At 38.3% G+C, this 144,179-nt stretch overlaps 1 protein-coding gene across 1 annotated transcript; it reads left to right on the top strand.

Annotated features, from left to right (window-relative positions):
* The first annotated feature begins 74,526 nt into the window (after positions 1-74,526).
* Positions 74,527-119,725, top strand: LOC149284000 (fibroblast growth factor 10-like). Its single transcript, XM_089497318.1, has 3 exons — positions 74,527-74,962; positions 117,676-117,779; positions 119,507-119,725. The coding sequence occupies exons 1-3, from the start codon at positions 74,671-74,673 to the stop codon at positions 119,723-119,725; spliced, it is 615 nt and encodes a 204-aa protein (XP_089353444.1). The 5' UTR covers positions 74,527-74,670.
* Positions 119,726-144,179: the final 24,454 nt, after the last annotated feature.

Raw genomic sequence — 144,179 nt, 5'->3', positions numbered from 1 at the left:
CCATTTTTTATATACATATTACACTTTATTATGTTTTTCTTTTACATGCTGAATGCACCTACTCCTGTATCATCTGAGAATTATGAGATAAATTATGTTTTATTTTGTGTGGTCACAGCACACCTCCCTACTTTTATATTATTCTTGGGTTTTTTTCTAGTAGTGAGACACTAGGAGGTGCGGTGCTGGAGTTTTGTCAATTTTCTGGGCGCAGTGTATTTTACTCATATTTTAGTCAAAATTATATTGTTTTGTCCCGTGACACAACAGGGATATCTGCAACTCTTTTAGAAGGTGGAAAATCAATTTATAGTTAATTCAAGCTACCAACGTAAGATCTATATGGTGCGAAAGTGAATTTTTTATAAAATGCTAACTTATTAGCATAGATATTCTTCTTATGTTATTTTTCCTTTTTTAATATGTGACTGTAAAAATATTTGTGAAACTGAATAAACCCAAATATTTTTTATAAAAAAAATCATAGCTGTGTTCATAGTGACAGCAGTTTAAAAGCATTGCAGACTTCCAGTGAAGAGAAAGATAGCGGGACAATTAAAAGCCTTTTTTAGAATAGTTTACTTAACGAGGAGCCCATATGCTCGCCACTAATAATAATGTATCTGTAAATTGAAAATATTCTTAACACATTCTATATTCAGTGGCACTCATTTCCCAGGATGACCAAAAAAATTTTTTGGAAAAAAATATATAACATACAAAGGGAAATTGATAAGGCTTTTCTAGATAATTTTTGTTAGTTAGAAATGTATAATCTGCATTAAATATATAAATGCTACAGGTTTTATCTCTTCATAAAGGCTAACGTCAGGCGTTTTGTCTTAACATTTGTTAATGTTATTGTCAGTCCTCTATATTATCAACTTTAATGTCATGGTTACATATTTTCAACACACTCTATAAATAAATGTAAATGTGACTATATAAATAACTGTAATGTTAAGTAACAAACACGGTATTAAAAATGCTAAATGTAGCTATGCCGGTAGCAACGCTTTCCACCAGTGAGCCACTAGATGTCACTGCAGAAACATAGACTTTGACTGCAGATAAAAATGTTCCGTCTGCCCATGATTCTACATGTCATTCCTGGTAGCATGAAGAGGAGAAGATAGCTCTGTCTAGCCAGATATGGCTGGGAATTATAACACCACTGGAAGCTTCCTCTTACCCGTATTTGTTATTTTCTAAGGACTTTTTTTGTGATCCGAATTCCCAGGCTCAGCATTCCTCTTTGGAAAGTAGGAGCCCTTTGGTGAGCTGCCACCTTCGCTTGCCAGTCCTCGCGGCACATCCCCGATCAGAGACTGCAGGTGTATGAACATTACATGCGCTTACCTAAAGACTCACGCATGCACATACCTTGTACCTCCAGGTATTAATGTCAGGAGACAGGGTGCATTAGGGCTTGCTCAGTTACCGGCCTGGGAATAGCAGGAAATAGGGCAAGTTAATGCAAGTCCTGCTGATGAAGCTTCTTTCTTGTAATATTAGGTAGCACTCACAGGGGAAAGACTACATCCCCAAAAAAGAGCAGGAAGAAACAAACCTTTAAAAGGGCACATCTCTAGTTTTTCTGTACCTTTGGTAGGTCTCTCATCTCCTGGTCGGTGCTTTTTCCTCCGCCATTTTCCAATAGTAGCACCACCGGTGAAGTGGGAAGGGATGCTGGACTAACCCCCCTTTCTTAATTTTTTTTTTTACCTCTGGGGGGGGACCTCATTGTGGATTTTGGTCCTCAGTAAGACCTTTGCCCATTGTTTCCCCTTTACCTGCAGGCCCCCGGTGTGACTATTGGTAGGTAGTAGGGCCTATTTGAAAGCTGGTCCAGTGGATGTTGGCAGGCTGCAGGGAGTCCCTTGTGTACAAAGATGATGAAATTCTTGCAATTTCAACCATCTGCTAATGTTCAGGCCCTATTGCTTGGCTGTTCTGATACTTGGCACTTCTGGCGTTCAGCCATCTCCCAATTTAAAGCTCTTTTATTCTGCCGCTCCAAGTGGATTTCTTGTTACTGCTCTTATCTGATCTGATTTATTGTTCACAGGATGTCAGACTGTAAGTGAGGGTCAATCTTTAGACATTAAGGTGACTTCTTCAAAGACTACAGAGTAAGACTAAATCTCACCTGTGTAGAGTGTTCTAAGATAATTTGTGACTCCAAGAAGAGCTTTTGCTCTTATTGTATTAGAGTTAACCAGTTGGCAAACCAGAACCTTTATTTTTATCTCTTAAATGAAGTTCTGAACTCCAGGCAGGTCCAGATTTTCCTCTTTAATCAAGAGGGGTTTTCTCAAGAATCCGCTTCATTGGAAAAAGAGGGAGAATTGAATATACAGAAGATTCTGATTTTTTTTTCCAGTTAAAAAAGTAAAAGCTGGTTTCTACTATATATTTCTTATAATATGGAGAATGGATATATTTCATGTGCATTAACCTTTTTTGCTCCATGATTTTGGAGGAATGGAAACATCTGGACCATAACCTAAATATATCAGAGTATCAAAAAAAGTTTATCTTAGAAAAGTGCCTTTGAGACAACTGCCAATCGTAGGTCTGGCATAGGTTTTTGTTTCCTGATTTCCAGAACTCTAGATTCAGTCAACAAGACACTTTTAAGGGATATGATCACAGACTTTTCTGCAAAATTAGTCCTGCCACTGATTCCCAGTAGCAAGGAAGTTTACTCTTCAGTCTTTCTAGAACCCTATGCCTTGAGAGGCTCTTGTCTAACTGTAGACTTAAGAGGTTTGCTATGCCACTAGGCAACCAGCTTCTACATCTGCAATTTGGGGGTTTGTGATTTAGCCTATCTTTATCCCCTTTACCCACACTCCTGGTGGAGGAGAAGTGAAAGAGTTCCCTTTTTAGACAACTGGCTGGTCTTGGAAAATTCAAAAGTTATTGTCCAGGAACATGTGTGCTGTACCCTGCTGCTCCTGCAAAGTTTGGGCAGAATCATAAATTGGGCGAAGCCATATGGTTCCAGCATAAAGGATACATTTTCTGTGCTTACTCATAGATATCACCATTTCTAAAGTATTTCTTCCAGAAGACAAACAAAAGAAAATTTGGTTAATCCATTTTGCAGAAAAAAAGATGTCTCTCCTTCTCATAATGACCCCCTTGGGTCTTATGACTACCTGGGCTGGGGAACGCATGTGGGAAATCTTTCTGCCCAAGCAATTTGGTCCCAAATTGCCTAGGACTTCCAGAGCTATAATTGCTTGCTTGATTGATAGTATCAGTAATAAGAGAAGCTTACACATTGCTCAATATGATTGAACAATGTTTGCCCTTGCTTAACAAATCCTAAGCCTGGCATGATACACCATGCACTGCTACAACCATTATCATTTTCATATAAATTACTAAAGTTTCATCCTCTGCAATATTATGAATTCCTAATTTCCTGCAGCCAAACTATTTATTTAATGACATTGGGCGTGTTATGGAGGCTGCTATATTGTTATTGGCAATTCCCTTAATAATGGCAGAGGTTGAGTCTCCCCTAACATCCAGAGATCAAAGGCTGCCCATATACTCAAGTAATCAGCCATAAAGCCTGGAAAGCTCCAAGGTATGTACATATTCTAGATCCCCCTTTCAAAACTTGATGCACCCCATTTAATTATTTATTTTAGCAACATTCATATAAGACTTAAGGCCTATGAATGGTCTAACAATTTCCAAATAACTTTACAATATACAATACAAATTGGCTCTCAAGAGTCAACACAAACGCTGGGTAATATCTCCCAGTGGTATCATATGAATGATTTTATCAATGTACACAACAAACAGGCTGCACATACTTTAAAGCAATTAAACAATTTATTAATGAAATTGTCCTTAAATTTCTTAGTTTGGTTTCACCTGCCTTGTATAAATTGTAAATGTGATGTTTATTTTTGCTTTAACACAATTATGATTCATGCTTTTAAAGATCATATTCCAAAGAAACATTTGATTCTTATAACTGCAGACTGAAAACAGATGTCTGTTTCCATTTAAAGCAGATGAATAAAAAAAAAAATGACATCACGGAACACCTGGATTGAAATTGCCCGGTAGACATTTTCACATAAATGTATATTTACTTTCTTGAAAACTTAACCATTATGTGCCACTTCCTTGCAAGATGCGAGCGTAAGAGTGAGGACAAAGGACTTAAGAGGAATGGCCGACCAGACTGGTGTCGAAATACTGCCATTTATGCAGCTTTGCATAGAGACAGTGGTTTCTGATGCTTGGGTATTAATGTAGTGTTTTATGGCCCTCAAAGTCACAATATTGTGTACACAGAAATAGCATGACATGTACTTGAATAATGTAAATGAAATACATTATTTTTTATGATATACCCTACTTTTACATAAAAAGCTATCAATAGGTCACAAATTCGCAGTAAAGCCCTATCCCTTGGGCTGACTAGGGTGGCAGGTCCATGGGGGCAACAGTCTGTCTTGGGTGATGAGACCCCTGGCATGCTGTTGCTCAATGGGACGGTTACAAGGATGATCTCCCAAATGGCCTATCTACATTATGGAGGCTGTGCCAAACCAACCGTCTCCATAGACTTCTATAAAAGACACTGTGTCTCAAAGTCAGTGAAGATGGCAGCAGTGGAAGGAGTTAAGGAGTAGCTCGGGACGAACCCAAAACAAAATTGTCCCACAATTCAAAATGCCCATTTTGAAAATAAGGTGTTATTTTATATATATATATATATATATATATATATATATATATATATATATATATATATATATATATATATTGTGAGCTGGGATCATGTAACCACACAGTCTTAAGGTTTGAAATACCACATAAGGCTGAATTATTTTTAGAAATTGTAGTCCTTTTATTAAAAGACATAAACATAAATAAAACAAACAAAAAGAAAAGCCTTGCTCTCTGAGCACTTACTGACAAACAACAACTAACTATCGTTGGACGGCTTACCCGCTACCAACAAAAACATTTAGCACAGACCTTTTCGTTCAGGAACCATTCAGTAGATTCTTTACGAGAAAAATGCAGTCTCGCTCACTGCTTGTGTTTCTCACCTGACTAACTTACAGGGCTCCTTTTTGCAGCAGCCCCCTGCCGCTCATTGGTAACAGGTGAGTAAATCTCTGGGATAACCAGAACTCCTGGACTGGCTGCATCACCTGCTGCAAGTAAACTGTGGAGTGGAGCACTGGCCCTCCCTTCTCTCCAAATGCTCCACCCCAGGGACCCAAACGTAACTTCAGTATTACCATTATTTTGTTGGTAACAAAACATTCTCCCTGGGGTTATCAAATACATTGCACTGCAGTATTTTGTGGGAAATGTACATGTTATCCACCACCATGCCCTGTTCCCTGTCACAATATATATATATATATATATATAGTTATCTCCTGTTATAGCCCGTAAGCAAAAAAAATCAGATAAATACATAGTGAACCTAATGTATGTAAAAAATCTGAAGGGTCTTAAGTATTACTGACTAGAATACAACGGATCACAAAGAGGACAATAACTTCTATCAGTGCAACTATTGTACTTAAAGTGAAGCCTAAGTAGATCTATAAGTAGACGTTAATCCAAAGTTATACTGTACCGTGTCTATCTATAAAGGAACTTTGTCTTGCTCAAGCCTATTCCTCTAATAGCTTGCTTCACCTTTTGCAGAAAAAAAATACATCCCCTCATCAGGGTCCCTGGTGGGACACAGCTCAACGGGCGGATGGAGATATCAGAAGTCCCACATTTATCTGGCCCATTTACGTTAGTCTTGGCCAGTTGGTATAGACCTCTTTATAATCCATTCTCCAACCCTGCACAACTTTGTGAGACAGGTCGAGGTATGAAAACATTTTTTCTCACTGCCTTCTCCTGAACATTGCAAACCTACACAGATACCAATGTTCACCAGTCCACTTTTGAGGTTCAGCTTGTTTTGTGAATTTTAAAAAATCCACTATTTAAAGAAGAAAAGAAGTTCTGTGCGTTAATAAGTATGTACTACATATTGGGAGGAAGATGGTAGAAAAGTGAAGAATTTCAGGGTGGTACGGTAAATTGAAAAACAATTGAATAACGTAATTTGAACAATGGTTGAATTGTTGGAATCTGGAATATTAGAATATATATGTAAAAATCATACCCTTATTTTGATATATTAATATAGTGGTTTTTTAGGTGACCAGTTTTTATTGTTAAACCCATTTTAAGAAAATATAGTTAAAACATTACCTTTTGGCATTTTAGCATTAGAGTTGCAGGTGCAAGATCTTTTTGGCAATAGAAACACACACGATTTTATAAGATCTCAAACAATTTACGGCTTGGAAAGCAAGCAATACATAGTATGAGTGTAACAGGAGCAATGTGAGTCTCGGGGGTTTTAAAGTAAGTGGTTGGCAGTGATACAAATTGAAAAAGCACTTTTAGCAGACATACATAAAAATGCTTGATAGACTTAAAAGCAATTTTTTCCTAGAAACAACGTGTTATTACAGAGAGAAATTGGGTGATCCGTGTTAGTTTTTTGTTCATTGAGCTGTTTTTTCTATAAGTGAAAAAAAGCAGATCTGCCAATTGAAAAAATACATTAAATGGGAACAGTCACAGCTTTAGCACAACTAAATTCACAATCAATGGCTAAATCTTTTTTTTTGGCTGTCTTGGTAATTGTTTTGGAGAGATTTCATTGTAAAGTGTAGTTCATAGGAGCTGAGATTGGAGGCTGCCTGCAGCACTGCCCATATTATCTACTCAATACCCGATACTGAAGTTCACTTCTTCTCAACTCACCACGATTGATGATTGTGGATGTATCCCGTCACCAAGGATTCATTGATTAGGGTTGAGCTATTGCCAGCGCAGTAAGATGCAGTCACTGGGATTTGTTCATGTCCAGTTTGGTATTAATTTTTCGTTTAATTATGAGACTTACAGGCAGGGCCGGACTGGGACTGAAAAGCAGCCCTGGAAAATTTTGGAGACCAGCCCCATATAGTTTATCTCACGGTCAAGCTCTTATACCCACACGCACCCCTTATACATACCCGCGTCACACTATTCGCCATTCTTTTTTTCTCATTATTTGTATTAAAATGCCAGAAAGCAAAAGTGTTAAAAGGCCCTAATAAATTAAATACATTACACATAATGGGATCAAAACATTTGCTACTGCGAACATTTTTAGATGAAAAAGTTCCATTTTATTCAGTGGAACAAAACACTGATCACATTATTCTTCACGATATTCTGGTAAGAAACTTTTATTTCTTTATTAATTCATGTAGACTATTTTTTTCCATATTTAATAAAAGCTATGATTGAGACATGTTTGGTTTTTATTTCCTTTCATTTGACAACCTACCCCCGAGTTATGCACCTCTGCCCCCAGGCTTGCCACTCTGCCCCCCTGATATGCCTTCTAACCCCCTATATGCCACTCTGCCTCCAGAAATGCCTTATACCCCCTATATGCCACTCTGTCCCATGATATGCCTTATAACCCCCTATATGCCACTCTGCCATATAGGGGGTTAAAAGGCATTTCATGGGACAGAGTGGCATTTAGTGGGTATAAGGCATTCTGGAGGCAGAGTGGCATAAAGGGGGTTAAAAGGCATATCATGGGGCACTCTGCCTCCAGAAAAGCCTTATACCCCCCTATATGCCACTCTGCCTCCCTGATATGCCTCAACCCTCTTATATGCCCCTCTGCCCCATGATATGCCTTTTAACCCCCTTTATGCCACTCTGCCTCCAGATATGCCTTTTGACCCCCTATATGTCACTCTGCATCCAGAAATGCCTTATACCCCTATATGGAACTCTGGCATAAAGGGGGTTAAAAGGCATATCATGGGGCACTCTGCCTCCAGAAAAGCCTTATGCCCCCTATATGCCATTCTGCCTCCCCGATATGCTTTATACCCTCCTATATGCTCCTCTGCCCCATGATATGCCTTTTAACCCCCTTTATGCCACTCTGCCTCCAGATATGCCTTTTGACCCCCTATATGTCACTCTGCATCCAGAAATGCCTTATACCCCTATATGGAACTCTGGACAGGGGGGTATAAGGCATTTCTGGAGGCAGAGTGGCATATAGGTGGACACACTTACATACACACACATGCCGATTTTTTGTTTTGTTTTGTTTTTAACAAATACAAAAAAATATTATACAGTACAAAAAATACATTAGTTTAATGACCTTCTACTTCTCTTGACTTCCGTCCTCTGGTAGCTGCACACTGTTCTCTATCCTGACAGGATGCCACTGACCTGACATCCGGTGCTGCAGCAGTCTGAGTGCGAGGGGGCGGAGCTTCCACCCCTCACGCTGCTCCCATCACTATGCAGCCATCAGACTGCTGGGAATGTGATCTAAACGGCCGATGCGTGCTGATGCCGCCGGCCGGAGCTACTTTAACACTTTTTTTTTTATTTATATGGTAAGCTGGATCGGCTTGCCATATAAAGTAAAAAAAAAAGTATTAAAGCAGAGCCGGCCGGTGGCATCAGCACGCATCGGCCGTTTAGATTACATTCCCAGCAGTCTGATGGCCGCATAGTGATGGGAGCAGCGTGAGGGGTGAAAGGTCAGTGCGAGAGGACGGAGCTTTCACCCCTCACACTGCTCCCATCACTAGACGGCCATCGCACACGGCTGCTGGGTGCTGATGCCGGCCGGCCGCATCAGCACCCAGCGGCTGCTTTGATTAGATTTCGGGCAGCCTGCGGGGCAATTGCCCCCCTGCCCAGCCCGCCCCTGGCGCCGAGGGAGGCCTTCAATGCCATTTGCAGCCGCTCAGCGGCTGTCTTCAGGGTTAGTCTGCCGGCCGCCCAGCCCACGGACCTGCCGGCCCACCGGGAAATTTCCCGGTATCCCGGTGGGCCAGTCCGGCCCTGCTTACAGGCTGTTAGTGGGATCTGATCAAATAGTTGGGGCCTGATCCGCATTGTCGTTTCTGAATGTCTTTCATTAACGTACTTACCAATTAAGGTGGTCACATCTAGGGGGTTTTGCGGGGTTTTTTTCACATTGGCAGTGCTGGGTTAGGAGTGGTTTGGGAGGATTTTTCTTTGTTACTTATAATTTTTTCCAAAACCTTCTGGGGTTTGATATGTTATTCTCATTGACGTATTGAGCCTTTGCCATTTTTGTTTGTTTTGTGTATGTATTTCGCCATTGTTGAAAAGCACAGTGATCATTCATGGAGCCAGTACTATTTTACCACAATGAATCTCTAAACTGGTACATTTAAGTGAGCCAACTGTAACCCAAGGCTGATGAGTCTTTTACTTGCTCTTCACGCAGTGTGACGTGTATTCCAGACTTGCAAAAACTCGGACTGAAAGTATTCAATTGTACAGTCTACAATTGGGATAGGGCTTAATCTGTGCCATGAGTGAAACTTGAGTTCACATAGAAAGGATTCAAGATTAAGTTTCTTAAAATACCTGGTGATCATAACTTATTTTGTACACGTAGTTTACTATTCAGTGGTCACTGAAACTTTTCAGTACCTCTAGGATCAGTATGAGAGGAAAGACTCCAATCCAGCAGAGAATGAATACAGACCTTGAGAAAAAGAATTTAAGATCTAATCTTTCCTTTTGGTGTACATGTAAGTTAAATTGTTACATCGGTTTATTTAGTGGATACAACTGGAACCCTTTACTTTTTTTTTTCCACTGGCTGGTTTCCACTGATTGGGCTGGCCTCATGTCCAGATCTTATGATGCAATTGGGTAGATCTCCATTTGATCGCCATGTGTTGTCAATAGGAAAGAGGACACCAGAGTACCATTGATTCCTAATTATATGCTTGCAGCATCTATACATCTAGCACCCAAATTACGTTTTCATATCTTATTACAATTAAAATTGTGGGTATGCACTTCTTTATTCTTAAATCTAGTTTCTTACATAAACATCTCAAAGAGCTATGGAGGGCAAAAACCATTCTTCTAAAAGCCATAAAAAGTGAAATAGACGTTAAATTACTCATAGCCTTGATTAGACTTCAGAAGTCAAAAGATAATCAGATTCTATTTATTTTTCTTAAGTAGAATAAAAAAAAGCAAAGTTTTCATGGACAACCTTGACTGCAATGTCCCAAATAAAAATAAACTTGAGACAGACAGGTCTGCCAGAAACATTCAAAGCCAGACCACTAGAAAACATGAGACATTCATGTTTGCCAAGAACATCTGAAACCAGACAACATGGAATCTTTAGAGAACCAGCATGTGGAAGAATGTACCATACCAGACAGCAATGGGTACAGAAAGCCATCCCAATACTAGTCATAATGACAGAAGAACATTTTTTTGTAAATAAATGAATTCTGTTATGTGCTGTATCCATGGAACCCATTGAACAAAAGCAAACAGTGTAATTCATTTTTATTGAGTTGACAAGTCATTGAGGGCATTTACTCCATTGTTCGTAATCTTGAAACAATATTTTTACAGTTTCCAACAACATACATTTTTATACCACGTTACACCACAATTTGTAAATCTTGAAAAAATCAGTAACATGGGCTTTAATATTGTATTTTTTTTTTCAATTATACATTTTGTTATATTCAAACCTATAAATATTGTAGGCATTCACCCAAGTAGTCCTCAGGAGCTCAGTGCACTATTTGTAAGACATTCATTTTTAGGTTTGATATCAGTTGTGCGTAAAGAACTTGGAGAGATCATTATCAAGTGTCATGGTTAAGTGATACATAAGAAATATTTGAATGAATTTCAAAGAATATCGCAAAAGGCTAGAAAATGAATAAAGGGAATTGAATATTTTGACAATCAGGGGTATCTAGCAAAAATGTTTAGTGTAGAAAGAAGTGGCCTTATTAAAAATGTATACGTATGGCTTATGCAAGATCATAACAGCTGAAATTGCCAGAAAAAGAGGACACTTATCATGATAATGTAATTGTGTTTATAGCTTCAACACAAAAGTGTATTCTTAGCAAGGATGATAAAACAATGGAATACCTCACATGTCAGTGTGGTGACTATATTTGGATTGTTTGATAGCTTAACCAAATTATTTATTGGAAAGGAAGGGAATTTCATTTTTTATTTTTTTTTACTGTCATTAGTTGGTGTTGTGGATGTAATACACATGACTATGTGGTAATAATGCAAAAACGACAAAATAGTTAGAATTTCATATTGTGAATAGGTCCAATAATTAAGATTGAATATTAACTGTTCAAATTTGGTTGTAAAAATAGATATATAACAGCGTAAGGTCTATAGAACACCATAATTCATTTGCATTGATTAATTTAGCAATTTCCTAAGTAACATTCAACTATTTTCTCCTGCCAAATACATACTTCATTGGTTGATGTGAAATTATTGTCTGACACAATGTGTTAATATTGTGCACAAAAAAACTTTCAAAGGAGAAGTTAGGCAACAATATTAAATGAACAAGTTCCTTCCTGGTTATGGATTTGTCATTTTCAATGAGTTAGAGACTATTGTTTGTATCATTGCACTTTCACTAACAGTGGTTTTATGATAAGAACCAGATTAATATTTAAGACTATATAACTGGCAGACCTTTAGTAAGTAGAGATATATTGATGATGTGATACAAATAAACCTAGCATAATTGGCTTTCTCCATTGGCCAATAGGCTTCTTTCATCTCCTTTTTTTGTCATTTTACGAATTCCTAAAGTTTAGTTTTCTTTACTTTATTGCGCATGGGATTATTTTATTGTATCATACACATTGTCTACTGTTATTCTGTTTTATTTGTGGGAGGAGTAGTTTGATTAAGAAGAAACAAGTGTTAAAAGATAAACTAGAAATGTTAAAAGCATATCAACAAACTATACAACTTATCTGACGTATGGCAGGTTTATGCCTCACTGAGAAGGTGGTAGAAACGACCAACGGCTTTGCATTAGATGTGGTATAGATTAATACACTACATAGAATTAGTATAACCATATGTCTATTCCAAGACAATACCAAGGACCGAATAAGGTTTATAATTTCTGAAAAAAATCAGCACACTAGATGGGTTTAATAGTTTTTATCTGCGTCAAGTTCAATACTTTTATGTTATTGTAAGAATTTACATTTTTAATTCCAGAAGCAAGAAGGACATTACCAGCAGCACTGGTCAATTACAACTTATGCAAGCAGCTCTGTTAAATTTCATTGAAATGCTCAAATCTTAGAGGACATTTATTTACAAAGAAAAATAGAACTTTACACTAAACATCTGGAAAATGCTTGTAATCCGGAACTCTTAATATTTTAAACCAGTCAACATCATTTAGAGTGGATTTTTTAAAATCCTTTTGCATTAGTTACACGTTGATTTTCTTTTATTATATAAATATATTTAGTGAATACTAGCAAAGTATTCCACACCACACCCTTCATTTATACAAGAACAGACAGCAAGAAAGCTGGCTAATTTGAATCTGAATCAGGCGCAGAGTACTTACAGAAACATAATCACTCCAAGAACAGTACCACCAGTATTTAGCATAACTAAATGAATGCATTAAAATTAGCTACACGTTGTGTTTTATGATGTTCAGTGTGATTGTATTGGATATGTTCTGTCTCAAAGTATGGATTAGTTAACCTTCAGTGATGTGGCAAAACTAGTGCTTTACACAATTCCCTAATGTTATCTCCTCTTCAGGGCAATTCAGCTGCCACCAACAAGCCGTTGTAACCTATGAGTAAGGATGGTTATTCAGTTTGTAGGGGATAATTTCACCTTATGGCAGGTAAAGGAGTAGCATGAAGGCATTTAGTATTATGAAAGAAAGACACTTTGAACATGAACATGTGCTTAGGTTGTATCGCCTAAAGCACCACTTTCTTACTGCCAACATAAGAGGTCAAAAAGAGAGGGGTCTAACAGTAGCCCCAACCTTTTCCTTGCATGTTCTACTCCCTTTGGACAATGCTATGTCACCCTTTGATCATAATTGAACCCATTGTTGAGTGTGGTTCACCAAGTTTTAGTCTTGCCTAAAGATGTTTTATTTCATGTTTTAAGTTTTGGTGGCACCTTGAATGCGGACCTACTGAGATTGCGACAAACGTAGACATTCTGAAAGGCAAACTAGATTTTAGAGGGGGACATAAGAGTTAAAAAGGGAAACTTAGTGGAGGCTCCTTCTTTCTTTGCTTCATTGCTCCATGTTACATAGGGTTGTGTGCCCAGCCACAGGCTACAAAGGAGCTTGTATCCTGCCGGTGAGAGGACTGCAAGTTCAATGGCTGATAGGAACTCTACGTCAGTTTAGTGGACCTTGAGTACCTAGTTTTCCCCACCCCAGTGTTGTGTGGTAATATTATTTTCTGTCTTATAGGAGGTTATTTGCATACCTGGGAGCTTTCTAAATGAGTTAACCTTTTAATAGCAAGCTGCTCTATGTATTAACTCACCAAATGTGTTCATTCCCAAATGGCTCTAATACCGGTCCTCAAGGAAACACTGACTTGTCATTATTTAATGATACACTTAATGGAGCCACCTGAATTGAAGCAGGGGTATCAACCAAGACATACTGGTAGCAAAGACACATCTGGGAGTCTTATCTATGACCACAGCAGGGTAGAACAGGAAGGAGTCAACCCCAAATTGTGTCACCCTGATAATATGCCCCTTTACCCTGAGACCCCGAGATTGAGGAAAAAACCCTAAGACTCAGGGTCGAACCCTGGGAGTTCCCAGGTGTGGGTATGTGCTGCTTGCCAACAGTCCCGCCAAATGTGCCTATTTCAGAGTGAAACATGCTTTGCACATAATGTGATGCCAGCACTTAATATGAACAGGGTGTGACATCATGAAGAAATGGAGAGGAATTAGAGTTTAGGCGTGCTTTAGGACAGAACTGGAGAAACCCAAGGGATATGGTGCGAAATGTAAATATTATAATTAACAGTATATTTAACCTAATGATTGTGCCTACACTTTAATTAATTGATTATAAATTTAGATTGAAACTGAAAATGTAACCTGGTTTCTATCCTTTTTTTTTATTGAAAATGCCTCAATAAATACGGTCCTGGAATTTTTAAACCAGTAAAGATGAAACCCACAAGCATCATATTTATCCTAGGACACGGAATAATTACTGGTTAGTGGCCAAAAAGAAACATTCCTTGGTATTAACGATATGATTTTGTTTAGAATACATATTTTTGATCTATTGGTGTAATTTTCAGGAAGTATTAACATTATGATGTAATGATACCTGCTCTGGTAATCCATGGGTAATTGCCAACAAGTTACACCACTAAAGAGACTCTGATTAAATTATATGGTTACAAAGCCAAAAAATGCATGATGCCAAGACGTCTGATTCTGCTTTCAATGGTATGTGCAAAACCATCAGATGTTATATTCTAAAATAATAATTGTATTTGTGAGACAGACCAGGAGAAGTTAAAGAGCTACTACATTGGATTGCTTTTCATGGTTAATCAACAAGACTTTTTTTATCTGCTCATATTATTGTGTGGAAGAACATAAAGGGGTTCATTAACAAATGCACAATTGTGCATGTACACGTGGTAAGTGCATAGCATTTTCAATGTATTAACTTTATTATGCATTTTAAAGGGCCAACTTGAGTAAGTAGGCCACCAGGCAAGGGGGCTCAGCCTCCCTGCTGTCTTATAAGCAGGAAAGTCAGGCCACCATGCTTAGCTCCAGGGTTCTTGTATATCTTGAATTCTTGTGTTCTTGTATATCAAGATTAAGGGCCTGTTATTAGATCAGTATTGGGTACTTTTAAATATTTTTATTAGTGATATTACAGAAGGTCTTAATGATAAGGTATGTTATTTCGGACTGCAACAGGGTAGACCTTCCAGGTAGAACAAGTCAAATGGCAAATTACGTAAGTAAAAGAGTAATGGTCATGAGTGTACCAGCTTCAGCTTAACGTTGATAAATGTAAAATAATGCACTGGGACATAAAAATCCCAAGGCGGAATATAGGATTGGGGAAACTGTCAGTGACAATGAAAGAAAAGGACTTGGAGCATAGAGGAAAAGATACACAACACTCCTGAGTGGTGTGGGCAGGGTGTTTGGTGGCAAAGATGGGGCAAGAAGGATGTTTCAGAGCAAAGCTTACACAGGCAGGCTATTTTTTCATTGAAAAATAAAGTAAGGACTGCAGCGTTCGGCTCTCAACCACTCTCCCCCATTCTCCACGGAACTTAATCAACATTAACATGCAACACAACAACATGAAGGCAAGAGACTTCTGGAGCCAGCAAATAAAGGTACAAACGCCTTGATGTGCAAAAATATTTATTTATTGTAGGTTTGTAATTCACAGCTTAGCACACAACAGTATATCGCCCAGAGGGGAAGCATAACTTTTTCTTTTTGTATATTTGATTTCTTTCAGTTTGGTATCACTGCAGCCCAGAGACAAGCAGTTTAATAATCCTATTTATTACATCTGGAGAATACCCCAGCTTGTTTTTCTTTAACCATTTGGGGTTTGTATTCAATTTCCCCTTGATGGTGGTTTGCTTTAGCACTGTGTATTTATAGCATTTTCTTTATGACAAAAAATGTAGCATTAGTATATATATATATATATATATATATATATATATATGCCAGCATGTATTGTAAGAATGTGTGTATTAGTATGTGGCGTTAGCATGCATGTGCATGAGTGTATGGTGTCAGTATGTGTGTGTTTTACTGAAAGGTGTTATTGTTTGTAAGCATATAATGTTAGCATGTTTGTATTGGTCACTGTATGTTGTTAGCATGAGGATGTGTGTTAGTATTTGCATGTGTGTGTTTATAAGTGTGTGTATAGGAGTACGGTGTTAGGATGAGTGGGTGTTAGAAGGAGTACATTTTAGTATATATGCTTGTTCGTTATGGGAGGGGCACCAGAGAAATACTACACCCAGGCACCACTAACCCTTGCACTTGCTTAAGGTATATTCATGGGACAATCATAAGGTGGGGTGGAAAAGGGTGCGGTACAATGTACGGGACAATAGGATGAACATATAGTGGGCTGATGGTAGAGCATGGGGACCCAGGCTTTAACTCTGTCCTGGGCACCAAGATTTCTGATGGTGGTCCTGCCAGTAAGCTACTCCTGCAACAAGATCTGATTTAATCATCAGCCTTGTCTTATATTGAGGATAATCTTATGTGTATCCTGTGTATACCTATATTCTGCTTTCTCATACTGAAGAAAACAATGATATGATGTTTTTTTTGTGCCCTGACTAATGATTGTAATATCCTGTTTTGTTGCAGTCATTGTTTTATGCGACTAGAGGCAGTCATCCATGATATATAAATAGTTGTGGAGGACTGAGAGGTCAGTCATTAAAATTGAGCTGTACCTGTGTTGGCCTCTATGTTACTTATATGAACAGCAGCCAACATTGATCCTTATATCACCAAAAGTGGTCGAAGCCATGAATGGATGAAACTCATTATTTTTGTTTCAAATTTTAATTTTGGCTCACAATATAGGTTGAGAAGCCGATACTATTTTCTCATTTATGAGTGCAACCATCATTGGGGAGGGGTAGTTTAAGTGTACTCTATTGCACTATTGTTCTTGTTTTTTTCTTTAAGATACCTTTGTAAGATTTGCCAAACCTGCGATACATTGCTATATTCAGGTTCCGTGTTTTTGTTTTTTATTAGATTGCACACTATTTATTAGAGCGCACTTTATCACTGTTTTGGAGTTTGTGTATACTAATTGATCCTATATGGTGTCAGAAGTGATGATACTTTACAGGATGGCTGGGTGTGAAAAAAAGTGACTCCTATGGATTTTGAGCTAAAAACAGGGTGCTGAAATAATGTTTTTGTTCAGTTTACATTAAATGAATGATGGTGGTATGGTGTTTAATGCACCAAAGACATCTACTGTAGTTGACCTTGTTTGAAAAGAATGCCCAGAGAGGCTTTTAAGTGCAGTGGCCCCAAATAATGGATACAGTAAAGGGCTCTGACAGACAACAGTTTTATGGATTGTCTGAACACATCAATGGAAGGATAATACAAACTGCCAAGCTGGGTGTAATATTTGTTCAACATGGCACTATATAAACACTATGAGCCCTATTGAAGAATAAACATCCACTTTTACAAGGCAGAAACAATATTATCTGGCAACATACATAGAAATGATATAACATTTTTTTTTGTAGATTGTTAATTGTGACATACAGTGTATAGGTGACTTGACAGGATCAACTACAACATTTTGTAGTTGCAGCACAATGAGGGATGTTATATAGTGGGAAGTTCAATTTCTATATGCCTGAATGACTACTCAAGCCTAAATTTTAAACTAATATTCTCAGTAGAATGATCGAATAGTACAAATGAACTCTCTCTGTCTCTGAGGCCATCTGTTCCTTAGTTCTTGAAATATTTGAGTGCATTAGTTTTTGTGGCCCATCATGTTTTGTTTTTCTTCCGTTCCTTGAGGGCTGCTCAGTAATATCCAAGCGTACGTTCAGTGGTTTCTATATTCTATCAAACGTAGGGTCCCGGAGACCCAGGTAGAGCTGCAGCAGCCCATCCCTGAGACTTCTGTGTGCATGATGGTTCCTTGAGCATATGCATTAACCGGCATCTGACAAAGACAATGACCTCTGCCTCTCTCATCCTTTAAAAAGCCTTTTACTGTCCAACAGAGGTTTGTTTATTGATTAAGAATCAGGTAGCAGAGTGTACGGGAGCAATATGGCTTTTTAAGGTTCTCTACTAAGGGGTTTTGCTGAACATAACCTTTTTTGATCACGCTAACCAGCCTGTATACACTATGGAGACTGTGTCATAGACTCCATAGACTGCTTTAAAAGGGACTCAGCCTTTAAGTCACTGAGTGTTAATATGACATCATACTTGGGGTGCTGCCCTGGGCCAGGTTAGGGGTCCCAATGTATAGAGAGCAGTAATAGACTAGATGGGACTTTATCTGGTCATGATCACAACTTTTACCCTTAATTGACTTCCTCACATATACTTTATTTACTATTTGTACTGGTGTTTTTATATTGCCCAATTTTTTTAGGGACAAATATACATTTCATGTGTTGTTGAGGAGTATACGTAAAGCTCTCCCTTCCAGAAAGTGCTATGAGTAACTCATTTCCTTCTGTGAGTTTATACATCCCAAACACTGCAGGTTAGCACTTTACAAGCACTGGTCAGCAAAATGTAAAATATGTGTATGCGCTGGAAAATGTGCTTATGTAGCAAACCCAACTGGAGCCTCATCCTACACAATGTAACTCAAAAAACATCAGGCAAGAAATGATCTTCCTCTTAACCAGCAAACTATGTTACACCAGGCACATATCAATTAGTAGAATGGAACTGTGACAATGCAAGCATTTTATTAGGCGTAAAATCCTTATCCTCCTCTAGATGGCAGTGTGGTCTTACATAAAAAAAAATGGATTCCATCATCTATAAACTAAGCGTGCATAATATTGAAGCATATCTAAAAAAATAAATAACCTTAGATACAGCCTTACTTTTAATAATACCTTCTGCATCTGAATGCTGGATTATCAATGTAAAAAATAAATACTTTTTGATTTTTTTTTTTTAAATGACTAGTTCAATGAAAGCATTTATTTTAAGAATACTGCACTTTTTTTTCTTATCCTTAACCTTCCTATGTGGACATTGTGCCCCTAAGCATTTAATGCCAGTTGTTCCATAAACGGTAATAGAATATTTTAAGACAGAAACCCCCCCTCCGAGATAGCTTAAGTTTCATTGACCAGGGCTTGATTTACATGCCAGGAACCCCCAGACAACAAAAGAGATTGATTATCCACGTGTTATCAGGAGTTAGCACAATAGTTGAGGTTTCAACTCGCTTAATTCACTATGCGTAATAAAGGCACACTCTCTGCAAGAAAAGTACCGTAGACACTGGCACTGCCTAATGGCCTACCTCCCAGCATTGTCGAAAGGCACTGTACCTCTTAAAGAGAGACACTTGGGAGTTTAACAATGCATAGTACAATTAATCAAGTTAATCAATATGCTTTGTACAGGGCTTTTCAAGTTATTTGTGAGCAGAAGCTCAATGGTGCTGGCCCCTCAAAAAGAAAACATAAAACATTGTCATGAAACAGCAACTTCCCTGTCCACACAGCCTTTTAGTGAATAAACCTCTTCTTTCATGTCATAAAATATTTAATATTGAATACAATCAAATGGCTCTGTACATGGGGCAATTGAATATTATTAGACAATAAAAATGGGTTGAGTGTGTGCAAGGCTATCATTTAGCCCCATCCCATTCACATCCCAGGAAGCCCATAAAATAGGCACTGTAGGCAACTGCTCCTATGCCTTTTGGGAAATCCCACCCACGTTCAAGTTTTATCGGTACCATAAGCAATAAGAATATCAAGCACCCTTTCCTAAGTTTCTTGATTATGGAATTAACTTTCTGTCACAGAATTCTAAAAAGCATTTGTCTTTAAATAAACAAAGACAACTTGGCTCTTAGTGACTTAAAAGCATCCTGAAGAATGACTTCTGGATTTATGGATGAACGGATTCATGTTATGATTTAAGGTTCAGCTCAACGTTACAAAATTGAGTAAGTGAAACAGAACTATATATGTACAGAAGTGGATTGCAGCACTAAAAAGGCTAAATGTCCAAGTAGTCCAAATTCAGAATCCCATGTGTGTTAAAACATCACAAATTTGTTATTTCGTAACAAGCACTTAAAGTAGTTCATTAGCTCCAGAACTGGACCCCTAAGCCAAGAATATTTCTGTGAGACAAAGCTTTGGAAAAGTTGAATAGGTATTCTGTAAGTCTCAATACCATATCAGGGAACCTCCCAAGGTAGGCTTCCTGGAGCTTTTTCTCTTCTGAGGCAATGGTTTTGTGAGGGGCAGAGCTATCCCCAGATATTATTGAATGGGCTGGGAGCGCAAAGGGAATCTGGAAGTGGGCGTGGCTAAATGCCCCACCAATGGCCAGAGAAAGAAGAGAGTGACCCGGAGATCTGGGGGAGCAGCGCTTTACCCCGAGACTCTGAGTCAAACCTAGAGAGATCCCAGGTTTGCTAAATACAATGCAGGTAAAAATGTGCCTGTTTGTAAAATAGGTCCAGTAAGAATTATTTATTTTATATTTAATGTTGGTTGTTTTTTGTTTAGGTTTTTGTTATCAATTTCATCAAATTAATAGGAACATAAACATATTTTTTACTAGATAATGACCCTTTATAGTTTATGCCATTGCCTTGCCTATTGGAACATTCTGTACATGTATGATTTCTAAACGGGATCTCTGCGCATATGCAAACAGCATGTGTCCTGTACAAAATGTTTTAACGTATAAAAAAACCCAGAAAACATATTTATATAATTTTAAGCATTTTTAATATGTGCCTAAGTATAACAAGGAACCTACAAAAGTTAGATGTTGGGAAACATGCAACAAAAAGATAAAAACAATACTTTCCATAGAAATTCCCAGTTAATCAGGCAGAAGATTTATTGTATTTTTTTATTATTTACATTTTATAAAAAGGTAAAGAACATATAAAATTAACAGACATTACAAAAATTGTATTTTTATCCCAACTCAGTGGTACAATTTGCCAATTTTTAGATGAACCTTCTAAACCTAAAAATGGGGGGGGGGTTAATAGGAGAGATTGTGAATAAGTAGTCCATGTGTGCACTGATCCAATGCCTCTGTTTATATATATCAGTTGTAGCAGCTTTTGGCTGTCCCCATTCCTGTTTTAAAACTAAATATCTCCAAACTATTTTTTAACGCAAGTAGAATAAACTCTCAAATTCTTAAATGTCAGGTTCAGTGAGACGTATCAAACACACATGATTATAATTATTATTAATGATTTTATACAACGCCATCAGCAGCAGAAAAACAGCAGAACAATTAAAATAAAAGCAGAGCTATCTTTATACCTTCCAGAATCCCAGGAGGTCACACCTTTTCGGATACTGGCCCATAGAACAATGGAGAACCGTTTTCACACACGTAACTAAAACCTTTTAAATTTATCACACCTCGGTATAATCTCACACATTAGTTCAGTTCTGGATTAAATATGAGTAACAAGTATGTCGAATATTGGTATCATGTGTGAAAACGCACAGAACCAGCGCTAAAGGCTCAACAACTGCAACACAATATTAGATCAGTATGTGCTAGTTCCAGAGATATTCGGGAAAGGGTCATGCAAGGTATAGCCAACGTTATCTTCTGAATACATGCCAATTTTCCTTTGGAATCTCTGATTTATTCTATGATATAGGAAGACGTTAGCAATTCCATCGGCTTACCGCCTATAGGCAAATGCGGGATCTGTTTACCAGTTCTGAAATACATCTTCTATTTTTTTCTTTTTCCTTTGGAATAAGTTTAAAGAAATTTAATATCAGTCAGAAAATACACAATATGATGTTAATCAAATGCATGCTGCACGAACAAGTAAGAGATTCAAGGTGACTTTTCACAATGGGGCCGCTACGGGAGTGTGAGAAATCGAAACACATTTCAACACATTACTGCTTTTTTGAAATTATTTTGCTGGATATTTTCCTCTATAAAATTGGTCATAGTTTATATAAATAAATATTAGAAGTAAAACTGCACTAGTTATCCCTAAAATTCCTAAAAAAAAATAGACAAAATAGACCAGAGATATCTTTACAAACTGAGTTCTTTTCTTTTTATTGACACCAAAGACAACACAAGGGAAGGAAGCTTAAAGGGACAATCCAACCATCATAATGCATATCATAGCTAAATGGTCTCTTTAAATTTTTAGGCGCTCTCCCTTGCAAATGCATGGATTGATTCTGCTAAATCCCCAAGACGCTTTTGCCTCTTTTCTCACTGCTGACCTCAACTGAAAACATCTCCTGCTGCCTACACCACCCAGCTCCATAGCGGACTGATCAAGAGTTCTGGGGTGGTCAAATAAGATTTTTTTAAATGGGAATGCTTTCCTGATACTTTTTGGTTGCTTGAAGCAGCAAGTCAGTTGCGCATAAAAGAGGACTCTGTAGGAGTGCTGTCCCGCAGAGCTGGAGCTGCAGCTTCACCTAAAGAACTTGCAGAGTACTTAAATATGGACTGTTTGTTGGTAAGGCTACATGGGACCCTAGGTGTCATTTTAACAGCAGCTTCCTCTCACTTAGACCTTTTCTTGGTCATGTATATTGTACTCCTTTTGATTTTTCTGTGCTCTAGAACTAAGTAGCTCAATGTGAACTTGACTCTGTATTTGTCAGGAGTGGAAGAGGAGAGTGGGAGCACAAGCCAGCTAAAAATGTGCAAAGACCTTCCATATCCAATAGGGAGCCCAGCTCTGCTCACACACAGCTTCCTGATCATATTCAGCTCATGGCCATCTCAACCACCACTGGTCTGCTCAGGTCTGACCCATTGACTTCTACAACACTTAATATTATTTTATTTGTGTTAACAGTGTGCATGCATTACTATTTGTGTTTTGTTGTTGTGAATTTGTTTAGTTATCTAGAACACTGTGGAATACCTTTTAGTCTATTATGCTCATTATAATATATTGTGACAAGAAGACTTTACTTAATAGGTTCCATTGTATGCAGTGCTGGAGGCCTGCTTAATGAGAAAAGTAAGTGCTGTTATTTATAGTTGCTGTTTGGTCAGAACATGTTGATCTGGAAATAGGGACATCTGATCACCCCATTGGGTGCCAGACTTTAAGGTCATTGACGATGTCGACAATGCTGAGAGCTGGATGTGCACCACCACTCGCTACGATTTAAAGCTCATGTAGCCTGTGACTGGAAATATCCAGTTGGCCAGTCTGGGCCTAACCCCAACTCCTGTGATACAAACTACTATTTTGTCTATGCGTGGGCTGTTATATATTTGTAAGCTACCATAACATAAACACAGTATGTTACTCATTATCTTACCTTAGCATTTTGTTGTCTACTTATTTACTGATAACATACTCGACTGAATCTTTTAATGAAATCAGAATCGGAAAGTTGCACACTGCCTGTTCTGTTCCATGACTTTGCTTGGATTTTTACTTTATTGCTTTAAACTGACCTTATATTGCTTCAATGGTTTTTCAAAAGTCACAGTTGAATGATTTTTGGACTCTCCTACGCCAGACATAACAGCACAAAAATGTGTTGTTGTTGTGCTTTTTTTGTAGCCAGGAAGTGAATAGCAGGTCCATAACCGTGACCCAACTGTTTTCACAGCTATAAAAAATGTGCCGATTATAATTTAAAAAGAAATGCTAAAGAAAATTACAATGCTCTATTATAGACAGATAACACTGTGTCCATGCAAGACCCCGATCTCTGAACAAGGAGAGAAAGCAGAGGAGAAAAGAGATACAACTGAAGGGAAAGATCACAGAAAAGAGAGGAAGGAGAGGAAAAAAGAGCAAACTGAGAAAGATGAGGAGAAAAAACAATAGAGAAGGAAGAGAAAGGACAAAGAGATAAAAGGAGAGACTAACAGGAAGGGAGGAGATAAGACCAAAAGGAATAAATGGAGGGAACTGCATCTGGGACATCTCTATAGAATTGAACCAGTGTTTTTTACCTCATTTTATGACTTATGGGGTTGTAAATTTATGTTAGCCTTTCAAAAGTATCTGCTACCATTACATTTAAAAGACAGATCTGAACCATAGAACCATATAGGACTATAGAACCATCATCTTTACTAGTGTGGACACAAAGTCACTCATTTAATTTATTTTAGGCCTTATAGGAAGTACATGTATGTATACATAAATGTTTATGCAGCCTTGATAATAGTCACACAACCAATTACAAATCTATTTTTATTTCATAGAAAATAAATACTTTGACAAACATTTAAATATTAATTATGCACATACTGTAGTATTTGATGTATTTTCCTACATCTTTACTTTTGCAACGTTACATAAAATTAGCCTCTGAGAACCTACACAATAAATTAAAATAGCAGTTATATAGTTTTCTTAGATGTAAAATGCCTTCTAAAAATACACACGAAACCAAACCATATGTTTTGTATATATATAATAACAATGGTTAATAAAAACAGAACCATTTTTTGTTAGAAAATTTAGATTTTTACTGAACCCACATGTTTTTTAAAAAATAGGCAGTGGCAAGGGAATAATGTATACACAAATTTTCTTCCGTACTGGTTGTGCTAGCCTGACCTACATTGTAAGAAAAATCTCTATTCTTGACCTTTTGTCAATTTGTACGTCTTCGGGATTAATTGGCTTTGCACACTAAATTTAGAAGAAAAAAACCCAAAATTCCTTACCATGACCATGAGTTGCAGGATAACTAGAATGCTTCAGGATTGATGATAACCCGTTAGACCTTCTCACATCAATTTCATTTTCTAATGCTGATTAAAAGTATTTTTTAGCGCAGTCACGCAGCAGAAGCCTATGTTAACATAAAATTATTAGTCCGTTTCACACAGTGGGTGTTGACTGCTACTGTTTCCCTTTAAACTAGCGGCTTGTGGTTACCCCAGACCGATGTTACATATCAGGTCATGCTGACAAATACAATGTCACCCCTGGTTTATTTAACCAAGTCTGGATATTTTACAACTTGGATCTAGTTTTTATTAGTTACAATCCGTAACAGAATAAATAAATACCTTTAAAACCTTAAAGCCGTATGAATCCGATATCCCAAAATATTACTTTTAACTATGTTGCCCTAAACATTTAATTTACCGTAAATCAAAGGCAAAATCAGCAGATGTACCTTCACACTATAAAGGAAATCAACATTTCCACTCTTCCTCTCCTAAAATAATACCAGAATGGGAGTTTGTTTCCTGACACATCTGTCAAAACGTCCGTTCTAACGTGATAACATATTATCGTGTCCGATGAAGTATATTGTGTGAAACGTATTTCACAGACGGGTACTTTTTTTAACATGCCAGGCTCAATTTCCTGCAGCTGTTGATAGGCTCCAGAACAAAATCCTAAATAGGTCAAGAGCCCGTCTCACATCTCTCCCTACAGAACTTTAGCTTTTTTAGGCAAACGTGACAATTGGATGCAGAGTCAACAGCAATGTGTTTGTCCATAAAATGGTTATCTGTTTTAAATTTGCTTTGCAATTTACAGTAATACTATATTGATTGAATTTACGAACTATTCGATATGGCCCAGTTCCCATATTCTGTCTCATAAATGCATAAATACTCTATAGTATTGATGAAATGTATAACTGCTTTAACAAAATAAGCAAACACTAACCTTCCTTCAAAATTAGAACCATAGACAGAACAATTGAGTTTGTTGCGCATTAGTCTAAAGTTTATTGATGACTGTATCAACAGGTTAAATTGTGAACATATTCCGTTGACCTAACCTTCAACATTTCAGGTGTCCAAAGTTGGACATCTAGGGAAAGACAGACACGAGGCTGGGAGATGGGTGGGGATGTGGTTAGGTCCAGGTGGGGTATCGCTAGGTGGACCAGGAAAATCCAACCACCTTAAGCCTAGAAATACATCAAGCCAAACCAGTATGTAATCTCATATTGTTGCATTATATCCTCTAATCTCCCAAACACCCAACAGTGGGTCTGCTTGGCAGGACCGTGGCCAGCAATCATGACTGTCCCCCAGATAATGGGAAACTTGGAAGGTATGAATATATGGGAATTTTGTTGATGGACAAATGCTTACCGTGCTTTATCTATAAATGCATCATATTATTAAAGTGTATTGCTTACATCTAGCTGTGTCATACGTACCAAGAGATGGCATGCTAAAATTTAGGGACTGACAGGTAATGGCACCAACAAAATATAAATATATGTATGCAATAGCGTATGTAAGCTATAATGGGGCTCAGAACTGACCATGTTCGTTAGATCCTGAACACAGATGGGGAAGCGATGGATCCTGTCCCCTTTGTCTAAAGGCTCTGCTTGTCTGCTCCCAACATTTTGTTTCAGTTATGTACTTGTCTATCTTCTTGACCCTAGACTGAGTAATGTCTTGATGGCAGGGAAGACCTAGTTGTTCCAGCAAAAAAATGTTGACAGGTTTGGACACCAGTTGCATATGATACTGATTATACATTTTTCAGAACTGTATGTCTACGAAGAATTTGACATCATGCAGCATTCACATTGCTGGCAGTTCATTAGTATTTCCATGATACTAATGCAACACTCAGATTTAATCCACACAAGAGACCCATACGGCTGTCAGCCACGACACTTCAGATCTATTGCTCCCTGTCTGCTAGTCTTATGGACAGTACCTTTAGGACAAAGATATACAGTCTAAAGAATGCAAGCCATAATTCATGAGAATCTTGGCTGCTTTGTGACCTAAAACCCATCGTATACTGCTGTATCTGAATGCTACTCTCGCATATATATATATGATTACACAGTGTGGTAATTTTACTTATGGCAGACACCCTCTTTAACTATTTAAAGCAAGATCATTTTAGAAATGATTATGAGTGAAAACAGTACAGAGAATGGGGGAAGACTTTTTGGAATTGTGAATGTCTAAGTCAGGTCCATGAATCGTATTCAATGAGCACGGATCTCTTAATAGTGGGTTTTCCGGAATCTGCTCCCCAATTTTTGGCACCTCTTCTGTATCTCCACTGTTTGTCAGTCACATTTTCTGTGGCAACCAAGTTTAAGGTGCAAAGCATGAGGACACGCATGCAATATGATTTATTTAATAATTTGTCAGACTTGTAAAAACAGTATGTCAGTCGCACTGGATGTACACTTAACCTATCCTATACAAGAACACCTTAGTTCTATGGGTAATTCTAATCCTCCCCTTGGGAAAACATCTCGAACAGCACGAGGGTACAAAACCTTTGACGTTCCAAATCATTGTGAGGGTTACATTTAGACCAGGAGACTTACATAATAAATTGTGCCAACAAGAAGTTTATTGGATTTTCACCTTGGGAGGTAGATACCTACAAGGATTGAATCATAATTGGGAAGTGGGATATTTTTTTCAATAATTGGATCTTTCCTACAAAAAAAAAATATTTTGTGAATGGATACATAGGAGTTAATGGGTTTATATTGGTGGCTTTACCATGTCAAACGTGTCACCAACTAATAGGTCCTATTTCTCCTTATGTAAAAGCATATCATATTTTCTATGACTGACATTACAGGGTTCATCTGTCTATTAATTTCATATAGTTGGGAACATATATACATATCTGTAAAATAATTATTTCATTTTGATTCTTGTGTCCATAATGATCCATATAGTACATCGGTTTTTGTCATGTTTTGTTTTTAGGTTTCGATCCTGGATTTTAACTGTTGGTTCCTTTGTTGACGCATACACCCACTTCACTGCAGCTCATGCCAATTAAGTTTTGTTCATTTAAATGTGTGTTTTTGGTTTGGGCCTCACACCTACGTCTAAGTCAAAATGCTGGAACGCGTCGCTTCACGATGGGTCTGGTCTTCTGTGGCTATAAATTCTGTGATCACCTTTGTACTACATCTGCTGTGCATGCTCTTGCTTTCTACCAGGGATTACCACCGATTATCATTGTTTTGACATCAACTTGGTCATAGTAGCCATCAGGAAGTTGATGAATATCAAAAATATGTATCATCATAATGTATCTAAAATTTAATGAATATAGTTGTGTATAATTTATATCGCTGCAGAATATAACTTCACACCTTTCCTAATTTTGGAATATAATTTTCCAGTATTTGGCACCAATATTAATGATTGGATATAAGTAATTGTTAGTAAGACAAACTAACAGTGAAACTTAACAATAATCTTGCATGATATTTGTTTGTATTATTTTCCAATGATATTACCAACACATCATTAATATTTTTATTGCAGTTATGAATTACTTATATGTGATTACTATAAGAAAGCATTTTTCTACCAGCACATGACACTTAAAGCAAAACCTTATGGGAGGGCTGTGATTGTGATTTTGTGTGTAGTCTCGATCTGCATGTAATTATAATATCATGTTCTTTTGGTTTGTTGATTTCTATGTTTATGTTTATTTTGACCTAATATTGGTAGATTCTTGTCAAATAGGTGTCGGTGCCTTATTTATTATTTGGTCCTTTAAACAGTGGCGCTACAGGAAGCCTAAAAACCCAACACGGCTCAAGAGGGCTCAAGAGTCAATCCTGAGCAGGAGTCATGCAGTATGAATGAAAGTCCTACATCAAACTATGCTGAAGCCTACAGATATCCAGCACCTAATCCACGGCACCAGTCAATCGGCGGAGCAAAAGTCCCATTCATGTGACCGGCTATGATTACTTGATCATTAGCACAAGCAACACCCCATTTTTTCTTTTTTCAGTGGTTACCCTTATTTTGTAAAACGTCCCATTCTAAGTGCTTAAAGTATGACAAAAATAATATTTGTTTCCAGGAAACTACTCTTAACTGTAATCAAAGAAAGCTCAAATAATTGCAGTATGAGAGTTTTTAGCCAGGAACTGCATAGGAAAGGAGAATCTCTATCCAAGACCTGCTTCATGTAGATTTGGTTGTCAGACCAATTCATCCGCAATGTTTGAGATCTCTCTTCACATTTGGGATTAAAAAAAAATTCGATGAAATCATTTCTGTTCATACATTTTTTTTTACTTTGGTTTATCACCAAACAATGTAGTAATATATTTATTACGGCCCACTCTAAGATGATGAATAATATCAGTTTGGGATAATAAAAAAGTACTCCATTAAGTAAACATGGCAAGGTGTTAGAAAGTGGAAACTGGAATAACTATGGAACAATGATAAAATAAATGTATTTGTTCATTGTTTATTTGTCAAGATGCATGTTAATAGAATTCAGACCATGTATTACATACAGCTGGAGAATATTCTTTAACTAATTAAAGGAACAGTCCAGCCATCACGGGCACTTTAATGCACTTGATAGCTGAATTATCCCTTTATATTGTATGTGATCCCTTTTGTAAAAGCATGGGGGAATTCTAAATCCCTGCCTATTTGCCATGCTGGGGATAAATTAATCTGTACAATTACTGCTAGTCCAGGAGCCCTAAAAAAATTTTTCCTGCCACTGATTGACTACTTCAAGCAGCCAATCAGTGGTGTGGAATTTCTTAACACAGAGCGTTCCAGAGCTACAGCTTCTCTGTAGGTAAGTTATCTGTTTGTGTATGTTTCATGAATGCATATCAAAGCTGCCATGGACACTGGAGTCTCCCATTTAAGGATGGAGGGTTTTTTTACAGGGTTAATACTTGCTTTTACAATAGTCTTTTTTTTTTTTTTCTCTTTCTAATTTTTTCAAGGCTTGTAATGGTTTCTTCTGAAAAAATTCCCATATATATATTATCAGGGAGTATTAAAGAATATTTAGAAATCTTCAGTTCTACCCATTGTAAATTGCACATAGCTAATGCTTAATGTGATCGAATACATGGGTAGCATTTATATGAAGCACTTTTGCTACTTCTCATTGCCTCTATGAGCCATCCAATGCACAGAAGTAACACAGATTGGATTTTGCTTGTTCCCAGGCAGCCAGCAATAGTGGTCCATGTAGTAATCTGTGTCTAATAACGCTCACATTTTTAAGTGTCAAGTATACCTATCATTCAACTTTAAGTGCTGGCTTTTTATGATGAGTATACTTGTCATTTGGTGGTAAGGGGTTAAATAGGACAAGCTAAAAACAGCCTCCTAAAAGTTCACTTGGTGTCAAAAGGCAGCTTACAAAAAAAAAGAAGAATTCCCAAAATTCACAGTCTTCAAAACAGCATTTCACAAGAGTGTTAAGATAAACAAATATGAACAGAAATGGAAAGACTAGCAGTAGCATTTAGATTTTTGACATAGAAGTCAAGCTGGTTTACACTACAGATAAATTATAGCTTTTTGAAATCTTCATAAAAATTGTTGGCAAAAATAAGTCAGAGACTACGCATTTATAATCCCCTAGAAACTGAATACTTTATATCATGTTCCAAGTGATATAAACACTTTGATGAAATAGAGTGTAAGTTGTTTTGCAGTTTTTACAAATCAAAAAATAATAAATATTGCATTTCAAAAATGAATGTTCCTGGAGAAGAGAGCACATGGATATTTAGTCTTTCATAGTAGTGACAGTATGATTCAACAGGTATAGCCTTGAACAGCTTGTCAGTGGCATCTTTGTCCCCAAACAGCTTGTAATGTCTATGCCATCTTTTGCCATGTAAAAAAAGTACATGACATGTTGCTTTAGAAGATTCCTGGTAATTCAGATACAAGTTAATGGAAATGTATAGAGTAGTTATTATTACAAGATAAAACACTTAGCAGGATAGAAAGTAGCCACGGAGTAATCCTCAGATATCTGCCACCTCTAGTCTCTATATATATGTGTCACACAAGTATGGTTTGTTTGGAAAGGTTGCCAGGAGAAAGCCTCTTCTCTCTAAATAGAACATGGCAGCACGGCTTAGGTTTGCAAAGCCTTCTGGAACAATGCAGTTTGGACAGACGAGACCAAAGTGGAGATGTTTGGCCATAATGCACAGCACCACAGCATATCAGCACCTCATACCAACTGTCAAGCGTTTGAGGGTTGATTATTTGGGCTTGTTTTGCAGCCACAGGACCTCGGAACCTTGCAGTCATTGAGTCGACCATGAACTCCTCCGTATACCAAAGTAATTTAGAGAAATGTGAGGCCATCTGTGTGAAGCTAAAGCTTTGCCGAAATTGGGTCATGCAACAGGACAATGATCCCAAGCCCCTCTAGCTCCCCTCTTATCTTCCCAGAAGCTTCCTGTCCCCCCCCCTCTTATCCCTACCTCCCATTCACCTCTGCTCAGACCTGCTCCTTCACAGGACCTGTGTAATTGTATAGTTTTAGAGTGATTGTGTGTTATTGTATAGTCTTAGCTATCGAATGGGCACGGAAAAAACACACCCAGACAGCAGGCTTAGCCCTCCTCACAATGTGCAATCAATCGGCATCAGTCAGCATGTGTGCCTTTAAGCTGTAGCCCCAATAACAGAGCTGTCACTGGCCTGCAATCAGAGGGCACCCCATAGTATTCCCATGATTGCTGTACATGGGCACCCTACTGGGGAAACCCCCTGATTACTGTGCAGGGAAACTCTACTTTTGATGTCCTTAAATATAACCTAATATATATCTAACATCGTTTGGTCCAACAGTTATGTTTTTAGGTTTACCAGACCATGTATGTTTCACACATCAGAAAACATCGGGCCCTCTGAAATTTTTTGTCTGTGGATGAAATCCTCCTGGTCCAAAGAGAAGCTTGTTGGGGTAAACCGTATGATCATGCTAGGCTGATTGCTGGGAAACATTGCTGTTCAGTGTTCACTCATTACCAGATATTCCCCTTGTTTATCCAGAGATAGACAAAGAAAAACATGACTACAAGAATTTACTGTTTTGCCTGTAAACCTAGAAAAAACATGCCATGCTGGGTTCTCCAGTTAATGGTCATAAAAATCTATACCATTCTGCCTTAAAATGGTTCCTTTCAGATATTATCTAAATCTTCCACAGAACTGATTTTAACCATCCATTATTGTGCCCTAGTGCAACTAAGCATCATTATATATGTATTTGCACTTGTTCACAACATACATTTTTCACTACTTTTTAGTCACACATTACCGTCAAATTTAGGTTATTCCACAAGATTTGTCTGCAGAAAATTAACATAAAAGTTGATGTTTTCAGAGAGTATTTGTAAGGTAATTAATTTTACACTTTGAATTAGACATAACAGGGGCCGCTTTCAGCTCGTTGTAAATTGGCAAGCCTGGACTGGCCATCTGGCACATTAGGCAAATGTTCGGTGGGCCACTGGCCGACAGGGCCACATACTCACCCAATCTGCTGCTCCAGCAGGTAGCTGGATATGCCCAGCTGCACTCTACGTGAACATAAAAAAAGCTCATATCCAGTCATTTGTCACATTGATGTCATCAGCGACCACTTGCCTTAAAGGGCCAGCACCGTCCCATCTTTACCAGTCCGCCCCCTGTATATTTGTGAGCCCATTATACCATTTAAAGGATGCCTTCTAAACTGAAGCTTTCTCTTTTGTAAACATTCAATGTATAGTCATAAATCGTAGGGATTAAACCTCAGTTTGATTTATATCATGTTTGCGTCAAATCTGCTTCTCTTGTTCAGAATGTACAAACACTCATATATTACATTTGAGAACCAACAAAATGATAACACGTGAATGTAAGTTCTTGGGACCTGCACCATTTTTTTGCATTAAATTTTCCCATCTCTGTATAATTCCCAAGTGTACAACACTCTCTCTATTGTACTAAAAGTGTAAGAAGTTTCTTAAATAAATGAGTTGGTGCTATTTAAGAATATATAGATAAATAATATAAGCAATACAGGTATATCATAATGTTGTTACTGTAAGTCAAATTGTTATGTTATATACTGTTATGTCCTGTCTACCCATTGTACAGCGCTACGGAATATAATGGTGCTATATAAAACAATAAATAATAATGCTGCGCTTCCCCCTAAAGTCAGTTGTGCTTGCAAGTATTCATAAATCCCTACAAAAACGTTCAATTTCCTTTTGGGAGATGCAGTATTTTGGGAAATTTGCACGGATAACAATTAGAAAAAAAAAATCACATAGCATCTCTATGTAGGTCTTATCTCTTACATTAAGTTGTAACGCTGCTCCAACTATTGCTTGTGCAACAAAATCTCCTTCTGCTACCTGCTCGGCACGAAGCTGAGGATATATAAAGTGCATGCAGGCCATACATTGGAAACAGCTTTTGGGAATCTATCCAGTTCTTCTTGATCTTGTGTGCGGAGTAAACTTGTAACATAGACTTTCAAAATCCCAGTATGGACACCTGCCAGAATTAATTGCAGCTTGAAAACTTACTTTTATACATTCAACACATGTGCATTATTTGCTGGACTAACATTACTAAAAATATAATGTTATGTTTCTAATGATAAGGGTAACACAAAGTATGGGTTTTAAGAGCTGGAAAACCTTTGCTGGTAGAGGGGATGGCATACCCACATCATGGTTAACAGAAATCATAAAAGTGTAACAATTTATTATCTAGATGTACATAAGACTGATTCAATGTTCACCTGGGCCAGTACATCAAAGGGGAGAAATAAGTAGCTAGGCAGTGTACACTGGCAAATGAGCTCTGCATTAAAAAGTCTCCTTTTGTAGGTTTAAAGGTCTATTGAAAATTTTGCTTTAGGTTGTAGATCCTAGATAACAAGTGTTACTCTTTCCTTCCTAAATAACAATTTCACTAGACATGGCCTAACGTGTATTTGCACTGGTTTTTTTTAGCAGTTGAGCACCAAGGATCAAACATCCAATGGACTCCCTAAAGGTGGCTATACTACCAGAAAGACTGGGGTGCCTAATTAGTGACATTCTATAATAGAGTAAACAGCTAACCGCCGATGAAAGATCCAAGAATAGGTATAGGTCAAATGCAGAAGAAGACATCATGACATATGAAATGGTCCAAAGTTCTGTGTGAGTTGAGTAACGAGAACGGTCAATCATTAATTAAAGATCACAAGGCAAGTAAGTAAGAGTGTGGCCACTGCTAGCATAGTCCAAAAAAACTAGAAAAGGAAAAACACAGAATAGGACGTTCAGGAAGTAAGAGCATAATCAGGGCCGGCCTTAGGGGTGTGCAACCTGTGCGGCCATGGCAACAGGGGCGCCTGCCCGGGACTTAAATTAAAGCATCGGGGTTTTTTTAAACTTTATTTAACATCCTTCATGTTAAATAAAGTAAAAAAAAATTAAAAATGATGCTATAATTTAAATCCCGGGAAGGGGCGCGGAGCCGTTGCTCGTGAAGTTTTCGGCGGCCCTCACTCTCCGTGACTCTGTCGTGGTGCCGGCATTTCATGTTGAGCGCCGGCATATGACATCATATTCCGGCGCTCAATTTGAAATGCCGGCACCGCGGCAGAGCGAGAAGACGGACGCCTCCCGCTCCCACCGCAGGACTCCGGCAACAAGGTAAGTGAGGATAATGAGAAGTAGGGAGAGGGAGTAGATAGAAGGGGCAAAAGGGGGGGGGGTAGTGAGAAGGGGCAGAGGGGGGGTAGTGAGAAGGGTGCAGAGGGGGGTTAGTGAGAAGGGGCAGAGGGGGGTAGTGAGAAGGGGCAGAGGGGGGTAGTGAGAGGAGTAGTCCGCACAGGGCGCCAGAACCCTTAAGGCCGGCTCTGAGCATAATAAGGAAAGCGTTGACTATCATTTTTCTGATAGTTTGTTCTCGAAAGCTTAGTTTTTGTCCTCTAGTTTAGTGGTTTTATGTTTTTTGAACAGCTCACATACACAAACCTCATCTTGTATATAAAAAATATCATCTGAAAATTGATTATTAGAGGTACATACAAATATCTGGACTGTATTTTCAATACAACATTGTTTATTTTTAAAGTTGGCCCGTTATGGAACAATTATTGAAACCCTACTTATTTCTTAAGAATTAGGTTTAAAAAAAAGAATTATCTGGCAATGGGCACTTCTGCCTTCCACCTTGTCCCTGGTCTTCTCTTAAGAAGGTTCTCACCGACCACACCGGATCCTGACTGTTAATATAGATGGTCTTTTTTCCCTTAACGGTCCAAAAAGGTTATGTGGACTATAATATTGCCATCTTACATTATGTGTTGGATCAATTCTTTCATCAAGCCTGTCTGTTTATGAATAAATATTGTTTCTCACCTTCTACTACCCATTTCAATTAACTTTAGAATTCTTTAGCACAATATGTCCATTAATGAATTACACTCTTTTCTAACTACACAATATATGACAATTTTGTGGGCCATACCTTTAACAATGGTATTAGTAATCCAATGATAGCAGTGTATGGTTTTCTACCACAGCCCTTCTAATAATTATAGATGTAAAGAACTATTCATGGACTGATGATGACTACATGAAGGTGGTAATTCATACCCTGGTAGAGAAGCCTATCATTAGTCCAGAGCAGACTTAGGAGACATAAATTCCAGAAAAAAATGGCCAAGGAGTTGTGAATTGGGTATTTAGTGAGTAAATGGTCAATATATTAAATAAACACTTACCATTTCTATTACGTTATTACACAATGGTTAAAAAGTGCTCATTGATAATATCCTGTGTTTTCTGACCAAATGAAAGTTTAAGCAACAGTTTCTGCAAGACATGTACATTACTCATTGTGTAATGATGTGCTTGGCTTCTCTGGTTGTAGTCTGTTTCCCATTTATTTTGTATTGCATTCCAGAATGTGAATGATTCATACATTTCCTTTTATTTTTACAATAAAGAAAAATATCATAATAGTATTAATGTTTCATGCATGAAAATTGTACATTTTTCAGCAGATTGTTTGTAATATCATTTCATGGTTGATTAGACAGGTGAAAGTAAACGTTTATTTTAAAAAAAAAAAGAGCACTGACAATGTTACAATTTTTAATAAGCAAAACTTAACAAATTTAGCAAGAAACTGGCTGCAACGTATTTTATTCGTATAGCACCATAATATTTCAATATTTAAAAAGAGAATCAGGATAAAATACTTTTCCCTCTTCGTATGTGTTAGAATGCAGTATTTCTAATATTCTATTGTGTGTTTTTTTTATTTGAGATTCTATAAAGTAAATATATTCAAATAATTTGTATTGGAAACATTCAATACAAGAATCCCATGAAACATTTTACTATGGCGTCTGGTCGTTATTCGGAAATGAAGGTGTCTACTAACCTCATTTTAATGTTAATGTATATTGAAGTCTATTTTGCACTCTACTTCATTTGGCTACATGTAAATTGGTGCAGAAGTTACAAAAAAATGTTTTGTTTCATACAACTCCTCCCCCTTTTGTCTGTACTTAAATCGTGGAGCATACCCTAGTATGCTTCTTGCGCATGCTCAGTGAAACTACCAATTCTAGTCAATGGGTGATGGACACCATTCAACCTGTAATTAGTTGCTGCTTCGTTGACTTCCAGAGAGTGCTAATCATAAGTATGAGAAAAGTTTTCAGCAGAGGTAGCCATGGGGTTGACTTACATTTTGGGGACAAGACTGTTACTGAAAAAGGATGATTATATTTGGAAGGAGTGTCCAATATAACATTGTTTTGACCAAAAGTCAATTTACAGACATCAAACAATTATACTAGCATGAGATATGAACACTCCCACATTTGTTGCAAGCTCGCAAAAAAACACTTTCAAATACTTCAGAGTTTTCTAATCTTTCATCCCCTTTAAGGCAGCCATGTATCTGGGACAATCCATATTCCCAGCACAAAGGATTTATTGGGATATGTCATTTGATGTATAGATACAATCTCTAGACGGCAGTGATCTTCCTTGTGCACTCTTCTGAACTGGTGAGTAATTTAAATCTTATAGCCGTCTTTTTAGTGTCTGCTTTTCAGATATTACACTGAATGCTTTAAATGGTGAAGCAGGGAAATACAAAACAGAACAAACATTTGGAAATAACCTGCAGATGTATCTCTAGTTAAAAGAGATTAAAGAATAGAAAAAAATGTGTTTTTGTTATCCGCAATGGTGATCCTCTTTACTAGAAATTTAATAAACATAAATCAATGAAAAAATCATTAAAGGGGGAACTCTAAGCTCCTCCCATTTGATTACATCACCCACAAGGCGTATGATGCAAGCACCTCCAGTAGTTCTTCTCGTAAACATATCCCTGTACCTGTCACAAAACCCTAATCTATGGCATCAGTATACCTCCAAGGGGGAAAGCAGTGCCATTTCACTGAAATGCTGTTCGGTACAAACTTTCCTGATCAATAATTTCAATATATTTGGCTGTTGATTATTAATGATGTCTAATTCATCCAAGAATGCGCAAGTGAAACAAACTATATTTCAAACATTTACGATAATTTTTAAGGAAATATAATTATATATGGATAGATAGATAGATAATTTGTTTCTGTCTCTGATATTTGTATTGGAAAAGGGCACAGTGCACACTTGAGAGTCTCGCTGTCCAACACACCTGGGGGACTGAAGGTTGCATGAGACATTATTCCCGGCTGTATTTGTTCAGAATGTTAAATTATAGTTGTCTAAACCACATCAGACATGCCGTAGACCTTTTCATTTTGTGTTCTCATTGTAGCACTGCACACCTTTCATCTTCTTAACTATTTTTAAAGCCTGCTTAAACAGGTGAAGTTACTGAATGAACAAAAAAAAACCTTAGAACGCCACCCATTGTTGAGTTGCTCCGTGGGATACCTCACAAATGGCTAGTCGTATAAAATTATACTTGTATTAAAAGTACATAAAAAAAGATAAATAGTTGGAACACGATCCACGCAAAAAAGACAAATGAATTGTGTTGATTTGATATATTTTCTGATTAGTAGTAGTGTCAATCTCTGATTAGAAGTAGGGTTAATCTCTTGCACAATACAAAATAATCTCTCATATTGTTCAATAAATTAGAAAGGGGTAGTTTTTTCCCCTATAATCTGGTGTTCCCGTTACCTACGGTTCTCCTGAATACTGGTGACTCTGTGTTCTGGATTTGACTGGCCCTTGGTTTGTGGCCCTTGGCTTGTCTGACCAAAAGCTACCTGTTCCTTTGCATTTTGGGTCATGCCTATGGATTCCACCACCAAGACTTCTGTTCATGACATTCTATACTTAAGCATTGCTCTAAAAACATTTTAAATCAAGACTGAGCTGATATGACTGCAGGGCTTTTGACATTTGATATAATGGTAATTTCTCATATTTGGGCGGTGAGACAGTTGCCCTGCACTCTGGACATACAACGATGTCAACAACAAAATAATCATGGAATCATGGAATTGCCGTACTACCTAGATTCTGAAATTTGAACGGTTGCAGAACTCCATGTAGCTATGTTACTAGAATGAAGAACTACAAAATGAATCCTACAGAAGGTGTATAGAGCAGGGGCCACCAGAAATGAATAAGGTAGCCATTTGCTTTGAGCTAACCAATAACTAGAGTACAGTTGTTTCAATAAGGACATTATACACAGACATTACCTGCATTCCATCGAGGACACATTTGCAACATTTACAGCAATATTTGTGATAAAGAGTTATTTTTCCCAACACACATTTTTAGATCGTCTGTTTATGTGCCATGGACCAACAAATGCAATGTAAAAGGGTTAAAAATAATGCTTATTTTCAAGATAAAGCAGTTACTAGTTGACATTTTTGTTTAATGTATTTGTGATGAGAAAATCCGCAGATGTTGCCTATCAAAAACTAGATATTTAGATTTAAGAGTATTAGAAAGATAAATATTTACATTATTATTGATGCTGGTATGTCAAGGGAGTAGGGGTGACCTAGATGAGAAGTCAAAAAGTCTACAAAGTGTTACAAACCCATTAGAGACCCAGCACTGTATGACCTTTGGTAAGATCATTTATCCTTGTACCTTTAAAATTCTTTGGACACAGGACATATATATATATATATATATAACCAGCAAGTATAGTTTCTTGAAAGTAGTATTGAATGCGTGGTGAGTAACATTTGGGATTAATCAGTATGATTGTTAGCAAGTTCAAGAAAAAGAATTGCTTTCGTGCACATTGTAGCATTTTCAGTATATACGGTGCAATCATAGAAATGTCTAGAAATGACTATGTATGGTAAACAGATCTCTCAAACAACTGCTGTGGCATGGGTCTCTTTAGATCTAAAATTGATTGTAACTCCAAAAAGAAGTATGACAGCTAAACATAAAGTTTGATGTATTCAAGGAATTCAGAGGGACGTCCATGAACGCTTATATGTATATATGTGTGTATTTAGGTTGCCTTACGGCTTACGACTGACCCAGACCTATCATTACTGCCACTATCCCCTCTGCTGCCCAGAAGAATGCATGGTGACTTGTAATAGGTACAATGGTTGATTTTCTGGCTTGAAGTTCTTGAAAGACCAGGACAGCATCATTAACCTACATATTCTAGTTGTTTATAGTAGCTGGCCCAAAATTGTAAAGCTACAGATTTAAGCCTGAGTAGTTCTTAGATGGCCAAGTTGCATGCATGCCCAGTTAGTTATCTGATCTTTCCGTTATTTGAATTTCTGTAATTATCATTTCATAGTAAATTACTTGTGCCTTTTGGTTCTACCAGCACTGCAAGAGCAGTCAAGATAACATGGAAGAGTTCAAGACAGGCTAAGTAATTGGTTATGTAGGTTTTGCCATCACTACTGGCTTGAAAACCAATAATCTTCAAAACTATTAAAATCATCGAAAGAATAAACCACAAGCTATAGGTAAATTGAACACATTTATTTAATAGTGCTTAACGCTGAGTAGATTCATTGATGTCATTTTACCAACATATTGGTCGTAATGTGTAAGCATTTGTATACATACATTTTAGTGTTTCACATTGCAATTATAATAATTCTATTAAATTCTCTAAACATCTGTATCTGAATATACCTAACATGACAGACATGTATAAAGAGACAATGATCTACCATTTCTTTTGAAGTTTAAGGCTTAGGAGTATATGTTAAAAGGAAAAAAATGCTTATGTAAATATACAATACAAGTTAACGTGATCCGTGTAATTTAGTACTTCTACTGGGTATCCGTGCAAAGAAATATAGACTTCAATGCTTTCATATATGTTAAACAATGGCAAAGAGCGATGGAATTTGTGGGAGGTAAATCCTTTAATATGAGTTTGAATTAGGGAAAAAATAGGCATATTTAGAAGTTTGAAAGCTGACACTAAAATGAAGAGTTTCCATATATAATTTTCTGAGATAGTCTGCCATTAAATCAGGTACAAATTGTTGCTTTGGTAGTTTCATGCAAAAAAAAAAAATTGTATTTATTTATTTTTTAACAAAAGTTATACGATTCTGATTAAGACCTAACTCAACCTGTCATGCCATGACTAGTGTTCCAATTATCAGTATTATAATGCCCACATCAGAAACAATCATGGGTTAAACATCCTAAGACGTCATGTCATATGATGTGTGTGGGGCATGATGGCATAACATGTAGGTTGTATCAAGAAGAAAAATGTAATCTTGGAGAACTATTTTTACATTATGAAGAGTTTTCCCATACGTTCTCATGTCTCCTTTGGCTGTTTTTGGTAAGAACATGAGTGTGTGTTGAGGAAAAGTAGACACTGGAAGCTCTAGAACCGTGACTAGACTAATAGAATTTATCAACAAGCTCCTTGGACCTTTTCTCCCTTTTTCCCAGGGGATGGATAGAACCTAATCCCTTGTGGGACAAGTTTGGTAACCACTTGGAAAGAAGGAACATTCTTGGTGATAAATGAGGTAGCGTTCTCTAGTGATCTTAGAATGGTCTGCACAATGAAACACTTATTGGCGTTGGCACTTATTGAGTACGCGTTTGCACTTATTGAGTACGCGTTTGCACCTAAAGATAGAGATGCCCCAAATTGATAAGCTGAAGTTGACAAAAAGAAAGATGCAAAATGGCGACTTCCACTGAAGAAACACAGTAAGCATGGGTGTTATTAAATGCATTACATCGTGTTTCAAATAATAACATGTCTTAAGTCCATTCATGTTTATTCATTTAATAAAGGAAGTCATAGAACGCTCCGAAATACTTAACAAATTCGCAGTGAAGCCTGGTTCCCTTTTTATAGAAAACCAAAAAGCCTTGAAATGATTTCTAACACTTGTGTAATTAATTAGAAGAAGGTTTTGCCTAGAGGAAAAGGGGATAGCAGTGATAAATAATGGAGGACTTCCGCAGTTTTATATGCGACATCAGAAGGAAAACGCTGCTGTATTTGACTACTCTCTTAAATTTCTTCCTTGTAAACTTAATAGTAACCACCTCATTTTCAGACTATACTCTCCAAGACTCCAAATACAAACCTTCTCTATTTCCCTAAAAGGCTAATTAGCTAAGGTTTATAAAAAAAAAAAATTGTAAGGTGTATGTTGGAGGTTTTCCTATAAACATTGGAATCGGAATATGAAATAATTTTTTTTTTACAATTAGTTAAAAGTAGTTATGTTTCAGCTATAAAGGTTTTCATTTGCTGAAACTGTACAAAGTACAAAATTAAGGATTATTATTCTATGTAATTAAGAACAGGCGTACATATGACGTGAAGAAAGAAACAAGACTTTTTTTTCTTTGTCCCTTGTTACAAAGGAAAGAGCCCCAAAAGAAAAAAAACATAATTTGGACAAAAAACAAACCAGTCCCTAATGGTACAGTGCGATGATGTTCCATGTAGCCAAACATATCCACAAGCAATTCGTCACTTTCAATGCGCCAACTGGTTCCACGCTCTTCACATACCGCAAAAGAAACACTTTTGGAGAGGTTTTTAGAACGCCGAATGAAATTCTGGAGGGGGCTTTCATGCGGCCTGCACAATCATTAAGTGAGAGGTTGCCTTATAGATCATCTGCTTGATTAAAGGGTGTCCCTGACACCCCCACCATAGAATAGCACAAATTAAAGTACTCTGTAAGAACTTTAATATGCATTTTTCCAAAATAAAATAAAGCACTTACCTGATTGAGCAACAACGTGAGAGGACCCATCATTTATGAGCATCACAAGATATCTTGTCTCTATTCTGTATGTGTTTTTATTTGTCAATACAAATATATAATTAGACTGTAATATGATTCTGTATAACCTGTATATAATATATAAATACCGTACATGTGTCTGTTCAAGATGTTAAACATTCCAGTCAAAAATAAACGTTAAAATGAAAAATATAACTCATCAAGATTACACAAGAAGGAATTTCATGCCAGAAAGAAAGGAAAATCAATAAAATGGAGGCTGTAATATGCCATTTAGAGCACCTTCTCAGTGTGAATCTGCTGAATTACCCTCATAATCTGCCCCTTTGACAGTTTTAGTGCTACAGGTTACACCATAAACTTTCCCCACTTCCCAGAATTCGGGGCCCTATGTTATGAAGATAAGAAGATACCTGCTAATGATCTCCTGAAATAATAAAATCATTGCCACTAAATTCTTACACTATAAGCTCTGTTACAGTGATGGAGGAGCATCCCGTACAAAAGCTGGATTCACGTTCATCAGTTTGTTGTCAGATGATTTCAGGGGTTGCAAATTCTATTAATCTTTAGTTTTGTTGTAAGAAGTTTAGATGAGGTGACTTTAGACTTGACAGGGTCAAGAGTCTCCTCTCTGGACATGGCCTTGTCTTCACCTGGCTTGGCAGGAATGAGGGATCTGGGATAACATACTAATTTATAAATCATAACAATAAGTAGTATCCTAGAATACACACAGTGGTACATCCATTATAATTCATTATAAATTAGTTTTTGTTTATTTTCCTATTTTTTACACACTAATAACAAAATATCTTCAACTATATGTTAACTACTTGCGTATAGTCAAGAAAACATCAGACACTCATTTTAACTTAACCCACTTACGGTTTAATTTCCATCACTTCTACCACCATTGTAACATAGTAACATAGTAACTTAGACTGAAAAAAAACCACTTAATTCCATCAAGTTTAACCCTTCTACCTATCCTTCCTACTTCGACACTCATTGAGCGATTGTGTAACAAACAAGGCAATTTTCACGTTCTTTCACTAGAAGAACTGCAGCTGGCACAGTGTGTGACGTCTTTGGTTATTCAGAGGTCCAAGAGTTTGCTGTAGGCCCTCGCTTGCCCATTTCAGATCTGGCCATGCTGCTTAGCACTTACAGACGTAGGTTTAGCTTTCCTCATAAGAACTAAATGAATTTGTCATCACATTTTATTTCAGCTCTTTAAGGTATCTAGAAATATAAATACATGTCACATGATATTCATAGAGCTCATATAATAAGGTGTGGGGTTAAATAGTCCTTATACAGTCCTGTTACCGTTTATGGAGAGTGGTAATATGTATGACTTAGATTTACTCACTTTACAGACTTCATAACCAGTGCTCCTGGTGTTCTGTTGTACTGGTGGCCCAATAGATGGAGCTGTTTTTTTAGCTTTGAAAAGGGGCACTTTCATGATGACCAACAGATCAAAATACAAGTAACTAACCTTTAATGACTTATACAACATCTTCAGTGGCGGTGTGAACAGGACAGTATGAATTATTTTTTTTAACTCTCATGTTCTTTGTCAGTTGACGTTGACTGTGAATCTCATTTCAGTTTACAAGCTAACTCATCAACTTGACACCACTCAAGATATGCATTTTGTTGAGTAATGGCATGAAAATTATGTAGTTATGTCAGTCCACTTAACCTTTTAGACAACAGAACTCTATATCTTTGTAAATATTAATAGACACTGAGTAAGACAGAGTACATATTGTCTTTGGTCATTTTAATGCACATGGAACACCCTCAAACTCTAGCTGAAATAAGACCATTATGTGTGTAAAATTCAAAAGCTTTGCTTGATTCTGAATGCAAAAAATAACCAGGTCACCAGATCTTCTTAGTAGTTGTTCTTAAAGAACTTTATGTCACAGTGACTTAATTAGTGAGGCAGGTAGAGACATAAAAAGACCAGTAGGCTGAACGGTGAAATTTAAATCCCATTTTATTATGTTGTCAATGAACTGCAGAGATTCTCTATTGCTTGTTAACATGATAGCAGACAGATGAGAAGAAATAAAAAGTACCGGCCTGTGAAAGTTAAATCAAAGAAGGGGTTTGAAGGGAATTCTCAGATTACGTAGGTGAGTCTGAAAAACCTCAGCCAGTGACACAGCCAGTGGTCAGAATGCTGGAGGTTCCATTTGGTTGATCCAAAGACATGAACAAAAGACTAGAAATGTGCAGCCCCACTTTGTAGGCCAACAGCACAATAAACAAAAGACTGGTATTCGATACTGACTAAACATTGGGAACGAATTGTCTTTACATTTCATGTCTTCCAACCATACATCTAGTATAAACTAAATCCGGAAATGTTATAGGGTTGAAGCATTGAATGTCAGTACAATATAGAAGTTATAGAAAGCATATGGCCACATGTGATTGCTACCCCTTTAATTAAAAAGTGGGTTTTGTAATAACTACACAACCATATAAAACATAATATATTCAATTTGGTAACTTTTTTGGGATATTGCCCTTTTCATAAAACCTGTGTTGTTATGGCAAAGTATTCATGCAATATGTTACAGTAATGAATCATGAAATAGTTTATATTTGCCTTGAGCTATATGTGCATTTAAAGTCATCACAAATGATATAGTGGAATTACTATAGGCTCAGTTTGTCAGCTTGGCAATCCCCAGAAGTCCATGCCACACTTCCAAGGGTCCATGCGAGGGAGCTGTTTGACCAATATAAAGTACATACTCTAATGCCTAACTGCATTATTTTTCATAATTGACTGTGATCATACCTATAATCTTGCATTTTTGTTGCAGGAAAGGTGCGTTAATACTCAGTTATGGTCATCCCCAAATAACTACCAACAAAGTAATACGGGCAGACTCCATAACTATGTGACCTTATCAGGTCCTGAGCATCAAAGTCCATGAGTAGCAAAAGGAATCTCGGTGACCCACTGACACAGAATCAGGTGAAGCAATACCACTGAGTCCCTTCACAAGGGAGAAGCCGCTCGTTTATTAGTGTATAACATTCCTGACTATTATTAACATTACCTGTTAATATTCTTTATAGCCCAGTAATATACTGACACCACACAGATCACTCCTTTTTCATTTTGTTTGTAACATTCCCTTGTAACATTGTAACAAATGGCTTTTTTCTTCTACTTGCAGGTATACAACTAAAATTTGCTTCACATCTAACAACCAAGTTAGCGGCTTTTGGATGACAATGTTGATCTATAGTTAAATATCAAGCATCGACAGAACTTGAATACCACCATCCAAAAACCAAAAGATACGGTACCAGTACAAAGCTACGATATGTTTTGGAAGAAATAGAGATTTCAGAGAAAAGAAGTTTCTGGAAAAATCCTTGTATGATTGCACACCACCATCCGCCTTCAACCCACCAAATCAATGAAAGACACCGAACTACAAATCGTAAAATACCTGGATACCAACAGTACTAAAGAGGATTATTAATGGAATACATAAGATGTGCAGATAAAGTACCAACACTACGACGCAACCACAACTGACCCGATTACGATTTTTTTTTATTAAGAAAGGTCTTAAATTAACACCTACAGTGAAGGAAACAATTATTGGATCCCCTGCTGATTTTGTATGTTTGCCCACTGACAAAGAACTGATCAGTCTATCATTTTAATGGTAAGTTTATTTGAACAGTGAGAGCCAGAATAATGCATTTCAAATAAGTTATACATTGATTTGCATTTTAATCAATGAAATAAGTATTTGACCCCTTTGGAAAACATGACTTAGTACTTGGTGGCAAAACCCTTGTTGGCAATCACAGAGGTCAGATGTTTCTTGTAGTTGGCCACCAGGTTTGCACACATCTCAGAGGGGATTTTTAAATTTCACAGAGACAACTGATTCCCAACAAAGGTGAGGAAGAACCAAGCACATCAACAACTGGGCACATGTGGAGTGATGCACAAAATCATTTTGACACAAACACCTGTCAGATATTAAGCCACAACTAAATAAACGAACCGTTACATAGCGCACTCACACTTTCTTAATAGATGAGGAAGAATGGCCAAAGGTCAAAATTATGTTGTAATTTAGCCGTATAAGCAAGGCATTTTCATGATGGTGCAACATCAGGCTTTGTGTAGGCCGATGCACCTAGATGCACAAAAGACGCAAATGCCCATTGATGACATAAAGCAGGGGACTGAGGTATCTGATGAAAGTATCTGACAGTACCCTATAGAAATAAATAAAAAATCTGAACTGTATACGCATATTCATGTTAAATATAACCCGAATCGTGTTACTGATGGCGCCTTTGTGTATGTTCAAACTGAATGACAGTCACAAGGATCGATAAAGAATATTAAAGCATGTGGTGTAATTCAGTGATTTATCAAGAAGATGAGAAGATGATGTCACTGGGATTTGCAGGTCTTTCTGAGAATGGGGATTAAGGAGAGGAAGGGGTAAACCAGTACATTCTGTCACTGTCGTACAATGGTAGGAATTAATTGCAAACATCTGTGAAGTACGCTATACATTAATACCCTAACTCTACATTACTGAATAAATCATTCACAAGACTAAAGACTGTACTTTCTCTTACAACTCTGCATATATATATATATATATATATAAAGAGAGAGAGAGAGAGAGAGAGAGAAAAAAGTCAAAATACTAGTGTCCATTGGTAATAGCCATCAACCATCAGATCCTCTGTGAACAAAAAGACACTTCAGCATCTGTGTAACCTTTGTGTTGCTTTTCCCTTCCATTTTTATGCCTTCTTGAAATATAAAATACACATAATACGATGAATAACTGGCCAGAGAAGAAATTGAGGATACCATTTTATATGCAAGTGTGCAGCATACACCAGTGGAGCGCTGAAGAACTCCTAGAAGTGTGTTGTCTTTTTTGAGTTATATTTATATTTTTTTTTCTAGACATGTGTAGCCTCCAATGTTCTTTTTCAATTTCTTTGTAAAATTGCAGAACGCCTACCCCACAGTAGAATCAGTTTGGCAAATTGCAGAAATTCTGTAGGCCCCTTCATGATCACTTGGCCACAGTGGCGACTCTAGAAACAATATATAGGGGGGGCACACAAGATACCACAGTCAAACTGGGGGGGCATTAATAATTTCCAAAAGTAATGTGCTATGGAATTATACTTTTGTTATTGGGCTAAAATAATACTTGATCATTCAACATGGGAAGCCTGAAGCCACAATTGAGTGAGACTAATCCTTGAAATAAATATTATAACACAATAAATAACTTTTCCACTAAATGATTTCAGGGCCCTGAACGTTTTGTCCCCTGAAATCACTACAACTTCAGGAGGGCATTTTATCTCTGGATAAATATAAATTAAATAATTCCTACTGTAAGTTAAGTGCCAGGAAACAGATGACCAAACACACACACCAACACAGGCTCTGTCACACCGACACCCAGACACACACACCAGGACAGGCTCTGCCACACCGACAACCAAACACACACACCAGGACAGGCTCTGCCACACTGATAACTGAACACACACACCAGGACAGGCTCTGCCACACAGACACCCAGACACACACACCAGGACAGGCTCTGCCACACTGACAACTGAACACACACACCAGGACAGGCTCTGTCACACCGACACACACACACCAGGACAGGCTCTGCCACACTGAAAATCAAACACACACACACACACCAGGACAGGCTCTACCACACAGACACACACACAACAGGACAGGCTCTGTCACACGACACCAAGACACACACACCAGGACAGGCTCTGCCACACTGACAACTGAACACACACACCAGGACAGGCTCTGTCACACCGACACCCAGACACACACACCAGGACAGGCTCTGTGACACAGACACACACACCAGGACAGGCTCTGTCACACCGACACCCAGACACACACACCAGGACAGGCTCTGTCACACCGACACCCAGACACACACAGCAGGACAGGCTCTGCCACACCAACAACCAAACACACACACACCAGGACAGGCTCTGCCACACAGACACCCACACACATCAGGACAGGCTCTGCCACACCCACATCCAAACACACACACACACCAGGACAGGCTCTGACACACTGACAACCGAACACACACACCAGGACAGGCTCTGCCACACCAGCACCCAAACACACACCAGGACAGGCTCTGCCACACCAACACCTACACACACACCGAGGACAGGCTCTGCTACACTGATAACCAAAAACACAAAAACAGCAAGACACAATCTACGTCACAGACGTCTACATCAGGATGGATTTTTCACACTGCATTGTCGTTTATACCCCCCTTAGTGTTTTTCCCCCTGTGTATTGATGCCCCTGCTGCCCATATATATTAACATTAGCCCCAGTTTCCGATAGCAGGTATAGATCAACATATTAACACACAAACCAAGCTTTGCATGTATAGATCAACTGAAATTCACTTGTGATCTCAAATAAACAGAATCAGACATACAAATCCTGTATTTGCAGGTATACAATAGTATATGAAACGTAGCATTGCAGGTATAGATCAAATAAATACATGGAAACAGCATTGCAGGTATTAATCAACTGAATAAGACATATTAACCCTGTATTTGCAGGTATACATAAATAATGTATGGAAACATAGCATAGCAGATATGGATCTACAGAATAACACAACCCCAGCTTTGCAGGTATAGATCAATTGGAATTCACAAAAAAACACGTAATTAAAAGGTATATTCAAAACCCCCTAAATTACAGGCATAGATCACAGGTTGCATACCCCAAAGCCAGCCCTGGCGTCCACACTGCAATCACACTCCTATCATACCCAGGCAACCAGTAAATGCTGGTACCTAGGCATGATGGGACTGTGCTCGCTGTTAGCAATCACACTCCTATCATGCCAAGTCAGCCAGTACATGCTGGTACAGGGTGGCTGTAAGTGATGTGTAGACCCCATACTGCTGGCAGCATCAATACACAAGGGGGGCAGCTAGCTAGGTTTCAGCATGTACTGGCTGACTTGGCATGATAGGAGTGTGATTGCTAACAGCAATCAAAGTCCCATCATGCCTAGGTTCCAGCACTTACACATCCAACCAGTAAATGCTGGAACCTAGGCATGATGGGACTGTGATTGCTGTTAGCAATCACACTCCTATCATGCCAAGTCAGCCAGTACATGCTGGTACAGGGTGGCTGTAAGTGATGTGCAGACCCCATACTGCTGGCAGCATCAATACACAAGGGGGGCAGCTAGCTAGGTTTCAGCATGTACTGGCTGACTTGGCATGATAGGAGTGTGATTGCCCCCCTGTAGCGACGCCACTGCTTGGCCACTACTTCAATGACGTGTGAGGTTTTCTGTAAAGACCAATTTTTGATCAAACACTGCTTGAAATCTTATGAATTGTACCCCATATTTTTTTTAACTAATAAAAGGACATATCTCTAGTTTAAGCATGTGTGGAACATGCCCACATATTTACTTAGATACCAAATGATGTGTCAGTGTTTCAAGATCCTTTCTCCTTTCAAACCACACTACATAATCTCGTTTTATGCTTTGATTCTTCTGAACCTTCTTCTGAGAATGTGTGATCTAAGAGGACATCTAGAATTATGAATCACCCCCATTATTCTAGCTTTTACGTTGAGATGATACTCTATTCATCAGCTGAGGAAAAAAATTACACTAAGTTACCATATCAAGGGAATTATTCAATATGAAAACAGCAGTGGATGTGACGCTTCTTTTACATTTTCATTTTAGTGAGAATGGTTTAAGCTCCTATTTGCCACACACAGATTTTATAGGTAATCATATATTTTGTATTATATGTTATTGTTATTATTATTATTATTATTATTGCATGTTATCTATATAACACCAGTGTCTTGCATAGTGCTATTATAATGAGAGGAGAATGCAAAATTAACAATAAAATTTAAACAAACAATATATAAAATTAGCAATAACATAAACACACATGAGACACTCTGGTACAGAAGAAGAAGAGCACCTTGCTCTTGCAAACTTGAAACCTATTGGGAGGTTGTGTGAGGCAATAAGACAGAAGATGAAGGACTGTTTTGATGAGGATGATTTGGCATCGATATATGGAGGGTAGATGAGGAACAGTATAGATAATCTCCAGTAGTCTGTGCATTAAAAGTCTATTTAAACCTTAGAAAGAAGCAGAACTTATTGTATTCATTTCCTGCCAGGTCCCAAATCTGCCCACAAAGGATCAGATCCCATGAAGATGGTATCTGATGGAATAGTGCAAATCTCCCAAGTGTCCCTCTTCGGGACCATAATCCATCTGTCCCGCGTTCCTCCCTCAATGTCCCCCTTTTCTAGAATGTTTGCTGGGCAAGAGTATATCACAGTGTTCTACAGCCCTAAATGTTACGGGTTAACAAAGATGCCTTTATGGGTAGTAAAGATCATCATTTCATAGACTAGACAGAGGGTATCCATCCCTGTTTTTTATTGTCTCCTTCCTAGTGTGGTTTCTGCATGCACCACTTTCATCATTCACAGTTAAAGAATCCACTGAACATGTTCCTTTCCAATGTTTGCATAGCACAACCTGTGAGAAAACAAAGAAAAAGAGAGTACAAGGTGTTATTAATATATAGTCACTTCAGATAGTTACTATTAGACTTCTGGTTCTGATTTAAAGGTTTAAATTCCCATGTCCTTTCAAGGACCACTAATGTATCTCTGTCCCACAACATACTAGGAAGTCTGTCTATCACAAGACATTCTTGGGTTAATAATAATACACATTATCCTTCTCCTTATGGAGGCAAATCTGCAAAATTAAAATAAAGAGATCAGTAACACTGCTTTCTGAAGATGTGTGTTTTGAAATCATGAGGCATCCTGCTGCCCTGTTTTGTGTTATTTTTTTAAAATAGGTTTTGTGTTATTGCATGACTTTGCCCATCATACTCAAGCACATACCTGGGATCTACCTAGAGTAGCCTACCCGGAGCTCTTACTCTTACGGAGCAGTGGCTTAGCAAGGGGGCAGGGTTAGGAACATATAGGGGTGGGGCTAGTTATGCATGGGTGGGGGTAGCTGTGCATACGGTTGGGCTAGCTGCACACAAGTGGGGGGGTAGCTTTAGAAAGACTTAAGAGGATTGGTTGTAGGAGATGAAGTGTGTGGCAAGTGGGCATGTGCAGGAAGAAGAGGAAAGTGACCCAGAGACCCAGCGAAGCAGTGATTCCCCCATAGACTCTGGGTTATGCACAGAGAGTTTCCGTGTATGCTTAAACTGCACAAATAATGTCTCTGAGCTTAAAAATTCTAATTCTAATAAAAACAGGTTAAATATTTTGTGACAACTGTGATTAAAACAGATCGCAGACATTTGTTGCACATCAGTCTACTTACAAATATTTATAGTTGGCAACAAAAGTATTTTGAAGAGTATTCAAACAATCTCTAAGCATGCCTTTGTCACATGTAAGCGATTCATTTCACAGACTAGACAGATTATATCCAAACCGGTTTGTCCGTACCTATTTATAAGGTAGCATTCTCCTCCTGCCTTGTTGCTGCTTTTTCTTTCCTTTGAAAACTAACCTTGGAAGCCGCTCTTACTTCCCGTAATTCTATTGACGTTTTTTTTTTCTGTCTGGAGTGAGTGAAGAATATGGTATAAAGAACTAATGGGGGTGCAGTTGGTTGGGGTCAGGGAAAGTTTAATGCTTTTTAGTAATTTTACCCAAACTCTCTACTCTCTCCTACAATGCTAATATTTGCTCCCCCCATCGAAACATTTTTGACGCCCATGCTTTTAATGTTCTTTATATAAACCCTTATATTATAATGTTGCCTGCATTTGTTGTTTTTTTACATTTATTTATTCAATTTTCTCTGAAGAAGACCTTATGACCCAATGTTGCCAGCTATGTAAACAACCAATATTCTCATTTCCTTCAGTATGGTATTTTCATCTTTATAATTAAGATACAGACTTAAATTTACACAAACATGTATTTTTGGCGAGAAATCTAACTTTTATTATATGATAATCTTAGTTTATGCTTTACAGTTAATATAAGGCAAAGAGGATATCGAGTTATACAGTATTTGTAATATTCTTCATAAAGCTGTTTACCTTGGTAGATGTGAGCAGCAAAAATACGGTAAAAAAGTTTTTCCTATAACAAAAGGTCAGACAGTTTGAGTTTGTCACTCAGTAATCCACTGGCGGATATTCAACTGTTGTTGAAAGAAGCCTCATGAGCGTTGATGTCTACTGCATTCTAAGACACACGTCTAGTTGGGTTCCATGGAAAGATAGAGGTGCTCTCTTAAAGTTTTCCCAGGTTATCCATAAGAAGGCTAATAACATTGTGCAACGGTCTTGAAAATCAACACTAGGCATATGGGACCCATCGGGTTTCATATTGTTTTTTATGTTTCTTCTTCGTATTATTATTTATTTTTTTATGTAGCGCCATCAAATTCCATATTCTACTACTACTATTACTTATTATTATTATCATTATTATTATTATTATTATCATATCCCTGAATTTGTTTTTCTCAAGTCATCATCTGGAGCCAGGAGGCTTATGCATGGAGCTTTTACAATACTTATTGCTCTATAGTAGAATGCAATCTTTCACCATAATTTCTGCTGTTTTAAATGTCATTTTAATATATTTAATAATTAATGAAACTAAGTAATGCTTGTATTATCCCATAAACTATAAAGAATGGCTACTATACCCTGACATAAACAAATCTAGCCTAGAATAATATGTGGAGATATGTATGAGCGCTTTACACAGATACAACATAACAAAAAATAAAGAAAGGCTTTTATACTACTATACTATAATTTACTAAATAAACATATGAAAGCATTTGGAGCAAAATAAACTAGAGATTAGAGAACTGCAAATCATACTGTAAGTTTTTACATAAAGTACTTTTGATAAATAATATCTGTTTTTAACTTTTTGAATGATGTGTGTTTGGGCCAGAAGTGAATTTCTTGGTTTCTTGCACATATGTGTGTCAATGATCCAGGATTCTCTTCTTTACTCTTTGGCGTTCCATCCATTCTGTCATTGACAACACCGGGTTTTGATGTCATATCCATCACTGGCAGTGACAACAGTAAACATGGAAAAATTAGATGTACCAGAGATACAATATTTTAAGTAAAACACTTGTATATGTACGATTGGGGTGTGCTCTCCTTTAGTCAAAGATGATGTCATCACAGCCAGTTAGAATTATTTACTTTTTAACAAAACAAACAGCACAGAGTAGTTTAATAAACCTGTTTTAATTTAATTTTGACATTTCCCAGCTACTTGACATACCTAAAATACTCATTTTTCAGTTGTTGATACAGCATAGTGGACCTAAGTAGTAACTCTTCATCAACCCCATCTGTATGAGGGATCTGTATGTACAGGAAGGATGGTACATTGAATAAAAGATAAAGTGAAAGAACATTATTTAAATGCTGGAGACCAATAAGCACTAATCATATGTGACATCATTATCCTTCCAGGAAAGAGAATTATTTGTGAATCTTGTTGGCAATAGTTTCTGGTGTAATAGACATTCCTTCATTCAAAGGTATTGTTTTACAATTAGATGTTCTTTTTCCTTTTTTTTTTTTTTTGTTTTAATGGGTAGAATTAAAGAGTAACTTGATGTGGTCTAAAATGGGCAATCAAACGGCAATTCATTCAATGAGACTTTTCAGGAGACCCTGCGACAATTGGTCAAGTTTTTGAGAATGCTTAATAACACCCCTCTGGGATTTGAAATATTTCAGGATTTGCAGATAGCGAAAAAGAAAGAAACCTGAACGCTCCTTGATACATTATTAGACACTGAAAAATAAACATGATCTGTGCAACGTCAGACAAATCACTCAATTGAAAGTCTGGGCAACCTTTTGGAATCCTTTTTGGATGTTAATAATCAGTTCCTTCTCTTTTAGCAAAGATTTCATTTCAGATTTTTTTAATAAGAAAACAAAGCAAGGAAAAGAGTTATAAAATGTGCAGTTATATTTCAAATTCAATAGTTTGGAACTTTATGGAGGAATGGCTACCCTAATGGGATATTTCAACTAGTGGGGGACAAAGCGCTATTGGCTCTTTGATTGGCTATTGATCTAACAATTTTTGGAAATTTAGAGAAACCTAAGGATACTTTCATGGCTTAGTTGATGTTTCTGTGCAATAGGTGCATTATTCAAATTAGCTATTATGGACTTCATTTACTCCTAGATGAAAAGATTTCTCTTAAAAAGAAAAAAATATATAATATTCCTTTTTTTAGGTATCAATGGGAACTTGGTCAAAAGAGAAGCAAGTGTACATTCTTTTACTTTAGAAATTGAAGTAGTTTGTTCTAAATTTTGGGATTGTTGAAGGATTTGAGGAATGCATCTGGGGCAGAGACAACCCTGGGTTTCCTACATGAAGCTATACCTCGGTCACCCCCTCTTGCATGTCCTAGCTTGCTAACATAGGAGTGGTGGTACCCTCTACAACCCAGTGCCATAGAGAAATTCTTACTTTATCTATGTAGTAGGACTGGCCCTAATTTGACGTGGACACAGGCTGTTGTTCCAGCCACTGAAGAATAGTGTTAATCTGCATGGAAAGACCAACGGACTTCATGTCCACAGATGTCAGTAGAAAACTTAGGACATTGTCTTATGTGTAGTAGCTTGTGATATGTCTGAATTTTTCTTATATCTTTAACACCTATGATAATGGTATTTTATAGACTTGTGCATTCTTCTTCGGGCGAACATGAAAACGAACACGAAGAGTGCGTTTTCGTGTTCGTTCCGAAGACACGCCGAAGAGAAGACAGCGGCGGTAAAACGTAGGGGAAGACGAAGACACACACCACGAAGATCTTCGTGATCGTCTTCGTCTACCATTCTCCCCCCCCCTTCTAACTTACCTTGTCTTCGCGGAAGCGGAAATCCGCAGGTTCGCCGTCACGGGTTATAGGGCAGTGCGAATGAGCCTATTGGTCGCCTACAGGGACCTCCTCTGGCATCAACCAATTAGTTGATGCCAGAGGAAGACCCTGCAGGTGACCAATAGGCTCATCCCACTGGTCTCCCTCCCTGTTCAATTAGTTAAATGTCCGTACGAGCGACTTTATTGGTCGCTCGTACGGACATTTAACTAATTGAACAGGGAGGGAGACCAGTGGGATGTGCCGGGTAAGTTACGGCACCAGAAGTTAACAGTCTGTACGAGCGACCCTATTGGTCGCCAGCAGGGGGCTCGTCTGCCATCAACCAATGGCAGACGAGCCCCCTGCTGACGACCAATAGAGTTGCTCATAAGTACATTTAAACTCCTGGCGCCAGAGCTGCATTAACCCCGTATTAACCCCTTAACCGGGGAAACGAAGAAAAACCGAACACGAAGAATGTCCACGAATATTTGCCCTAAGAGAAGACGGGAACAGGCGAATATTCGCAGAATACAAAGATTTTTTTCCCCCCGAAGACGAACACGAAGACGAACACGAAGTCCATTGCACACCATTCCAAATATTCCAAGCCTGGTGCTAGTAACCAGCAGTTTAATATATATATATATATATATATATATATATATATATATATATATATATATATATATATATTAAGCTCATTTGAGCCCTCCTCACCTGAATTTGATGGCGCTATATAAAACAATAAATAATAATAATAATAATAATAATAATAATATATACACACATTAAAGGTACTCTATCATTGAATTCATCATGAAGAATCTTTATTATATTTCAGGTATTTCCGGTGTTGTATATGTATTAAAATAGTATATAATAGCATAGGTTAACAATGCTTGCAAACAGAATTCACGTGACACGCATGGTTCTTAAGGGAGGATTTTTTATCTCACCCAAACATTGGGTCTTCAAGAAAGTTTGCAGAGAATACTCAAGGGATAGATTTGTTGCATTTGATACTAAAAATGTTCAGGAGCCGCAATAAAATAATTCAAGCGGTGAGAAAATACATACGATTGTTAAATATCGCTGCAACAATGTTACTGATCAACTGCAGAATTTAGTACCGGAGGAAGCAATTTGTAAAGATTTGCAGCTCAGATAGAGAATCACTATTGGGGGGTCTCTGAGTTCTCACAAGAAAACCCTTCTGTGTAAATGTGGCCGTGAAACGTTTCCTAAGAGTTTTCCCAAGGGCATACACAACTACTATTGTTACTTGAAAAATCAGTGTATTGCGGTAATATGAATAAAGACTGTCTTCCAATGTCAGTGATGATTAGGAGAAGCTATGGGAAGATAAACCACTCTTGCTATTTGGATGTAGACACAGAACAATGTTATTATTGTCCTCAGACTATGGAATATGACCTCTGTTTCATATTTCTAAAATCAAAAGTTTAAAGTTGACCTGTTGCCTTAATAAGGGAAGCATCATGTCCACAGATGTCAGTAGAAAACTCATGCCTATGCCTCATTTTTGTCCAATCTTTGTCCTTTTGGAGCCTGGAACATGTTTGTTGCATAATAAATCTGACATGTTTTGGGTCTATTTGCTTCCCCAAAAATTAACTGTGGCTTCTCTTATACAATATTAGTTTATATAGCTTTAATCCAAATCATTGAATTTGTACAATAGAAGAGCTGATATAAACAATCCCTGCAGTGATACAAAAATATAACAGCAGCGGGTGTCCAAAAGGGAAAAATCCAATTTTTATTGTAAATTATGAAAACATCTCGACGACGTCTCACCTTAGCAGGCTTAATCATAATGCTGCCATTATTTTTGTATTCAAATTTCTGTATCATTGCAGGGTGTGTGAGTATCAGCTCTTCTAATGTACAAATTTGGTTATTACAGATGGAGACACATTTTTTTTCCGCTGCACTTGGTAAATGGAAGCCGTTCTACAAATTCAGATTTAGTGTATGGGGCTATGTCTGGCATCGCTAACATTTCTTCTGTGTTTAATCCAAATCATCCTCATTCAGCAAGGTTAACTATGATTTCATAGAATTTTATAGAAAGTCAACAGAACCTTTGTTAAATATTCAGCCAAAAAACAAGGGGGGGGGGGCATTGTAGTGATTCTGTAAGGGATCTCAGCTGTGGAGCGTCTGGCTGCGTGATTAAGACTGAGCCGTTCTATTGGTTACCACAGGCAGCGTGGCAAGGAGTCAGACAAAAAGAAAACTGCACAGAATTTTTAAAATATATATTTTTAATCTAATACTAGTAATAAATATGAGAGCCTATTGAAGTACAGCAAAGAGAAATGAGAGATTTTTAGTGGCCAAAGCCCCTAAAGCATAATGATTTTCTCAACAGTTAGTCTGAAGTTTTTTGGTAAAAAGTTAAAAAATACCATATGTTTTCCCAAAGTAACATTTTATGCTAAATACAGACATTTTTTCTCATTTGGCAGATTTGTTTTAACTATAATTTCCTTTTAAAATTTAAGATTTTAAATGTCTTAAGATGGTCTGTTTTTATGTTCTTTATATTCTTCTCATTTGTTTCTGAATATCTTGTGTCTGTTTTATCTACAATTATGAATCCTATGATGTAACTGTTTTACTGTAACAGACCTTGACATTTATCAAATGATAAATAAGTATGCGTATCCCAGTTCTCAAAACATTATGAATTAAAGCAACTTCATTAATCTGAATGGTTTGCTACTGACTATGTTTGGACATCGAATGCATCTATAAAATTTACCAATGCACATACAGACAATATGATTATATTAATATCGACGGCATAAGCCACATTATGTTTCTTTAACCCTAGCATCAGCTCTGTTCCTAAGTGCTCCTATCAATCAAATTAATGTCTATGTCAATTTTTTTATATTTATGTTACAATTGTGTCTAAATTATTCACTTACTCAATATAGCGAATCAAAGAAGAACGAACATCAATAGTAATTCAGAGCTCTGATCATTTTTATTTTGGGGGAGAATTTCATCATTATTTCTTGAATTATACTTCGCATTCGTATATCTTTCCTGAGATCCACATTTCTCTATATATCTTTAATTTCTGAACCAAAATGAGTTTTGTGGAAATATGATTTACCATTTAGTGAAATGACTTCAGCACAAAAGGCAGTGATAGTTTTTGGCAGAATGTTTTGATCTGCAGCAGGAAAAAAACTGTTTTCTACTGTATTGGTTAATTCACCGATAATGTATTTCAATATTAAACTGTAATCTAAATAGAATAAAGCCCCTGAACTGGGGCCACTAGGTTGGCTCGCAACTGGGAGAAATGTGAGGACAAACAGTACAAAGCTTTGTCCCCAGTACTCAATGTGTGAGATCTATTGGTAAAGGTATTGGTTTCTCACATTATTTGTACTCGGCACGTTTTAAAACTTTAAGATTTAGTAAATGCGGCTGGTGGGAGACTAAGAATACTTTGTCCTTGTTTTCAAAGTTTTTTTATGTCAATAACTTGTTCTGTATATTGTGTATATCGCACATTTAGGGTGAGAAAAGGCAAAAGGCATAAAAGCAAAATCTAAGCATTAACAAAAAGGTTATTTTTGTTGTATTTTTTTTTAGCTGGTACACTTGAATATTTCCTGCTTTCTCTTTGAAATGTATATACAGACCTCTCTGTACAATGTATATATGTATAGATTATATATGTATAGACATCTCTGTACAGTCAACATAAATGGAAATGGATAGGCTCCTTCGCTCAATGTCATTTACATGGTACGCTTTCCTTTTACAGTGTGTCTACGTGTTCTATGGGCACCATTTGGATCTAGTTTTCAGATCACGTCCCATGTCCTTAACATCTGTGACATATGCATTACACAGTGAGGTGTATATAATAACTTGATATGAAACAGATTTCCATTGATCCACCAAAAAGAACCTTGCATCTAAACATATTTGGTAAATAGAAGTGTACCAAGCCAGTCATAATTCTTTATCCTATTATTATTATTATTATTATTATTTTATATAATGCCACCAATTTATGCAGCGTTTCTTACAACACATATATTCAAGTTGAAAGCCAAAACTAGAATTGGGAGAAGTAATAGATATTTTGTATATAATAACGCAACTAAAAAATAATTTTATTTCTGTAAGTTAACAACCAGAAACAAATAATAACAAAAAATGAAGTTATGGTAGAAAAATATAATTAAATAAATAAAATGATAGTATTAAAATATAAGGTAAAACTAAGATAGGACATTTCAAAAAATAATAAAAATAAAAAACCTCTACAATAATGATTATAATTTTCCTACAATAATGAGTAAAATTGTATGTATAAAAGGAAGTTGACATCACATGATATACACTAAAGAAGTCTTTTTCAAACACGTGCAAGATCAAGCAATTTGGCTAAAAATGCCAAGTTACAAAAAATGCATAAGGACCCTTGGTGTGGATCACCACTGGATATGCACTGAAATTTTCCACAGGTGGCACCCCTTGAGTTTTTTTGACTGTCCATCCTTATGGCATCCAAAGGGTCTTTGGATGGTCCTCATCCCCTCAACCTTGGGGACTAAGAGTTAAGGGGAGCTGTTAAGGTTGAATAAACTGATGGTACACTCTCCATTCCCTCCGATGGGTTTTTATTTTACTTTTAACCCTCTGATCTTATCTCATGCCCCTCTCATCCCTACATGCTGTTCCCTGTGGCAGGGAAACAGGCAGTCAACATGCTTTCCCTCAACTAAAACTCCATTCAACTAGCATATACTCACAAATGACTAAAATGTCAAATTTATGAGTGTGAACATTTAAAGTCAGGGAACCTGGTTATTTATCCCTTGACCCGAGCCATTCAATTTCTTCTAAATAGACCAAATCTATGACAGAAAATCAGAGATTTAAAACAAAAATATGAAATAATTAATCCTGAAATATTCCTGTCAGGGTTCCACCCTACCAGCCTGTACTATGTGATAATCAGAACATTGTCATGTCTACCTGCAGCCACTAGTGTCCAATCTTCCCTCCCAGCAGCACCCCTTTCTAATTACTTTGGACAGCCCTGCCCTTATATACCTGCTCTGTCCTTCAGTCTGGGCCTTTGCATTGTTTGGCTTGGGTTCTTGTTAGTCTGCTTGCAGCTAAAGCTCCGTGTACTTTGTTCTGATTTGCCGTGTGTGACCTTGGCTACGTTCACAATTCAGTTTTGTGTACCAGACCCCGGCGTGTCCCAGACTTACCTCGCTCCCAGCCGTGCTCCTGCCGTGTGCCCTGCCAGAGGGCTCCCAGCCGTGCTCCTGCCATGTGCCCTTTCTGAGGGCTTCCAATCCATCTGCCCTGCCAGTGGGCTTCCAGCTGTGTGCCTTGCCATTCTGAGTTCCCCTGTCCTCGCTACAGTTCCCCTTTATTCTTCGACTCCAGTCCTGCTTTTCTGTCTGTTGTGTGCCTGTCTGAAACTACCTACCAGTCATAATGCATCAAGGGGTACAGGCAGAGCCCCTGGTATCCCCTGCAACTGGGCTCCTACCCGTCCTGACAATTCCACTGTCCAGCTGCTTTCTTTCTGAGCTCATATTAAATTGATAAACTACTAAGTTGTGTTCCCTTCTGGTAACAAACTATGAGTTATTTATGTAATGATCTGGTACATATTTAGAAAATGTAGTAGTGTTTTGGGAGAAGATCATGCCCCATGTTTTCTCCATTAGCAATATATATTATTTTCTACATTTCATAGTAATAGATTTTGCAGGAAAAATAATAGGATCTGTTCATTTGCAACATTTATCTATAGTCAACGATTTCATAGACACTCTACATGTCACGTTCAATGTGTTTCTCCCTGTTTTCAGTACAGGTTCAGCTTATGTGTGATAGTCACATGTTTTGGAAGAGTTCCATGTTCTGTATACGAACTAGACTCTAATTGTTATTGCTATCATAACATAACTCTTCCAAACATTACCATATGGAAAATTGGTTTCTATCACACTTCTACATATTTGTAAATAAAAAAAACACCATAATGTAGAAAACAATCAAATACAATTAAATTAATTGGTGTCCATCATTCAGTTTTTATTATATTTTGCACGTCAAGGATTTGAAATAAATAGCACGGATCTTTGATTACTTAGTGACCCTTTTCTGCAGATGATCAAAGTAAAGAAAGTCTCTAGCCTCCATTGTATACTTTATGAGTGACACGCCTTAAATATTTAGCATTATATGTTACAATATATGACCAAAAGTATGTGGACACTCCTCCTGATTATTGAGTTTAGGTGTTTTAGCCACCCATTGCTAGAAGGTGTATGAAATTAAGCACACAGACATGCCATCTCTATAGACAAACATTGGCTGTAAAGTGAGTTGCGCTGAAGAGCTCAGTTTGACAGCTTCCTGCCCTGCTAGATCTGCTCCACTATAACTGCTATTATTGTGAAGTGGAAGCATCTAGGAGTAAGAGCAGCCTCTGGAAGCATCATCAGCACAAGCCCTGTGTGACGGGAGCTTCATGAAATGTGTGTCCATGAATATGCAGCTGCACATAAGCTGACGATACCTAAGCGCAATGCCAAGCATTGGCTTGAGTGGTATAAAGCAGTGCTCCTCAACCCTCTACTCAAGGCACAGCAGTAATACCTAAATCCTGGACTGTTAGGTATGCCTTGAGGAGAGGGTTGAGGAGCACTGGTGTAAAGCACACCATCACTGGACTCTGGAAACATGTTCTCCAGAGTGACGGATCATACTTCACTATATGGAAGTCCGATTGATGAATCTGTTAATGCTACAAGACATTGTAGACAACTGTTTGCTTCCAACGATGTGGCACCGGTTTGGGGAAGGCTCTTTTCCTGTTCCCATCTGACTCTGCCTGTGCATAAAACAAGGTCCATAAAGAATACTATTTGACAAGTTTGATGTGGAGGAACTTGAGTAGCCTACACACAGCACTGACCTTAACCCCATTGAACACCATTGTGATGAACTGGAATGTTGATTACAAGCCAGGCCTTCCCCTCCCAATAGGCACAAACTCCAACAGTTTGTTCCCATAAGAGTGGTCGCTGTTAAAGCCGCAAAGGGGAGCCAACTCCATATTGGAATGTCCAGCAAGCTCACATAGGTGTGATGGTCAGGTGTCTGCATACTTTTGGTTATATAGTATATCTTTGGCTTAGTTTTAATTGATGCAAACAAAAATATTGTGTTTAAGTTTGTGATAACGTTGAGGAAGGTCACAGAAGGTTGAGTAAAATAAACATAGGCTTACACCCTTGTATTTTCTTCTCCACAATCCTCTTATGCCAGTGGTTGAGCCCTTGGCAGAAACATGACATGTAACAAATCATGTATTGAGGGGCCCTTTCCTATGTATGTGTTATGTTATTGAGTGTGTGAAATTAGTGCTCGGTTCTATGCACTTATATAATGGATGAAATAACAATTTTTCTTAGTATTTAATGTAAGTAAAGTACGCAAAACTGTTACAGATGTCATTAATGGTAGACTGGTTTCAAAGGGCTCACTTCTGTACCAAGAAGTTTTGGGATCCCTCCCCCAGCAAAGCAGGCATTTTTAACCCCACTGGCCCCTGGGTGCTCTGTGGCCAGTAATGTTTTATAATCTAGGAAGAATCCCTGGCTCTTCAACGTGACAGCCTGTGGGTACTCTTATTATGCATATATTTCAGCAAGACAGTGGCTCTGTATAGGCAAACTAGGTGATGCCTAGGTTCTCACTACGGTTTAAAAAACTTTGACGTTCAAAAGATTTAGACGAGACTGAGCAGCTCAATGTAGCCTTAAGAGTAAATGTGGCAATTTCTGATCTAGAAAAGGGTATGTCAGTCATTTTCGGAGTTTCTGCTAACTTCACTTTAAAGGAAAAATGGGGAATAAAATCACAATTTTCCTGGGGCATCAAGAGACCGTGGGCCAGCCCTAGTTGTCCTAGTTGTTTTTTGGATAAATATATAGCATCTATCACTAAAACAAGAATCCCTTAAGGATGATACTTATATACAATGACCATCTACCACCAACCACCAGACTTAATTGTATTTTATTTAGCTGAAAATTTGGATGACAAATCAGTTATTATTGCTTTATGTTAAACTGTCATATGTATTTATAAAATGAAATATAAAACTGTATCAGTAAATTGTGACAGTGGTCACATATCATATGTAATCCTCTTATTGACATCTACTTGTCACCGTGCTACCTCCTGAAAAAGCGATCTGAAAAAGTGATCTGCTTTGTTTGATTGTAGTAATCAGATAACCCCATGCTGACAATTAGGTTATCCTGTTGTATGTTCACAGTTTATTCTTCTTCGCATTATCTCCATATCGCAGGATCCTTATCAAAGATCAGATGATAGTCACTGAAGCCACAGGAAACAATCCCTGATTAAAGACTCACCAGAAGAACTAATTTTAAATCATTTTCCACATCAATCATCAATTTCCACATAGAACCTATATAACAAGAACTATGCATCATTTTGGAACAGGGCTTTGGTTTCTCATTGAGTTTTTTTTTTAAGCTGCTTATTCTTGTAACAGGCAACACTCTGCCAATCCGTTCTGCTTGAACTTATACAAAAGGCAAAGGGTGAAATACTTCAAATGTTTAGTGCTGCTATGGCCAAAAATGAGAGTTTTTTTAATGTACATGCACCATATGTTTCTTTTACATGGAATGGAATGACTAAGACATGGAGAATGGCTAAATTTGTTGCAGAAAGCTATGGTAGATTATGGGATGCCATCCTACCAGCCATCAACTACTGTGTTCTTTGTGGAAATCCTGTGTCTCCACTCTTTTTATTGGCCATTAGGAAATTGTCAAGACCCAGAGTCAGTGGGTCAGTTTATGTGCAAAGCCATAAATCAAACGGATGAACTTGCTCAGTTCTCTATCTGTCTCCAGACTGGTGAAGACAGTAGTAGTCAGCTGTCCGCCCCCTGTGGATTACAATTCACCATGTGACAAACGCTGGAAGACATTAAGCCCATGAGAAAAAAAAACACATTTTAACCTTTGGTGTACCCTAGGAGACTACATTCACCATACATTTAAAAGCACTCCAAAAAAAAATGTGAAAAGAGCTACTAATACTTATAAAACATAAATGTAACTAGAAACAAAAAACTATTTTAATATATTTATTTTATTAATTGTGTCATTAAATTAAGGTAAGATTTACAAAATGTATGCAATATATTTGGGGAAATTAAAATATGATTAATCACTGTATTAATATGATTGCATGATTCTGTATCTTGATTTATAATGATTATCAAAATAATAATAATTGATAATAATCAATAATAAGTACTCCACACCGGTTGATGGTACCTAAGAATAGGTAATAATCAACATTCAATAGATTATTATATCCTTTTATTATATGCAATCTATCTTTTTTAATTAGGTGCCCGTAAGGTTAGAGCTAGTGCTGCCCTCTATACAGAACCAAAATAATATTACAATGCAGTTGGGTCCTGTCCAACATGGCTTTAAAAAAGATATGATGCAGCAAACCGACCAGTACTATGGAGCACAACACACTTAAGTGCAAAATCTCAGACACCTCCAGGTACGTAAAGTTACTTGAGAGTGTTCCCTAAACTCTAACCGCTCTAACTACACCAACCAATGTTGGCCAGCAGGGACAGATTTTAAACAAGATCATAGTCAGTCCCTGATTAAGGGTCCGTTGGATCTTAAATTGAAATTATGTTTCTAAGAATTATATATCTATCTATCTATCTATCTATCTACATTACACATACATTACATTTATTTATAAGGCGCCATCAGATTCTGTAGCGCTGTTACAATCAGAGTCAGTTAAATTATTTAAAATCACAAATAATAACAAACAGGCACAAAAGGAGAAGAGGGCCCTGATCTTGTGAGCTTACAATCTAGTCGGTGGTTGAGGGGTTGAGGGGGTAGTGAAACAGTAGGAGAGAGGATGAGTCGATCGAATCTGGATGATCTGTATAGGTTGTTGGTCGTTCAGATGGCTTAATTAGGATGTTGGCTTAATAAGTTTGGAAGCATGGCTGTACACTGCCTTGAAAACGGTGGGTTTTCAGAGAGCTGTTGAAATTTGCATACTAGGGAGAGAGTCTGCTGAAACAGGGAAGGTAATGCAGGACGTATGAAATCCTGAATACAGGAGTGGGAACTGGTAGACATGCAAGACTGGTAGACATGCAAGATCATAGTTGGCCCTAATTAAGGGTCCATGGGATCTTAAATAGAAAATATGGTTCCAAGAAACATTGTGCTCGATTAAACGACCCTTCAAATCCTTAATTGACTAATCTAATTATGTTTAGATTTCTGCTGACATGTGACAACATTAATGTTTAAGGGACAATGATTTACATGAGCATTTGTATATGTGTGCATGTATGCATGTGTGTATGTATATGATTGTGTGCATATGCTTGTGTGTACAACAGGTAAAACAGCTGTCTTATTGGCTGTGCTGTCTCAATAAATAACCGCCAAGTAGATGGTTGCTTATGTAAACAAAGATACTATTCTGGTGCATGGTCCTGCTTTTGAAAGAAAAACACATTAAAAAGGCCAAAAGGTCATTTTTTTATCAATTTAAATGTATTGACATTTGAAGATCAAAGACTTCTGAGGAAGCTGAAAGAAAAGAGTCTAGACCTGATGGATGTGTGTCTTCCTTGGTACTTAACACAATGTGAGAGAGTGCTAACCTGGTATCTCAAAAATGACACTAATTACAATAGGGCTCATGCTCCATTGGGTCTCATTGCTCTTCAGTAACACATGCAAGCCAGCCAAAGGGTTAAAGAGAAGGAAACAGTTATTTATCCTGAAGCAACAACCTCAAACATAACTCAATAACCCTAATCGGGTAAAGATAATGTTAACTGCATTCTGCTAATCCTGACAATTTACTACTAATGATAACATAGTAGCAGAGATATACATTCATCCTGCAAGAAGGCAGCCAGTCCCAGGGCAGCAGGTCTTCAACTATCTCCCTGGCCACTGTCCAGCTAGGCACAGTCCTTCATACAGTAGAGTGAATGGGCTGGTGGGGAGACAAGAGATCTACCTTGTAACTATCCCTTTTAGCAGCAGCCCAACAGGCAGTCTGATTGCTCAATAACGTGATCTGTTCCAGGGTTTGCGGCGGAGGGGCTGCCCCCTATTAGACCTGCCACCCAAAGGCCAGAATGTTGACTTTGAATAATGTAAAGTTGGAATGAACGAGTAGGATGAATTTAAACAAATCCCAGGGCCAGTCTGGCCCTTCTTATGAACCTAGTTCACTTGGGTTGCTTTCTCATTTCAGCTCATAGAAACTTACTTGCAGACTTGTGGCTTAGTGGATAAACGATGTAGTGAAGCTCTTGAAGTTCAACCTTTCCATGAAATACCTTTTGCACTGATCCAGAAGAAAGGGACAAGACCTTAAGAGAATCTCCTGTCAACTGTGCTGCAAAGGGGAAATATTCTTCTTGTTTCCAAAGGTAGTCTCTAAATTGGTTTTCCCCAACCATCCCCACTGCTTGCAGTTCCTACATCCAAGTGAATTGTCTTTACATCCCACTCTGTTGACGATGAGAACATAAAAACTCTTTATTGGTGGTTATTGGCTTTCTCCACAAGAAAAAGAATTACAGCTTTAAACACATTAAATCAAGCGTACTATTTTTTTAAAGGTAACCCTAGCATGTTAACCCATCTCGTTATGTTGCTGCGTCCTTTGGTGGTACCACGACTTTATGAACTCATGCATTTGTTCTCTTGGATTTTCAGTAGAGGCATTGAGGGAATAAAAGGCTAATAATAAATAATTAGTTACCTGTCATTATATATTCATGTAATTTATTTCTTTAGGTTAGCAGTCTTATAACAATACTGTAAGAACAACCAAATAAAGCAATAAAAATAAAAGTCAGGCATAGAGAAAAGAAAAGAGTGGACCTCCCATGGTTCATTTGTTCCTTTCAATTGATTGGCCCGATGTTTCAGCCTTGGTTTAAGAAATATTCTGTGCCAGCCTCAAAAACCTCAGAAACAGGTGCTAGGTTGAAGGGGGGGATGCATAGATTCAATACTGGCCATATTTTAAATTGTAAATTAAAAGCAACGCCTGACTGTTCCAGTAGCAGATAAAGGACTATTATTTATTTTCTCATCCTATTATCCTATAATTATTATTGCATAAAATATTTTTGTACTGGATTATTCAAATCTGTAAGTACAGCGGCATGTTATATGTATGTATTAATGACATACGCATGCATGGGGTAAATATACTACCTACCAGCCGGTGCCTGTATCCTACTTTGTATGAGAAGTAACACAGTTGTACTAGCGTTGTCAATCATGCCTCTGAAGACTAGACCTGCAGTAGACGTGTAAAACAAACAAAGAACAGTAAAACATTTTCATAAGAATTAATTATCACAGAATCGTAACACTACCAGATACGAACCTGCATGACCCCAGGCTGAATATTTTTCCCTGAGGTTTACATTTTATGAGTTTTTTTGTTTTTTGGCTGCTGCTGTTCCTTGAGACCTGTTTGATTCCATATGTCTCTGAACCATATGGGGGAAGGAATGTAGGGCCCTCCGGTCGGCGGTGTTTGTTTATATTTCTTAATAACCGCAGCAAAACCATTTCTGACTTTCTTATGTCATTTTTCTATAGAAACATAGAATCCGACGGCAGAGAAGAACCATATATTCGGCCCATATATATGTTTGGGATTAACAGAACCATATGATCACTTTATTCCAGCACTCAGAGGTAAAGCCTGCTAAACCTTGGAAAGTATCTTTATCTCCTACAACACTAATCTAGTGTCATAACCAGTTATTAATGTTCTCTTTCATTTCCCCAAAAATCTGCATTGTAACTGTATAGGGACACGTTCTCAATGACCGCCACGTCTGTGCCCATCTGCTTTATATCTGTCATGTATGGATTAGTGTTTTCATTGTGGTAATAACCGTCATTGTGTAGATAAGCAGCGCATTTTGTACCTTCGTAGAGTTATGTATTCACAAAGATGCATAGATTTAAAAAAATTTAAGAAAATATGCATATTAAGATGTCCTAGATGCCTGCATTGATAGGTTTGCACAAACCATACGTATACCAGCATTCAACGGTATGTACAAACATATAAGCAAGCCATATATGCCAAGTGTCCTGAGTTAGTCAGAATAGAAGGCCGTCAGTCCTGCCTGTCTCTGGCTATACAGACGGCTGTCAGTAGCCATTTCAGAGCTAAACAGTTATTGGGCATGCACTGTGTGGTATCGGGGTCCTAGGTTGGTGCATGCAATCATTGTAGTATTCAGGCCTAGGCAGATGTGGCGGGTGGCAGGTCTGAGGCGAAGTGCCGGGATATGATGTCATCTCTTAATACTCTGCATTAAGAGGATGCTCATGACAACAGAACAGCTGTATGCACTGCTTTGGTTCAGACTTAAGACAGCACTCCTAGTAATTATTAGTAATGTATATTACATTATATTTAGCACCATCAGTAGGGCTCTTACGAAAGGGGACGGTTAAAACAGACAAAAGGATTAACACATGCTGAGGTATCTTGGTAAGGAAGGAGAAGAGGGTCCCGCTCCTGCAAGCTTACAATCTATCACCGGCCTTCATATCATGACAGCACTTAAAGTGAATGTGTCCCTTTTCCCAGATAAGGGACACACACTAATTAAGAACCCACCTTTTTGTGCATCACAAGTTAAGTTCCCGTTTTCAGGACTCCTATGATTATTCCTTCCCAGTAAGTTGCTGCTCATTTTTGTTAACATTCTGTCCTTTTGGTGACTACTAATTTGTTCTGGCCATTTTTGTGTGGAGATAACATCAGGACAGGAAACTGATCTGTTGGTTCTGACACATTTTGACACAAAGCTCAGATGCCATAAAGTGAAATAGTCCAGCGTCTCCAGTTACACCGATTAATGAAAAAAGAAAATACAACCTATGAGTAGTAATAAATTAATTTACAGACGCTAAAAACTGTGAAGGTGACAGCTCCCCTTTAATGTAGGTAAACCATGACATCTTGATAACATCCACAGATAACATCACCAACGTATTCTGTCTTGATAGACTGGAACAGATTATTTGCAGGCATTCTAAATGTAAATACACAAAACTTTAAAAAACATAGAACTTGAAAGCAGATAAAAACCATTCAGCCCATCTAGTCTGCTCATTTCTCTTGATGTAAAGACTTAGACCATAATCGGTCCTTGGGCTTCGTCTTAGATTCCCGTATTAGCCTCTGCCACTTCTGATGGAAGGTTGTTCCAACCTCTTAGGAAAGAGAACGCTTGTTTTCCTGTCCAAATTGTTATGTGCTGGTTACCCATTGTACAGCACTGTGGAATACAATGGTGTTATATTGATCAATAAAGACACAGTTATACAAAATACACAAATATATTCCAGCAGTTGTGAGTAGGTTCATTTATAATATGTGTATGACAAAACAATACATCATAAATATATATATATATATATATATTTAAGTATATTCTGTATCTGTATATACAGGCCAGCATAGAAATATATCTAGTTATATGCATAGACAAATACACACAGACTCATAATCAGACATGCCTACCTACATAGGGAATATCTGGAATAATAGCATGTTTGGTTTATGCTCCCAGCGGGGCCTCTCACAATTGGATGCAGGGATAAAATGAATATACCATGCATGCCACCTTTTGACCTACTGTACTGAAAGAAAAATGAATCAGATTTTACATTTTTCAATAAAGGTGCACGCTAAATCACACATCTCACAGACATCTACAAACCAGGGTTTTAAAAGCAAAAATGATATTCATTGTATATACCAGAGCTTTCAGAAATAAACATCAGAATTTAAACCTTTCACAGTCTGTTGTAGAAATGTTCATGTACAGACACCTAACTTATTATGTTGTTGACTTTTTTACTTCATGCTCACAAACACTTACACATTCATGCTCAAACCCACACACATACACACCCAAGGTCAGACATCCACATCCATGCTCACACATACACATCAATGCTCACACACAAACACTTACACATCCATGCGCACACACGTATACATCCGTGCTCATATACACACATATATGCACACACACAAACCCTGGTAACTCACATACACACTGGCACACATTTTTACACACACTCTCACATTTTTACAGACTTATACACTCACACACATACTCCTCACACAATTACACATACACATTGATGCTCACACATACATATTCCTGCTCACACAGAAACACTTACACACACATACTCATACACAAAGATACATATCCATGCTAACGCAACATTTCCACATATATATATGTTCATACACACTTACACATACACATCCATGCTGACACATTTACCCATTCACATTCATGAATCTATCTATCTATCTATCTATCTATCTATCTATCTATCTATCTATCTATCTATCTATCTTCATAACTATATATTGGGTTTTAAGGGGTATGGAATATTACGATGGAGCCCAGCTGCTCTGCACTCTTTCTTTGCTGGACAGTTGCAAGGCAGCAGTAATATTTTTAATTGCAGGACTTCTCCAAGTATGATGCTATTGACATCAGCTTTTTTTCTAGAACAGACATCATTTTCAGGTGATGTTGACTAGCACTTGTTTTAAGAGGTGTGGTTGGAGTCATGGCTAGCTGAAAGGCTTTATAAATACCTTTTAGGTTGTGACCTCATGATAGCTGTTTGTAAGGTTCATCTAAGAAGAATAATGTATTCTACTGAAGCATGTGGAGCTGGAGAGGGTTCAAAGACGGGCAACCAGAGTAATAAGGGGAATGGGAGGACTACAGTACCCAGAAAGATTATCAGAATTGGGGTTATTTAGTTTGGAAAAAAGACGGCTTAGGGGGGACTTAATAACTATGTATAAATATATAAGGGGACAGTACAGAGATCACTCCCAGGACCTATTTATACCCAGGACTGTATCTATAACAAGGGGACATCCTCTACGGCTGGAGGAAAGAAGGTTTCTACACCAGCACAGACGGGGGTTCTTTACAGTAAGAGCGGTGAGATTATGGAACTCTCTGCCAGAGGAAGTGGTTATGGTAAACTCAATAAAAGAGTTCAAAAGGAGCCTGGACGTGTTTCTTGAAAGCAATAATATTACAAGTTATGGATATTAGATTAATAGGGACAGAACGTTGATCCAGGGATTTATTCTGATTGCCATATTTGGAGTCGGGAAGGAATTTTCCCCCTGGTATGGGGCAATTGGCATCTGCTTCATAAGGGTTTTTTGCCTTCCTCTGGATCAACACAGTAGGGACACAATATGTATATAGGTTGAACTTGATGGACTTTGGTCTTTTTTCAACCTTATGAACTATGTTACTATGTTACTATGTAACCACTGTTAATTCTAGGGCTGAAGAACACTGATAAACTCATGTCCACAAAACGTTCTGAGCTTCTAGAAAAAAAAAGGACATCACAGGAGGAAAGAGGGAAAACAAGCAATTCCTCCTCCTATGAGGGGGCACATGGCAGGTATGATTTGCCACATCTGGGATCTATTGATAGCTATTTATGTGATTGACTACAATCTGAGCTCCTAAAAAAAGAGGGACATGAGGTGAGGAGATAGGGACAGAGGTACATAAACAGCTAAGACACTGCAAAGATCTGTCTTAGGAGACACTAAGGGTTGAAGAACACTCAAAACGTAGGCCATGTCTACACATATTGTTCCCAGCACACTCTTAGACAAACTGCACTCTATTAAGCACACAAAGCTAAGACACAACAGTGAAAAAAAAGCCCCGATATGGAGAAGCAAGGGGATCTGGAAGGCCATCGCTGGAAGCAGCAGTCACTCTGTGAGACCGGTACTGCCGGTTGTCTTTTTCAAAACTTACCAGTGAAACAATTAATAAAGGAACCCATTAAGCTCTGATTATTGCTGCAAAAAGGGAGGTTAAATTTCAATCCTTTGAAGTAACTGAGAATGATTCAGGCCTCATTACAGAGATATAATCTACATTCATACATTTATGTTAGTGATTCAAATCTATTGGGACGGATTGAATTCCGTTAAATAGTGCATCTTTCCTGTGGAACCTTTCTCAAACTTTCTCAGGCTGGCCCAAATGGTGACCAAACAATGCAAAGTAGAGGGGTATTTAGAGATCTTTCTGTTATGTAAAAGAAAAGGCTATACAGAAAGGAGAAAAAAAGAAACAGATAGAATCTAAAAAAAACTGTGTCAGCTTTTCATTTGGTCTGTTTTCTAAATGCCCTTCCTGTCATCATGCGGTATGGAAAAAAGTCCCTGTGCGCAGTTTTATGGGCAGCACCTGTCATACTGAGACCCAAATTTAACCTTTAAAGATCTAGAAGGGTGAAAAAATGTTTGCAAATCACTGCTCTCAACAAAGTTCATCTTATAGCAGATCTAACGATACATAAAAGAATCTCTCGAGCTACACAAATAGCGCTTTGAAATTGACAAATAAAGGTTTCCAGTTCCTAATTTAAAATCCTTAAATGATTAATATTATTATTATTATTATGTTATGTATCTGTATAGACTATTATTGATATCTGTGTGTTTTAGTCAAAAACTGTAAATATTTTAGGGTCTGGGTATGATGGGAGTTGTAGTTCACAATTCCCAGTAGCTGGAGCACCAAAATATCATTACTCCAAAGTGCGATTCCTTAAATCACCAAGAGGTTTATCTTACAAAACGTTAGAGGCTCAAATGGGTAGCGTTCTTCTGCAAGACGGGGGGGGCACCAGCACCCCAATTGTACAAGTACCATGTTACTTGTTATTTCAGTGAAAGATGCTTGGAAATGATTTCTTAAGGGATGAAAGAAAATATATTGTAAAATATTATTTTCCCTTCTTAACCTGACATCCCCATGGTGTTAATTTACTTCTGGTTGTTTTAATAAAAAATAAAAAACATCTAGATATCATTGTGACTTTTGAAAGTCTATCAAAGATAGCCTTATTGGAAAAAAAAAAAAATATTATAATAATAATACAAAATTAATCTCTAGATTGTAAGCCTGCGAGCAGGACCCTCTTTACCTAATGTCTCAATTTGCCTTAGTGTGTCTATTATAGTTTTGTCTGACCCTTTGAATGTGTGGACCGTAAGAAACTCTGCATAAATTGTTGGAGCTATATAATAATAATAATACAGTTTTAGTAGCCTTGTCATTCGATTGTTCCATCATAAGCATTTACTTTGATTTTACCATAAACTGTTTATACATTACCATAAATATTTATAAATTAATTTGTGACTGTTACAAAGTTATCTGATTCTCGAATGCTTTATGGAATAGTAAAAAAAAAAGAAACAAAAATTTGTGAAAATGGGTGTTTCCTGCATTTTTGTTTGGATTTATTTGAAAAATATTCAGGATAAAAATAAATTCTTTATTAGATGAAGGAAATTGCAGAGAAAAAAAAAGATCTCAGACATGAGGAGTTTATGGTAAAATCTTTTGTAATCCTAATAAAATTCTTCAGCTTTGAAGTGAAAGCATGATTCAGTAAATGAGTCATTCTGGAAATTAGACATTGATCATTGGGGTCCTTGTTTTTGCCCTGATTTGGGAGAGGGGGCTGTTAACACTAGATTCTGAGTTCCTGTGGGGAGAACAGACAGAGGTAATGCGTGAACATTTTATTTCAGAGACGGAAGCAAGAAGGGAGGGGAGAGGGGTAAATGAGGACCTCAGCAGAGTCTGGCAGGGGCTAGGAAGCTAATGATGATGTCTCTTTTTTTGTTCTATTCTTTCCTTAACCTGTATAAACTGGAATCTGCTTTTGGGCTGCTTGTCTTCAATGTTTCTGTAGCATAGAGCAAAAGGAAAAAGCCAGAACCAGTCAACAATCTCCAGGTGGCTCTCCAGCTCTTCACTGCCAGCAAAGAAGTTTTTTTAAAAAAAAAGAGGGCTAGACCAGAAGAGAAATCAAAAAAGGGTCTCTCTGATTCGGATTGGCTCAGCCTTAAAGACAGCAAAATTTGTAAAAGTGGAGTATCCCAGCGTACTGGTGGGCAGCTCAGAGGAGAGGAGTGTTTAGCAGCAATTAGTAGGTCTCACATCAGTGGAAGGGATCAGTGCCTTCGAGAAGAACCTCCCCTGGGACTCCCATGTACTCTTAGGTTTCAGATGACCTCTGCAGCCGGCAGCCCACCAGAGACATCCCACCTCTGGATTGTTATCACTGACATTTACACTCCAGTTTCCAACCTGTTTACAACAAGGCATTGCTAGCCAGTCTTCAAAGCCAACTGTTCTTCCCCAGGCAGACACTTTAGCCCACAGAGGAGTTTTTTTATTACAGCCGGGAAGAGGACAGGAGGAGGGGGATAGAGACACAGATTGAGACTCTTTTTTTGTTGGTGCGAGTTGAACATGTCATCATCTCTGTTTTTTTAAGGCTCTGCAGACTTTTAACATGCTGGGACACAGATTGCAATTGCATTGCTGAGGACAGAGGGACTTGAAGAACAACCACAGGAGATCTTCAGGGTGAAGTGCAGCATCTTTTTTTTATTTTTGAGGATATCCCAGAAGAACACTACCCAGATATGAGAGGACCTTAGGAGGTGGTTTGTGGACCGAGTGATGGATGTTGGTGCATCATTCATTGCCACAGAGAGCAACTCTTTGAGGATCATTTGCCACCAGCTCTCAGCTTGCCTTTTATCTGCTTTTATCCTTCCAGTATGTTTCTTTCCATGAGGCATTTTCTGAAGCCCATAGCCTTAATACAATGTGGAAATGGATACTGACACATGGTGCCTCAGGCTTTTCCCACCTGTACCGTTGCTTGCTGCTCTTCTTCTTGGTGTATTACTTGTCCGTCACCTGCAATGAGATCGGGAGCAGGGACACGTTACTTTCCCCCGAGGTCTTCTCCAACTCTTCTGGGAGACACGTGCGAAGCTACGATCACCTTAAAGGAGATGTGCGCTGCAGGAAGCTCTTCTCTTACACTAAATACTTTCTCAAGATCGATAGAAACGGCAAGGTCAGCGGCACCAAGAAGGAGGACTGCCCCTACAGTGAGTACCCAACCTGCCCTGGACAAGGGTGGGATAGAGGTTGGAGAGGACACACATATCCTATGTGGCAATGTACCATGGCCAATGTTGATACAATGTATCTAAGAGTGTTAAAGCTCTTGGAATGTAATGATGTGATTGTGATGTATAGTGGAGTTGGTGGCTGGGTCGTCTGCTGTCAGGATATTTAACCCCATCTCTGGCTAACCCTATGAGCTAGCTATCAGTCCATCTGTGTCTGTATGGGAATGTGCCTAGGTTTGCTTACTGGGAGAATGCTCACTTCCTTACCCTTACCTTGTCTGCAGAGATTATTGCCCCTAAATGTGACTGTATCCCTGGTAGCTACTCGTTTGAAGTTGGATGCCATATAATAATGTCGATTGTTTGTTATGCAATGTTAGTAATATTAGTTTGGATTCTGAATGTTCTCAGGCTGGGTCATATACTATAGCTTGTGGGGACTAGGCGTGATGGGAGTTGTCAACCACTCCAGTTGGGGAGTATATGTCATACCCTATTGGTGTCAGAAAGGTACTCTCATGCTGCTCAGGGTGATATGGAGTAATGAATTATTGAAGTACAGTCGCCCATATGCACGCAAGTTTGTTGGGCTGCTTTATTTAACCCTTTAGAAACGTCTGTTATTTCTAAGCATCTAACTCTGTATGCCTGGCTGATCCCTTGCAGTAAACCCACACAGAGGATTCCCATTTTATGGACTTAATGTCAAAAAGACACATGGCAAGTTATTTAACACCACTATGCTAAGCGTCAGTGTCTCACACTCCCATCACTATGTGATCATGTTAGATACCCCATAACAAGGACATTTGTTGTCAGGCTGTCTTCCCTGTATAGCAGTGGCTATAGATCCACCAGAGACATGAGCTCTGCAATGTTGCAGACTTATACTTCCATCAAAGTCATCCAGCAGTTAGCTGACTGGGTGTGATGGGAGTTATCCATGACAATTAAAATGCTTAAGCATGCTTACCATTGAACTAAAGCCAGGTGGTGTCTGTGCATAGTGTGGGTATATCATTTATACCATGTATCAAATACCCAGGAAAACCTGATATGTGCATAAAGATACATCAAAGAATTAACATGTGATATGTGATTGAGAAAGGGTACAATAGATTGGTCCTTTTCTGCCATCACTATTTATGTATACACCTATCTAAATACATGACAACTCCTATCTATTCCAGGATAATAGGAGAATCAGAAATGAATAAGGTGTTAATAACCGCAGGATTATTTACCCTTGGGTTGCAAGATGGTTTCATATACAATGTTTAGCTTGTTGCCACTAGACATTCATGTGTTAGGTACATATACTATAATTGCTGATGTACCTTTGGAAAAGTTAGGCAGCATCATTTAGATAACCTTTTTTGTTCAGTATAACCAGCCCTGTCTGCTCTGTGTGGTGCCAGCCTGCTAGTCACCAGTAATTGACCAGTTAAAAGATAAAAAAAAACCACAGAACATTTGCCTTTTTAGCCATCACCATGTCTCTCCTGTGCCGTACAAATGAGGATCAGTTTCAGCAGGGATAGTGAATGCAAATGTACTGTTTTAGCTAGTTAAATACTAGATTAGCCAGATCTAAGGAGGAGGGAAAAAAAACTACAAAGTCTGAGAATAATTATCCTGTATTATTTAAGGGATGTATAGGATCTGTAACCAAAAAAAAAAGGAAGAAAGAAAAAAACAAACAAACATAAAAGTTGATTTCTGTTTAACCCATGCACATCCTGCTGGCGCATAAGTGGTTAAAAGTAGGTTTCTGGTTTTGATTTTCGCAAAGTGCCCCAATAGAGGAGATCCTTTATTATTGCAGAACACAACAATATTGCCTGGATCACTGTTTCTTTTCCTTGTTTGGGAACATTCAAGCGCTGTGACGAAAAGCAATCACAACAAAAATACATATGTTGATCATTGCCAGTAGGGTTTTTTTTCCTCCTTACAGTACTGATTATATAGGACCATAATTGTGTACAATATGTCATTTAACATCAGTCCATTGGACACCAGCTTCTGACTGTACCAAGAGGAACTAATGAGGTTCTTTAACCATTTGAGTTCCATGCCGTCCTCAGACGTTTGTCACTGTCTATGAAACGCAGGGTACGCACATTATTTTCAGACTACCTTGTAAACTTTAACAAAGCTTGTAAAAAATGGACGCATTTTCTAAAAGTCTATAATTTGGGGTACATCCAGGCAGGCAAAACACTGCATACTTTGTGTGTCATCTCCAGGATAAAATATTATTCTACTTCTAATTGTTTTATATAGTGCCACCATATTCCGTAGTGCTGTTCTTAATAGGCTGACTTTATGACCTGTCATATAAAAATGAATATGTTGGAATGAACATTATATCTATATTACGTTATGTGTAAGCTTGCACTCTAATGCTATATAGTTAGCGGTATTAATGTATATTTGCCGCAGATGTTTAATGTAATCGACCCAATAATTATTCATGCTTATGACAGATACAATGTGAGATGTCCGGATAATTACTTGTATTTGCTTTTACTTATGTTTGTACACTGTGTTAACTAAAAAGTAGATAGTTGCCTGGTTTGCTCCTGGAATCTTCACAATGATAAGGTCTAAAATGGATAATTATTGGAAATGTATGGCCCGTGTATGCTGGGGAACTTGCTGTGAAACTACGTGTTGGCTTCAAAAAATATTATCTTAAAAGTGACAAGCAGAAAAACTGGCAGTCTGCAGGCCCTTCAACACTATGGGGTAATTAGCAGACGAGGTGGCAGTTGTCTTCTTCTCTTAGTGTTGGCCTACAGAGCTTGTCTCAGTCTTCTCTCTAGAAATATGATACTGATGCCTTCTAATCCATGCTGCCTATCTGGATTTCCCTTCTGGTACCTAATGATTAGTGCCTTTTAACTTTTCAACTCAACTGTTTTTGAATATATTGTTTTTTTAAAAATTTTAGGCTGGCTGCAGTTGGTCTGATTAGCGGTCCTTAGAACCTAAAGAACCTAAGGCCCCCCCCATCACCCAAGTATTCAAAATGAAAGCCCCTGCCTTGAGTATGATTGATGTTAAAGTCATCGGGAGCTTGATTAGCCCTAACAGCTTGAGTGGCCCTTACTGAGCATGATGCGAGTAGTAGCTAGCTGGGCGACAAGCCTTGCATATCCCTTGCTTCTTCATTTTGTGTTTTTTTTTTACCTTTTTCTTTGCCTGTCCCTTTTTCCTCATTGTTTTCCTTTGCTGTGTCCCGACTGTCATTATGATACATCCTTTCAGTAATTGTGATGCACTACTGTATATATAATGCGTTCTTGCTCTTTAATCAAGTCAATAAACCCGAGTCCCTTTGAAGTCAGCCCTGTCGTTAATCCCTGCAGATTGTTCTGCAGTCAGACACCCCGAGTGCTTGTTACATCTCTGCAATGTTTGCACATCACAGGTTCTTTGATAGGTTTACAGCTGACTAGATGTTTGTCACTTTTAAGTCTTGAGTAGAATAAAAGGGTGTATCCCATTTCATAGGATAATCTTTAATCTGTTTGTTATTTTTACACTGTTGAAACACATATTTGTATACATGTTTATCCGCATTCCTACCCAATTTGTAAAACAGTAAAATAGCCTGATCTTCACCAAGTGCTTTGATGGCTGTAGGGTTGCTGAGATTCATGGGAGTTGTAGTCAAGCCACAGCTGGGGAGCTACCTGTTGGGTACTGCATTGTTAAGATGATGAGACTTTGCTGTAGTGGAGACAGTAGATTAACCTTAAAACCTGGTATTTTATAGAAATTAAAGGGACAGCTTACTGCCCTGACAGCCCCGCAAAGGAAGGATGCCTAATAAGTGTGAGAATATACATTCTCCAAAAACCAGAAAAAAATTAAACGAAAAATACTTACCTGGAATAGAAGCTGAGCTGCAGCGGAAGCTGTCTTCCGCCATACTAATGATTCTTGCCACTGATTGGCTACTTGAAGCAGCCAATCAACGGCAGAAAAGAGCTTCCATTTAAATCAATAGGGGGCTCTGAATAGACCCCGGCTCAGATTGTTCGCTGAGCCAGCACTGGAGTAGACTGGTGAGATGTATATCACATGCATGGAGATGTGTTTGGTCTGCACAGAAAATAGCTGGGGGCAGGGGAAAGGGACGAATACATATGGAAACACCATGAACGTGTAAAGGGACAGTTCAGCTAACATATGTATTAAAGTGACTATGACTATGTAGTCTCCCTTTAAGATATGAAAAAGATGTCTGCAACAGAATTGTATTTGATGCCTTATGCTTTATGTTAATACAACAGTAGAAGCTTAGATATAAGTATTAACGTCTGCCCAATCCTCCTGCCAACCTACCCCCACCCTGCTCCTTCCAGGAAGTTCTAAGTTGCTTTCAATGTGTCTGCTCATAGAATTTCGAAAAGAAAAGTCGCTTTCTAAGGCTAGTTGAGCATCCTGGGTGTTGTAGCTCTCAACGTTTAGATTTTTTCCCCCTGCTTGGCCATTTGTCACCATGTATTTTATGTAAAGAGACAATATATTTTCTGAGACAGCAGAACTCTAACCCGTTGCTAATTCCGAGTATGTTATTTGCTTCCCTGTTTTGATTTATGCAAAGAGAATAATTGATACATTAAGGGGATCATTTGACTAAATGGGTAATGTTTGGGAAGATGATATCTTCCAAGACATGACTCTGTTCTATCAGTTGTTAACCCGTTGAATCACAGAGCAGTGTGATGTATATTTGTTTAATGAAGAATAAAAACAATAATTATGAAAATAATATTTACAAAATATGTGTTCATACAAAATAATAGCTGGCGCAAAGGAAGAATGACAATGTTTAAAAGTGATTTACCTTGTATACACTCAAATCTGTGCAGAAATTATATATATATATATATATATATATATACAATCACAAAAGTGACATCATTATATTTACTACAATTTTGCCTTTTTGGCACAATGACGATTTATTTGAAGCATGGAAAAAATACATCCTGGTGAGTTAGATATGTACCTATAAAGCTTTTCAGACTAGAGTGATATGCATTACCATAATTACCTAAACAACGTCAGAGTAATTAGTGACCAGAAATCATTTTGGCTGTGCTGGAAACTTTTAAGATCAAAGAAGCCCATGACATTAGATTTTCAGTAACTATGTGATTTTTTTTCTTTCTTTCTATGTTTTTCTGTTTGTGTGGCGGTCAGGAAAACAGTAGATTGGTTAAAATATGGCAGTGTATTTAATTTGTATTTAATCAACATTTATGTCAAAACCTTGGGAGTAAAAGTATAGGTTTTGAAAATCCTAATTTTAGATAGGGTCGGGCAGTCAGTAATCATATCATGATTTACAGCTGCAGTCCCCCAACGCACGTTCATTAAGATATTGTCTAAATGCTGCCTAATTACATGGGAACAAGCGTTTGTCATGCCCCCAGGCTATGTAGTCAGCCCACCAAATAGTAAATTGTTGCCAATTAAGAAATCTTAGTTCCAGTAACTGTTAGACGTCGCTAATCGTAGCACACACCTGATATTTTGCTTGATTTTTAAGAGAACATCTGTCCATTAGTATATGCGTACAATAACATTTGTACAATATGATATCCTGGGCAATTGGAAAACTGCTTTCTGATGGCTAGTTGCCATTAAAGTCTCAAAGGCATGATCACATAATTCCACTATAAATTTTGCAAACCTGTAAGTCTTTTAGTTATAAATAGAAGCATTGTCTTAACCCCTTTGGTATCCAGACATGCGTGGACTTCAAACTCACTCAAACTGTAAATGCATGGGTTTTACAAGTCCCATATAAATATTTAGATTCACAAATGTCCCTGTTTCTATGATAAAAATTCTAGGTAAGCATAAATCTACTGAATTATATTCAAAAGCCATTAGTTGATTTACAGCAAAAGGGAGACCATGGTACAGAAGAGAGCTGCTGCTCATCAGGTTCAACCAGCCAGGTTGATCAGAAATATAATAGAATAGAAGCATAGAAGGAGAGAAGTATTATAAAAATGATGAGTAAGAAAGATATACAAAGGCGGAATTGGAGAAGGAAAAAAGATAGTTGGTAGCAGAGTAAAATAATTGATTCAAAAGACACATGGATGATAACAGAGGCAGCCTGGATGATGGAGAGAGGAGAAGAAGACAATGATTGATACTGATAAGAAAATGAAGGTCATGGTCAAGGAACAGACTGTACAAGAAAGCCAAGGGAAGTGGATGGGGTGAAAAAGATGGGTAAGAAGTGAGAGAGGGAGTGACAAAAAGGAAATGGAAAGGATAGTATTGATGTTAGTTTGGAAAAGAAGCATGCAGACACAGGGAGTAGGATGTCAACAAATGTTTAGATGCAAGAGTGAGATGCAAGAACAGAGAAGCATCAGCATCAAGTGTTTGGGGCAGGATGTTAACAGGACAATCACATGGCAGGGGCAGGATGTTAACAGGACAATCACATGGCAGGGGCAGGAAGTTAACAGGACAATCACATGGCAGGGGCAGGAAGTTAACAGGACAATCACATGGCAGGGGCAGGATATTAACAGGACAATCGCATAGCAGGGGCAGGATATTAACAGGACAATCGCATGGCAGGGGCAGGATATTAACAGGGCAATTACATGACAGGGGTAGTATGTTAACAGGATTATGGAAAACTCTTTAGAGAGTCAAGGAAAAGAAGCAGGGTATTACAGGAAGGGCTATAAAGACAGATAACAGGATGTTTACAGGAGGCAATGTACAGGGACATAATGTTAACTGGGTGAAACACAAGGATAGGGGGCAAGATGTTAACAGAGGATATATGTATGTATAGAAGGCATGTTTCAAAAGTGGGGCTGGCAAGGATAGGATGTTAACGGACAGGAATACACTCAGAGCAGAACAGTAACCTTATTATGTGTGAGAAGTAAAAGCCATGGGGCTAGGTTCGCTTCTCACTTTCTGAGCAAATGATTGGTTGGACTAAAGGACATGGAAAGAGATATTTATTGTACGGCGTTGAAACATGTATTGCTTTTTTTTTTTTAAATAGTCTTCAATAGATCCTAGGAAATATTAATTTTGTCATAGTGTAGTTTAAACATCTGACAGTTTAACCTTATTTTGCCAGGTTATCTTTAAAGTAGTTCCAAATTAGGCTACACCATGTACAGTGGCTGGCAGTCTTAGGTGTGAAATTATACACACATGTATTTCCATTCATTCGAGATGACTACGTCAGTGTAACTTTTCAGGTTTAGGTTTACATGCCAATTAAGGTTGTGTTGAATCATGAAACAAATGTTATAAGGGTGAGTGGATTAACTATATTGCAGGACCAGTATATCTTGCTAAATATGACAGCAGCAGTTCATTTTGACATAGCTGGGCAAGGGTCCAAGAACAGCAAATCCTGTTATGCTATGGCTGTCCGGAATTAAACGCATACATAATCAACACTTAATCCCTCTACCCAAAACATTTACTCCAAAGTGGCACCCCAGACTTTTCAGCGTATCAATATAATCCTCGTAACAGGTCATGATGGTTTTGAGTGTAAACCAACCCTTGGAATGTGTTAATGTAACTGCTCTATACCTTTTTCATATCTGATAAAGCGACTGAACTCTCTTTACACAAGCTAGATCCATAGATCATGTGCCAGATGACTTCTCCAGAAGAAGCCTTGTGTACACTATATATACTAACGTCCATCAAACGACAGCACCTTTTTTTATTAAAACAAATTGGCACATGAAGCTGTTTTTGCCTTTTAACACAGAAAGCGGAAGATGAGAAATTAGGACCTAATGTTATATTATTATATAGGGTTTTATACTTTCCGCTGTTTCACTTGCTTGTGACAACGAAGAATATTGAGCAGATCCTTGACAATGCACGTGAATGCCACTGCGTGGAATAATGACTTTTTTCTCTTTTGTCTAGTTTTTCTTCTGTATAGCTAGACATTTTTGAAAGTAGGTTTGTTGGTTAAGCAGTGGGTGACCGTCTTCAACTGAATCCCTGTCTGCATACCCACACCATGAGAAAGCAGCATGTAACTCGATAACTGCAAGCTGCTTTCCCAAATTCCAAGGAAAATTTGCACTGCCTTCTCGGCAGTTATTTTGAACATTTAATAGCCCTTTCGATGTAAAATGATGTTAGGTGGCCATTTGTTCCTAAACAGGCATCCAAGTTTATTATAACAGTATTTCATACCTAATAGGTTTACACGTCATGAAAGCCTATACAGCAAAATTTAGATCTAAATACAACAGTTTATAATATAAATCATACAACATTGCCTTCCTCCGTGTGGTACAATGTAGCGCAAGGCACATTCTTACACTCTGATAGCAGAACAATTTACAGAGGTTATGAAAATCAGTTTTTGCAGAATACCCAGCTATTAAAACTGTACAAAGTTAGTGTCATAGAAAATGCACTTTATATAAAATGTATACTGCACTAAATAATTTATATTTTTCTAGGCTGAAAAGTTTAAATAGTGTGGATAAGCAATAAAAATAATTTTTTTACAACTTTAGTAGCGTATCTTGATATTCTTATTATATTTTGCATGAATATGTTCTGTTTATAGAATTTAATATCATTTTATTATATATATATATATACATATATATATATATGTATATATATATATATATATATATTATATACATATATATACATAGAGTAGAGGTTGAGAAATATTTTAGACTTGAGAAAGGGAGAAGAGCTCCCAAAAGCTTGTCATTCCAAAATTCTGGTAGTCCAATAAAAAAGATATTATCACAAGATACTTATTCCATCTGTTATTTGATATATATACATATATATCTATATGTGTGCGTGTAAATATATATATATATATATATATATTACATAGGTTTATTTAGTATATAGAGCTCTGAAATGCAGGGTTTGGAAAAGTGATCCAGTTTAAGGGAATCGTCATACAGTTTTAATTTGGGATGTTTTTGGCAAATTCTTCACTAAATTGTCCAAAACGTGCCTGTCATCTGAAAGAATGACATCATTGTTATCCATACACCCTACATTGGAACTGACCTTTCCCTTAAGAAGACTTGAGCGTGGACACTTAACAAAATTTCAGTTTTACCTCTACAACCAGATTTTTCCACACATTTTTTCTAGTTTCCAAGCCTTCAAGTTTACCTTCAAGGTTTATGTCATATTGACATAAGACTTTACTTGAAAATTACTGAAACATTATTATATTGCACTTAAATTTTCCACTTTTCTTGCAAAAAAAACTTTTTTTTTTTTACATTAAATCTGAAATTCTGGGAAATTGGGTTGGTTTTGGCACTTTTAAACGCAGGTGGAATTTTAATTATTGAATAGGTGACACTGACCAAAGACCAACGGACTCCTTAAAAAAATTCTTGCTATCTAGCTGTTATTATTATAAATACCAGAGGCTCTTTTAGAGTTTGGCTATGTGGTTAATGTGAAAGTAAAGTTTGATTCCCTTTGCATATGCGGTCGCCTATTCTGCAAGGCCACGTGACGTGTACTGTTTAGAAAACAATAGAATTTAGCTATCACCTATTCTAAGTGCCCGGGCGGCAGACAATGCTTTACGGCACCCTGCGGTGAACGAATTGATGTTCGCTAATTTTCTGTGAAATCCAAAGCTCTGGGATTCTGGTTATAAGCAAAGGAAATTCTTTGACCTTTAACCCATGCAGAGACGTTTTTTTTCCTGTACAAGCTCAAATCTCCATTGAAACGAACCCTAATGCTTCCCAGGTGACAGCATTGCCCTGTTTAGCCTGAAAGATCAGGTAGTTTACACAGAGGATCAGACTTTGACACTTTGTTATTCAAATTCTCTTGACGGTGGAAATGTACGAATGTATGCATTGGTTGCTGCTATGCGTCCTTTAGGGAATGTATTTTAACCATTTACTACTTTCACTATTTCACTGCCCAGCCTTCTGTATGATCTACAATGTTGCCATTAACCTTTATCTTAAGTGCACGTAAACTTGTTACGCGAACCAGTTAATTTATGTAGCTCCGTGGAATGTTTTGGCGCTACAATAAATAAATAATAAAAAGAAAAGCAATGCAGCATTAATGTGTTAAAATCCATGCTATGTGTATACTATAGGAACAGGAGCCCTGTGCTTAGTATTTGCATGAATAATTCCCACTAAGTCATTCTACACAGGAATAAAAAAAAAACTGACAAGGAGACCTGAGAAAGCAGAGCTTCACCCTGAGACCCCGGGTCAAACCCAGTGAGTGCCCAGGTGTGGATATGTATAAAACATTGATGTAAAGCAGTTGGTCATCTGCGGTGCCTTTAAACATAGCTATACCTGCTTTAAACATAACGCCAGTGAGCATTGCAACCTTTTACTCCATCAAGGTGGAAGACAAATACTACCGGTCTGAACAGAACATAGCCTTGCAACAAGACCAGTAATACAATAGCTGTCAAAGGCTGCTTTCTGGTCCAGACAAATGTAAGCAAGTTTATGAATTCATATTTTGTATTTTATGCATGCTTTCCTGTATATGCACCAAATATGTATTTTGAGGGCATTGTTTCTTTTTTTGGCCAAATGTTATTTACCATTTGAAGTGCACATTCCTTTACTTCTGATCCCCTCCCCCTCTGGCATCCTACAGCCATAACTGCACCCCTGTTTACCTAAAAGAAAACAAAAAAACCCCTTTTTTATCGTATTCATTTCTCCCCTCTTGTAGCTTCCCTGTTACATCTCTGCTAGCCACTATCTGAAGCCATGCACTAACCCGCCCTCCCCTATTTATACATCCTCTTTTGCGTCCTGAAACCATTTACCTCGAATTACTGCTACAAGAGACCTGCTACTCCTTCTTTTCACCCCTACTTTTTTTCAATTGCCCGTACTACTCCCTAGATTGTAAGCTCACAGGCAGGATCCTCAAAAGCCCACCATTCCTGCGAGGAACTTTGTATAAAATACCATAGGGATAAATGGCAGCTCACGGGCAGATTTCTCAACTCCGCTTACGTCCATAATGTATATTTGTAGTGTATGTGTTAATTGTCCCATTTACAGCGCTGCATAATTTGTTGGCTCTAATAATAATAATAATAATAAGTGGCTCTGGATTCACATGGTGTACTAGTGTGTACTAGAATATGATTAATAACTCCAATGATTGAAAAGTGGGGGTTTCTTAACATTTTTTTGACCTCTTCATCACAGGTCGTCGTTACTCACTTTGTAACTTGAATGAACAATAAACCTTTGCCAAAATGTTAGCTTACTTGCTTTACTTTATCATCATGGCCTAAGACTAACCCTCTACACAGGAATGCATTTGGTAAATGGTGCCCTGGTCATGGAATCCCTAAAAGCTACTTATGACACCTTGCTGGGTTCATGTATTTCCTCCCATGATGATAATCTTCTGTAAAATTGATCTGCTTTATTATTTGCAAGTACTTTGTTTTTATTATTGCACATAGTGATCAATCTTCTCTTATCTTTTCCGTTTTCTTCTGCCCACTTGTCTTTTAGCTTGTTTTGTTTTTCTTCTTCTATCTCTGTATCTTGGACTTCATCTTATTATTCAGAACTTATCCTGTGTTTTTTTTTTACTATTCTTTCCTGTTTTTTGGTCTTATCTCCATGGTCTCTCTGACATTTAAGGTATCTTCTGGGAATATCCTACCGTGCAGATATCCCATCTGGCCACCTTGAGACTTTTACTAACCAAAGTCTATAAGTTATATGTCCATATAGGTTTAAGTGAATTTGGTTAAATGCCATCTAACTTGGCAATCAGAAAACTTGCATTCAGAACACTTGTTCCTGCCCTTTGAACACCCAATTTTAATCAAAGCAGCACATAAATGACATTATTTCAATATGACACTGAAGCAAACGGAGCAACTGGACAGTGTTTTTTACTGCTCTAAACATGTGTATCTAATTATTGCGCGATACATTTAGAGCGTCAGTAGCAAAATCTTTGCCTCTTTTAGTGCTAACCTAATTCCTTGGTCACACATCCTTCTCGCTCCACTTTTTCACATTGCTTTGAACTTTACAACTAGATGTAAAGATACATTTGTTTGTTACCTTTATAATAAAACAGGGAGGGTATCTGTGCTTAAAATGTTTGACGGATTTTTTTTCCCTTTGTGATCTGGCGGTTTATTGAAAAATTAAATTTATTTTGGAAGTCGGGGAAATTGTTAAGTGTTTGGACAATAGAAGAAATTATTTTTTAACTGCTTTCTCTCTTGAGTCTTGTTGACCCTCACGTTTTTCACAGAGTTTTAAATTACATTCACTTGCTTCCTGTATGTGTGCCATCGCACAATCACACTCGCTTCAGCTTCTTGAAAGGCCTAATTTCAGTTTACGCTTTCATCTTCATTTATGGAAATTTTATAAACCAACTGTCTAAAGCCAATAAAGAAATAATCCACTAACTGAGGAAGCTTCACTGGCATATAACCTGTTATCATTTTTGGGAGTCAATCTTAGGTCAATAGTTCTTAAAAATGCATTTTCATTGGTATTTTATGGTCAGCTTGGACCTTAGCGGACAATACCATTTACCTTTCAGTTCAGAAAACCACTATAATTTCACACAATCTCTCTCTCCTTTCTTCGACAGCGTGTTAAAGGGAAATTATCATGAATATTTTAAGACCCTAGTGCCCTTTGGCTATTTAATACACTGCCATAGGATACTTTCTGTGTTTAACATGTAATGCGAAAACACTTCATAAAAAATATTATCTACCTAATTTTCTAGTGAAAATCTCCACAGCGCTTTCAAAGACAAATCATGTCAACAATTTTCGTGGCTTTCTCATAGTAATCTATAAGTTTTGTTATAACACTTTTGAAGGAAGGTTGCTATTCACAAGTCATATGTCACAAACCACTTAAAGTGTCAGAATCCCACAGGAGGCTCATGGTAGCTTGTTAATCTCCCCTGTTTAAAGGAAACAGACTAATTCACTTAAACATAATGAAAACCATTCCTTAAACAGTAAATAGTTCCTTAAATTCTTTTTGGATGCAGCCTACTTTTATAAACATTATGAAACAAAAAAAAAAATGTGAAGTCTCATCTACTTCACAGGTGATGGGTCTTCACAGGTCTTCTGGGCATCTGTTCTTCAAATTTCTGTCTAAATATGTATTTATCACATTGTGTTTTAAACTGCATCAATATCTGTAATAATTTAGTTTAACGTAAAATACAATGTTGCAGAAAGATACTCTTAGTTCAAATATTGTCCTGCTTTAAGAAAAGTTGAAAATAGCACTTCTTGGTTTATAGTACAGAAGGAAGTATTATATATCAAAAAAGTACGCTAGGACAATACATCATAGTGTAACATTAGAAGGTGCAAGGCTATGATGTAATGTTACATATAACATAACATTTAAAGATATGTTATATAAAGTATTTATTGAGATGGCAGCCTAAACTTTATATGGGCTTCTAGGAGGATTTTTACCGGTTAATAGATTGTAGGAATTTAAGCATGCATTGGTAGAAAAAATAGCACACTGAATGGGCCAAATGGCTCTTATCTGCTGTCAAATTCTGTGCCGTTCCATGCTAGGTAGGATGTAGTATTTTATCAAATGGTTTTTGATCTGATCATTTGACAGTCCTCTTAGTTACAGGATATTAGTCCTGCTCTGCTGCATATCATCACCCTTACACCCTATAAAACATTGACACAATGATTATTAAATGCAAATCATAAAAATGCATATTTGTAAATGAATAGAACTATATTATTTGCAAACTATAGCAGCCCCAACTATGAAAAAACACTAATATCATGAAACTTATAAAATGTTATTCTAGATTTTTCTAACGCTGATAAAAAGAACAATGTTTTTATCATTTTGCATACCTGACCTTTAACCTCATTACTGAAATGGGTCAATGCAATAGTGTATTGACGGGGGCTGCTAGGCCTTTGTCAGGGCCGCATTTTTCAGCACCTACCTCAAAAATAACACAGTAGTTTAATAATTACAATGTTCAAAAATGTGCTCGTATCCCCCATGGTTTAACACATCATGCTCGACATATTCAACAGAAGAAAGAAACATAATCAAAGTCTGCTACAGTTATCATTAGTTATCAAAGTACTTATATAGAAACAAGAAATATGGTGGCCTATGTAATCTGTCTTCCATGGTCTTCGGCCTTGTCTTCGGGCTATCCTTACACCATGAATGCCTAAACCGCCTTTCTGTATTTTCTTCTGAAATGATATTCCTCTTGTCCACCTTCTCTCAATGAAGATATTAGAACGTTCTTATGCTCAGGTCTTCAGAACCAAGTATGCTATGTAAAGGAAGACAGACGTTCAGTGATTGTAGCCCATCTTACTAAAGTGTACTTTAGTCAAGCTATCGATGGGAAATTTATAGCGAAAGGAAGGCTCTAAACGTACTAGTGTAAAAATATGTCAAAATTTATTAGCTCCATCTTTTTACATCTCTGCCATGCACTTGTTTCCAACCCATCCCGACCCTCTGACTCCTTACGGTACATAATCTCCCACTGATTCCTCTTCCTGCTTTTTAAGAAGAGCTGGGGCCTATTAAACTCCTCTGGAAGCCACATCCGGACATTACTGCAGTAAAGACCTACAGAAGGAAATGCTTACTGATATATACTGTTTTTTTTCATCTTAACTATTTAAATGCCATTGATGGCGTCTAAGTCTGTAACCAGAACATTATGTGTAATCTTCTAATTTAAGTGTGTATACCCTAGGATTTAGTTTCAATACACTATGTTGCAATAAAGTACTTGCCTGAACATTGGTACCCTGCCTAATAAATTAGTATGTCATGTAAATCAGCTTTGAAGACGTTCATAATAATCTCACCAGAATCCAACATGACGTTTTCTACGGAACACTCAGTCAGCTTGTAATCTAAGTTTTTCGTCTTTTATCCCATGATTATACGAGGAGGTTGGACCACACAAGCGAAGAGATCAAATAAACCAAAGGCTATCTGGAGAAAAACAAAACATGATTTAAACACTGACTTATTTTTGTGAATCTTTGTTGTAGAGTAATAATAGTATTAATTCCAATAATAATAATAATAATAGAAACATAACTATTATCCGCTAGCAGGACCACTGTAAACATTATTGATTGATTCTGGAAATGAGCTCAATGCTGGATTTGGTCTGTTTTGCATGATTTTCTGCCATAAATAGCAATTGAAGCCTGTCCAGTACCTGGCTCATGAGAGATGGACGAGGACCTACCAAGAAGCATCAGACCTCAGCGCCTAGAAAGAATCCGTGATGTCCGAAATCTTCCTTTATAATACAACAAGTAAAAACATACTGAGTGACTGCCCAGGCTGGGCGACCTGCTATTTCTTTAAATTAACATTGCTTAAGATATAGCTTAGCAGAGTTGGTTGGACCTTTTTACCATTATCCTGACTGACCAAGATATTAATGATATTGGGTTGCCAGGCATTTGTCTTCTGTGCTCATTTGGACTGCAACTTGTGATTGTCAGGAGAACCTGGATTTAAACATTCAGTGAATTCTTTCTTCTGGCAACCATATTTGAGGTGGTTTCAAAGCAACTGCCATATAAAATTGACATAATACAAAGAACTGTTTGAAGTTCAGCAAGAAATCAAACTAATTTGGATCTGGATGGGTATTCCAGGTCTTGGACTTCGTTTTGGGTAACTCATTCTTTACTGAGTATATTTGTTATATACGTTAAGAGACTACTGAGTTGGGCATTTAGATAAAGAAAAGTTTGTTACTCATTATATTCTCTAAACACATGTTCTGCTGTTTACATACACATTGTGATACAATACCATTGGTTCCTTTTAAAGAGGGCCAAGTATGGTGTGGTGTCTCCAATTGGTTTGTACTTGGATACTTACTTATTGACTTAAGGAGGATACTAATTATCAGTTGTCTTTGCTGTACAGAATGAAAGGTGGAATAATGGTGTTACCCTCTTCATTGTTAGAGTAAAGCAATGCAAAGAAAAGGCTTAAGTACCAGATTCCAACTCTTCTAGGATTGTTGATGGTTTTGGGGGAAGGGCGCTTCAAGTAGGAAACGTCTGACTATGGACCTTTTCCTGTATACACCATGTACATTGTGTATACTGTAACTCCCTGTCAGCAGAAACACCATTCAGCAGGACTGAACAGACATGATGGCCATGTTTATTTGACTTATTAATGAGTTAGCATGTGAGAACCAAGACATCATACAAAATATTATGTTTCTACAACTTTCCCTGTGTTAACATTTTCTAGAAAGCTCAAGGCAAGCAAACTGCAGGATTTATTTTAAAAAGCGTGTGAAGCGTGACCTCCACAAAAAAAAAAAAAGAATACACATGCTTGTTAAATAAACCTATAACCTTGACATTCAGATGTGTGTGTGTAATCTATCATGTAGGACATTCAATAAAGATTGTTTCTAAAGTAAACTGTAGACTTGCGAATACTTGGACATTAGGTAGAGATACAAGGGGGGAGTTAAGTTGTTTCTACAAAATACTATTAGGAAACAAAACACAGGGACAGTCGGTAAACAGAGGATGGCCCCGCAAAGAACGTTTTTTTTTAGGTATTACATATTTATAGTAGTTTGTTTGGACAAGCTTTTTACTTTCATAGTTTTAAGTAACAAACCTTTTATTGTGGTTATAAAGCCAATGTGGACTGGTCAGAATGGGAGACATCCCAAAACACACTTATCCTTATCTGGTGGACATGTCCAGCTTGTATGCAGCCCATCAAGCCTGCTCCAAGGTCCAACTCAGCCACAGTTTGGCTGGTGCCATACCACTGGCTGGCTTGTCTACCTCTAAAAAGAAAGGACGTATACACCTAAATGTTAGTAAAAATTAATTCAGTCCCACAAAACTTCCTTACAATACCACATGCCCCACATTGGTCATAAAGCACTTTTGGCTATTTACAGATGGGCTGGCCCCAATTATCCCTCCCTACCACCAAAGAGGCTTAATAGGTTCCTTACAAAAGTGTTTTATTATTATTTTATTCCCTGTTTAACTTTTCTGAGACATCTTTAGATTTGCACTGGATGTTATAGCGAAGAATGGCTGCCAATGTCTCAGGGGCTATGTTGCGGATTTCCATCTTGAACCGGGAGATCAGCTTCACCTATTCCCTGTCGACTTCTGGTTACCTAACTCTACCCCATCGACCCAGCAGGAAGAGAAAGAGGGAGAAGGACAGATTGAGGCAGACCTTCTTGAAGCATGCCTGAAAATTGAATTAGCTCTTTCCAGGATATTATCCCATTTATACCATTCAAAAATGTATGGTGTTACTCTGTAGTGTAAGTTGTCTAACTGGTCATCTTCAGAGATGGTCATATCTAAAAAGTCCCATACTCTACTTAGAGCATTGGCAGTAAGGAGAGAACATTTCTTATTTTTGTTTTCTTAGCGTGCCAACAAACATTCTGTCCCACCGATGTTCCCGGTCAGAAACATTTGTAGATTTGGCAGTCCTGCTAATTTATAGTTGAACATGAGCACGGCTAATATATAGCCGAACATGAATTACAAATGGTCTGATGTCGGTTACTAATTATTTTCTGGCCTGCACTAAAAGTATCCCAAATGGTCCCTGTTAACGAACTAGACCCTGATAGGAGTGAGGCGCAGTACCATGAAACAATTGTGTTTCACGGGTATTAACTTCCTGCCATGAGCTGCCAAAAACAGGTACCAAAACTACTTTTAAAAGTAATGAAGCACATGTGGTTTTCAGTAAACCTCTTAACCGCAGAATAATGAATTTGTTGAGTAGAATGAATTAGATAAGGAAACCTAATGTGAAATGATCATTAGGCTGAGATATGAGGTGGGATACTTGGAAGCCGTCAAAATCTGCCTATAAATGAGTAATGAATCCCAGCGTGAAAATGTGATTGTGCAAAACAGCAAGTTTCAGTGTCGTATTTTTCTGGCAGTTTCTAGGTTTGTTTATGTTGTAATGTTCTACACAAATGACAAGATGCAACTGCCATTATCCACATGCTGCACGCTCTTATCCAACCCATACTGTGTTTCTGGCTACAGGCCCAAACGTGTCATGTGTATATATTGGGTAAGCTGAGTAACAATAAAAAAAAAAAAATAGCTTCAGGGAAGACATTTGTTTTAAACCATGAAACATGTTCAGCATGTAAGTTTTCTTCCACGAAAAATATATATATTTATCCTGAACTTTTGCGGTTGTTACGACCTGAGCAATTTTGAGTGGTACTAGTATAATTTTTAGAACATATGACTAATATTTGGTTTGCAAACTAAGAAGCTATGAACTATATGAAGCAACATTGTAATGAATGTATCACCTCCTATGGGGGGGGGGGGCACAGGCTGCTGGTCAGTTGCCAACTTGATGAGTTGCCAAGTTGGTCAGTTAAAACCCGATACTCATAAATTCTACACATTGCAGTCTGACAAATGTTACTCGTACAGCATACCAAGTGTCTTGGTTTTTGCGAGACAGACCTGTGTAGCTTTGGAGATCAAGCTAGCTTTTGCAGCTTGCTGGCTACAAAAGCGGGATAGCTGAGCTTAAGAGCTGGTTGGAGAGATCTTATGATGTCCCCTGACCGGCCCGAGGAGTTGTAAAATCAATGGAGGTCAGTGCTGTTTACAAGTATGTTAGGGAACTTGGTGAAACTATCTCCCTGCCAGCTCAACACCCAAGGCAGCTGCCTCCAATGGTTGGGGTGGTCCTGATGCTACTTGTATATTCAGGCATAAAACAGATATAAACCCTGCTTTTCCAGTATTTGACTTCAAACTTTATTATATTTTTAAGCGCAGGTGGGACAATCCAAATAACTGATCTAATCAGACACACCTGGGCTGTAGAACAAACATCCTAAAACCATGGTTTGGAATCACCCACAACCATGTCAGAGCATGCGTCTCTTTATTTACCTTAAATATATGCAAATGATAATATATACAACTTTTATTTAATTATTCTCTTAGCTGAACACATTAATTTTTACATTACGGAAAAAAACATTTTAATAATCAAAGAGACAGTAACCTTTTAACCCTTAAGGAGACAATTAAACTTGCACAATTTATAGGTGAAAAGTGAAATCTGTCATTTCTCAGTGACAGGTGCTTCATAAGAGCTCAATTGACTTTTTAACAGATTGGAACAGTGTCTTTCACATATCTTTATTGATGAGTTTTTCAGTAGAATGGGTATATTTCATTGATGTCAGGACAGAGACAAATGCAATGAGGTCTTTGTCGCTGTCTGTAGATATAAGCACCTATCATGTTGAAATGCCAAAACAACATCCCATGTGTCTATCCTGAAGCCTGTGCTCTGCATTATTTTACTGTACTTAACATGTTTAGATTAAGGCACCCCCCCCAATAAACAATATAAGGTCTCGAATTAGGTTATTTAACACATGTAGTGGCAAGAGAGATCAGTGGGATATTGCCCCAGTGGTTGCTCTGATTTAAAGACTCAAGATTGCTTCCACCAGTTTTTGTCCCTTGTTATGACTTGCAGTACTACATCTACTACTCAGATGTCTTGAGTAACACTCAGGGACAGACTTTGGAATTGAATGGGTCCTGGCACGTTAAGGCCATCGGCTGCTAAATGATGTAGGTATGGCCATCCAGATACAGATGCCACGTGCTACACTTTTAGACTCTTGCAGTTTGCAGCCACGTATATCCAGATGACGGCTACACAATGAGGTACTAGATCTATAGCGCAAGTGTCAGTAGAGTGAACTGATGGCCAGTCCGAGCCTGGAAACAGGAGTGTTGGGCAACATGTATGTCATGACTGGATGCTTTATGTGCTGTTTTTCAATTTTACCAAGTGCCTGTAAGACAAAACTGGATAATAGAGCTGAGCACTAAGTGATTTGTTTTCCTCTGGGAGTTACGTGTGGAAACCTTACAGTTTCATCCTATTCTGCGGTATCTCCAGTGAGAACATATGCAAAAGAGAGACATAGCCGCCACTTCCTGCCCTGTAACATCACAACAGATGCAACATTTCCTGAGTGCTCCTGAGGCAAAATCCCCTTCACTGAAATAATTTGAAATGGAATTTCTGCCATCTTTTTAGATATGGAGCGAAACGTTCCACTCTAGCGTATGCTTCTGCAAACATTTTTTGTAATGACTACATTATTGGGCCACTGATGGCCAGCCAGTGAGCGCATGGCAGGATTAAAACATGAAGGTATTTTAGTATCCATCAGGAAATTCATGTAAACTGGTTCAAACAAGATAAAGTTGTCGGCAACTGTTGCATTTGAGAGAGTTTTCTTTGTCAGGATATTATATGTGTGTGGTTCCAGTTTTCTTTGAGAGCAAAATGAAGCAGAGGAAGCACCCTAATAATCGCTTTAATATTACGGTTGTAATTTTGTCTGAATTTCAGCAGCAATTTTCTTATCCCATTGATTGATCATTTGATATTTTCCTCTTGGTAGTTGCTCCAAAGCAGTTGAGAGTTTATCAGACCAAGAGCCTTTGGCAAGTCAATAAAAACAGTACTGACCTTGGTCCATAGTTGAAAGGATGTCATTTGTTACTTTGGTGAAGTGGAATGACCTTTCCCAAAAGATGATTGGGAAAGAGGTTAATAGCTGCCAATTGCTAAGGTGTTCTTAGACTTGCATATGGATACCATCTATAACAACTTCAGAAGGACAGAAGGAAAGAATAATGACTTGTTCTACAACGGTTTAGGCAAGCTGTAACATTACTTTGGCATCTGAAAGAAATTTCAAGGAAATATAATTTCCAAAGATACCAGTGACATAGAATATCCATTAATATATTGGGTGCTCTCCATATGCTGGCAGCGGGCCTTTAAAATGTACAACTAAGTGTAATATTGTTACAGAACCATGATAATTTAAAAATATGTATGACATGCAGAAAACAATAATGTTATATCGTGGGAATGGGAAAAAAAAGCTCATGTTAATAACAGAGAATAAATTATTATAATTATAAGATTTTATGAATCCTGGTATATGTATCTAAACTTGTACAATGTAAAAAGTTTCTGGAGAATTTTATTACTCGATCAGACTGCGCTTGTAGTGCTGAAAGATATAACACACAGTACCTGTGAAATAATTAATAATGGATAGTGGAAAAGATAATGCTTTATTTAGGAACTTAGATCCCTAAAAGCAATTGTAAACAAAACCCAGGTTTTTATAGTTGATGTCACTTTCCTTAAAACCAATAGATCTATCAATGCGTGTATAAGTCTTACAAAGTTATACTGAACAGCTTGCATTTTTATCTTAAGAGTATATTACCAAGAGACAAGATTTAAGGTATGAAATCAGCTACCTAAATCCATTGCATTCCAGTGTGCATGCTCATCTCCATTACAGATGTGATGATCCAGTTTCTTGGCAGCTCCCAAAATAGTTTGTCTTCAGGTGAAGGTGGCCAACTATACTCTCCAATGGCCCCATGCAGGAGGACATCAGGAGATATGGCGAATATTTAATTTCTCCATATCAGCAATGTATTTACATTGAGTGGTGCCTGACTGGGCTGCCCCAAGACTACCATCTTCAACTGCCCCAAGGTTACATCCTATGATGTCCATATGATGTCATAACTGAGATTTCTGACCAGAAGAACTCACTGCTATGCTATGGAGGCTGTGCTGGAGAAACTTATTCCTCCATAGTATAAATTGGCTGCATGAAAATTCATGGTTCTTTGATTGAAGTCATGGAGGCTAGCGGCATAATGTTTAGTGATTCATCAAAAGGAAATAAAACAAGATCTTACAGAAGCAGCATCTGGGAGGGAAGCTTTTAGTAGCAGATGGGAATGTCTACTAATTACTGGATTGTTAATATGTTACATGTGTTGCAGAGATTGATTGGTGTGACTAAGGACAAGCGGTAGCTCCATTTGCGGCCCTGGAGTTTATCCATCACAGATTCAGAATTAAATCAGCAGATGCTTTATTTTTCTTTAATGACACAACGTTCATGAAAAGCCTTTCCTGTGAATTTTCACTCATCATTTTTTAAAGCTTCTAATCCGTGGCTGACAGTTTGCCATGCAGGACCACCTTAGCCTAAAGAGAAAAATAAAAAAATCAGAAAAACAACAGTCTTAAAACTGGTTGTAACCCAAAAAAAGTGCTAAAATACAAAAAGAATTCTATGAAAACCTTAGTTCTAGTTATAAATTGCTAACTACATGCTAATTTATGCCATAATATATCTTGCATAACACAGAAATATAGTAATTTAGATTGAAAAAAGACACAAATCCATCAAGTTCAATCCCACTGTTGATCCATAAGAAGACAAAACATTCCAGATTGAGGTAACTTCTGATTGTGTCTCAAAAAGTGGAAAAAATCCTGACTCCAAAATGACATCTGATTTCTCACTGAACCAACAATTTATAAAAGTATCCAAAACAGGCAACCAATTAGGAAGGAGTCAAGAGACAGATAAAAGTATTGTGCAATAGAAATAATATCATTAAAATGCATTAAAACAATATATATTGCATCAACTAAGAATACCAGTGATGGGTGCAATTTTTACGTAAATGGCTTTAAATTAAAATATGTTTGCATCTGGGCAGACAGTAGCCAATAGGGTAAGACAACGCAGCCCCTCTGCAACCAAACTAGGGACAAATTCCCCTATTGAGTGTTCAGGCTCTTCAGTGCACCACTGCTCAATGGTTTTATGAGAGATCTCCCCATCTGACCCATGTCCACTAAGTACAGCCTCCATAGCTCCATAACACTGTTTCTAGGCATTGCACATTCTTAATAAGCATAGTAAGGACGGCAGCCGTGGAGAGAAGCGTCCTACAGTTCTGTCACCTAAAGTGTTAATTTTATGTTGACCTGTTCTAGTAGTCCTTGTGTTTGTGTTCAATGGCATAGCTTAAAATGTAGTGTAGACCTAATAGTTAATTCTATCTGACGCAATAATGCTTAATTTTATTCTGCAAAAGACTATCAAAATAATAATTTTGCAATATTTAGGAAACTGCAATAATTCACACGATCCACCTGAGTAATAGGTTCTTATGGTTAAAGTACATAATCACATGGGGTATTTTAGACATTTAGTACAATTTACCAAAAAGGCACATTGGACTATGATCATGTGATTCTGAAGACACATAATATAATATAAGGTTGTTGAGGCATCAAAGACAAATAATATGTTCCTTTTTTTGGGATTTTGAAGAAATTTAAGGTTGGTTTTTTGACATACAAGAACATATATACGGTATTATACAACTGTTTCATTGTGTCCTTTCCCATAGACTTTAATTGGTATGTGTCCTTCAGTGGCCAGACACAAACATCCCAGTGTTTGCCACAAAACATCAATACAAAATCCCAGCAGATTTACTTTCAAAGCAAGAGATTTGGCAACCACGAAAAACTGCATCAAGAAAACGGCAGTATTTAACTAAAAATGGCAACTGTAATAAAAAAATACAAAGCTGAACAAAGAAATGTGAGAATCTAGTTGGTGTAAAGATTCTTCAATCTCTGATGAGTCTGCGTAAATTCTATTGTACATTTTAAAAGCCTCTCCAAACGTAGACATCCCTCTGCCATGGATCTTAGCGTCATATATCTGAATATCGCATTCGAACAGGTAGACTAACTGCTGTGTAAAAAGCTAATCACTGTTCATCCATAGCTTTTGTTTTGTAATATGAGAAACAGAGCCATGTTCTTTAGCAATGTCTTTTTCTGTTTCTCGAGTGAAAGGTGAAATATTCTCTTGCCATTCCTTCGTTGTGTTTGAATTCATGATAGAGTTTGGATTTGTGTATCCCCCCCCCCCAGGAACTTTAATGTACAAATACATAAATGCCAATATTCATGTAAAACACGGAAGCATCAAAGTGTAGAAATATGATACTTTTGAACTTGTTGTAAGAATGTACAGTTTAAGTTTTACCAAGAAGACTCGTTCTACAAATTATTGAGCGGAATACACAATAGAGTAAATATGTTATACATTTTTTGGACCATGCACTCATTTTGTAAATAAGGAAAGGACTGTGGGAACTCAGAAGTGCTTACTGAAAGGTACAACTTACATATGTTGTTGACACATAGTAGTGATTACACTTACAGGAAGGGTCGGACCAGTGTAATGACAGTATTTTTTATCACCCGTCAAACTATCTTTTCCTCTTGCTTAACTACAAAAGATATTGAGACGCAGATCAGTTACAATCCAGATCAAAGGTGTCAAGCACTATCATTTACCAAACATGCACACAATTCCATCCAGAAAGGAAGTGCATCTCTAACTTTATAGCTGATGTTCAGCAAAAGATGTGCCAAACACACAGTTTGTTGTTATCACGATACCTCAAGTCTTTAGTTCACACAGACCATATACAAGGCTCGTCCATTCCTGTTGAGTGTATTGAAGCCAGAATGTGAGGATGTCTCCATTCAATGGCAGCTAATCCTAAAAAATCCATGAATTTCGTGTCCTATCAGTTGACCTTGAGGTTGCGTTTTCTATTATATGTTCTTTCTATTTTTGTAGTGTAGCAAAAAATATGTTTACATAAGTTAGTTATTTCAACAATGCTTGGAAAGCCATCTTCCATCTAGCCATCTGTATTGTTTGCTAATGTTTTTGGTCAGTTGTGATCCTTTGATGACCTTATATCTCACGATTTACCAGGAATTCTCATGTGTATGCCAAGGTGTGTGGTTTACCCCTGCCAGAAATGTGATGTTTTGTTTTAAATCCTAGATGAGAAAGACTGACCAGATCCAACCACAGGATCTTTTTCAATAGAGAGAGATTTGTAGGTGGGATTTAATTTTAGGACTATAACTAAGCATTATGAAGAGCAATCTCCAGCGAGGTTCTCCTAAAGAGCTGAGGTGGTTTTTCATACTGACAACGCAGTTGGTTCCTTCAACCTACTTGCTTCTACGTAATTTTATTTATATGGCACAGTGCATTCAGTTTTAACTCTAATTTAATCCTAATTCATAACTCTTCACTGAGACATCCAACTCATGCTTCAAATTATATATATATATATATATATATATGATTATGCATTAAATATATATGAATAAAGCTGTTCTTGTGTGTTGCTATGGGTTATCTTATGCATGGTGAGATATTGAGATGCACTTTTATTTGTAATTATTTTTTATTCCTGTAGGAGCTAATGGCAACACCACAGGCAAAATGATTAAACAAAGAATGAATCCCAAATATATGACCATTAGCACAAAACATATAATGTAAGCAACATAACATTTAACTACGGTTACACTTGCAATTAGGCATCCCTTTAAAGTATGTCCCCCTCCCTTTTGTGTTTAACGATGGGTGGGAAGCAGTTCTTCTTATAATGTTACTATTTAACTTGTACTGATTCCCATGTGCTTAAAAAAAACATTCCTGGCTAATTATGACTGCCCCATAAAGCAAAAAAAAATCTGTGTGATGTCAGGCGATACAGAAAACTTTTCTAATATGTATATGCGATAAATCCATAAACTGGCTAAAACCATATAATAGCCACGTGCGGTTTAAAGTTCTGTTCTACAAAAGAAGACATTAATCTCAAGATCTGTTGTGTTAAGCAAATAAACCTTAGCACATCTGCCATTTTATTCCTTCCTCTAAAGGTTTAATCTCATAAAAAACAAACTTTTAAGAAGTTTTTATTTATATAGATTAGGTGGAACGGCAGCTTCAGAAATAGATGACATAGTTTCTACCATAGGGATTGTTTAGGAACCGGTCAGATTTTGGCTGATACTGAATTTTCCTAGCCCCCCCTTTTTAGCTTTCTGATTTTTCTTAAGTATTTCCATATATGTGGTAAACATAACTTTTGTATATATTATATACTTACGCACACGTAGTATAATTTGTGAAACACATACACATATTGTAATAATTATGTTCGACAGAGAAAAATCACACAACTGATGCATGTACCAAAGGATCACACTACATCACACAATAAACTTATAACAAGAGGTGGGCACGACAAGCAGAAAGTCAGTGCTATGTATATTGGGGCTTAGGGAATTTGGGGGGGTAAGACTCTTTAGAATATCAAGAAGACTTTAGTAGAACATTAGCCATGCCAGGGCAGTTTCGGCTCTCAATACCTACCTGTAAATTGAACCAGGTATTAATTTAAAAGTCTAGGATCTGGTAAAAAAAACAACCACCAAAAAGTTTTAAAGGGACAGTCACTGTCCCAGGCAGGCCCGCTAGAATAGAATGCATGAGTATTTTAATATGCATTCTTCAAAAAAACAAAAACTTACCTGAGTAGAATTGTGAGATTCCCCCCAACAATTTCCACGCAGCTATCAACTTACCTGAGTAGAATTGTCAGATTCCCCCAAACGTTTTCACCGCAGCTATCATTTGCATTAAAGTACAAGTGATGGCTGAAGCATCCCTTTAATTAAAGAAACTGGCAGTTGTTTGAAACATAAAACAGTGTTGCTGATTCTATATGATACTAGAGGAAGATTTTAAGAAATAATGGTTCTTTCTCTATAACTTATTGATTTGTTATTTATACTGTTTGTATGTATGTTTTATATCTATGTTTGCACACAATATTTTTTGAGTTCCATGACCTCCTTGCCTTCTTAGAGACCTACTGAAAGAGCCATATTTACAGCCATTAAAAAAATAAACAGTACAACTTGTTTTTTTGTTAAATCGTACTGATTGTAGTAAGTGCTCCTTTGAACTTGCCCTGCAATCTGTGTCGTCTGGGATAACACCCTACTGATATTCTCAACACCACATCAAAGCCTTGAGATCTCTAAACAAGAGGGCCAGAAGCTTTTGTTAAGGAAAGGTTTCCCTTATTTTGTAGTCAACGGCATACCATTATCTATGAAAATAATAATAATAATAATAATAATAATAATAAGCCCAGTGGATGGAACGACTCCTAAAATTTTCTCATGAAATTCTTTTCTACTTCTGCAATCTTTGATCACTGAGGATTTAATATAAATCTCTCAGCATCTTTGTTTTCAAGTGGCGTAACCCTTTCTTCCCTTGAGTATGTTTGATTCGGAACCCGGGGCTGGGGAGGGAGAGAGATTATTTTACCTTTTCTGTGCTCGTGGAACCTGATCTTGTTGGAAACACTGGTGTACTGGAAAGTCAGTTCTGGAATCTGAGGATAGGTGTCAATGCAGGTAAATAAATAAATCACCAGGTGTTGAATAAATAACACTGTTTAATGTTGCCCCACATAGAAAACAGTATTGTAAATTTTGCTGTAGAGCCGTGTGTTACACTGCAATATCTGAAGACATTGTCATTTATTTATTTATTTATTTTACTCTATAAAATATTATGAAAATTTGAAATATAAAAATCGACGTCCCTGTTCTACACTGGGCACAAGTAGGAAAAGGCAAGTTGTAAATCATTTCAGATTCTTACAATCTGTACATTTACAAGGCAGCTGGAGAGCAAAAAGTATAGATTGATAGGAGGATGTTTCTGATCATGTGGGTCCACTTAGTAGAGTAAAAAATACTTTACTACAGCAACACCATATATTGTTGCTATAAGAGGGTTTTTTAGTCTCTAGAAAAGCCTTCAGTGAATGTCACTCGTATCGTCCTTATCCCTTTTAAATGTGTTGTTTCCGGTACCTTCTTATTTAACACTTCTATAGCTAAATGCAGCTTTAGAAGTATCATTCTGGCCAATCCCATTCCAGAGCATATTAGATTTTGCCTCATTTGTCATTTTTCAGGGACTTGTTAAATGTCACATGACACAAAAACAGCCACTGATGGTCACTGCCCTAGAAACTGCAAGATGTTTCTTACAGCTTTATGTGTTGTTTTTTTATGTGATTACATTTGTTTTGCTAAGTGGAACAAAATCTTGGATAGAAATATTACTTTCTTTTAAGCATTAACAAGTATTTTTCTTTTACTTTGATTGAGTGTGTGAGATTTTTTTACAGTGCTGTCTGTCTTTTTTGTATCTGCGAGTTATCAATAAAATACAAAATTCCATCATCTTGATCAACGGCTTCGGTTATGTTTATTGGGTATTTTCTCTGAAATCAAACAGAACAAATTATTTGCATCTCGATATTGGGGCCTCTTCTTTTGTTCTCTGTCATTGTTTTCAGTAAATTCCAAATAAATTGGAAACACATTGTCATGGTTTCCAAAGCTCATTTTAATTATACAAACATAATAACAAAAATGGCAATTTGTTGTTTTTTTTTTCATATATATTGTAGTCAAAAAAATCTGCTGGAACAGCTTGGATTTATATCCATCATTATACAGGAGGGTTTTACATGATGTGGGATACATTGTTCTCTACTTTTTTATTAGGATGATTTACTGCCAGTGGAGTTCTGCGTCCTGATTGTATTTAGAATTTTCTGGTAATATGATATTTTTTTATAATAGATTTTTTTGTATTCTTGGAATAATTATTTTTTTATGGGAAGGTTGTCCAGCATCTTCTTGTGATAGGGGTGCTGTGGGTCATTTATGGCTCTAAGCAGGCTCTCCTGATACTTGTAAAATATGTAATATATGATATAGAGCCAGACTTTCCTCTCCTCCTCCTCCTCTCTCTCTCTCTAGGTCTCTTTCTCTCTCGTTTACAGCTAGTTTGCAATATTGGTCTAAAAAAAAAAGTTTTCCATGAGCATGTAACTAAGCCCACTCAATAGAATTTTTTTTACAAATCTTATGAATTCACATATTTTTAAAAAAAAAAATTAAAGTAAAAGTGTTCTCAACTATATCACTTTTATATAGAACACGGATAGGTAAACTTAGGCAGTGGCACTTGTTTCCCAGCTGAAAGATGCATTCTACAGAAGCCATATAATATATGTACCTGGAAAAGCTATGTTGCAAATGGGGTCAGCTCTCCCTTGAAGATAAATTCACCCTAGATGTTTTGATACTATACATAATATCAGTAATATCAGTTCACAAGAACATCTACAAAAAAACATGTAGAGAGCATAATACAGGTGCCCATGTAAAATGCTTCAGCTTCACATAGCCAATTACTAGGGGTAAGCTGTAGTGCATCACAAGCGAGCCTGTTCTTGATCCAAGCTTATACTCCAGAGACACAGGTCCTCGCTGAGAACACACAAGGAGCTGAGACATCTTGTCCTCCAGATTCAAGTCCTCACAGGTCTTTCCAGATGCAGATGAAGACTTGGTAATAGAAGAGAGAAAGTTGTATAGCTGATGTCTTCCCTTCCTGACAAGCTCACCCAAGCTGCTCATTGGGCATAAGTTGATAGCACCATTCACAGTACACAAGTTGCACTCTTCATCCCTATGGAACACACTAGAATCCTATAGGGGTCACTCAATAAGATGAAATTGCAGAGATCTATGGTAAAGGACATCCTGACAGTTTGTGTGGCAGGCCTTGTGGAATCCGTGTATTTTAACATTGACAAATATAACAGGCTTATCACATAAATGGACGATTCAGGCCCTACCATCCCCCTGCACCATGTTTGAGAGACGATTTGGCCAGAAGACCAGAGATCTCTGGGTATTTCCTTCCATCAGACTATATGTAGGAAGCAATAACATATGTTTTGTAACATTTGCACTAAGACCAGTTTAAATGGCACAGATAGCTTTATGAATTAGTGAATGAAGTGGTTTTGAGGGATGTATCCGTTCGGATCGTGAATCCTACTGCAAAGTAACCCAAGACCACACATCTGTTAGCTGCACCATGCTGAATGAAAGACAGAATGCACCGACTGATCTGGTCGTCAAGATACTTTGTAACAGAGAAGGCAAACTGTTTAATACTTCATTGCTTCCGTGGAACCGTGTTGCCTTGTCCTGGAATCTAAATATTTTAAATAGAATAAAGTAACACTAGTTTAAAACAGCAACTATTTACTCTATTTTTCCTAATTACCAGCACAAATCAAAATTACTTGGAAATGGAAATTGATGCTTATAAAAATATTGTACCTTTTAGGCAGTTCTTGCGGGTTGTACTGGCAAAAGAGAAGTGTCGAATTTGTTGAATGTGTGATCTATGTGATGTTTAGTTTGAGTAAAATCAAGGGGCACTCCATATATATATATATATATATATATATATTAATTCTATTCCGTTCTATTGTCAGCTGCTGGCAGACCTTTTAAGCTATTTTGCTGACACGCTATACTTTGAATCATAGTTCCTGGCTAAAAATACTGCATGACATTTATGCTATAACTAGTAGCATTGGGGAAAATGCTAACAATATCCATGTCTAATGGAGCTACAGTTTTGTGGCTTGTTAGTGTCAGTTGGAGATTTTTATCATGACATAGGATACATACAGTGGGCCGTTCATCTGTATTTATTTGCTACTGTAGCTTCTATGTCTTGGGTTGTAAAACAGGCTACTATTAGGATACTCAGAGGTGTATTCTGGCCTAGGTGGCAGGTCCACGTCACTGGCAGTCCCTCCGCCATGAAACTGGGGGGGGCAGTTGGCCCTTTTGAGAAATCAGCCCTCCGTACAGTATGTCACTGCTCAATGGGCTGGTTAGAAGGGACATCTTTGATCTTACCCAACCGGCCCATTAATGACTTCATATCCTGGCGCTCAACAGGACAATGAGCATGGAAGGGGTGGCTGGGGACGCGGCCCTGGGTCAGGCCTATAAATACATCGCTGTCTGAATGACATAAAAACAACATTTGTAAAACTAATAATAACACAAATGAAATATGACTTTCGGTGGTTAGTTCTGCTATTACTTTTTAATGTGCGTCATTTCTGTATAATAATATAAATGACATTTTACGTCAAAATGGAGAATCTGTCTTTAAAAGTGAGTCATTGAAGGAGCCACTGTGGGAATTTGGAGGAACAATACAAAATTTGGGCTTATTAGTTACATTAATTATTATAACATGACAAACAGAGCTAAATGCAATGCACACGATGTCAATAAGATTCAAAATGGAGTGTTGCACTTAATACAGGCTAGATTGTAAGCTCCTTTAAGCAGGGCCCTCCTTACCTCGTCTTTCTGTAAGTCAAATTCTTATGTTATGCACTACTTGTTATGTCCTGTTTGCCCATTGTACAGCACTATGGAATATGATGGCGCTTTATAAATCAATAAATAATAATCGTATTTATTATTTTTCTGGACTCCAAGTTCACATATACTAGGAACTTCACATTCACAAATAAACCTGAATTCAGAGTGTTTCTTGTTGGCCATGTAATGTATATGACGTGAAGCACTGAACTGTGCGCAAATGTGTTTCCAATTTTCTTGCATTGAAATATATTCTTTAGTTTAAGGGGCCTAGTACGCAGTATAATGCAAGTTCTTGTGTTTTACGGTTGAACAAAGGACGGTTATTGTATGTACAGCAAAGTTTCTTGGGAATAAACATAAATTAACCCTTGTTACTCAGTTTGTAGACAATATCAGGACTCCCCACAAAGCAGACGGGGGGGAAAAAAAGTGGAGAGGTTTAATGAGAGTTTCCACCATTCTTCTTGATGCTCTTCCTGTTTTACGTATACAAATTTTTTGCCTCCATTTTCGGTTTTTCTGCCTATGCCTTTTCTTTTTTCCGACGGAAGCCTGGAATTAAAACCCTGCCCTTTTTACAAAACTAATGCTGAAGGCTGGATACATTACTGTAATATTTCTTTAACACTTTTAGTTGCCAGGGGGTATATAGAATATTTTTTTATGTTTTTTTGTACACATTTTGGTGAATGCGGTGTGTTTGTTACAAATGTATCTAATGTCCTTTAGGGCCATCGTATTCTAGGCCTGTTTACTGGACCTGGTAGATGCAGTATTAAAGTTGTCACCTTATACCTGATTGGTTGCCTCCTACAGTACAATAATGACAATGATTTGACCCCATCTTCTTGAGAACCAACGTATACCAACGTAACAATATGCCATGATAGGTCCTGCCTGTTTATTGTCAACACAAGGTTATTATGACAGTATGCCTGTTGGTCTTAATTATGTTAAACACACTAATCAGAGGTAAAAAGTAATCACACCTATTTAACCTAGAATCAAGAATGGATTAGCTCAATTCCACGAATCTTTTGTTGGCCATTATATTGTCCAAGGGCCACACTTAGGCAATAGAAGATTCCTACCCCAGGCCCTAGAAGGACCCCACAATGCTGCTTACTGCTTTTTCCATGATCATGATACCCACATGTGATTGCGGAGATTTGACCCCTGTTGTCCTTTCCTAAGGATAAAAGAGCCCCCAAGGCCTTCTTGCCCCAGGCCTTGCAAACCCTAGTGGCAGCTTTGACTGCACTCAAGTAACACTAACATATCCGACATCAACCCCAGGTCCCTCTCAAGAGGAGAAGCATTTATTATTTTCTGTAAAGGGTTGTGAAACCCATTAACATGGTCTATACATTCCATTCTGAATGATTTCTAAACCTCTGTCAATTTTAGATAGTGACTCACCCTTGTGTCTTATGAAATCTCGCTCACTCTGCCTCCTGTTTGAGAAAACCATCTGTCTTATTACAAAAAAAAAACCGAAACGCAAAATTATTCTAAGAATGCAGAAAACGTAATGGATTCTTAGAGTCTTGGACTGGATATATAAATAAAACAAACATGGAATAGTTTAGATAATATAGGACCTGCGTATCTGCTTGCTGTTACTGTCTTCATATGTCAGTTCATTCATATTATATAGTTTTCATAATCAAAATGCAAAAATGTTTAATATTCATACCTACGCAACAATCTTGGGACTACTATCAAATATTTGTTGACTACAGCCACATATGCAAATATTAGCTTGAAAAAAAACCTTACATTTCTTATGCTATTTCTGGCATTTGGGGCTTTATACTTTCTAGGGTTTCTAGGGTTAAAGCGAAAAATCATATCTGTCTTTCCAATTTTACAATCATCCTTGGCATTATGTTTCCAACTTTCCATAGCTTTTACACTTGCAACTCCTTACTATATTCCCTCTAAATATTTACATCAGATAACCAACAGTCCCTCCAAATCTTAAAGGTAAAGCATATTTAAAAACAACATATTTAAAAACAAAACCATAATCGTGTCCATAATATCAGAAATTCACAAGCCAACTGATTTTATTGAGTTCCACCATCAAATAATAGACCAGTCATATTGCCAGAAGCAGTGATCTCATTTTCCACTTGGATATATGTGTAATATATATAATATATAATAATAATATATATAATTTTAATAATCTGTTTAGAGCATTTTAACCACTACAGCTAAATAGGGTTATAGTAACAGTCTCAGGGCTGAATACTCTCTAACAATATCGTCTTTAGGTGAATTATATCATCTAATCCTTCTGGATTATTAGTATTTTCAGGTTTATTGGTGTGTGTGGTTTCCATGTTTGGTTTTTTTGAGCAGGGTGCCAATGAAGCCCATGGCCCGGCCAGACATAGCCTTAATTCCATCTTGCAGATCTTTATTTCATTTACCCAAAGAGTGTTACCATTTTATCCAGCTCTCATCACTCGTAAGTAGCGCCTAACCAAATTCACACACAAAGTAAGATCAGAGTGTGAGTCTAGACGTCCTGTTGACATTAAGTCATGTGTTCCAACCACATGCCACTACTCTTCCCTGATAAATAATAGTAGTGAGTACGCCAAGGTGCGAGATGATGGCCGTAGTGTCTGATAGCCTTTTAAGTGTGATTGTGAGAAGAGCATCTTTGTCATTCTCTGATGATGTGTTGAATGAATGTTTATGAAATCAGTGTGCATGGTAGGCCATCGTGGAAAAAAAAAAAAACTGTTTATGTTTCAGAACAGAAAACAATTATTTAAATCTAATCTGCTCCAGATTCACCAGATAATTATTATTTTTTTCTTCCTGGTACACTACGGTTTGCAGCTGGTTTTAATTCTTCACGAAGAAATCATTTGGGAAGGGGTTCATAACTGTGCTGGTTTGGCTTGCATTCGCAAACCATGCGTAGCGAGGCGCAGCAAAGCAAGTGACAGATGCGTCTATTAAAGAAATCTGCTTCTTTAACTCCTTGGTTGCTACATATGGAATGGTGTAGCACGTGACATTCTGACTCTCAAAGGTTAAATGTAATATCACCCCACTATATATATTTTCTTAAACTTGCTGCTTGACATTAAAGATAAAGGTTCCACCGAACTGCTGAATTTCATAACTTTTCGACTTAAAGCAGCTTTAGAAACATCATTCCTGTTAATGTCCAAGCCCTTCCCAGAAATAATTATTTAATCAGGTACAATACAATTCATATTTATCAGGGTAACAGGTAATTGTGACACAAGAACATTCAGTGATAGGTTTCCCCAATAGAAACATAAAAAGCTTCTTACATTTTTATGTGAATAAACCTTTAGACAAAATCCTAAAATACAAGTAATTAAACTTGCTAAGGTTTATTTGTTTAATATGCTAGGGAGTGGAATTAATGTTTGATCTGAAGCATCACCTTTATTTCCTCTAGTTCAGGTGTGAATGACAGAACGCTGGTTGAACTACAGCCATTAGTGCCCAGCGAACCACGACTACACCAAAGCTGTTAATAAAATATTTTTGTTTGAGGATTAAGCTAAGTGGCCCCATTGAAGGGATACAAGAAGCTGACAGATAAAGTGCTGCCCTGCAGTATGTGATATATTATTATTTATTCTTTTATATAGCGCTATCATATTCCGCAGCGCTGTGCAATGGATATATAAACCAATTGAAAGGAATTAGCTTTTCGGGGGTAACCCCACATACTGTAGGGCAGCATTTCACCTGTGTTGGTCAGCAATGAAAATGTATATAAGTCTTTGAAGACATGGTTGATGTGGTTACCCTAGTTGGTTAGCGCTTCTTATAGACAGTAATTCTGCAGTTGTAGTAAAGTTTGAGCCGGATAACTCTGGTGGCATCTTACTACTCTAACGGGCAGAGCTCTCCTGGATTTAAGAGTGTTTGGTTTCCCTGTAGTTTCTAAGCTATGTTGTGTCTTTGTACAACACTGGGAATTCTCACAGTAACTACATTTTACTAGCTCTTGTCTTAACCACAATATCAGATGGTTGCTTTAACAGGGTTGATGGCACCCCCATCATATGTGTCTACAAGTAGGGTTTAGTGGGCACTTTCTTACCCTGTAAGCCATAAAAACTATTTAAAGATTAGGGGAAATATTTGGGGATCATTGTGAATGTAGACATTTAACAATTTTTGTCGTAAACAATGTTAAAACTAACTGGAGGGAATGACCTTGGCTATGTCGGCTGAGGATAGCCATGGCTGCCATGATTGACAATTCACCTTTATTCACTGTTTATTAGGACATAATGAGTGTGGGTAGCCATATTGCGCTTACCTTGAGATTTGGCAGGGCACCTATTTTGCCTGATACCTGAGCCTGTGTTGGTGGACTGCATCTTAACAATGCATTGCCAGCCATCAGGTTTCTAAAGCCAAAACCAAACTTTGTATTCTGTGTTTTCTGTGTCTGACTCCTACACGTTCTTGCTTTCAACGTCAGGGATGAGCCACCTATCAACTCAATGCCTTAGCAAGTGTTTAGTTTATCCATATGGTGTGATGGACACTGAAACAATAATAAAAGCATTTATTTAATTTGGAAAAAATAGATATTAATTTAACCATTTAACTTGATGTGAGAATTCTATGACGTTATACTGCATTTCACATCCCTTGGAATTCAAAAATCTAAACTATCCTTTATCTGCAGTAATAACCTCCTGTGTTGATCCAGTGTCGACAACACGCACTTCGTAACCTGCCTGTTAGTTTCTAATGTGACATGTACCTGCAGGTGTTTGCCGGCAATCTCAGGCCCCAGCGCTTTCATGTTCAAAGGCATACTCTGACCCTCATGAGCATCTCTTTATTTCCATCAGATGCTTTGAGTGTCTTATCTGTACTTTTGCAAATGAGACGTCTGAAACACCTCTCATTTAGATGTGAACGAGAATTACTGAGAAGCAGGTGTTGACCAAAAGCAACATGAAACAACTGTTCCTGGTTTCAGAAATATGCAAGCGACTGAGAGGAGGAGGTGGGAAATGGTGTTTTGGTGAATATTAGGCTTTGCTGTGGTGTGCCAAATCAACAGGGAGTTTACCTGGAAGAACATGTGAACTAAGTGACTTTGCTACACATGATGATGGGCCAGTCCCGCTGAGCTACAAGACGGCCTGAGCTGGGCCTGCGTTATCAATCTTTCCATCTTAATTAGGTATGCACTATGCAGGGCCAGCTTGGGCCATTTTTCAAGAGAAGAGCTCGGTGGGGTTGGCCATTCATAAGCATACCTGGGAACTCTCTGGGTTTGACCCGGAGATCTCCGGGTGAAGCACCGCTTCACTGGTTCTCAGGGTCAAGACCCGAATCCTCCGGGTCGTGGGAGCAGGGTCTTGACATGCCCTGCTCCCTGCCCATTTTCTCTTTAAATGGGGATGTTTCCTGCTGATGTCAGCGAGAACGCCCCCAAAGTCATCAGGAACTCTCACCGACATCAGTGGGACCGGCCCACTGACGTCAGAGGGACCGCCAACCGACATTATGGGCCCGCCCACCGACATAATCAGTACCGCCCACTGACATCAGTGGGTAGTCCTGGACGCGTCCCGCAAGGGACTGTCCCCCAAAACAGGGATGTCTAGTCACCCCATCCCGTTTCATTCTTGCTTTTTTTATTTCATTCTAACGTAATTGTTTCTTTGGCGATAAAAATAAGTTTTCCAACCAAGTACTACTGCTAAAATGATATTAATGTTCTTAATATTTTTCCACCAACGTACTTCAAAGTAGGTATATACTTACACGTGTCATCAAGGTTAGACATTGAGCAGTAATTACAATAGATTGGGGCAATGCAGCCGGCAGAGCATTTACAACCTGAGACAGCATCGCTTTCTTGTCAGAATTTCTGTGTTAGGATTACATCTGAAATACCAGTTTTCCTTACTTAACACACATTAAAGATGCTGTTCTGCTTAGACAGAACATTAGTTCATCTCTCTAGCATGTTAAGCAAACAAATCATAGCAGATCTGTCATTTTGTATTTCCTCTTTATGTTTAATTAAATAAAAACAACACCGACATGTTTCCAGGGCAGCAACCTATCTGTGTCTGTGATTTTGTCACATGACAATTAAGTGTTCCTGGAAAAATCATGAATAAGGGAAAATTGGGCATGATCAAAGAATAATTTCTGGGAAGGGTTTGGTCATTCAATAGTACCAAGAATAATGTTTTAATACGGCTAAATCTGGGTTGGTGATCACATGGTACATATACACTTGTATGTGCTTTGTTAATTTCTGTGAGTGCAATTTCAAGAATTTAAAATCCTTAACAGAAAAAGAAAAATATTTACTTTTGATCGTTTTAAACATATGTCCGTACTGTGTGTTTGAGAGATAAAAAAAGTTAATAATAATGCTTCGCATAAAATTTAGCTTATGTTTAAGGAAGTTCAAGTATACATGTCAATATATTGGCCATGAGTATTTTTAGTCCTTTTGTACCATTTTATTGTAGACAGGGGACTGCCGTTAGTATACTTTCAGTGGTCATTTTCTGGTCTGTGGCAAGGTTTGGATTGTAGCTGGTCTCCGGTTATGTCTGAGTAGAAGACATCTTACATTTAAATATATAGAGCTTGGAAGGTGTCTGTTTTGAAGTAATAATAAAAATACACAGGGCATCCAGGTATTTTTTCAGTAGGCAAAATAACAATAGGTTGGTATTCATCCTAATAAAACCGAAAGCTTTCCTGCCAAAGCTATACTGGCAGGCTAGTTTACGGAAACTAATATAAATTAAAAATTGATTAAATAGTGAATAATATAAAAAAACAACTGTAGAGTTGTCTGTCACACTTGGGTACGGAGCTACTGCCCCATGTTCAGGTTTACCTTAAGGACCCAAAGTAGCTGTCCGTAGGGCATGTTCACCAGCTGTCATGGATGCCCCATGAGATCGAGCTGCTGCCGCAGACTTCTCCACCAGTGATTTCTCCACTGTCTGGAGAGTGCCAGGGTATGAAATATCTCAGTGTACAGCTGTATACACCTCTATCACCCTGCCAAAGGTGCAACAGGGTTGTGGGAAGCCCATCAGCTTGTCCAGTGCACCATTCTTATTAAAGATGGTCCTGCCGTTGTGTATTGAAATAGTTATTTTTACAGTTTATACAAGATGTCAACTCCCTGCGATCATCACTTTGTAATGTGGTCAATGTCTATCAGAAATTTCCATAAGCAGACATCTAAAGGAAGAGCAGTGCAGACCACATGTGTTTTAAAGGTTGTTGAGTTCAACTTTTTGTGGTGTATAATTTCCTCCTCGGCTTTTAGCTGTCACATCAGAACAACACCAATGTAAAACAGTAACACCAGATTTTCTAACCAAAAACTTTCCTTTGCAATTGAACCTATAAACTAACGACTAAAAAAAATAATACTCTGCTTTTTATGATGTGATTGTGTTCTTTTTGTACACAGTTCTAGTTTTTGGCTTATTTGTCCAGTTTTTTTTTTTTCCCTTACAAAGCCACTTATTTATAGGAGCAGCTGCTGTTTTTCACAATTTTAGCCAAATTTCATGCGTGCGATATCTTTGTAAATCACCCCATTGTATCATAATATAGTAATTTATGTGGCTTTATTAGTAAAGTCTCTAACCCCCCAACTCCACCATTTAGGTTTTACTCACGTCGGAGAAGGTAACAAATATAACTTTGTCTGCATTTTAACGATGTGTAAAGTTCCACCTGAAACAATTCGAGTCAGTTTTTCCAATGACCATTTCATTACACTTTTGCAGACCCCATTAAAATGTTTCTCGACAGAAAGAGATTTGTATAGCACCTGCAAGGTAATATTATAGGGCTGTTAGTATCATTGTTGGGTTTTTTTTTTGTCTCCGTAATGTTTTAGCATGCTTTTTAACTTCTAGAATGATGAATGGAATTAGTATGTGCTTAGGGACCTAAATTGGAGGTGATACTAAAGTTTTAATTTAGCTGTTCACCTTCTGTTTATCCTTTTTTGCAATGTTGGCAACTAGATTGTATTTGTTTTGGTGGTGGTAATACTTTTTTGTTTTACTTTTCCCTGTGCTTGTGACTGTCCCTTTCTTTTTTCAAGACCGGTCCCCAACTCGTCTATTCCTACCTGGCCTCCAGAATTCACTACCTATGGAGGTGGTGCATGGAGGCTTTCAGAAATGATCTGTATAGCATTTTAGAAAGAAGGTTTATTTAGGGGCACACATCGTAATTTAAAAATTGTTGGTCCCATGTTTACTCTGACTGCCCATGAAGCCATGATGGAATATTTTTAATTCTCAACAAAACTGGCAAACTTTGAAATAGTTTTCTTGCCTTCTTCTGAATCAATACAATTCACTTTCAGTGATATTTTGAAGTGCTTGATATGGATTTATGATGCTTGGATTTTGCCACAAAACCAAATCTATAATGTTGCAGTTACATGGCTGCATGTTTTCTTTTCCATTATTGTCCACCTGTACAACGAGAACAAATTTTAATTTTAAAACAGATCTAAATCCCGAGAGAGGCAAGCCTCAATTTTATTTGCTCCCTTAATGGAATTTAGCCTCTGGCCTTGTGAAATATGATATTAACAGCATTGTTCAAATACGGCCTTTCTCAGACTTTGTTAATGGTGAAATTATAATGCGCTCTACCAATTTCCTTGCATTAAAAAAAAAAAATCCTAAGAAAACACATAACTATTTTCCTTGTTGTGGAATCATCTCAGACTGACTGAGACATACATATCTGTGCCGCCATTACTTTAGGGTCCTTAACAGTAACATCACCCTCTTCATCCAATTCTTCATCTGTACCCTGATGTCTTGCCCATACTGAGCGTACATATACATTATTTTGGGATTTTTGGGGGGATTTTGCTAATGTGGATCATAACCTGCTAATGTCTCATGTCTAATTATTAGAAGGTTAAGCATATTCCATCCATTTTAGGTGTTTTAACCCCTTCGCGACCTTTGCCGGTTCAGGACCGTCATAACAAGAAGGTCACTAAATGACCTTTGACGGTCCTGAACCGTCAAAAAATTAAATAAGCTTAGAAAGTGATCAAGGATCACTTTCTTCGCTTAAACGGCCTTGCTGCAATGCCTCGATGTCGAGGCATTCAGCAAGGCCGAGATCGGCATCGGGGGCCATGTCTGGCCCCTCCCCGGGGCGTCAACAGCCGCCATACGATCGCCTCCTAAACTTAAATGGTGTCGCTGGAATGTCTCGATCAGGAGGCATCCAGCGACACCAAACACTTACCTCTGGGTGGGCTGTGACCGCTCCGGAGAGCGGTCACAGCCGCCGCTGCCGGTGATCTTCGCCATCAAGCAAGATGGCGGCGGCCCGGGAAATAAAACAATAAAGACGAAAAAGTTCGCTAGAGGGTCTCCAGACCCTCTAGAGAACTGGTTCCACTTGCTGGTTGAATACAGGTACTGCATTCAACCATGCAAGTCAATGGAGCCCAGCTTTCTAATCACTATGTGATTAGTAAAATATTCAAAAAAAATAAAAATAAATAAAAAATGGAAAAAAAAATTAAAAAAAAATGTGCTAACATTTAAAAATAATTATGCAGTGATGTCACTAGATGAACCATCCAGTACCAGCAAAATGTGTAAAAAAAAATATAAAAAAAGTATTAAAAAAATAAAATTAAATTAAAAAATAAAGTTTATTATTTTGAGCAAGTGCTAAAAATTCTCAAAAATCTCAACAAAGAGTTAAAATAAAAGCACTTCAAATACCCAAGGGGTGTCTAATATATAAAAAAAATGGCTGATGGGGTAAATTGGAGTGGCCTAGCTCAAATATAGGGCATAGGTACAGACTGACCAAAATTGAGAAAATAAGCGCACTTCCCAAATGTGGCATTTTAAATCTGAAACAACCCGACAAACCCATGCATGTCGGGTATCACTGCACTCAGGAGATGTTCCTGAACACACATTGGCGTGTTGTTTGACAGTGGCATATACCAGGACCTGTATATCTATAACTAAAGTACAATTTGTGTGAAAAAAAAATAAAAAAAATTACTATTACAAAGTTTGACAAAGTGTAGTTCTATAATTAGTGCATGGAAAGGGTTAAAATAACAGCATTTGGAATACCCTGGGGTGTCTAGTTTTCAAAAATATATGGTTTGAATGGGTTAAATTGAGTTAACCGGCTTCAAAGATGTTCCAAAGAGGAGATGGAGGCAGACTGACCAGATTTGTTAAAAAATCATAAAACGCTACTTGTACTTATTGCCCTATAACTTACAAAAAACAGCAAAAAAACATAAAAACATTGGGTATTTCTAAACTCAGGACAAGTAGTAGAATCTATTTAGCTAGTTTTTTTACTTGCTTTTTTAGGTGAGTAAAAGATTTTTCAAATAAAAGTCATAAAATGTGGTTTTTTTTCAATTTTTCACCATGTTTTTTTTATTTTTTTTATAGTAAATAAGATGATACGATCAAAATAATGGTATCTGAAGAAAGCCCATCTTGTCCTGAAAAAAACAATATATAACTTATGTGGGTACACTAAATGGGTGAGGAGAAAATTACAGCTGAACACAAGCACCACAAAAGTGTCAAAACAGCCTCGGTCCCACAGGGTACAAAACGAAAAATGAGCCCGGTCCTTAAGGGGTTAAGTGTTTTTGAAGGTCTATTTGCAGCTTTGTTTAAAGAACTGATGAAAAAAGACTGTGTGATGCACGCAAACAAATGTATGCGTTTTAAGGAATTTTAGGTGGAAAAAGGGGTTTTTGCGTATATTGGCCATGATTCACCTAAAAAGGCGCCCAGTTAGTGTCTTGAACTCATCTGTTGTTGTAGCCGAGTAATTGATTCCTTGTGATTTTTGAATGTTATAAAAACAAACAAAAAAGATTTCACTATAAACAGGAAGAGGTTAAGTGCATATTTGGTACATGTAATGTTCTAAGCACAAGAGACAGATAGGGTAAGAGCAAATGTGTTAATATAATACCGATCCTAATAGTTTGGAAAACAATTCAGCAATTTTCACACACAAAAGCAGAAATGTTTAGTTTACCCTAATTATGGTTGTCTTGTTGTCAAGTGGGATTAGATATCATGACGTCGAGAACTGTACCCAAGAATTGTACCGTGAGTGACATTGTAATGGGATGTCCATTTGGTATGATGGTGACATGTAAAGAACATATAGAAAGAGCCAATGGATGGGTGTACAAATACATTAGACCATAAACATTAGTACTGTTTGAGATCTCTTCATAAACTAAGCTAATTTTTATGATCTAAAGTTATTTTTACATAAACATTAGTTTGATAAACAGTGCTAATTTTTATGATCTAAAGTAATTTTTACATCTGTAGCCTGTTTATTTCATTTAACAAAGTTGATAAAAAAAAATTTAAATGAAATAAATATTGATCCTAATTACTAATTTGTTTTTTCTTGTATTAGGTATACTGGAGATAGCATCGGTGGATGTGGGTGTTGTGGCAGTGAGAGCCATTAACAGCAATTATTACTTAGCCATGGACAGAAGAGGAAAAATCTATGGTTCAGTAAGTAATAGCATTTCATCAAGTTGAATGAATGTAACAAATGTATTGTAATATGATGTCTTACAAGTGATTTAATTATTTTTGGTGATGACCCTGGTTACAAACCCATAAACACTTTCAGAACAAGTGCTAATGTGAGCACTCAGCTGTGTGGTGTCCATCTTAATCATAGCTTGAGTGATATCATATATTTTCTTCTTCATATTATGTTTACTCACTAAGATTTCATTTATGACCTCTTTTACCATTGCAGAGTGCAAAGGTTACTTCTACGCCCCATAGAAGCATATTAATCCTAAGATTTTTTTGTTACCGTAATTTGTTTCCCCATCGCTCTCCTCGTGAGAGGCAACAATCTTTGTCTTGAGTAGAACAGGCAAGAAGTCTCAATTCCGCAACATAGAGTTTTAAAAATTGAGGCATAGCAATAAGTTTGTGAGGCCTACAAGAAATTCTCAGTTATTCTGGCTAGTCATTGCAGTTCATAATATAAATATATATATATATACCGTATTGGCTCGAATATAGGCCGCACTTTTTTCCTTTTTTCGGGACTGCATGTCCTGGGCGTCGGGCGCTAGACCCCGAATATAAAGTGGGGGTGCGGCCTATATTCGGGGTCTAGCGCCCGACGCCCAGGACATGCAGTTCCGGGCGCAGGGCAGGGTTAGGATACAGATCCCCCGCAGCGGTGTAGGGGACCTGCATCCTACTCCCCGATACGCTCAGACAGCCTCCCCTGCCAGCACTTCCCACGGGGGGGTGCCGGCACGGGAGGTTGTCTAAGCGCATCGTGCGGATGGTCCGCACGATACGTTTTACCTCTGCCCCAAGACTTACCAGAGGAGACTCCCGGGTGTCTTGCGGGGCCGGCGGGGGACATCTACGCAATACGCGTACACAAAAGTTGTGTACGCCTATTGCGTAGATGTCTCCCGCCAGCCCCGCAAGACACCAGGGAATCTCCTCTGGTAAGTCGGGGGGGGAAGAGTGGCAGCATATCTCGGGGGGGGAGGGGGAGGAGGAGGACAGTGGCAGCATATCTCGGGGGGGGAGACAGAGTGGCAGCATATCTCGGGGAGGGAGGACAGTGGCAGCAGATCTCGGGGGGGGAGACAGAGTGGCACCAAACTTTTAGGGTGCGGCCTATATACGGGGGCGTCCTATATCCGAGCCAATACGGTATATATATATATATATATATATATATATATATATATATATATATATATATATATATATATATATATATATATATACAGACTACCGTTTAAACGTTTGGGGTCACTTAGCTGTTTTCATGGGAAACAATGAAATTTATAGCTGTAACATAATTGCAAAAGGGTTTTCAAATGACATGACCAATTAGCCTCTTAAACCTAAACTTGGATTAGCGGACACAACGTGTCATTGGAACACAAGAGTGATGGGAGTGATAAAAGGGCCTCTGTACGCCTATGAAGATATTCTATTAAAAATCATCCGTTTCCAGCTACAATCATTTAGAACATGAACAACGTCTGCGCTGTATTTATGATCCATTTCATGTTACTTTAACTGGCAAAATTAGCTTTTCTTTCAAAAACAAGGATATTTCCAAGTGACCCCAAACGTCTGAATAGTGTATATTATGAAAAATAATTACTTTATTACAATATTTGAATGGCAATTCTCCTGGTAATATCAGTGATTTTATAACGTTATTTTTATTGTGTATGTCTTCACAGAGAGAATTTAATAACAATTGCAAGCTAAAAGAGAGAATAGAAGAAAATGGCTACAACACTTATGCATCCCTAACTTGGAGGAACAATGAGAGACAAATGTTTGTGGCCCTAAATGGCAAAGGAGCCCCAAAGAGAGGTCCAAAAACAAGGAGAAAAAACACTTCAGCCCACTTTCTTCCAATACTAGTATATGAAGGAATTTCTTCATGCTTTATGTGAACTCGAAATCTTCTATGACAAACATTTTGCGCATTTTGCAACTCAGATTTCCAGTTTTCTAAGAAACAGAGACGTGTCTACTAGACAGCGCATTTGTTCTGGATGTAAGAGGGGGCTGACTTATTGTCCTGTGTCGTAAACATGACTGTAGGCCAGATCAAAACAGAAGCTCAGCTCCCGTTCGTGTGAAACATGTTTTTATATACTCAGTACAACGAAAGGAGCACAGAACAATCTTACAAGTGATTTTGGGAAGTTATTTATGGAATACTAACTCAAGCCAAAGGCCTTCATCATTCAAATCCAATGACCCAATGAGCGTGTAGACGTGCGTGCATTTACTGGAAGTACTTGGGTCATAATACAGCAATAAAAGGACTTTCTTAAAAGAGATTTTGTGAAGAATGTATAGGATTAAGAAAGATACATGTTCAAACTGTTCTAACAAAATGAATATTATGGTGTAACTGTGTACTCTTCCTTAATTTCTTTCTGTTTCTTTGTAAGTTATTTATTTAATAGAATGTTTAATATGTGTCTTCAGTGTTTTAGTTTGTTGGAAATTCCGCGCTTTAATCTCCGTACCGTAGAGCCTTAGTTGTTCCTGTTTAACATCGTACTGCATACATTTTGTGTTGAAGTAAAAGATACATATGCATTTAAAATTAGAAAACATTATTTACCTATCATCCAGTCACGCAGCGGTTAGTTATGCAGTGAGATGTGGGGGTCAATAGCTCACTTGTGTTATCTTTCAGAAATGTTGCATAGCTGATGGCTATATGTTTTAGATAAATATATGTTTTTGAGTTTTTAATGCAACAAACATTTCCTAATAAAGATACCATCACATCTATGTAATTTACAAAAAAAAAAAAAATTCCTTATCACGGTCGTTAAACTTTAGTAAGCTCCTCATACAACTCTCTGTTTATAAAATTGAAGCTGTGGTAAAGTTAATGACAACAAGGTAGTTTGAGACCAGGTACCGGTAAATTGTGTACACTTACTGAGGTTGGCATCTTAGTTAGTGAATGACCCTTCATTAGATGGTCCAGGTTTGACCCAGAGTCTCCAAGTGAAGCTCGGCTTCTCCGAGTCACTTTCCTCTTCCTCCAGGCAGGGGAGCGGTGTTTGGCGATGCCCACTTTCCCTCCTTCTCCTTGCCCACTTAACACTATCAAGGGCCAGCCCTGTCCCATTCATGGCTAGGCTCACGCCTCATGAAGCCACTTCTCCAGAAGAGTTAGAGCTCCGAGCTAGCTTGCCATGAAAAGTTCCCAGGTATGAAGTTGGTGCGTATAAAATCATGCCTAGCAGGTTTGCTATGGAAGTTATATCACAACAGCAGCTTGATAAATGGCTTTAAACCCATTTAGGTTGTTATTTTAACCTTTCAGAGCTTTATTCACTGCTATGATATAATATGAATAATGTGTCACTAATGTTATTGTTAATGTGGATGATTATTAATCTTCCTCTATTACAATAAATATATTAGACATTCTTTCCTTCATTATTTACCAATTTCATTAACATGATCTGTGTGTCTCTTAATTAGAGATATGTTATGCTGCTAGTTTAAAGATGGCATACATGCTCTCCTGTTTGTTAGAAAACATGCAAAGTTCCAACAAAAATAGATCAGTGTTCTTGCAAATATTACAATATATGACACAAGTGGTTATGTTATCTTATCTTCACATAGCAGGCTATTTGAGGTGAAAAATAATGATTTAAATATGGCCCAGTTGAGAAAATCCCCAATTTTTTTTCTGTTTTAGCTTATTTAAATTGATTTTTTAAAAATAAAAATATATATTTTTCATATTATAGTGGACCATTTTGCCAACAGCTAATTAAAAACAAAATGGAATCCCCACACAGAAAGTTGAAACCCTAGTTTTTTTTAATTATTATTTTCATTTTTTTCCCATAATCGGTATAAAGTATGAATTTGTACCTTGTGGTCTTCTAGTGCTAAAATGGATTAGATACATTTTTAAAACAAGGAAACTAAATATCCTAATAATCTAAAAAAATGCTGTTCATTCCTTTATAATTCTAGAGAAATTATACAGGTACAATGTATGAGTAATAACATTCTTTTTGTTAGAGCAGATAAATAGAAATGGTTTATCTACTACACATACCACTAGCTTCACATTGTATTCTACTATATAAAAACATAAGGCTTCCTTGGAGTGTCCTAGTAAGATAAATGTAGTCTAATAAATATGTATTTTTTTTTTCATAACACTTTACGTGATCACACAAGATTATATTGATGCTGCATTTTTTTCTTTAAATTTCTTGTTTAAAAAAATGTTCTATTTTTATGGTTTGGAAACTGTATTTTGGTACAAATGGGAGACATACTAATATGTCTTCTTACTAAAAAAAAAATAAAAAAAAATTGACCTGTAGGAGTACTGGTCTCCTGTGGTCCTGTAGGTTATTTGAGTCAATGCTTTTTTACTAGCACTTCAGCGGAAGTCTATTATTTAAATATTAGCTGTTAAAAAGGAGCTTTCTGCTAAACTACAAAATTAGATTGTGTCGTCTTCCTCAATAAAGCTGACTGTTAACATAATTGTCAGGGGATTCCGTGTGAAGTTAATCATGCGTAACATGTATTATTATGTTTATTCCTCATTTGATAAAAGTGCTGATGGGGTGTTTTTAATTATTATAGTAATGTCTTTTCTATACCGATCTGTTTCATGGCAGAATCTGTTGCCCAACCTGTGGTTTTAGAGTGTTGCAACATGTGTATTCCAAGCACCACATTGCCATATTCGCTCGGAACAGTTAGGTAGCAATGTTGATGTCATTTCCTAATGATCCCTGTCACAAGGGTATGCACAGCATGCAACACCGATAGGGAGTAGTAGATGGTTTGTCATGTGTAGACCACGGCAATAACACTTATTTCAGTAGAGCGCAGTGAGTCAGATGGGTCCTCGGAGGGTGTGAAATTGATGAAAGGTGTTAGAGGCCTCTCATACTGATTCTAGTTAGGGTAACAAAAATGGTAACCCAATCTGAGCGAGAGTATGTGAGAGGGATGGTGTCAATTAGGTAAGAAGGCGGCAGAAAATAAACTGATGCAGCAGGGAATAGAAAAAAATAACCGGAAGAAATAGTCATTTAAAAATGAGATGCACCTGGGAGGAAAAAAGCAAATGGAGAAGTGGAGGTTACAAGAATGAATCTGAATGGAGACTGTAAAAATAAAAATTTTTAAAAAATGAAAAAGTGGGTTCGATTTTTGGGCTAAAAGGAAAACCCTTCACTGTGTTCCGATCCTTTATATACCCTATCTTCAAAACCACACATTTAAATACATATTCACACCACTTACAAGTCACCCTTCTTCAGGTTCTATGTTATCAATGCTAAAAATGTTTCCTACACAAAAACATATCTCGCAACATTTCAAATGAAAATTTCTTCTGAAAGAGTGAAACTTTTATTAGTATTGGTACTATTTATTATTTGTGGTTAGAGGTATGGCCAGGGATGTGGCTTTACCCAACACTTTATGTGACTTTGTGACCTATATCTGATCTATATTGTGACCTATTTAGGAAACTTAGTAGGGCATATAAAAATAATAATGGCATGATATCATTTCAGTACCCAACTCCTGCTGTATCTTGACATTTAGGGTTGTTAAACACTTTGATACCCTTATACCCAGCAAAACATGCAGAACACAACCAAGTCAAGAACTTAGAACTTCAAGATTAATAATGTCAACATTGAACTGAAAACTAACTTACAATGCAGGTTGTGTTTTCTTCTTTTGTCTTGTGGCGACATAAAGCATATCTCCAGGCTATTACAACTCCTGTTGTCATTTCCTATAGCTTAATTCTTAACATTCACACAAGTTAACATTTAACATGTTGTCATAATATGATCACGTGCACTTAACGCCTTTGTCCATTTCAACAGTATATATTAAAATGCTTGGTATATATGAACCAGTTGCTCTAAACATGTATGGAGACTCTATCTTAACATGCCTCATGTTTCCACAAGGGATAGACCAATTTAACTTTTAGAACAAATCAAACCATACAATTAGCAAGTATTTTACGACCACAAGAAGTCATCAAAGGAAGTCTAGACAAAATTAAGATAAATAAGGAACCTGTACCAGATGTCCTTCACACAAAGATTCTTCCGATGTTTAGGGACGTAATTATCAAAACTATTTTTAATCTTCAGGGAGTCCATTTCCTTTGGCTTAATGCCATGGGATTTGGGAAAAGCCAGTGTGTGGCTGTCATTTAAAAAAAAATTAATCAGGGATCTAGTAATTACAGACAACCATTGAGGGGAAAATACCTGAGGGGCAAAACACAGGATGATAGAGTCAAATATATTTGAGAACACGAACAAAGTACAAATAAGTTCCCATTCAAAGGATAGTAAATTTCAAGCCCTATTATAAATAACTTTCACAATCAAGTAGTTAACAACCTGAATAAGTTCTTCTTGGATAACTCTGGACGTCTTTTTGAGACTGTTGAACACCCCCATATCCTACAAAAATGTGTTTCTCATGGCATCAATGGCACAGTACTCATTTTCCTTTAAATCCTACCTGATTGTCCTTTTGTTACCATGTGTTCACCTCCATTTACTTATTTCTTCTTCTGGATTCCAGTACCACCTCTACACTGGCAACATAGTAATTTTCCTTTCCTTTTCTGATCTCTAGCCCTCTCTTCTAAAGCTTCTGTTTTCTAAATTTGCATTCTGCATAGCAAAACAGCTTGAAGCTCAAGCTGTCCAAGACTGAGCCTCTCAATACCCTCCTCCATCATTTCACAATCAACAGTTCCTGATATAACTGTTGAGGATTCTCCAATCTACCCACAATACCAAGTTTGCTTCTTTGACTCAACACTTGACTCAACTCTCTCCTTCATGCCCCATATCCAGTGGTTCACCAAATCCTGCCACCTTTACCTACAAAATATTTCTCAAATGCATTCTTTCTTCACACAAAAGACAAAGAATACTAATCCATTCCTTAGAATATCTTGGTTTATTGCAACTCCCTACTTATAGGTCTCTCCTTCTCCTGACTTTCACCACTCCATCCTGAACACCACTGGGACCAGACTATTTTCTTATCTGCTGCCCCAATATGCCAGTCTGGAGGGTTCTCCATTCCTGACTCACAGTCCTTAAAAACACTGCGTCTCCATATACCTCTGTTCTTATCTCAAAATGCTCTAACTTGTGTCTTACGTCTACCGTTATTACTTCTTCCCACTCGTGGATCTCTGATTTTGCCTGTGCTGTACCTATACTCTGGAATTCCCAGCCCTGTACACCTACATTTTCATGTACCTTCTCTAACAATAAACACTCACTAAAAACCCAACATTCAAAGCAGTATATAACCTCCCCTTAACTCTCACCATGAAGAAACCATCCACTTGAATGCTGGGGATTTCCGCAAGATTTTTGAGTGTTTCTGTAGGACTTTTTGCCCATTCATCCAATAAAGCATTTGTGAGGTCAGGCGCTGACCTCACAAATTCTTGGACAAGAATGCCTGGCTCCCAGTCTCTATTCCATTTCATCCCAAAGGTGTTCAATGGGGTTGAAGTCAGGGCTGTGTGCAGCCGGTCAAGTTCTTGCACACCAAACTCATCCAACCATTTCTTTGGACCTTGCTTTGTGCACTGGGGCACAGTCATGCTGGAATACAAAAGAGCCTTCCCCAAACTGTTCCCACAAAGTCGGAAGCATAGCATTGTCCAAAATGTCTTGGTATGCTGAAGCATTAAGATTTCCCTTCACTGGAAGTAAAGGGTCCAACCCCTGAAAAATAGCCCCAGACCATTATCCCTCCTCCAACAAACTTTACAGTTGGCACAATGCAGGTAATGTTCTCCTGGCATCTGCTTGGGCATGGAGACCCATTCCATGAAGCTCCTACCGCACAGTTTTTGTACTTATATTAATGCTATTGAAAGTTTGGAATGAGCAGAGCGTTGGTAACTTTTACGCACCATGCGCCTCAGCACTCGGTGAAGCCACTCTGTGACTTTACTTGATTTTCAGCTTCGTGGCCGAGTTGCTGCTGTCAATAAACGCTTCCACTTTTCAATTATACCACTTACAGTTGGCCGTGGAATATCTAGCAGGGATGAAATTTCCCAAACTGACTTATTGCAAAGGTGGCATCTTATCACAGTACCACGCTTGAATTCACTGAGCTCTTTTTTGACCACTTTTTTTCATAAATGTTTGTAAATGCAGACTGAATGGCTGGGTGCTTGATTTTATACACCTGTGGCTATGGATCTGATTTAAACACCTGAATTCAATAAGTAAGCAGTATGTTCCAATAATTGTGTCCATATAGTGTATTTTTAATATAAAGAATATACATTTAAAAAACATTTTTCTTACCACTCCCGAATTTCTATTACCATAGCGGTTTCATCCTGCAAACAGGTGAGTAAAGTCAGTCAACTCTTACAGTAATAATATAGATCTGAAAAATATGACTAACATGGTCAGAATGTTAACACACATATCCAGTTTGCGGATGTTCAGATGACAAACTGCTTGAAACGAGGATTAACAGGATATTTAAGGTAAGGGAATGTGGTATAGGCAGCAGCCCAAAATGAGACAGTATATGAAAAGGCAGGTGTAGGAAGTGCTTTGGTAATGCATACAATACGTTATTTTTTTAAGGACTGAACACTGTACCATATAACAAATAAATATTGCATGCTTTAGTTATCTCACACTACTCAAGAAAGGCTTCACCTGCACGTCCTGGGATTTCCCCACATATATTAAGGCTTTTTGCTTTATCGCACTTCTATACATAAGCAAGGGCATGGAATGTTCAGGAAGCAGACTCCTCTGATCCCCAGTTTAAATTGGACTTGTACGAGGTGCGGACAGACATGCGCCGCTTCATAACAAGAATTAATAACGCAAGCAAATAGCTTGTTTTTTTCTTTGAAAGTCAATAAAAATTTCCTAAACTTCGCCATTGGTACCAGCTTGTGTGTGAATAAAGCCAAGGCAGAGAACATGGGAAATGACAGTGTAACTAGCAATATGCACACGTATAAACCTGCCATGCGCTCTGATACTCTCCTCTAAACTAACAAATAACATAAGCTTGCATATAACACACCAACTTACTACAGGATAAAAACTATTAGTCCATATACAGTGCATGGACAGCAGTACAACTAGAGCCCTGCATACAAATGCGGTAAACGTTGCCATCTACCTCTCCATAACAACAGTATACAAGTTAAATATTAGTAACTACAGGCAAAATAGACAATGACCTATGACCATATCTTAAAGAATTTCCATGCACGGAATCAGACCTGTTAATGCAAACTCCTGGGTGGTTAGACACAATACACAGTAGACTTGTACAAATACACTGAAAATGATTTGGACAATTCAGAAACAAAATACATTGTCGCTCACCCTCATTCATTCTCTCATGTTGTCACTCCTCATTCATTCTCACTCATGTTCTCTCATGCTCTTTCACCCCCTCACTCATTCTCTCCCACACTATATGCATTCTCTCACACTCTCTTTGAATGTCTCCCAACATCTCCGCTGACCACTTCTGTGTGGATAGTGAAGGAATTGATGGGACATAGGCTATTTTGCATCAAATAAAGTTAACTATATGATGCACCAAATAATTAGATCCAGATTCCAAAGAAATTCTGTAAATTTAATTAAATGATGCTCTTTACATTTTAAAATAAGATAGGAGTCTTCAGGAGAAGGACTTGTTCCTAATAGGATACCGCAGGAGTCAGTATTGAGACCTGTACTTTTTAATATATCTATTAGTAATATTACAGAAGGTCTTAATGGTATGGGTATGTCTTTTTGATACAGCCATCTGGAACAGGGTAGCAGTGGATCAACATAAAAGGTGAATGAGTTAAGTACCGTATTTGCTCGATTATAAGACGAGGTTTTTTCCAGAGCAAATGCTCTGAAAAATACCCCTCGTCTTATAATCGGGGTCGTCTTATAATCAGACCTCAACTAGGATTTACCGGTACTTCTAAGTCCCCGATGCATAGTCCGGGCAGCGTGTAGAGCTGTACGCGATTCGCGTACACAACATCCGCTGCAGCCGGGAGGAGGTGCGGTTAGCAGCAGGGGTTGTCTGCGTCCATCGCGCAGACCTTCCCCGGGTGTCAGAGATCAGAGTTCCCCGCACCGGGGCTGATCTCTGACAGCTGGGGAAGGTCTGCACAATGGCCGCAGACAACCCCCGCTGCTAGCCGCACCTCCTCCCGGCTGCTGCGGATGTTGTCTACGCGAATCACGTACAGCTCTACACGCTGCCCAGACTACGCACCCGGGACTCAGAAGCTCCGGTAAGTTTGGAGGAGGGAGGGGGAGGGAGTGTTACATGGGGGGCATAAGGCATTTCTGGAGGCAGATGCTCTGTGAAATGTCTTTTAACCCCCTTAATGGTACTCTGCCTCCAGAAATGCCTTTTAACCCTCTATACGCCATTCTGCCTCCCTATATGCCTCTCTGCCCCATTATATGCCTTTTAACCCCTAAATCCCAGAGTGGCATATAGGGGTATAAGGCAATTCTGGAGGCAGAGTGGCACATAGGGGGTCAAAAAGCATATCAGGGGGCACAGTGGCATTTAGAGGGTTAAAAGGCATATCATGGGGCACAATGGCATATAGGGGGTATAAGGCATTTCTGGGGCAGAGTGGCAAGCCAGGGGGCAGATGTGCATAACTGGGGTGGGAGGCAGGTTGAAAAAAAAGGAAATAAAAACAAAATATTTTTCTCAATCATAGCTTTTATTAAAAAAAATAAAAATGTTCACATAGTTTAGATGAATTAACATTTTTTCCTATAGGGTCATCTTATATTCAGGCTTTTTCTTTTTTCATAAATTAATATTCAGATTTTGGGGGGTCGTCTTATAATCAGGGTCGTCTTATAATCGAGCAAATACGGTAAGTTAGAAGAATGGAAAAGAGTGTGCCAACTGCAGTTTAATGTTGATAAATGTAAAATAATGCAATTGGGATGCAAAATTCCCAAGCATTGGGGGCACTGTTCTCACAGTAACAACGAAAGAGAGGAACTTAGGAGTAATTATTTCTGATGATTTAAAGGTAAGCAGACAATGCAATAAAGCATCTCAAAAAGCAAGCAAGCAAGATGCTAGTTTTGCATAGGGAGAGGCGTTAGTAGCAGGAACAAGGAGGTGGTTCTGCCACTTTACAGATCTCTGGTCAGGCCTCACCTAGGGTATTGCGTACAGTTCTGGAGACCCTATCTCCAGAAGGATATTAAAACATTGGAGGAGCGCTACAAAAGTGGTTTGCGGGACAGAAATTACTAGGAAAGGTTAAATGATCTTAATATGTATAGCTTGGAGGAAAGAAGAGAGAGAGAGGATGCAACAGAAACATTTAAATACTTAAAATGATTTAAGTACAGGAGGCAAGCTTATTGGAAAGGAGGAGGTCTAGGAGGAGGTCATGGTCTAGAACTAGTGGGTCAGAGGCTTTGATATAATGTAAGGAAGTTCTACTTTACACATAGTGTAGTAGATAAAAGGAACAATCTCCCAGCAGAAGTGGTGGAGGCTAATACAGAGAGGAATTTTAACAGGCATGGGATAGACATAAAGCTTTCCTGACCAAACACTGATAGGTGTTTAAACCCCCTTACATCAGGAAAAATGTGCAGATGAGCTGGGCTGAATTGTTCTTATCTGCCATCAAATTCTATGTTTCTATATAACCTGTAAAACTACAAAAAAAACACATAAATTGAATGAGTTGAATTGATTTGTTTTTGCATTTGCATTGCAAATGATGTCCCCATTATACCATCAAATACATTGTGCATCTGCAAAGTTACCAGTCTGTCAAGACATTAACATTTCTGAATTTTAAAGCACAGCCTAATTTTTCCCTGGGATTATCTGATAGGACAGATTGTTCTCTGTCTGACCGACTTGATTTGCGTGTTAGGACAGTTTGTGCTAATACAACGCTTTTCACATAAAGCACTGGAGATGCAGCCTTAATTTTATTTATTGGCTCTGATCTTCCACTTCTGTTATCTACCATAAGGTCCCATACACTTCATCAACTTCTAACAATAGCAACAAGCTTAAACAATCTGTCTTGTGTCTTCATTGGGCTCAGATTCAACGGAGCAGCCTCTATTAAAAAGCAACACATGCAGAAAATAGCATCTCATGAAAACAGACATTTTGTGTACACGGTAATATCCTATCCAACTGAATTGTACAAAGTGAAAGGCCTGCTTCTCAGATATACAGTAGTGTGCAAAAGAGAGTACACCCTTTTCAAATTTGATGGTTTTACATATCAGGACATAATAACAATCATTTGTTCCTTAGCAGATCTAAGAATTAGGTACTAAATACAACCCCAGTTGGACAACACCACATGACATATTGCACCATGATTTATAAAAAAAAAACAACCCAAAATGGAAAAGCTCTGTGAGAAAACCTAAGTACACCCCTACAGCTTCTATAGGAATTAAGATTCTAAGGAGCAGACGGGTGCTGCTAATCAAATGCCATTGATTAATTGATCCTCCGAAGTTTTAGCAGTTTGCTGGTCTGGAGCGTTCAGGTGTGTGTTAAAACAAGACCAATGAGGAAAGACATCAGTAATGATCTTAGAGAAGCAATTGTTTTTTGCCCATTAATCTGTGCAGGGTGATAAGGCCATTTCCAAACAATTAAAAGTCCATCACTCTATAGTGAGAAAGATTATTCAAAAGTGGAAAACATTCAAGACAGTTGCCAATCTTCCCAGGAGTGGACGTCCCAGCAATTTCACCTCGAGGTCAGACTGTGCAATGCTCAGAGAAATTGCAAAAAACCCAAGATTATTTCTCATACTCTACAGACCTCAGTTAGCATGCTAAATGCATGACAGTACAATTAGAAAAAGACTGAACACGTATGGTTTGTCTGGAAGGGTTGCCAGGAGAAAGCCTCTTCTCTCTAAAAAGAACATGGCAGCACTCTTTAGGTTTGCAAAGTTGCATCTAAACAAACCACAAGACTTCTGAAACAATGACCTTTGGACAGAAGAGACCAAAGTGGAGATCTTTGTCTATAATGCACAGCATCACATTTGACGAAAACCAAAAACAGCACATCAGCATAAACACCTGCTACAATTGTCAAGCACAGTGGTTTTGCTTGTTTTGCAGCCACAGGACCTGAATGCCTTGCAGTGATTGAGTTGACCGTGAACTCCTTCATATAACAAAGTATTCTAGCGTCAAATATGAGGCCATTTGTCAGATAGCAGGGTAGACACTCCAGGCACACCTTCTCCTCCATTGCTTCAATCAGGGGAGAGGGTGTCTGGAGGCTCTGCCCTTTTTGCGGAAGTGCACCGTGAGGACAGAATAATAAAGACAGATTTGGACTGTTTCAATGTTAAGGATGTGTACAGATCTTTTCTGGGTCTCATAGAGTTAGAGCCTTTTCCAGGAACTTTATAACAACACCATAACTTGATACTCAAATGGGGGGATTAAAAGTTAGAGAAAGTGGAGGTTAAAAAAAAACGTTGAGGGACAAGGGGTTTAAAAGGAAGAATGCTGGCTATGCATACACAGACACAAGGGGCATTCCAGTCCCCATCCCCACCTACGGAGAATATCTAATATTAATGTGAATTCTAGTGGATTCTATAAATTACCGGTAATTGAAAATGAATTTGTGTCTGTACAACATGGCTGGGGCAGAACATAGGCCAAGATGACTTATTATGTACCCCTACAAAAGCATAGAGAAAAATCTACTTATGTTACAAAACATTCTAAATCAAAGTTTCTTTTTTTCTGAGAATATATCACCATTTAAATATAAAACATTATGATCCAAAAAATTGAGATATTGTTATATAGAGAATCTTTGCAGAGACTTGGATTTCCTATAGCCAGGATCTTTACAGCATTTGGAAATGGTTAATATTTTGCATGTGTGTTTGCTATCTGCTCTCTAACAACAACCAAATGTTTTGAATTTCTTTTTGTAGGTATCCTAGTGTTCTGTGTTGTGGAACTTAAACATATGTTAAATTTAACTATTTCTTCCGCTTTCCCGAAAAATATGAGTTTGTACAGTGGTGCCAAGTTGTGTTGTTACAGGGGAGGACTGGCATCTTTTGATCCTAGAAAATATACAGTTGCGCGCCCCCCTCAGCCCCTTGCCCCTCCCGGTAACTAACATAAGCACTAGAAGACACATTAAAACACACACTCATTCTCACACACACTTACAAACTCATGCTAAAACACACTGACACTAAAACATACGCACCCCCTCACATTTCACTCCGCTTTCACACTTGACATCTCTATGACATTTGACACTTCCATCACACGCCTATCACACCCAGTGGCGACTCTAGAAACAATATATAGGGGGGGCACACAAGATACCACAGTCAAACTGGGGGGGCATTCATAATTTCCAAAAGTAATGTGCTATGGAATTAAACTTTTGTTATTGGGCTAAAATAATACTTGATCATTCAACATGGGAAGCCTGAAGCCACAATTGAGTGCGACTAATCCTTGAAATAAATATTATAACACAATAAATAATTTTTCCACTAAATGATTTCAGGGCCTTGAACGTTTTGTCCCCTGAAGTCACTACAACTTCAGGAGGGCATTTTATCTCTGGATAAATATAAATTAAATAATTCCTACTGTAAGTTAAGTGCCAGGAAACAGATGACCAAACACACACACCAACACAGGCTCTGTCACACCGACACCCAGACACACACACCAGGACAGGCTCTGCCACACAGACAACCAAGCACACACACACACACACCAGGACAGGCTCTGCCACACCAACACCCAAACACACACCAGGACAGGCTCTGCTACACTGATAACCAAAAACACACAAACAGCAGGACACAATCTACGTCACAGATGTCTACATCAGGATGGATTTTTCACACTGCATTGTCGTTTATACCCCCCTTAGTGTTTTTGCCCCTTGTGTATTGATGCCCCCGCTGCCCATATATATTAATATTAGCCCCAGTTGCCGATAGCAGGTATAGATCAACACATTAACACACAAACCAAGCTTTGCATGTATAGATCAACTGAAATTCACTTGTGATCTCAGCACTGAAGGTATATATCAAATAAACTGTGAGGTTCGTCTTACCAGGAGGAATCCGGAATGCAGGAATGGAACACACTTGCTCAGAACAGAACACGCACAAGGGGCCTGGGGAGGGTAACAGGGCGCTTGGCAGTGTAGCTGTAAGCACGGGTGGTCAGAAGGAAGCCGTTTAGTAGACCAGGGTCCGGATGCTAGAGGTACACAGGAACCGTTCACACCACCCCTTATAAAAGCCACAATCTAGGCAATAATACTGAGGGACTTCACATCCTTACTTCATTCTTAATGATTTTTCCTTCATGACACCGAGCATATGCTCTTAATGAAGTCTGGTGGTTGCTACTTGTTTGGATGTGATTTCCCTATACAACCAAAAAATTACGATATTACATTATTGTGTTTGTTATGCCATGTAGTTTGGTTCGTTTAAGCAAAGGAACCATGTCTCAAATTATAAGAACCTTTTTAGTGAGTCGCCATCCAGTAAGAATCAAATGGAAACTTTTCAGTAAAGTTTTTGAACATTCCTGTGCGTATTTTTACTCATTCAGGATCACCAAACCTATCCTGTATATAATTAGTATATCAAAAACCATTAAGGTTTCATTGTATTAAATGTTACTTCATTAATTACGGAACAGTGAATAGGAAAACACAATTAAGATACAGATCAAGAATTTGTTTCCCGTGGGCTCTTTCAGCTCTCTCACACATTTAAGCCTTTTTATTTAATGTACGGTAGTTGAACCTAATGGAGTAACTGTAGCTATTAAACTGGGCATTTCTACTAAGCATGTCATTGAAGCTGCTGACAACATTCATTGGACAGCAATATAAGGACTAAATGAAAAACAGTAATCGAGCGTTATTCAGTAGAAAAAAAAATGCTAATACAGCTGAACAGGAAGGTAATGAAAATGCCTTCCCGTTACTTACTCCTAGGGGATGTCATTTAATTGATAGGCAAAGTTATTTTCTAGTCAGCCCAAAAAGAGCCTCCAAATTAACGGTTTATTGCTTAACAGAGGGAAGCATTTTAGTTTTTAAAGTGGTGCATGATTTCCAATAAATATCTTCCTGAAGATTTCCTTTACTTGTTTACTTAGGAAGGCCCTTTCACTTTACTGATGCCAACATAAGATAAATAAGGCTGCGCCTCGGTGTCATTTCCACCCTTGTTTTAATATCAATAAAAAAACAACTGCACATGCGATAAAACATGGCATTTTTATTCTTCCATTCTGTTTTTTTGTTTAGACTCAAATTTGCATTAAAGAGACAGTTCAGCCATCATATACACTTTTACGCGTAGGATAGCTTAGAGGTCCCTTTAATTTATGGTAGTGTCCTCCTTCTGCAGAATTTCCTCATATACATTTTCCCCTTTCCTCGCTCCCCAGCTATTTGCTGTGCGAGAAATGTGTTTGGCCAAAAACATCTCCACGCATGTCATATACTTATTTCCAGTCAGGGGTCTAACCAGACCCTAGTGTACAGGTAGTAAGGGCTCCCATTGATTTTAAGAGAGCGCCCTTTAGAAGGCAAAACTGTCTTTGAAGTGCCTGAAGCACCTAAATTAACATATATGAAAGAGGCAGTACGTGGCTGGTAAGAGGACAGGCCTGTAGCACTATAAGCTAATTGCAACACAGGTAAGGAGCTTAAACTAATCATCCTAGAGACAAGATGGAATTGGATGAAATGCTCTTGACAAATTTCTCTGAATACCCAGTTCATTACAGAAGGCCTTCCAGAAATGAGTTATAAACTGTATTTCTGTGTTGGACACAATAGATATAGAGATACCATGGAGGCAAAATACTTCATGTAAAAACAGAAGTGCTGTGGTAGGAGTTGAGGATAGGCCAGAAGTGGAAACAAAGTGAGCCATTCTAGAAAAAATATTCTCCAGAACATGTATAGTGTCATGGTTGCTGGAAGGAGACAATTCCACAATGTCCATCACATGAGTTTGACTGACATTCCATTTCAAAACCATTGGTATTAATATGATGTCTGGGAAGGCTTTCAACAAGATTTTGGGTTGTTTTCAGGGAAACTGTGCCTATTCAACCAAAACATCATTTGTGCGGTCATGCAATGATGTTGAACAAGAAGACTTGGCTCACAATCAGCATTCAACTTCATTCTGAAGGTGTTCAATGGGTTGAGGTCAGGGCTCTGTGCAGGCAACATGATTTCCTCCACACCAAGCTTGTCAAATCATGTCTTCATGGACCTTGCTTTGTGCAGTGGGGGCACAGTCATGGTGGAACAGGAAGGAACCCCTAAACGTTTCCCACAAAGTTGGACGCATATAATTGTCTAAAATGTCTTTGTATGCTATAGCATTAACATTACCCTTCACTGGAACTAAGGGCCTTAAAACGCTAACACTAAAAGCCCCAGACCATTATCCCTCTTCCATCAAAATTTAGAGTAGGCACTTTGCATTCCGGTAGTAAGCTTTCTTCTGGCTCCCTCCAAACCCAGATTCATCCATCAGGCTTCCAGAAAGTGAAGTGATTCATCACTCCAGATAATGCTTTTTCACTGCCCCCAAGTCCAGTGGTGGTGTGCTTTATTCGGCTAATGTATTGCTGCTCAGCGATGCAAACCCATTTCATTAAGTTTCTGACGAACAGGGCTTGTGTTGATGTTGCTTCCAGAGGCAGTTTGGCACTCTTTAGCAAGTGATGCTCCTATGACAACTCCACCTTTAAAGTCACTGAGTTCTTCATTATGGCCCATTCTACTACCATGGAGTTTTATCTATTGAGATGGTGTGCCTATGTGCTTGATTTTATACAACTGTTGGTGTAAAGAACTGGGGTTTGTTATAATACGTTCATACAAAAAAAAAAATTTTTTTAATTATTATGATTATGTTATTTAGTCTTAACAGCTCCATATTAAGCTCACCTCCGGGACACTAAATGACACAGGTACATGCAGTAGGGTTTTGTGCAGGTGTGGCCAGAGTTAAGTACAAGAAAGTACCAATGCAAAATTAAACACAAACCAGGTAGTTTGCTTTAAGGGGATACAAGAAAAATCCTTATGGTAGCAGCATGTAGATCTCCGAAGCTTGTACAAGCAAAAGCAGTACAGGTGTCCAGAAGGGTAAATAAGTCACCTCAACGGACCCATAAACATGAACAAGGCAGGATATGTGATGAAAAATCCAATTTTCTTTCTGGTAAAAATAAAAACATTTCTTGGCAGTAACAAAATAGTTGGAAAGTGAATGCTAGGTAGCCAGTCTGCCTGACTTGTTTGTGACCCAACACAGGGGTACTTAATCATAGGCAGCCTTGCATACAAATGACTGACATTTAATTAGTGTACCTGCATTAGGCAGTGAGGGAGTGGACGACACCCAAATAAAAATGTGTCTAGAAATAATGGCAAACTATAGCAAAGGAAAAAAAAATTGCTGAAAAAAAGATACAAATTTGTTCACAATACTACAACTATCTAATGTAACAACAGCTATATAAATCAGTTTCATTTGGTTAAATGAGTTAAATAAGTTTAAAAAACAAAACTCAGTAAACTGATTATGTTATATCACTACAAGAACCAAATAGCCTTAATACAGTATAAATAAACAGCTATACCACTAGCACGGATCAAAGAATAGAGAATATGGAAGTAATAATATATACATATGTAAGTAAATGCAAACAGATATAAACAAAATAGAGAATAATGTAACAAAAAACAAAGATAACTCCAGCTCACCATTTAGATGTTTTGCAGAGACGCTTCAAATTGCAGGGAGCACGGGATAGAAGGCCGAGCCATATCCTCGGTTAATCCAAATGACAGTTTAGATAGAAGATCCAGCTCCACAAATAAGGGTTAAAAATTCAAAATTTAATTAGACCAGTTAAAACATGATAGACAAAAAAAGAGAAAAAAGAGAGATGTGCTCAAGTGATTGAGAAAAAATACGCCAACGCGTTTCAAACCTTACGGTTCTTAATCATGGCTTAAAGCCATGATTAAGAACCGTAAGGTTTGAAACACGTTGGCGTATTTTTTCTCAATCACTTGAGCACATCTCTCTTTTTTCTCTTTTTTTGTCTATCATGTTTTAACTGGTCTAATTAAATTTTGAATTTTTAACCCTTATTTGTGGAGCTGGATCTTCTATCCAAAATAGAGAATAACCTGACAACTGGCAACTATTGGAATACCTGTGATAGTGTGACTAGGATGGCAGGAGAATGAAGAATGGTATTGCCACTACACCTTTTTCTGTATAGGGCTGTGATAACTGTGGCTGAACGGTGCAGATTGTTTACTGAACTCAATTGTAAATCTGGGGTTCGAATTGTTGTTAAATAGCTCCAAAAAACCCTAAAGCAGACTAAGTGGACCATCCCAATAAATAACAAATCATCAATATATCTTCTGTAAAATGGAATGTGCTCAATGTTTGACTCATCCATATGACCTCATCCTGCCGCCCCACCTAGAGGTTAGAAAATGAGGACACAGACTTGACGGTAAAAGGTAAAAAACAATTGTGTCCTAAAAAATAACGTCCAACAAAAAATGTTATCACCGAAGCTTGGTCAAAATCTGAGTAGGTGATATCGACTGGCCTCTATACCTTTGTCATATGATCCGTAAACCACATGGTCACATGTCTTCAGTGTTCACTATATCATTAACCATGGCCATAACCTCACAGACAGACTGTGACGTATTTGCCGCTACAGCTACTTATACATCTTGGACATATCACAAAATACTGTCCATTCTGAAGAAATAGACTCATTTCACTACTGAGTGAATCTTATTAGTTAATTTTCCAGAAATAATGGAACATGTTTTTTTCTATTCCGATACAAATCAGAACATGCTTGAGATGTTTTAATTGGCTAATATCAGTGCTTCCGCTTACTTCAATGAAAAAATGCTACAACGCACCAGCCGATCAAAAACCTTGGAAATGTTTGTTAACTTTTATAGACAACAGAAAACCCAATAGTACAGTAATGAAATGCAGATCCCCTTTCTATATTTAGATTAGGGGGAGTTGTGTTCAGAAATAAAATGTCTGTATTCGTTTCAAAAATACAATTGGGAACATAGTTTCCGCACAACATTTTTAAGGTATAATGATACATGCGTGCCAAATCCTTTGTTTGAATTCTGTTGTAAGGCACTTACCTGGCAGACGCGGGGAAGTTCCTCTCCATCCTCCCGGCAGAAACGCCGGCACCGTTCCCTGCTACATGAAGCAGCCGCTCGCACGCGCGGCCGCTTCATGAATATTTATGCGGCTGACCGCCGCCTGGATTCCGCTGCGTCGCTATGGCGACGGTGGGCGCGGTTACGTCAGGGACGCCGGGGAACGCCTCCCCGGGCTATTTAAACTTCTCTAACCTATCCACCGGTGCTCAGTTGTACTGGTGCTTCCGTACCTATTGAGCCCCTCGTATTTTTCCTGTATCTTGTTACTATTGCTGGTATCCTGACCCTGGTCTGCTCAACGGCTATCGTGAACTTCTGGAATCCTGACCCTGGCTATTCTTACGACTTGTGTATCTCTGGCATCCTGACCCCGGTCCGCTAAACGGTTATTGTGTATCTCTGGCATCCTGACCTCGGCTTTCCATTCGGCTCCTGTGTATTTCTGGTATCCTGACCCTGGCTTTCCTAACGACTCTGAGAACCTCCGGTATCCTGACCCTGGTCTGCTTAACGGCGCTGTCCTGATCACCCGTGCTTACAGCAACACCACCAAGTGCCCTGTTATCCATCTCAGGCCCCTTGTGCGTGTCCTGTACTGAGCAAGCGTGTTCCTTTCCTGCATCCCGGATTCCTTCTGGTAAGACGATCCTTACAGAACAACTGAGCCAAACATGGAATCCGCAGGAATTGCTGACGCACTCTCGGCTCTCACGGGACAAATTGCCTCCCTTACTCGTTCTCTTCAAGACCTCCAAACTAGCCACGCACACATGCAGCGTCAACTTCAGGAACTCCAGACAAATCTACCTGCCTCCGGGGGATCCCCTTCGGGAACAGCTCCGCCCCCGGTGATGGAGGAAATCGGTGCTACGGCTCCTGAACCTAAGGTGCCTTTACCTGAACGTTTCTCTGGGGACAGAACTCGTTATCGCACATTCATGACATCCTGCCAGATCCTGTTCTCACTACAACCTAGAACGTACGCCTCTGACCATGTTAAAGTACGAACTGTGATCTCCTTGCTCTCTGGTGAACCCCAACTGTGGGCCCATCATTTGCTTCACACTAATAACTCCGTCCTGAATTCCTGGGCTGATTTCAGTCATGCTATGGATACCTTGTTTGATGACCCGTTTCGTTCCACCTCTGCACAAGCAGCCATACGTGCGTTACACCAAGGCAAAAGGCCTGTGGAGGAATACGTCACAGAATTCCGGAGCCTGGCTTTTGAAAGTACATGGAACGAACCAGCACTTCTGGACCAATTCCGTCTGGGTTTATCCGAGAGCTTAAAGGACGAACTGGCCCGTGTGGGTATCCCCAATTCATTAGAGGATTTAATATATCTGACTATCCAGCTTGACCGCAGGTTTCGGGAAAGACGCCTGGAACGCGCTGCTTCAGCCGTTCCTGCCCCGAGACGCCACTTCCCTCCTGTGGCTCATACTGCTCCTACGGCTCCTACCCTTCCTCCTCTCCAATTACCAGCGATCATGCCCCCTCCGGAAGAACCGATGCAGATCGGATTGGCACGCGGCCCACTATCCGTAGCTGAGAAAACCCGTCGTCGGAGGAACAATCTGTGCCTATACTGTGGTGAACCCGGGCATCTGATCCACTCCTGTCCTCGACGCCCTCCTAAGGGTAAGCCCACACATACTACAGTTTGCTTGAGTTCCTTTCCTAGAGACGGGTCTCCTCACCTTTCCATTCCTTTGTTTCTGCAGTGGACCAGTAATTCTACTACAGTGTCTGCCATCATTGACTCCGGTGCCAGTAGCTGCTTTATGGATCAAGACTTTGCCAAGCAATTGCACATACCAACATTGACCAAAGCAGCTCCAATACATATCCAAGTGGTAGATGGCACTCCGCTATCCTCTGGACCCATCACCCAAGAAACACCACGACTCCAGGTACTACTGGGAAATAATCATATGGAACATCTGAACTTTGACTTGATCCCATCACCTATGTTCCCAATTATTCTCGGACTATCCTGGCTGAGGCTTCATAATCCTACGATAAACTGGGCCACAGGCACCCTCTCCTTCCAATCTTTTTTTTGTCGCACTCGTCTCTCCAATCGCCAATCACTCCTGCTACTCCCTGACGATTCATCCTCTTCTCCGGTCCTACGTCTCCCCAAGCAATATGCAGAATTCAGCGACGTGTTCGATAAGAAGGGAGCCGACTCTCTTCCTCCCCAAAGGACTTATGATTGTCCTGTCGATCTTCTCCCAGGAGCTCCCATTCCCTTTGGCAGAATATTTCCATTGTCGGAACCTGAACTACGTTACCTCAAAGACTATATCCAAGAAAATTTAGCCAAGGGTTTTATTCGTCCGTCTACCTCCCCCGCCGGTGCAGGAATCTTCTTTGTAGAAAAAAAAGATGGCAGTTTACGCCCTTGCATCGACTATCGTGAATTAAACAAAATCACTATAAAGAACAGATATCCGTTGCCCCTTATTCCTGAACTTCTGGACCGACTGAAAGATGCACACATCTTCACTAAAATTGATCTCCGGGGGGCTTACAATCTAGTTCGCATACGGGAGGGAGACGAGTGGAAGACCGCCTTTCGAAGTCGCTATGGACACTTTGAGTACCTCGTAATGCCTTTCGGTTTATGTAACGCCCCCGCGACGTTTCAACATTTCCTAAATGACGTGTTCCGGGACTACCTTGACATCTTCCTGGTAGTCTATTTGGATGACATCCTCATTTTCTCATCAACTTTGTCTGAACATCGGTACCAGGTTAAACTGGTCCTCAAACGCCTACGCTCACATCATCTCTATGCTAAACTAGAGAAATGCCAATTCGAATCCTCCCGAGTAGAATTCCTGGGGTTCATTATCACGCCGGGGAGTCTACAAATGGATCCTAAGAAAGTGTCAGCAATATTGGAATGGCCGATACCCTCTGATAAAAAAGCGATCCAGCGCTTCATCGGCTTCGCGAATTACTATCGCAAATTCATTCGAAATTTCTCTCATGTCATCGCACCCATCACGAGACTTACTCGCCAGTCCTCTCATTTCGCATGGTCACCTGACGCTCAGAAGGCATTTGACATCTTGAAACGGTATTTTACCACGGCTCCTATTCTCATCCAACCTAACGTTGCTGAACCCTTTTATGTGGAGGTAGACGCTTCGGATGTAGCCGTAGGGGCAATCTTATCTCAGAGACATGGAGAAAAACAGAGCCTACACCCAGTAGCCTATTACTCTCGCAAACTCACCCCTTCAGAAATGAACTACAGTGTGGGGGATAGAGAATTGTTGGCCATCAAGCAGGCACTAGAAGCTTGGCGTCATCTTCTTGAAGGTACCATACACCCCGTGACGGTTTATACCGACCATCGGAACCTCGAGTATCTCCGTTCTGCACGTAGGTTGTGCCCGAGACAGGCAAGGTGGGCTCTCTTCTTTACAAGATTTAATTTACACATCACCTACCGCCCTGGATCCCGAAATATTAAAGCAGATGCCTTGTCCCGAATACCAGTTACTTCACATCACCCTAAGAGTCAGTCCGATACCATTCTCCCATCCAATTTGTTTCTCACTCACCAACCACCCCTTATGGACTACATCCGTACTTCATCCCGCGGCGTGCCAATACCAAGAACACATCCTCCTATCCGCCGTACCAGGAACCTTCTCTATTACCGTAACATGATATTTGTACCACGACCGGCCCGTCTAAGGGTATTACAAACCTGTCATGACTCCCTCCTTTCTGGACATGGGGGCATTAAGAAGACCCTAGATCTCGTCCGACGTCATTTTTGGTGGCCTTCACTGGATCGAGACGTTACCTCGTTTGTCCGCTCGTGTACCACCTGTGCCCGAACCAAGACCACACGCAAGAAACCGGTAGGCCTCCTCCGCCCGTTACCTATCCCATCGGCCCCCTGGTCGAAAATTTCTATGGACTTTATTGTGGATCTACCACCCTCAAAGAAACACGACACAATAATGGTGGTGGTAGACAGATTTACTAAGATGGCACATTTTATTCCCACCAGCAGCGACCACGGCCACCTTGTTCCTGAATACCGTTTTTCGGCTCCATGGACTACCACAGACCATCACTTCTGACCGGGGGGTACAATTCACATCACGCTTCTGGAAGATCTTCTGTCGAAATTTGCACATTCGTCCCACGCTGTCCACGGCCTTTCATCCTCAAACCAACGGTCAAACAGAACGTTTAAACCAAATATTGGAACAATATTTGAGATGTTACACCACTCACCTCCAGACTGACTGGCTCCAGTTCCTCCCCTCTGCGGAATTTACCTACAACAACCAAAAACAACGTTCCATACAAATGTCACCATTTTTTGCAAATTACGGCTACCATCCTACCATGATTCCGGGCCTACCCACCGGACCTACGGTTCCTGGAATTACGGACCGAGTCACCGCTCTCGCCAGACAATTTCGAACCCTGAAAGAGAACCTGAGCAAGGCTCGTAAAACATACAAATTATATGCAGATCGTCATAGATCCAGCCCACCAACCTACCGTTGCGGTGACAAAGTCTGGTTGTCCACAAGTAACCTGCGCCTGCAGGTGCCATCGAAAAAATTAGGACCCAAGTTTATCGGTCCTTATGTCATCACCAGGATCATCAATCCAGTAACAGTGCAGCTGAAACTGCCCGCTACATGTCGGATCCATCCCGTGTTCCACGTATCTCTAGTCAAGCCATGGGTAGCTAACCCCTTTCCTGGCCGTGTACCTCCTCCGCCTGCTCCTGTTGTCATCAATGGGGTGGAGGAATATGTGGTACAAAAGATTGTTGACTCCAGGATCCATCGTGGACACTTGGAATACCTGATACACTGGAAGGGGTATAGCCCAGAAGAAAGAACCTGGGAACCGGCAGATCAGGTGCATGCCCCCGTCTGTGTTCGCAGATTCCACAAGCTGCATCCTCTCAAGCCGGGTTCTCCACGCCCCCAGAGGTCGCGTCTTGCGGGGGGATCCTGTAAGGCACTTACCTGGCAGACGCGGGGAAGTTCCTCTCCATCCTCCCGGCAGAAACGCCGGCACCGTTCCCTGCTACATGAAGCAGCCGCTCGCACGCGCGGCCGCTTCATGAATATTTATGCGGCTGACCGCCGCCTGGATTCCGCTGCGTCGCTATGGCGACGGTGGGCGCGGTTACGTCAGGGACGCCGGGGAACGCCTCCCCGGGCTATTTAAACTTCTCTAACCTATCCACCGGTGCTCAGTTGTACTGGTGCTTCCGTACCTATTGAGCCCCTCGTATTTTTCCTGTATCTTGTTACTATTGCTGGTATCCTGACCCTGGTCTGCTCAACGGCTATCGTGAACTTCTGGAATCCTGACCCTGGCTATTCTTACGACTTGTGTATCTCTGGCATCCTGACCCCGGTCCGCTAAACGGTTATTGTGTATCTCTGGCATCCTGACCTCGGCTTTCCATTCGGCTCCTGTGTATTTCTGGTATCCTGACCCTGGCTTTCCTAACGACTCTGAGAACCTCCGGTATCCTGACCCTGGTCTGCTTAACGGCGCTGTCCTGATCACCCGTGCTTACAGCAACACCGCCAAGTGCCCTGTTATCCATCTCAGGCCCCTTGTGCGTGTCCTGTACTGAGCAAGCGTGTTCCTTTCCTGCATCCCGGATTCCTTCTGGTAAGACGATCCTTACATCTGTATTTTGTTATTGTGCATTAGTCTCTAGAGAACACGGAATTTCTTAGAAACAGTCATAACCAGATCATGTAAAATTAATTAAACTTTTCATAGAGTAGAACAAGACATGTAGTGGTTCTGTTTGGACTAGTGTACAATGTCTTAGTGTTAGCCCTCTTGGCACTTACTTAGAATAATGCAGGTGGATCAATAGTTATTTTATGTCTTTTAGTCCTGTGTTGGTTAGGGCCACCTTAGAAAAATTACAAAACCGGTTTTGGGGACTGCATTAGGTAACTGGAGAACTTCATTCAAATGTTCTAATGAAATGCAGCTGGA

This window comes from Sceloporus occidentalis, unplaced genomic scaffold, assembly GCF_023333645.1.
Source record: "Sceloporus occidentalis isolate IW3139 unplaced genomic scaffold, rSceOcc1.0.p SCAF_101, whole genome shotgun sequence".
Lineage (NCBI taxonomy): Eukaryota > Metazoa > Chordata > Lepidosauria > Squamata > Phrynosomatidae > Sceloporus > Sceloporus occidentalis.
This window is presented reverse-complemented; position numbering and strand designations above follow the sequence as displayed.

Coding starts and splice junctions, on each gene's coding strand:
- LOC149284000 (XM_089497318.1), top strand. CDS start 74,671: ATGTGGAAATGGATACTGACACATGGTGCCTCAGGCTTTTCCCACCTG. Junction 74,963..117,675: donor GAAGGAGGACTGCCCCTACA/GTGAGTACCCAA, acceptor TTCTTGTATTAG/GTATACTGGAGATAGCATCG. Junction 117,780..119,506: donor GAGGAAAAATCTATGGTTCA/GTAAGTAATAGC, acceptor ATGTCTTCACAG/AGAGAATTTAATAACAATTG.